This window comes from Rhinichthys klamathensis, unplaced genomic scaffold (genome assembly GCF_029890125.1).
Source record: "Rhinichthys klamathensis goyatoka isolate OS25496 unplaced genomic scaffold, OSU_Roscu_1.1 h1tg000099l_1, whole genome shotgun sequence".
In the NCBI taxonomy this organism is placed as follows: domain Eukaryota; kingdom Metazoa; phylum Chordata; class Actinopteri; order Cypriniformes; family Leuciscidae; genus Rhinichthys; species Rhinichthys klamathensis.
Window position 1 is genome coordinate 1,382,595 of NW_026606638.1, and position 144,179 is coordinate 1,526,773.

Sequence of the window (144,179 nt, forward strand, 5' to 3'; positions counted from 1 at the left end):
ACTAGGCTAGACTGCCCCGATGGCGCGCGCTCTAGCCACGGTTCGACTAGTCGTCAGACAGTGCGAGTTATTATTAGCATAGCTATCATGTTCACTATATTGTGCCCTTTGTTATGTCCGCATTCATAGCCGGCAGTATTTTCCTAAGCACCAATCACTTGCTGCAATCTCCCTCCATTCAGTTCAGCGTGCTTAGCTTGATGGGAGGGGCCTTCGTTGGTGCAGATGCCGAGTTGGCTCTGTGCCAATAGATGTTTCAACCAGGTCCGGTGTCTGTTCCTGAGAGCTGGGCGGGGTTTCTCCCACGCGGCGGGGGTTTTATTGTTCCCCATACGTAATGTCGAGAGACCGACTCGATAAGGGAACGTCTCTGGTTACTCACGTAACCGTAGTTCCCTGAGAGGAGGGAACGAGACATTACGTAACCTGCCGTGTGGGAGGGACTCGCAGTCTCCTTACTCTCGTTCAGCTAAGATTCTGAGGTTTTTGGCGCCCGCCGTCACCTATATTGAGCAGTGTCAGCCAATCAGGTGATGGCGGGACCGCCATTGGCTATTTGCAAGCAAAAGAGTTATTCTATCAGACTTCATGATTCGAGGAAAATGGATTTCCCCATACGTAATGTCTCATTCCCTCCTCTCAGGGAACTACGGTTACGTGAGTAACCAGAGACGTTTGTTTCACAGTTCAGAGAATCGGATCTGTTGCTTCTCACGAAATACATGAAAGTAAGTGGCCAGTGAACTGGGAGAAGAATAGGGTAAAATGTAAAGCTACTTACACACTGTGTATCTGATATGAATAAAACGTTTTGTCTTATTATAATGGAAAGGAGCTTTCATAGACATCAGTGTGTATTTTACAAACTCAAAATCATTGTTTTGCTAGTTCTTATGTGTATTTAAATGTCTGAAACATAAAAATAAACATTATGTGGTTTAAAATACTCAATAGTTGTGATATATGACAGCACTGAGTGTGTCCGTCTCTGGCTCAGCGCCAGCCAACGCGCGAAAGCACGTTTGAATTTAGCAGTTGATCACGTGATGCACCGACAGTTCTAATCACACCGGTGTGATCGTACGCTCCAGGGACCAGCCAAGACTGATCACACCGGTGTGATCGTACGCGTGAAAGGGATATACCAGGGCTCCAGACTGCGACCAAAATGCATATGCGACCATTTTTTGAGAATGTGAGAGTTAAAATTGTAGCCTATGTGATCGCATTTGTGCGAGTGCATGGTCATGTACTCAGTTAAATTCACGCATGCGCAACATAACGCCATTGTATCAGCAGCTGCTGCAGTCCGTATGTTCAAAATTAACGAGTACATCATGAATCCATTTTCCAAACCGTGTTTTTGACTTATTCTGAATCACTACGGTACGCCTATAAGTGTTTATATTCTGACTATTTTATCCCGGGGTCGGCTCGGCTGCGGAGTTGCCCAGTGCATGCGTGACTCGCCATAGCGTAGACATTAACAGAGAGAAGTAGCTCCGGCTACAATGTTCTTCCACAAGACACTTGCAGTTTATTTATTAACGAACGTACACGTACACGCATTGCACTGATGGTGAAACGCGCCAATTAGGAATTAAGTCATAATAAGTGTAAGTTAAATGTACAGTGTACGACATGTAAAAAAGACAAGAGGCTAACAATGTCAAGATCAATATTTGTGTAGCCTGACACGGTATTTTCACACTGCATCCGTTCCAGGAGCGGTGCGTAGCAGTGCAGAGATCGTTTACACACCGAGTCTATTTTTGCTGTGCTGCACGCGTATGGAGCTAATAATATGACAAAATGATTTGAATTTGAATTGTGTAAATTTGAATTATTTGCAAGTGTAATCTAACAAAATTGAATTTTAGGTGGTAGTTTAAATAGTTCTGAATTTGATTTTTTTAAACGAATATTGAACATTTGAAATTTAACAAATTGAAAGGTTTTTATGGCTGAATTTTATAGACATGTATATTCGAACAGCTTGTTTTTTTGTTCTGAATTCAAATACTGCAAATATTCAGTTTAAAAAAATACAGATTCAAGTTTTCAAGATGAAGAAATTCGGAACTTCAAATTCAGTTTTCTAAAATTCAATCTCAAAAATTCAAACTCAAAAATTCAGGTCTTACAGAAAGTAGGTCGCAGGTCATCCACAGGGAAGAGTAGATGATCCCAGAAAAGTCGAACAGAGCATTTTGGTCCATTAGGGACCGCAGAAGGTTTCTTAAACATGAATGATTTTGTGTTTGTTAGGTAGCGTTCTCATCACGTGAGACATTTGTCTAAGCAGTCTCTGGTGTTTGTTTTAAAGTAGGCCTATATTTTGTGTAAAATTGATTAGAACGCCCCTGTGTCACCTACACAGACAGGACGCGAGCGGCGCGACGCAACACAGTGCTTGAAGCGACTGTTGCAATGGTCACAAATAGGATGGGGAATCCGTGTGCTGTTGGGGATTTCACGGGTCGCGTCGCTCCGCTCGCGTCCGGTCTAGACTGCGTCGTTCGTACATGTAAGCATAAGGTACGAGAGGGTGTGCTGTATCGTGAATAGCCTACGAGTCGCGAACCGGAGTGCTTGCAACGTTGTTGGTACCCCTTTACGGCCGTTTCACACCGCATGCGTGAGCGGCACTTGAGCAGCGCGTCAGCGTAACTACATCGCCACTGCAGCTGCAGACGCGCGAGAGTATTCACACTGGAAGCTTTTGTACAGTCACAGCAGCTCGGCTCCAAAGCTACATATATAAGCGAGCAATTCTTTACAACGAAGTTTTAGAAGTTGGTAATTTATAAAATTGATAGTCTTGAAAGTTTGTTATGGGGAGGTGTACAACATTCACATATAAATGTTAAACAACAAAACAACCCAGAAAACAGCTCCAATCTATTCGTTTCAGTCATACTTTCGATATGTTTACAAGACTACAAAACACACACACACAAAACCGCATACTTGGGTTTAATTTGGGTTGTAGCTGTCTGTGTTACATAAACTAAAAGAAAGTTTAAATTATATTTAATATTTTCTGGCTAGTTTACACTAGTTTTTTTTTTATATATAATACACCATTAATATATATATATATATATATATATATATATATATATATATTATTATATTTATTTTAAATATAATATATATTTATATAATATATATTCACCCAAACTGAATAATTAAAAACAAGTTTAAACGGGTAGCCCAATCTTCTATAGGCCTAACTATTTTTTAGTCTTCATTTTCTTTCTTTTTTGCCAACTCAAGTTCTTGTTAAAACTCACTAGACATGCTTATTCTGTGCATTTTGGGCACTTTTTGTGTGAAATTTTGTCCATCAAAGGTGTATTCACTTTAATTGAGCGTGGAGAAGTGCAGCAAAAACAGATTCGACGCCGAAACCCCCTGCGAAACCCCCGTTTCACTGCTGCTGACGCGCCGCTCCTGCTCGACGCTCACGCGCTTCTCCTGCTCCCGCGCGCGCTGCTCACGCCTGCGGTGTGATACGGCCGTCAGACGTGACTTATTCACGAGACAGCACTAGCCTTGAGTACCTTATTGCTTTTCTAAAGCGATTACCACTCAATGATCATATTAAAGTTTAAAAAATATATATATTAGTGCAACTTTCATGAATAAAATCACCAAAAGCCTACCTTCCGCTGGAAAAAAATAGTCCCTGGCCGTGAACAGCAGCATAAGTTAAAATATTTCACCTGTAATGTTAGATGGCGGCAAAGACCGTCTTTATTACGGAGTCAGTCATCAATCAGTAGAGAAGACTTTAATATTGAAGGACAATTGCATTAGGTACTTAGGTAGGCTTATTGTAAGACATTTAATGGCTAATTCACACTCGTACCTTATGCTTACTACATGTACGACGCAGTCTAGACCGGACGCGAGCGGAGCGACGCGACCCGTGAAATCCCCAACAGCACACGGATTCCCCATCCTATTTGTGACCATTGCAACAGTCGCTTCAAGCACTGTGTTGCGTCTCGCCGCTCGCATCCTGTCTGTGTAGGTGACACAAATCTTATCAATTTTACACAAAATATAGGCCTACTTTAAAACAAACACCAGAGACTGCTTAGACAAATGTCTCACGTGATGAGAACGCTACCTAACAAACACAAAATCATGTTTAAGAAACCTTCTGCGGTCCCTAATGGACCAAAATGCTCTGTTCGACTTTTCTGAGATCATCTACTCTTCCCTGTGGATGACCTGTGACCTACTTTATGTAAGACCTGAATTTTTGAGTTTGAATTTTTGAGATTGAATTTTAGAAAACTGAATTTGAAGTTCCGAATTTCTTCATCTTGAAAACTTGAATCTGTATTTTTTTTAAACTGAATATTTGCAGTATTTGAATTCAGAACAAAAAAACTAGCTGTTTGAAAAAACATGTCTATAAAATTCAGCCATAAAAACCTTTCAATTTGTTAAATTTCAAATGTTCAATATTCGTTTAAAAAAAATCAAATTCAGAACTATTTAAAGCAACACCATGTGATTTTTCCTCAGCGGTCGCCCTACAGTTTGGAAGCAGAATTGTCCATTACTGCGGTCGTAAATAATTTAGCCTTCCGCAGCCGACTGTCGCACGCGCACGCTCGCTGTTTATCCAGCACCGGCTTTGGAATCAACAATGGCAGACATCCCAACCTGCAAGAAGTCATTTCAGGGAGGTATATCTTGGTGACTGGATTGTTGACAGGGGGGGGGGGGGGGGGGGGGGGGGGGGGGGGGGGGGCTGGTGGCGGGTTGACTAGCTTTCGTGAGGCACACTCGCAAGGTCTCTCGCTCTCTCTCTCTCAGCCGTGCTCGCGCTATGTATGTTATGCGCGCAGTATGTTCTGTCTCGCATGCGCGCTCTAGATTCCGGCAGATCTGAACTAATTTGCGGGCATCAGGGAGACGCAGGAGACTCCCGGGAGACTTGGGATGTCTGCAATGGCCACAGACAATTTGAGGAAGTGGTGGGGGAAGTGACGTATGCCGTAAAGCAGTCGAATTTTGTAGTTCTTTTTGTGCACGGGTTCCTACCCGAAACCCGAAGTTACATAGTGCCAGTAAAAGCGATACAGACCACGTCAGGCTATGGCAGACGTGTCATTTAACTTATTTTAAGTCGATGTACCATCACAAGGGTCTTGGAAATATATTATGAAGGTTGAAAAACTACATAGTGTTACTTTAAACTACCACCTAAAATTCAATTTTGTTAGATTACACTTGCAAATAATTCAAATTTACACAATTCAAATTCAAATCATTTTGTCATATTATTAGCTCCATACACGCGCTGAATTAAAGTGACAGCGCATAGTTCGTGGTCAAAATTAGTACAAATTTACATGACAATGAATTTCATCATAAATGCATTTAATTAAATAAAATGTAGTAATCTCACCATAAATGCATTTAATTAAATATTACTATTTTTCACAGTCATCTTTTTACTTTTAACTTAGTTTTTTTGAGAATATTTTGATTTGATAGTTAAAAGATTAAAACATTTTGCTAACATGAGGTCTTGTGTCACTGTCAGTCTTTTTACATCAGTGCAAAACTATGGTATGCAGATTAAGACCACTATTCATCAGCATGCATTGATTAATCCCATGGCATGTAAAAAATTTTTTTTAAAAAAGGTGCGACCAAATCATACAGAGGTGGGTAGAGTATCCAAAAACTGTACTCAAGTAAAAGTACAAGTACTTATAGAAATATTTACTCAAAGTAAAAGTAAAAGTAATAATCTTAAAAGTTACTTGAGTAAGAGTAAAAAAGTATCCAATGAAAAAATTACTCAAGTAGTTAGTTACTAGTTACTTTGGAACACATAGGCCTATATATATATATATATATATATATATATATATATATATATATATATACTGTATATGTAACATGATATTATTTAGATTTTTTTTTCATTTAAATGACTATTATTATCATAATTAGATAAGCTATCTTTGCAACAAAAACAGAAGAGACAAACATTATTTCTGTATATCTGTATTATATCTGTAGCCTGAAAACCATTGCCTGTCTTTTGGTTTGTATAATAGTATAGTAACTTATACAACTACATTTGGATTATTAGACAATGTCGGAATAAAGTGACTCTATGGAGTTTTGCATTCATATGTAAGGGGTGGGAACCATTGAGACAGATTAGAAAGTGTTAAAACTCTTCACATGTGCTCGCAGTCATGTCATGCCCAACACAAACAACGATCAAATGCACGGATCGTCTTCTGTCTGTTCTCCAAAATGTATTTAAATGTAGTCTATATTTATGAAAGCATCTTTAAACTGGTTAACTGAGTCTAATAAGGCAGGCAAATGCATTCGTTTTCAAGTCGAGTTCGCACGCCACTGCGCAATACACACACATTGTGTGTGTACAAACATTCATAAACATTCATAGCTTATTTAATGTTTAACTATAAAGTAATGTATATGTCCAAAAAAAGGGTAATGTCATACTTTGTAGTAGTGCTATATGGCGTAATAATCTGTTTGGTTGTAAAATGTATTACCTGAATGAAATCGAATGTATCGTTGTGTGGAATAATTCATTCACAGACAGCTTACGAAGTAACATACGAAGATGTTCAACTAATAAAGATCTTCATCGCTGGCAAAAAATATGATGCATTTGCAGATTTACTTTCTAGACTGTACTGTAGACTGTGGACCGCCACTTCATACAACGCTCTTGATGTTCTTAAATCTTCCTGTTACGACTCCGAGACGATTCAGTGCGTGCAGGAAACTGAACAGATTATTCAAACTGATTCGCGAACCGATTTAGACAGATCTGCCCAACTTGTTTGATGAAGTCTTTGAACAGAATCGACTCAAAAGAGTGATTCATTTGTGAATTGAGCATCGCTCATGCCCAGAAAAAAGAGAGAGCGCGCGCTTAGAATAAACTACGCTTTTAACAACATACTGCATTAAAATAAAGCAACGAGAGGAACGTCGCCAAACGTAACGAAGTAAAAGTACAGTTTTTTCATTAGAAATCTACTCGAGTTAAAGTAAAAGTACCCACAATTAAATCTACTCTTAAAAGTACAAATTTTCCAAAAAAATACTCAAGTAAATGTAACGAAGTAAATGTACTTCGTTACTACCCACCTCTGAAATCATATGCTGGTGCGACCAACTGAGAAAGTTGGTAGCACCAGTGCAACCAGTGGAAAAGTTAGTCTGGAGCCCTGTATACACAAACATTCCTCTCCTTCATTGTCTTGTCTCCAATGTGGAAAAAGACTCATAACCCGCGCTACTTACCTTACCTCCTATCGCTAAAATCTCCAGTGGATTCCTGTTCTCCTCCTGTGTTCCCTCGTGTCCTCCAGCGTCTCCTTGATCCATCCTCTACCTCTCCATTATCCTGGTATTGAGATAAGACTGTTGTTAATCTGCCCTCTTCACAGTACTGTGTCATATCTCTGCTACCTGCCTGTCTTACGTCACTATAGAACCTGTTCAATAAAGACCTGTCTGGACCAGACCGAAACATCATTATCCCAACAGGTCAAGACCCGTTCCAGGAGCTGGTGGATTCTTTACGGAAAGTACTCACCGCTTCAGCAGCCATTCCAGTCACTTCAGCCACCGCTCCATCCCCCGTCACCATGCCGTTCCCTTCCTCTGCACCGATCTACACTGCCAGTCCCATGGTCAATCAATCGCCCTACTCTGGTGTATTATTTGGCAGCAGAACGGACCGATGACTCAATCTCTTGACAACTTCATTGCCCATTTTCGAGAGGTTTTTGGCAGACCAGAGGGAGATTTGTCAATCAGTGAGCAACTGTATCATATACACCAAGGCAAAAGCTATATTCAAGATTATGCTTTGAAATTTCGTACTCTCACTGCTGCCAGTGGTTGGAACGAGCGTTATCACCACCCTTATCACCACCTGTCATCAGGGTCTTGATCCTGCACAGCGGCTGCATCTCTCCGCTTCTGACGACACCACCGGGCTTGAGCGCTTGATTCAACTAATTACCTTTATTTAACCAGGAGAGAAGACTAACCATCCGTGTTGCAAATTGTGTGAGGGGTTGTATGGAAGACCGAACATGCCAGCAGTCCTCCTATTACCATCTCCAGCCAGTGTATCCCAGCACTCCAGAACCAGCCCCGGAGACCATGCAAGTTGATAATCCCCGTTTAACGACGGCCAAACACGCAACGTCCGCTGACCCAGAGACTATGCCTGTAATGTGGTTCTGGTGGACAGACTATGCTTGTATTGTGGTTCTGGTGGACATGTTATTCAGGCATGTGCCATCAGTCCACCTCGTCCTCTGGTTAGTTATCTCTCTTCATCTAAAGTTAGTCCCACGCCACTTACTACCATTGTGAAACTAACTGCTGCCAGAACCGCTATTCCAGTTACTGCCCTCCTTAACTCTGGGTCAGCTGGCAACTTAATTTCAGGAGACTTCTGCCATCAACTACAGCTAAAGAAAAGGCCCAGTATCATCCCTTACCAAGTCAAATCGGTAACTGGCAAACCACTCGGCCGAGGCGGCGTCCTTAGCTCGTTTCGCACAACCACATCCTCTCCTGGTCAAACGGTTAGGTCCTGAAGTGGGGTAGTGAATGCTTCCCAAAATGTTTCAAAACCTCCATCAAGAACTATACTATAGTTATACAACTTTTCCGCTCGCCAGTCTCCTCAAAGGCAGGCCCACGTCTCTGTCCTGGACTTCATTAGCCACCAAAGCCATGAATACCCTCCAGAAAGCATTTACTTCTGCGCCGCTCCTAGTCCATCCTGATCCCAATCGCCCTTTCATCATTGAAGTCGACGTCTCCACCACATGAGAACGATCTATCCCAGCAGCAGCGGCAGCCTCTTCAACTCCATCTATGTGCCTTCTTCTCTAGGAAACTCACCCCGGTGAGTTTATGATATTGGGAATCACAAAGCTATGATATTGGGAATCGAGAACTGCTGGCCATCAAGCTCACTCTTGAGGAATGGAGGTGTTGGTTAGAAGGGGCCCACCATCATTTTACCGTCCTTACCAATCACCGCAATCTGGAATTTCTTCGAGAAGCTAAAAGGTTCAATCCCAGACATGCCAGGTGGGCCCTTTTCTTCACCCGATTCCAGTTCTCCATCACCTACCGGCTAGGGACTGAGAACATAAAAGCAGAATCAAGGAAGACAGAACCAAAACACAATGAAACATAGCCAAAACAGAACATGACTGACTATAATTGTAACAGTAGCTCCCCTCTCGGAAGGCCAACTCCATCTCCAGCCAGTGATATTAAAGAGTCACTGATTTGGCTCCTTAAAGAGTCCATCTGAGGAGGGAGGGGGTTCTAGAGGAGGGTGTGGTACAAAACAAAAACAGTTCAGGGCAATCAATATTGTCCATGGGCGAGTGGAGGGTGTGAGGAGCCAGGAGGAAGCCAATAGCAGGAGGAGTCCGGTGGAAATCCAGAGTCCAGACAGGTTGATGAGCCCATGGGGACGACGGGTGGAGAAGGAGCCGGTGGAGAAGGAGCCCAGAGCCTAGACGGAGATCCAATGGACTGGCACGAGATAGAAGGCTTCGGAGGCCGAGAAATAGCCGTGGCGACGATCCCCAGAGGTGGAACCAAGGTATTGGAGGGCTGGGGTGGAGCCGGAGTGACTGAGGGCCAAGGTGGAGCCGAAGGTAGAGAGACGGCGCACAGGGGATGGTTTGCAAGTCCGTGGCGTACGCGAGGAAACTTCCAAACGAGGTGGATCCGGAGAGTCGAGGGAGCCCATTGGAGCCGTAAGGCCGATGGTCCCAGGTGGAGCCGAGGGAGAGAGGAGCCAAGGCGGAAGAGTCTGGAGGACGGGCCAAGGTGTAGTGATAGGATCAGTGGCTGGGGCAGAGCCAGGGGATTCATACAGCCAGATGGTGTTGGTAAACGGCTGGCCCGAGGTGGATACACACCACAGAGGGCGACTGGGCAAAGGAACTGACTGGAATTTGAAGAGGAGGTGGGAGAGGGAGGCTGGGAGGAATCAGCGGGGGCAGGAGATCATCCTCTTCAAAAACATCATTATCAAAACAACCAAATCTAAAGTTCAGCGGCAGCTCACCCTCTGTGGCGGGAGCATAGGTGGGGCTCCACTCCATAACCGCAAACACTACGAGGATTTCCACGATGGTGCACGGTGTTGCCAGTTAACACACCTGTTCAGACGATTGTCGAGGCTCAGGGTCTGGGGCGGTGTTAAGCACGCCCCTTTTGGTCGGTTTCGGCTCTTTCCTCACGTCAGGCTCACTTCCTCCATCTGCCGTGGACTCTGGCAAATTGTTCATAAGGACCCACACTGGGCAGGCATGCCTTCGTTTCCGCGTTGAGGCTTGTATGGTAAATGATGCTCAACAATTTGTCTGGGAAGCTGGTGAGGCACGCCAAGTCTAGAAATCCACTGGTGTGGGTCTCGAGGGATTGCTGCTCCTGCTCCAGGCATAACAGCAAGATTGCCGGTAAGTCCATTCTTGTTGAAGTCCGTTGTTCTGTCACGGTACGGTTGTGTAAGAAGTTCATGAATACAAGGAAACGACAGAAATATTCTTTAATTCATAACTTACGGAATACTCAGGAAAACTGAATCACAACCATCTTAACATGGACGTAAAACTGACAAGAACGGACAGAGAATGAAGGAGAACTCAAAAGCATGGAACAAACAAAGGGAACTAATGAGATAATTAATGACCAAACACAATGAAACAGCCAAAACAGAACATAACTGACTATAACTGTAACAATATTATTGCATAACATATATAATGCTACTGCACTGTATTTGTTTACGTTTACCTATATTCTATGCTAATTTTTAAGATAAAATTATTGTTAGAAATATGACATGATTCCCCATCCAATTGCTATGAAATACACATTTTAGGACTTAAATAAACATGTTCATTAATGATGCTTTTATCCTCACTTTCAATAAAAGTGTCTGCTAAATGAATTAATAAACATTTTCAGGAATTGCAATTCAGATGTGAAACTCTCCTGATTGGTGTGATCAGCACCAGGATATCTGTTTTGTTTTGTTTCTTAGCTTGTTGTCAGAATAACCTAAACTTATTTTATGTTTAAAATGAATTTATCAGTGAAGACATGCATAAGACATGCTTTAATGTAACTAATGAAGTCTATAAAGAATGTAGAATTGCATTCACCAGGGGCCTTTGGATTACATTTATTAAAGCTGGCATGAAACAGAAATTGCAGAATAGCAGCGCATCATCATCAAAAAAGCCTGCGCTTCCCTCCAGACCGTCCAGAATTACGTTCTATGGGTGCTATGGTCGCTACGGAGAGACATCTATGGCTAAACCTCACTGGCATCAAGGAGAGAGATAAAGTTTTTCTCTTTGATGCTCCCGTGGGAGATTCAGGGAGGCTTAAAGGCAAGAGGAAGAGTTAAAAAAAAAAATCCTCCCTCGCCCTGCCCAGACTAAACAAAAAAGAAACTTATACAGCCATGTTAATTTTTTAAGCACAGATTGTATTTTGTTTAATCAGTCTCTCTTTTTATTATATAATTAGCATCAAACAAAAAGTATAGTTCTTATTCACAATGATTAAAGATTATTAAACGAAAAAATGTAAAAATGATTGCACAACCACCGCATAGTGGCGATATGCACTATGTAAATCAGCATTTAACAAAAGAAGAAGAAAGAAGTAGTATGGGACATAGATATCCATAATAAAGGCTAGATGTCTCGTCTGCGCTGCTGGCCAATGGAGGTCGACGTCCGCACCTGGCGGCCATCTTGTCACAGGCAGCTCGCTCACTCGTAACATTGTGTTTTAATGGTGCATGTACTTTTTAAACAACCATAACTTGCTAAATTTTCTACCGATTTTCAAACGGTTTGGTTTGTTATAAACGTCAGAGATGCAGTTATGACACTGCATACTTATGAATAATATGTGTATAAATAATCATCCAGAATTATAGCCACGTTAATAACGTTTGTAAGAAACCAAACCGTTTGTAAATCCGTCAAGATTTCAACGAGATAAGAGTATGTGTGTTCGTGGTGATCACTCATCTTACATCAGCTTGCCTGTGACAAGATGGCCGATGGTGATGACGATAGAGACTCCGCCGTAAGACATCTAGCCTTTATTATGGATATCTATGGTATGGGGCGCTTTTTCTTAGCGTCCTTTTTCATGGTGACTCGTCGATTCGTCGCTCTGTTGAGAATGTCTGATGTGTTAACCATGAACATACTGAACATAAGAGTTGGATGAACTTACTCCCAGACACGTTTTTGGAACCAGCATACCTCGAGAAAGCAAGGTTTGGTTTAATCAACCAGAGTCCTGCACGGGTCCATTTTTGGAGACCCGCGCACGCCCGTGCCCGCAAAGTTCAGCACCAGATCAGACCCGTCACCCGTGATAATATCAAAATTAAATCCGCACCTGCCCAGACCCGTTAATATTTGGCCTGTTACGTGACCCGTGCCCGCAATATATCACACACGCTAAAATCATTCCAGTTAAAGTGCTTTATTTTTTATCTCACACCTCTCTCAACATCACAATAGCCTCATGAATGAGCTAATGAAACAGGCTAAAGTGCGCTTTTTTTTTGCGCCATTCAAGTAGCCTACATCGTTCGGCACCTAAAGAGGCTATGGAACCTGATAACGCGCAAATAGACCTATTAATGAAAAAAAAAATAACAAGAAAAAATACAACCTATCTGAGCCTGTCGCTCACAAACAATAGCTTATGCCTATGCATTTACTTTCCCTTAAGATTACTGTGCAGGAAAAGGATATCGTCCACAGTCCCAGGTTTAAGTTGCGTTCTCCGTTCTTGAATTACAAATCCAGCTGTGGAAAAGTCTCTCTCACTCGCAGCGATCGATGCTGGGATGGAGAGAACATTCCGTGCAATCATTGCCAGGTTGGGAAATGTTTTCGCATGCTCCTTCCACCACAACAAAACATCGAAAGGATCCCCCTTGGGTGGCTTGAACTCGATGTATGCAGAGACCTTGTCCTCGGGCAGCATAGTGTCATCGCTGGAGTCCTCTACGTCTGACAAACAATCAGCTGTTGAAACCAAACGAACTCTCTTCGCAGCTGGGCCCGCCGAGATGCTGCGGCCAGGTAGCAGATCTTCGTGTTTCTCCTCGAGTTCTATTTAAAAGAATTAGAGAACATGGATGTATATATTTCACTAAATTATTAATTTGCCCATTAACAATAATTGTTCATTATTAAAGACAAGTAGCATATAAGTTTGTGACTGAAGCTTACCTTTCACAAGACGCCGTGCTTCGCTATGAACTCCCATAATTTCACCATGGTGGCCAGCAGCTTCAGGCTTTTCAACTTTGGATGCAAGAACATTGCCAGCTTGTGCAAGAGATGCAGCTCAAATTTCTCATTTAAAATCTTGAGGCATTTTTCTTTAAGCGATGACAATGTCAGACTGTCGGTAGAAGACAGCTGAATGTGACGTCTGAGGCGGTCCAACCACACAGCTGTTAAGTGAATGGTTGGAGTTTTGGATGCTTCCAGGGCTTTTGTGGCTTCTTTGGATCTTGCCAAAAAATTCACAATGTCATGCAAAGTCTCCTTGCTCATGCAGTTTAAACGGTGTTCTTCGTCTCGTTCCTCCAGAAGAGCACGGATGACCTCGTACTGGCTGCTAATTGGAGTCCAGCATCGTGTGAAGCGAGTTCCACCGCGTCTCCACGGATGCTTTCAGTGTTTTTTGCAGACGATTCTGGAGATGTGACTGCTGGAGAAAAAGCAGTCAAGCAGTTTTTTTCAGAAACTGCTTAAAGTAAGTCACAAGCGACTGATCAGACTCAATGACACCAGATACCTCTTCGCCAAACAAATCGTCTCCAGCAGTTTTCCCAAGTGTGGTATACAATACGGTGTTCAGGATATGTGCTGCACAACTCAATCTCATGGCTGTGCGGATGGCCGCAACAATGTTTGCACCTCTGTCAGTTACGTACACTAGTTTGGGAAAGAACTCATCCAGTCCAAATTTGTGGAGTGCTTGGACGATGGCTGGCCTGAGGTTGTCAGCTGTTTTACGTAAATTGCTGTCCCATTCAGCTGTGCAGAGCACTCGCTCCTGCAGTTCCCAATTGCTTTTAATGTAATGTATTGTCACACAGAGATATCCAATTTTTTCGGAAATCATCCGTCCACAAATCCAGAGTCACAGCCCCATTGCTCTCGGTCAATTGTTCCATCAGCTCCGGAATTATGCCTTGTCTTTTATCCTCGGCATATTTAGTGATCCTACGGGAGACAGTAGTTGGATCGGTTAGAAGCTGACGCGCGTCCACAAGGCCAGCTCGTGCCCCAGTGCTTTTACTTTTACATCATCCATAGCTACTCCTGCAACGATCCAACTAGGCTACGAGAAGCATCAACGAAAGTCGCACTGTCGCAGTGGTGACATGATGGGTCCAAAGGTCATATCGTTGTTGCGTATGTGCAATGGTAATTTAGACACAAATATTGCACATATTTTTCATCCGCTACTACCCGCCCGCAAGGAGTTAATTATCTGCACGCATCCCCGCCTGTGAATTTTAGGAATATCACAATCCACCCGTTTTAGACACTTTTATGCGGGTACCCAAACCGTTGCAGGACTCTGGTTCAGGGTATGTTTGACTGTGAGATAACTTTGCTTTCTGGATGTATTTTACAACAGGAAAAACTGAGCGCCTATAACAATCTAGTTGGTAAGCTGTTGATGAAAATGTAATGATGCCGCTGGGCGCCTCCGCCCTTTCCATCGGAAAATCATAAGCACAGGTGCGCCCCCGCGCTGTTTCGTAGTGGAACTACACAAAGCGACGAGTGATCCTCGTCACCTAGGTAACACATATTTCTAAGAAATGTGTTCTTTGATTTATGATTGCTGATACACTTAATTTATTAACATTTAATCATGTTATGGTAATAATATTAAATTATGGTTAATTCAAGGCTGTTAATATGCACGTATTCGCTATCTAATTTTTGAATCTATAGTATTCTATACTCTCCAGGTGTCCTCACATGTAGTAAAACATGGTTTTACTACAGTAATGTTGTAGTAGTAACTAAAAAAAAAAAAACATTACAGAAGATCACTGTGAAATCTTTATATTTTATCATGCAGAATGTAAGGGTGTATTCACACCAGGAAAGTCCGATAGTTCACTTGCTTTGGTCCGGACCAAATAATTTTTTATTTTATTTTTTTGGTACGGTTCGCTTTCACACTGCTCTTTTTGCAAGTGAACCAAAATTAGTAAACAAAACCACACGTGTGCTAAGGTCGTCCATTGATTGGACAAGGATTCTCAAGTAGGGAAATCATGAAGTGCAAAAAAGGCTCAGCATGGAGATATTTCGTACTGCAATATTTGTTATTTTACAAATTTTGTGTTATTCTGTACAAACGCAATATGAAGAAACTGCGCAGAAGACGGATAAGGTATAAAGTTTTCATTCATAGAGAGGGGCTATGTTCACACATTCAAATAATGAGATTCTTATTGTATATACTGCTAACAAGTGCTGTCAATGTTAACGCTTGCGATTAAGTTTGTCCAGTTTAACGCAGCATCATCCTTGTATATCGTTACATTATATGAACTGCAAAAGCTTTTTTTGCATCTATGCGCGATTAGACTAAAGAGAACGCTCTGTATGTGAATGTCCTGATGCACACACTCATGATGCACACACGACGCGCAGAAAGACGCGCAACAGTATCGTGTGGCCAGACAGCGCGCCGCAATGGAATTCTCTTTCGCACTTGTCTTGAACAACAATAACACAAACCATTATGCCAAAATCTCCGACTACGGAAGCCTGTTAACTCAAAAGCGCAGTGCTTTCTTGTAATTGGGTCGGTTCATGTTCACACCGTAAACGAACCGTACCAGAGTTCGTTTGGAACCGTACCGAGACCACCTCTTCAGCTGGGTCTCGGTTCGGTTGTTTGGTCCGCACCCGAGTTCGATTGCTGTATTCACACTTGCCCAAAAGGTCCGCACCAAGGGGGGAAACGAACTAGAGTTCGATTCAATCGAACCAAACAAGGCAGGTGTGAATACACCCTAATTCATGATTTAATTCAATCCAAGGCTTAATTTATTTGATCCAAAATAAGCAAAAACAGTAATATTGTGAAATATTTTTACAATTTAAAATAACTGTTTTCTATTTGAATATATTTTAAAATGTAATTTATTTCTGTGGCCAAAGCTGAATTTTCAGCATCTTTACTCCAGGTCAGTACTCTTCAGTGTCACGTGATCCTTCAGAAATGCTTTTCACTGCAACCGTACTTTTCACACTATTTTATCATTTTTTTTCATTGCTGGCTTATTTTATGGGAAGTGTAGTGAATAAGAGACCTTTAAGAGACCAACATTGGTCCTCCACAGTATCAGGTTTTTGCCATCAACTGCAACTGTGGAGAGATCATTTTCAAAAATTAGGTTAATTAAGAACCAACTCCGAAGCCTTTGCTCAGAGGAGAGACTCTCAGACCTTCATAGCCATAGAGAGGGACATCCCAGTGGATCACAGTGAAGTCATAAACATCTTCAAGCATGGCTCACAGAAGGTTGCTGTTGTAATTAGGTTTAAAGAAGCCCTGAAACCCTGTATATCTATATTATTATTATTATGGTCAGGGCCTGCCCGAGGCATAAGCGAACTAAGCAGCTACTTGGGGCCCCTTGGCCACCAGGGGGCCCCCCAATCGAGTCATAAAAAATCGAAAAATATTTTTTTAGATAACTTAAACAAGTGACATAACTTAAACAAGTGACAAAAAAAAATTTGATTTCATGATCAATATACCTCCCTACAACTGCTGCTGTGTCTGCCAGCGTTTAAGTCATGCGCATAATCTATACACCTCGCGCGTGCATAGACAATTCGTGCGCAACTGCGCATAGTCGCGGACTCGCGGTAATGTTAAGGCATGTCACAAAAAAGGACGTATCCCTCTGGTGCCGAAAATAGAACGAAGAAAATGACACAGGAGGAGAAAAAAAGAGCAGGATAAAAGTATGTTTGCATGATTACTTACAGTATGTTTTGTGCAGCAATTGACCCATTCCTATCTACGGCAAGCCCAGAGGGGAAAAATACATTGCATACACACATATACAACGAGCGCCAGTACATCATTACCGGTATTATAGTAACAGACTTTGTTGGATTCTGTCATGTACAATCTAACAAAGTCTGTTACAATAATAATAAAATAAAATAAAGGATTTTGTGGACAGTTACACTGTGTTGAGACAGTTGAGAAATAATATTTTTTACAGTTTTCAACAATAATTGTCATTGTTGAACCCTTGCTCTTATTATTTTTTTGATTTCTCAGTTTTCTCAAGAGTTAGTAAAAATATATTTTAGTAGGCTATCTATTTTTTATTAAGTATTTATTTTGTATTTATACATAACCTCACTGTATTAATTTATAATGTATCATTATTGCGTGACATTTGTGTCAATAATCGTCAAGCACAGGTGACTCCGTGTAGTGGGAGGGGGCCCCCAAATCAAATTCTGCTTAGGGCCCCCAAAAGGCTCGGGCCGGCTCTGATTATGGTTGTTATTAATAGTGAATAAATCTAAAGCTTTTAAGACTATTTTTTTTTTCATTGAATTTGTCATGAAGATGTTACCATTTCCTACTTTTATGTAGGCTTACTAAATAATCTTGATATAAAAAAGGAAGGGGGGGTGCCCTTTTTCAGTTTCAGCACATGCCCCTCAAAAGGTATGTGCATGGCCCTGCTGTCCCCTGAATGTTTGTCTCCTTGGTTACAGATCTGATTAGAGTCCTTAGTTCGGGTGTGTCTATTTAGTTTCTCCCTTCGTTTTCAGAGTATTTAAACCCTGTTTTTACTCTGTCTAGTTGTCTGACGGCGTCACTATTTACTGGTTGTTCTGTCCTTGTTTTTGGTATTTCTGAGAAGTCTGAGTATTTCTGTTAGTTTGATTTTGTTTTCAATAAAGACTGCTGCACTAAGATCTCATCTCTGCTGCAACCAGCCCGTGACAATAGCCTGTGTACATAGCCTTTTTTTCTTTTCTTTTTCTTTTTTTAAGGAGCTACTCTTTACCTCAAAAGTGTACCACAGTGTCAAGGTTTTGTTTCATTGTCCCAATTACAGAGATGTATATTTTCTTAGAGTGTTGCTGTAATAACAAGGAAATCATAATGCAGTTTTAGTCTATTCATCTGTTTGTTATTCATATGTTGGAAATTACATTTTGGCTTCACTCTCATAAACCTGACTGTCGCCACTGTTTATCTGAAATGAAACTGTCTGTCTGAAATTGTAATTGTTTAATGTTACCAGTTCCCTGGTGAGGCGATGTTTGAGGCAATGAAATATCAATGAATGAATGAGATCACTCACCTGGATTTAATTTTAATTTCATTTCTACAGCACCTTCATTATTATTTTCAGACTGCAGTACAGCACAGTTTTCATAATGTTGTTCAGTTACACTGTTGTTTAAATATCACCTTCAAGTGTATAATTGCCTCAAAGGGATTTCACTGAGGCACTGAAAAGTGAATATCACTTTTAGATTTAGCAGTTAAGCTGTCTCATGGGTTCAAGTAATTGCCATTGCAACATGCAAGTATTACATGGAGTAGCTTATAATTTTAATTACACATTCTTATAATAAAAAAAAAAAAACATTAAACTTTGCATGTTAGAATGTTCTGAAAACAAGATTCAGAATGCTCACACACAAGGAAATTTTGAAAGTCTTTATGACAGAAGCTTCTAAGTGTATATAGTTACAGGGATACTACAAGAAGACATTTGAAAGTATAAATACACAGTCGCACAACTGTACAAACATATAAAACGTATGTACTTATTTGCTTAGCGGGGAATTTAATGTTCAATTTATTTATAAAGCACAATTAAAACAACCTTAGTTGACCAAAGTGCTGTACAAAGTTGCATAGACCCAATCACAACATTAAAATGAATGCATCATTAAAAAAGGACACAGTCACAAACCATTAAAAGCATGGGGAAAAGATGGGTTTTTAACAGACTTTTAAACTCAGACACTGTATAAGTTGTTCTAATAGATAATGGCAAATTGTTCCATGGCTTTGCAACAACTGCATTTTAGTCTGGATCTGGGAACCCGTAGTAGATGCCTAGTCTGTGAGTGATCTGGCTAGATTGTGTACAATAATCAACTCTGGGAGGTATGGAGGAGCAAGAATGTTTAAAGCTATGTACACAAACAGCAGAATTTTTAATTCAATGAGATAATGGATCTGTAACCAGTGCAACGAGCATAAGATGGGTGTAATGTGATCGAATTTTGAACCAGTTGAAGTCGATGAATGTACGAGACTGGCAGTCCATGAGCCTGAATTACAGTCTCAAAACTCTTCCTGCTTAGAAAGAGTTTAACTTCCGCTAGTCTTCTAAGATGGTAAAAGCTGGAATTCACAGTGGAATTAATTGGTATATTCAGCTTTAGGTCTCTATCCAGCATAAAACCCAGATTCTTGGCCTCAGAAGAGCAATATGGGGTGAGAGAGCCCAGATCAACAGTGCTCAGATCGGTTTTCTCGTTTGGCCTGAACAGAACAATTTGTGTTTTATCATCATTCAAATACAGAAGGTTATTGGTAAGCCATGTTTTAAATTATTGGAGACAGGCTGTTGGTTTATAGCACACTTGTTATTGCACTTAAATAATATGTAGAGCTGGGTATCATTGGCATAGCAATGAAATGACACACCAAATCTCCTAAAGATTTAACCGATAGGAACATGTACCAGAAGAACAATAACGATGCCAAAGTTGATCCCTGAGGAACACCACATGTAGAATGAGCCACAGAAGAGGAATGCTTACCAATACTAACTTAAAATACACTCCAAATGAGCTGGATACCATGAACAACAAAATCAAATGCTGAACTGAGATCTAAAAGCACTAAAGCCATAATATTACCAGAATCAGTAGTTATTCAAATATCATTGAAAACCTTCAGAATGGCAGACTCTGTGTTGTGTAAGCTTTTAAAACCAGACTGAAAGACATCGGAGATACAGTTATACTCAAATAGTTTTGCAATTGCATAAGTTCTTTTTTCCCCTAGGATTGTGGATAAACACGGCAGATTAGAAATCTGTCTAAAATGTTAGTAAACTGCAGGATCGGGAAAGGGCTTCTTACAAATGGGTTACACAGAACCTAATTTGTGGTACAGTCCCTGTAAGAGCCTGGTATGGTTCTATTATTCTAAACATATTTTTTTCGGTCACTTACGGTAATTAAGGCACCTGGAGGAAGTAAGAGCATATCATCTTCTCACCTGTGTGGTTCATCAGAGGGAGAGAGGGGGTGACGGGGGAAGTCTTATTTTGTTGACTGCCGTAGAATGCATTTCTAACGCAAATAAATCTACAAAACGCAGTCTTTGGATTCCTGATCATTAAGCAAGCGCGTCTGGCAAATTAGTTTCCCCTACTCAGCTTCTCGGCCGACAAATTATTATGGCTTTTGAGATTGTCGCCCACAGTCCCTGTCATAAGACAGTAATTTATGATAATCACTAGGTCTGAACCAATAGTATCAAAGATTTGTTTAACAAATCATAACGTAAATGGGGGGAAAAGGTTATTTCTCAGTCTGTAAAGAAACTAATTCAAATTCACTCCTTTGAGTAGTGGATAAAATTGGATCTAAAAACGGATTTACCACAGTAGATAACTAAGCCTTGGCATTATTAACTTTGTCTACGAAGTACTTAAGAAATGTTCACATAATAAAGGTGAAATCTTTGGAAATGTCTGCACTGCGGGGTTTAAGACAGATTAAATTATTGAAAATAGTGTTCTAGAACAGTGAGAGTTTTTGGGGATAATTTCTGATTCGAAATTTGTGCATAGAGTCTTTCAGCATTTTTAAAGTTGTTTGTGGTTAATGCTCATATACTGGAGTCCCTAATCATGCAGATTTTGGCTACATTCTCTGAGTAGTACTGTACAGTAAGAATGTTATTTCCCATAAATCTAAATAATTAATTCTAGCATTAGATGGACGAACAGGTTAGTTGATTGTGGTATAATTAATTATAACAAGTTATGAATCATTTTTCATATTTTCCTTGAGCTAATTTGCTACACTATTATCTAATTAATAACTACAATTTTTTTCACACCTCCAAGAGAACTAAGAACTACTACAAACAGGTTCATAATTAAAGATAGGGTATGGGATTTGCAAAATGGCCGGCAGATTTTGAAAATACACAACTCAAAAGGTCCTACCTTCTTTCCTCCAACGCTGGCCATGACTCCACCCTTTCGAAGAACATGGAGACACGCAATCATGCATCTGCAAAACTCAGATGCGCGAGATTGCACTTACTCTCTCTCTCTCTCTCTCTCTGTACCGGGGCGACTTGCACTTACTGTGACTGGGTCACGAGCTTTGAGTATGCACACGAAGGGGACACGCGCACAAGGGGGATGGGGGAGGGGGATGGGGGGAGGGGGTATGGTACGACCGTTTGATCGACGCACTGACTGTCCAATGGTTCTAGGTGGTCTTGGAAATTATTGGCTGGAATTTTTCGAGTCCTGCCCGTTCCACAGATGATTAAATTGCTTAATTTTCATTTCAGTGCTTCTAACTCAGTGGCTGTAAGTGGGTTAGGAATAGGATTAAGTGATTTTGAAAAAATGGTCAAAAAAGAAAATCACATAGCCCACCTTTAATGTCATGCATATGTAATTTTAAAGTGAAGAGCATGGTAACCAACTAGTAATGACTCAAGTATTACCAAATCCTTCTGAAGGAATTACAGATTTTTTGGAATAGTGTTCGAAAGTGAAAAGCATGATAAGTCCCTAGTTATGATGGATGTCGTTGTAAGCTTTTAAAGTTTTGTAAGGTTTTGGATAGGAATTCCTTTTTTGGTATTTTGGATTCAGTAACACATGAGTCATTACTAGTGGGTTACCATGATCGTCACTTTAGAATAATGTTCCAAATAAATAGTCATTCATTTAGAAGGATGTAGTAACACTTTAGTCATGACTGTCCAAAACCTTATAGACCTAAAAAGCTTACAATCACTTCAGTCATTACTAGGGACTTATCATGCTTTGCACTTTAGAATACAGTTCCAAATAATTCGAAATTCCTTCTGAAGGATTTGGTAATAGTTGAGTCATTAGATTAATTAATAAAAAAAATGGTTAATTCCAGTCCTTGATTCTGATTGGTCAACAGCTGTGTTTTATTCACACAGAATTATTTTATTCTGTGTATCACTACACAACCACTCTAAAGCCCCTTTCACACAGCGCGTTGATCCCGGGAAATTGCCGTAAAATTGCTAGAGTGCCTTCTGTGTGAACGCAAACATATCCCGGGATTGATGCTGAACTTCGAACTTGACGGACAACGTAATGGCGGCTTATCGAATGAACATGTTGAAGAGAGAGAGAGAGAGAGAGAGAGAGAGAGACTTTTTTTTACTTTTAGTCTCTTTAATTTAACATTTTCTTACCACTTAATTAAAATATATTAATATACAAAACACATAAATATACATGTAAAATACACTCAAAAAAAAAAAAAAAAAAAAAAACATCTTAAAAAATACATTACACACACAAAAAATACCTCATACATTCATTTGTAAAATTCCATCTTCGGAATTACATAGAACATCATTCAGAGCCCAAGTAAGACTGAAGGTATCAAGATCTCCAACCATTTTATAATATGTAAACTCAACAGTAAGCCGGGCATCAGACCTCTTAAAGTCATATTAACATCAGTAGAAACACCCCAGTTCAGCTTCACTTTTCTTGTTAGCCACACAGCTAACTTTGCTCGACCATATAAAAAATAAATGAACACATCTCTTTTTCTATTTTGATACTTATATTTAGGCCCATAAATAAAACCATTTAATGTAAATTCATAATTCAAATTTTTACTCAATTCTTCCAACAATAGAAACATTGGCTTTAATCTTTCACACTGCAAGAATAAATGATGCACGTCTTCAGACTCAAAACAAAATGGACATTCATCCTTTACTGTACGATCGATATGTGCCCTGTCTATTGGTAGTTATTACTCCATGTATTATCCGCCATTGGAGGTCACCAGTTCTCTTATCAATAGGACGTTTATATAACGACCTCCAGCTACCTTTAGGGGATAAATCAAATCCCTCTATTTCTTGCCATTTAGAGTCTGTAACGACCCTGAGTTTTCTCCTTACCTGATGGTGGCAGGGAGTTTTGAGTCACGCCCCCAATTAATTGCTTGTTAATTGCTAATTAGGAAATGGAGCATATAAGCGCTCTGAGTTTTTCATTTGGTTAGCACTCTCTGTGGGATAGTTTGAAACAGATTTTAAAGAATCAAAATGCATCACTTTTACACAAGTATGATGCAGTGCTCGCTTTCCAGTATCACAGAACAAGTTAAGTTCTGGAGTTTTAAAACTCAATAACTTTCCTTCATCCTCCGGCCATGTCTCCACAGCTGCCCTTACTCCTAAACTTGGAAATTCAACCATCCTATTAATAGATTGTTGTTGTTTTTCCTCCTCCAACAACCTACTTCAATCAGTCTTTATTTTTTCTGCTGTACGGACTGATTTAATGCCAAGCTTTGCTGCAATATCTCGTGAAGACAACCAATCACTCTTACTCCAAAGATGAGAGACTTTTATTAACTGGGCTTTCACCATAGCAGCCTGCATTGAATGTGATTTTCAAGATATTCACAGGTATTGCAGGATTGTAAAGGAGAGGTTCCTCTCTAATCCATGATCCACTTACAATTCCCTGTTCTCGAACAATTCTTAAGACATTCCATGATTTTAGAACCGTCTTATTTAAAGGAGCTAATTCAACTAGTGCCACATCCTTCAAATTCATTAAAAACAATTGGCGGTCTAGTCCCAGTCGTCCTCCTCTCCTTAAGAGACCACAAGCCACATCTGCCCAACTGACATCTTCCCCATATAAGAGTCTCTGGGCAGCTTGTAGCCTAAAAGCAGCAATCCTGCATGCTATGTCAATTAGACCTTGCCCTCTTTCATGAAGAGGCAGATAAAGAACAGCAGGTCTCAACCAATGCTGACCTGTCCAAAAGAAGTCAACAAGACATCTCTGAATGTCCTTAATGACAGTCGCAGGGTGGTCCAATACAGTCATTGTATGCCACAACGATGAAGCAACAAGATTATTAAAGCAGCACTAAGTAGGAATTCTGTTTTTGTCAAACAGCTACGCCTAGAGTCGCTGTGGTGTACTTGTACTGTCGTGAATAGCACTCACGCAGAGATGGCTCGCACTCACACCCGGATCCCCTCCCCCTGTACACCGGTACCTGTTCAGTAGGATGGACGCTGTAACGAGTGGAAATAAGGTGGCCCCTTTAAGAGCTGCGCGCACCCAACACCACATGTATACGCGCCGGGTTATTTCTGTTTGATGCTCATTTTATCAGAATTTTATCAGATCTGTTTTTTGCCGTAAAGCAATTCGTTACCTCGCGAGACCTGATATCACACGATACTTCCTAACACTGAGGCCGGCGGCACACCGGCCCAAAGTTGCAAGGGTGGTTTTGCTGCTCACAGGCACCAGGGGGGTGCGAGACGACCACCATTCAACACGAAATCAGTAATATAAACATTACAATGACTCCAAAGCTGTTCGGTTAAGGTAAAAAAAGTTACTTAGTTCACCTTTAACTATTAAGACTCTTCCCCTATAGGACAGCTGGGGAATTAGCCACTTCCAGTTAGATAACCGGAGACATACTTTTTCCAATAGTCCTTCCCAGTTTGTTGCCTTGTATGTCTCAGAACCTAAAAACACTCCTAAAAACTTGAATCCATTTCTTTTACAGATTACATTATTAGGCAGCTGTGGTACATTTGACCTCTCTGAACCACACCATAATGCCTCTCTTTTTGTCCAGTTTATTTTTGCTGATGATGCTCTTCCATAACATTTAAAATTTTCTAAAACCACTTTAATATCATTACTGTTCCTAATTATTACAGTTACATCATCTGCATAAGCGGATAATTTCACATCATTTGAAAAACATGATCCCTTAATATGCAAACCAGTTAACTGCTCTCTTAATTTGCACAATAGGGGTTCGATTGCAAGGCTATAAGGTTGTCCTGAAAGAGGGCATCCTTGCCTTATTCCCCTTTGTACTTTAATAGGAACACTTAAACCTCCAGCTATTTTGACCATACATTCAGCTTCATTATAGAATAAACTAACCCATGAAATAAAACCCTCTCCAAAACCAAAAGCCTTCAGTAAATCAAACAAATAAGCGTGGTCCACTCTATCGAACGCTTTTTCTTGATCAAGAGATATTAACCCTAAATCATTATCATTATACATAGCATAATCTATTATATCTCTTATTAAAAATCAATTATCTCTAATACATCGCCCCTTCACACAATATGATTGTTCTTTCATAATTAATACACTCATATAATTATTTAGTCTACTGGCAATACATTTTGAAAAGATTTTATAATCCACACACACTAAAGCAACAGGTCGCCAATTCTTCAAAGAATACAAATCACCTTTCTTCGGTAACAAAGACAACACTGCTCTATTACAACTCTTAGGTAAAGACCCAGTCTGTATTGAATTCAAAAGCATTTCAAAATAATCCTTTCCAATCACACGCCAGAAACATTTATAAAATTCAGATGGAAGACCATCTAGACCAGGAGCCTTCTCTGATGCAAGATCTTTTACAGCTTTTGTCACTTCTTGAAAAGTAATTGGTAAATCAATAACCTCCTGCTGCTCAGGCATCAACTTCTTCAAACATAATTCTTCTTTACATTCAGGATCTGTGACATTGGCTGTATATAAGTCAGAATAAAAATCAACAGCAATTCTTCTCATTTGATGAGAGTCATAGGTAACAACGCCTTCATCATTTTTTAAACCCACCATCAAATTTCTTCGATTAGTCTTTCGTTCTAAATTGAAAAAGAATTTTGCGTTATTTAACGGGTGGGGACACACACGAGCTTTGTGTCGTTTGTTTGGGAGTGGAGCCTGCGGTCTCAGCCTTCGAGGGGGCTGAGTGCCAGCATTGCGAGATGCTTCCGCTTCGCATGCTCCGCTCTCGCCTGTCACTCTTTGACGAGAGCAGTGGTGTAGTCTACGTGATACGCAGGTATACGGCGTATACCCACTAGAAAATGTCAAGGATTTCCGTATGCCCACTAGGAAATGTCAAAGATCTCCGTATACCCACTTTAAAAAGCGTGAGGATTCGTAACAACATCGTTTTGTGAAAGAACTTTCATTCATAAATTCACCCCGCCGTGACGTCTGTTTGCGCAGCGACACGGATCGAATCGCGGAATCCACTCACAAATGTAACTTAGCCTACTGTAAAGCAGAACGTCACGCAATTTGGCCATTTTTGAATGAATAAATCAAAAGTAGGGATGTACAATGAATCAAATCTCGATATCTAGAATAAACTGCATGTTCTGCGTGTTTCTGTGAATGAGCGCTCAATGTGTGCTCTACTACACACTGAAGCGCGCGGGACACGCGTGGTGTTTTCAGCGTCTATGAGGAGGACATGCACACATTTGAACTTCATTGCAGAGCTTTTATGAGAGTCACTTCACAAGAATTTTACCATTTCATTTGATAAAACGATCGTCATTCATTCATATCATATACACACACTCGTTGTCACACAAGTATTCATGACAACCTGTCAAAATCAAAGTTTTGTATAACTTGAAGAAAATATAACAGAAATATAGCCTATTACTATTGCACAGTAGAGTATACTTCAAGTAGGCCTAATAATAATAATAGGCTAATAATAGTTTATTAAAACACACAGAAGCTCAAATGTCTTTAATTTACAACCCACCAAAATAAAAGTTTGTAGAGAGAAATAAAGTAACCCGAGGAAATTATGAAAGAAATTGCATAGTAAGATGTACTTTTTAAAATAATAATAATCAAATCTATTAAAACATAATTTTAAAGGAATATCACACAAGTTTTTAAAAAGTAAATTTTAATTTGTGCTTTAATTGCGTCTTTTAATTGTCAGCTGATAAAACCTGTGCTTCAGGAACCATATTCATATAACATCTAAGGCTAAATGTAGCTCTTTATTGCTGAGTTAGATGGCGATTTACACTAAACAGAAGAAAATGGGTGGCTGGTGGCTGGCGGCGGGCGGGGGGGGATGGGGGGGGGGTGGCTTGTATATCACAGTATACTCACTACAAAAAACTAGACTACACCACTGGACGACAGTGGTCAGGTGCGCGATCCTCAGGGTGCAGGACCCGCTGTTGCCGAGGCAGCACGGAGAATGCATTCCTGGGGATCGCAAAAGGATCTTTCGGAGGGGTTGGAGACGGGTCCGAGGGCCTTTTCTCCTTCCTTACCCGGAGGATCCAGTGCTCTCCCCCCGGTGTCGGAAGCCCGCTTTGCGGCTTCTTCCGCCCGGGGAGAGAGCCCTCCATTATTTCATTGCTCTTCCTCTGAGGAGGTTGATGTGATGTGTATGGAGAGTATAAGCACACACACTGGGGAAAGAGATTCGCCACCTGTTTCCCCAGCATATGAGGAGCTGGTGGATGTGATGTCTAGGGCTGTAGAAAAATTAAATATTGAATGGCCAGCTGAGAAAAGGGGCGCTCGTCCCAAAAGTAAATTAGACGAGCGTTTCCTTTCTTCAGCTACATCATCTCCACCACGGTGCCTTCCCTTTTTTCCCGATCTCCATAACGAGTTATCTAGATCATGGGATAAACCGTACTCGTCACGACTTTTCAGCCCTCAAGTTCATTTATATTCAGGTATAAGAGGGCTGAAAGAGTACGGATATGAGGCGATGCCCCAGGCTGTACAGACGCTCGCGAGCTATCTGTCACCTGGTCCAGCATCGTCTCTGAAGGCCTCAGCTTTGCCCACTAGACCGCTTAAAGCAACTTCGGTTTTAGTGGGCAAAGCTTATACGGCAGCAGGTCAAGCTGGAGCATGTCTGCACACTATGGCAGTGCTCCAGGCTTACCAAGCTGACCTGCTGGGGGATCTGGATAGGAGTGAGGGAGTTGGTCCTGACGAGGTTCGAGAACTTCGTCGGGCCACTGATCTGTCTCTCAGGGCTACAAAGGAGACCGCCAGAGCAATTGGGCGGTCTATGGCAGCCCTTGTAGCTACTGAGAGACATCTTTGGTTAAATTTGGTGTCCAGCCCCCTGGGGCTGCTGGGCGTGAGCAGCCCCAGCCGTCGAGCTCCTCATATCGTGCGCAACAAAAAGAGAGTGTTTCGTCTCGTGCACCTCCACATAAACACTGGAAACAGGCGCAACACTCTCAGTCGAAATCTTCTAAGTTGAAGCCGGATCTGAGGACCGTTCTTCAGGCGAAGAAGACTTCGGCTCATAAAAAGAGGTCCTGACGTCACTGGCGTCAGACCTGTGAGGACGGCCCCGACCGAAGTAGAGCGGTGTACACCTCAGAATACGGTGCCCGTTCCACTTCGGGGTCCTCACGGGACCGTTCTGCCAACCCCGTCACCCTTGGTGCTTCGGGGCGCAGCGGTCTCCAGCGAGTCGCTGATGCTATGCTGCGGCACAGCATCGGTTTCGCGCCCTTTGAGGGGGGTTTTAGAGCAGCCAGTTCAGGTAGTTCCTGCCATTATGTTTCAGGCTCCAGAACTGGCTGTCTCGTTAACAGCCTCGAGAGGCTGGTTCCCTTAGTAGATTTTCTGGCAGCGTGGAAGCTACTGCCAAATATTTCTCGTTGGGTCCTGCAGATTGTAGAGAAAGGATACAGAATCCAGTTCGGTTCTCGTCCTCCTCGCTACAACGGGGTGTTGCTCACAGTAGTGCATCCCGAGCAGGCTCTGGTAATGGAGCAAGAGGTAAAGGCCCTGTTAGCAAAGGAAGCTATAGAACAGGTGTACTCACCCGACAGAGAGTCGGGTTTTTACAGCCGTTATTTCATTGTTCCGAAAAAGGATGGAGGGTCGCGTCCCATTTTAGATCTTCGTCTGTTAAATCGTTCAGTACAGAAACTCAAGTTCAAGATGCTGACACTCAAGCAGATCGTGACTCAAATCAGATCTGAGGACTGGTTTGTCATGATAGATCTGAAGGCTGACGCTTACTTCCATGTCTCCATCCTCCCTCAGCACAGGAAGTTCCTAAGGTTTTCTTTCGGGGGCAAAGAATACCAGTATCGGGTACTTCCTTTTGGTCTAGCTCTATCACCCCGCACGTTCACGAAATGCGTAGATGCAGCTCTAGCCCCGCTCAGGCTGCAGGGCATACGTATTCTGAACTACATCGACGACTGGCTGATTCTACCGGAATCAGAGCAGTTGGCGGTTCGGCACCGAGGTGTCGTTCTCGCTCATATGCAGATGTTGGGGTTGAGGCTCAATGCCAAGAAGAGTGTTCTTTCTCCAGTACAGAGAACCACTTTCCTTGGTGTGGTTTGGGATTCAGTAACGATGCGGGCCACTCTATCGCCCGTTCGTGTAGCTGCTATCCTGACAGCCACAGGAGAGCTGAGGCTAGGCCAGGCCAGGCTTGGCCTCTGAGGGGGCCCAACTCATAGAGAGTGGTCTCTCAACTGAGGTTATTGAGACCATTCTAAGCTCCAGAGCTCCAGCTACTAGGAAACTATATGTGCTGAAATGGAAAGTTTTTTCTGTATGGTGTCACCGACATCAGTGGGATCCGGTTAACTGTTCTGTGAACACAGTACTCGAGTTCTTGCAGGAGCGCTTTACGTCAGGTCTATGTCCTTCCACACTTGAGGTTTACGTGGCGGCCATTGCGGCTTACCACGCCCTGGTGGGGGGTACATCGTTGGGTCGAGACCCCCTGATTACACGTTTCCTTCTTGGCACATTGAGGCTGAGGCCTGCAACTCGCACTAGGGTGCCAGCTTGGGATTTGGCAATAGTACTAGAAGGCCTGTCTAGGGCTCCATTCGAGCCCTTAGATTCGGTTTCAGAGAAATTTCTTAGCCTTAAGACTATCTTTCTGCTAGCTATTTCGTCCCTTAAGAGAGTTGGAGACCTTCAGGCCCTTTCGGTTTCCCCCACTTGCCTTGAGTTTGCACCGGGGATGGTCAAGGCATTCTTATATCCGAAACAGGGATACGTCCCTAAGGTGCCGACCTTGATTCCGAGGCTTATTGTGCTGCAGGCTTTCTGTCCTCCTCCTTTTACATCTGCGGACCAGGAAAGGCTGAACCTCTTGTGTCCAGTGCGAGCACTGGATACTTATGTTCATCGGACATCTTCGTGGAGGAAGTCCGACCAGTTATTTATTTGCTTTGGATCACCTAAGAAAGGTCTTCCTGCTTCTAAACAGACGGTTAGTAAGTGGATAGTTGAGGCTATTACACTTGCATATGAGCACTCTGACCAGCTGTGTCCTTTGGCGGTCAGAGCTCATTCTACGAGGAGTATGGCGGCCTCTAAAGCCTTGTTATTTGGGGTTTCTCTCCAAGACGTTTGTGATGCGGCGGGCTGGTCCTCTCTGCTCACATTCGTCAGGTTTTACAGCTTGGACCTGGATGCTGCCCCAGGTTCTCAGGTGCTTAGTGCTTAGTTTCAACAGACTGACACTCAGGTACTTGGAATTCTGGCGTTTTGGGTATTCTCGTTCCCATAGCGTCGATGACGCATCACGAGTTCCCTCGAAAGGGAACGTCTCAGGTTACGACTGTAACCATAGTTCCCTGAGAAAGGGAACGAGACGATGCGTCACCCTGCCATACTTCCTGCATCCCTGTGATCGGCTTGCTTCGACATTTTTGAAGCTAATGCCGGTTTGCACCGGATGTGCTTTTATCCCTTCCTGGTCATGACGTCAACCGCCCGTGAGGCTCATTCTTTCCATTGGACTAGTTGACATTGATGCTCAGACGCATTCACGCTGGAGGCGTTCCCAAAGCGTCGATGACGCATCGTCTCGTTCCCTTTCTCAGGGAACTATGGTTACAGTCGTAACCTGAGACGTTTGGCGACACCGATGGTGAGCTGGAGCTAAATGTCTTTTTGGTCACTTTTAGACCGAAAATCTAAAGAAAATTATACATACAGTATACAGAAAGATAATACAAATGGATGTTTGCTTCATGTGATAGGCTTGGTGAGTGAAATTATATTTGTATTATCTTTCTGTATACTGTATGTATAATTTTCTTTAGATTTTCGGTCTAAAAGTGACCAAAAAGACATTTAGCTCCAGCTCACCATCGTTGTCGCCAAACGACTCAGGTTACGACTGTAACCATAGTTCCCTGAGAAAGGGAACGAGACGATGCGTCACCCTGCCATACTTCCTTCATCCCTGTGATCGGCTTGCTTCGACATTTTTGAAGCTAATGCCGGTTTGCACCGGATGTGCTTTTATCCCTTCCTGGTCATGACGTCACCCGCCCGTGACGCTCATTCTTTCCATTAGACTAGTTGACATTGATGCTCAGACGCATTCACGCTGGAGGCGTTCCCAAAGCGTCGATGACGCATCGTCTCGTTCCCTTTCTCAGGGAACTATGGTTACAGTCGTAACCTGAGACGTTTGGCGACACCGATGGTGAGCTGGAGCTAAATGTCTTTTTGGTCACTTTTAGACCGAAAATCTAAAGAAAATTATACATACAGTATACAGAAAGATAATACAAATATAATTTCACTCACCAAGCCTATCACATGAAGCAAACATCCATCCCTTTTTAAATGTCCATCCCTTTGTTAAATATCCATCCCTTTGTTCTTTAGTGAAACTGACGCAGCCTATCTAAAACCGTAAATCTTCATTATAATCATTTATACAGTGTTCTGTGAAATATGTTCACAATAACAGTTTAAATAAATAAAACTATGTTTTACTTCTGATATAAACATTTAGATTAAATATGCTATTCTGATTAATGGAGTTAGACACTTAGGGTGTACTCACACTAGCCAGTTTGAACCGTGCCCGAGTGCGTTTGACCACCAAAGCGCGGTTCGTTTGACTAGTGTGAGTGCTCCGAACCGTGCCCGAGCGCGGCTCGATTAGCCGGCCCTGGCCCGCTTGGAAGAGGTGGGCCAGAGCACGGTTCAGTTGGACTCGGGCGCGGTTCACATGCAGTGTGAGCGCTAACCGTGCTGGAGCACGGAACAGGCACGGCTTGCTCGGTCTCTGCGCATGAAACTTTAATACGCGCATTGAAAAGAACAGTGGGGGCGTGAACGCGCTATTTATATCGCGGTAACGTTATTCCAGTGCGCGCGCGTGCACTGTGTTGGGCCATATCCCAAAGTACGAGGCTTACTTTCACTTAAAGTCGGCACAGCCGCTCTTCTTGTTTATCCCGAAACCGTCGCACCATAATGACGTAATCGTGCTCCGGCACGAATGCTGAAACCCTATGTGAGTGCAGGCCAGAGGGGGAGTGGGGAGGGGGGACAATCGTACTCGGGCCCGGTTCATGGCAACCGTGCCTAGTGTGAGTACACCCTTAAATTACATGAAATCATTACAGAGAAGTTACAACATTTTTTTATATTCAATAAATAGAAATATTTGTTGTGGATGCAATGCTTTCAAACACTTTTCCTCTGGCATGCTGTGTTTTAATGTTTTAAAGTCCCCGTGAACCGGAAGTTGCAAACGACTTTTCTCCAGTGTTGTGACGTATTTCCGAGAGAAATGGAATACTAAATGAGGCAAAATAGTGGGCGTGGCTTTTTTTCCAACTAGCACCTGATTGGATGTAGAAAAGTAGGTGTTGTCATTCAGCCTGTCTACTGTCAGTTGGAGGGGCGTGATTACGGATGTTTAAGCAGACACCCAAACCGTCAAACCTACGTCATCAGGGAAGGTCCTCCAATGCAGAGGGGAGGGGAAATTTCAGATTTTGATAAAAGATTACGAAGCCAAAAAAAAATTGTGTGGATTGACTTGCATGGATGAATTGTTTACCACAAAACGATCAATTTGGGCAAACAAAGTAAGTATGGTCAATTTTGAATTCATGTGGACTTTAACTACAAAGATAATTGCCTATCATGATAATACCAGATTGTCTGAGAAAATAGTTTCGTGCAAATAATGCACTACAAGGTCTATCTGTTTCCATTAAAAATATAAATCAATTAAAAGAACTCTTTGGCCAGTGGAAAAGATTGAGAAAAACTTTCTCTGAAATGTATTTTACACTATTTGATTTATTTATTCAAAAACAAGGCAAGGATATAGGCTACTAAATTATTTTTTATTAATGTAACTAATGTGACAGCACATCCGTATTTCATATTTTCCAAATGTCTTGTACCGTTAAACATGTTATCACGTGGATGAATAATCATATGCAAATGATATGCAGATGAGGATATGCATAGTAAAACTAGGTGTTGTAAGGTCCACATATGGTTGTTTCGGGGTGGAGACGCATGTGCGCACAATCTTCCGCTGACTGGGATTTATAAAGTGAATTCTGCGCAGGTTCTGGCGTACGCACGGTTTTATAAGTCCGAATATTTGTTTGCGTACGACATTTTTGGCTTTCGGACGCACGTACACTTTTAGTAAGGATTCTACGCACAGTTTTATAAATGAGACCCCTGGTCTGTAATGTCCTTTTTGAATATGAAGAATATTGTTGACAGAAAACTCTAATTTGCACTTTTCCAATGTCCCACCATTGATTTATATCATCATAATTTCCTTTCTTGCAATTTGCCATGTTTCCCAAACCAATTAAAAATTCGCACAAAAAACATTGTCTTGCAAAAGCTTATAATTATTACCAATACAGACACATTTTACTTTCATTTAAAGTGACAAAATCCATTGTTATCATTTTGTGATCTGAAATAATATTTGGAATTATATTGACATTACCCACTCTGTTTCTTCAATCACATAATCTATCCAGTCTAGCAGCCTGAACTCTGCCATCTGTAACTTTTACCCAAGTGTATTGTTTAAGCATTGGATTTTTTATTCTCCAAATATCTTCCAGATTTAAACTTTTAACCACATCGGATAAAACAAGTGCTGATTCATGGTGAGGTTTTTCAGCATTTCTATCAATATTGAAATTCAAAGTGCAATTATATCTCCTGAATTAAGAGCTTTTAAAACACAACCCAATTTCTCAAATAAAAGAACTCTCTCTGTTCCACCATTAGGGGCATAAATATTAACAAAAAGAAAATGAAAATGATTTATTTCAGCTCTTACTAAAAGATATCTTCCAGGTTCTATGTCATAACTAAATAGGATTTTTGCTTTTAAAGTAGAGTTAAACATGATTGCAACTCCTGCGCTAACATTACAGACTTAAAACATTCACCCTTCCACCACAGTCCCCATTCAGACTCACTGCTTATATTACTATGGGTTTCTTGAAGAAAACCTACTGCAATATTCTTAATATTAACAAATTCTGAAACTAAAGCCTGCTTTTTCTTATCTAAGATTCTAAGATACTCCATGAGATAGAAAGGGTAGAAAGAACAGCAGAAGAAAAGAAAACATACACATAGGCTACATACAAGCCATAGTGTTCATTTAGCTTTTCCTGGAGTCCTTCTCATTCCTTTTACCCTGTCTTACATACAAGCCATAGTGTTCATTTAGCTTTTCCTGGAGTCCTTCTCATTCCTTTTACCCTGTCTTATCGTCGTTATATACTTCTTAAGTCTGTACCGTTTCTGTTGCGATAACACAGGTTGTACGTTTTACGTACCCACATTACAGAAGCTACGAATTTTTCCATATCAGGGAAACAATCTCCTATATCTACCTTTCTCTCTTTAGTCTCGTCCAAAAAACATTGATCTGTTCTACAGAATACAACTCATTTACCGTTTTGGTAACACTTTATTTTACGGTGTCCTTGATACAGAGTAATTACTTAGTTAATTACTTAGTAATAAACGTTGTAATTACATGTACCAAAATGTAATTAACATGTAACTAAGTTATGGTACAGCCTGTACTTACAGATTGTAATTACACACGTAATAGGCAGCTACTGTTACACATATGTAACAAGCCGAGTCTGTTACATATGTGTTACAAACTTGGTACACTGTAATTATGTAAGAAAGTACTTAGTACCACACAATGTAACAAGAAGTACTTAAATATATTAGGCTACTAAGGTCTGCAGTTACACATGGTAAATGTGTACATTTTGTAGCATTACATGTATGTAACATAAAATAAAGTGTATCAAGATTGTACTTGAGTGCAATTCATGTGTATCTACATACCTTATCCATCTTAAATAACCCACTAGTTCACCGCTAAAATACATGCATTAGCTTCCTAATTACATTGCAACTACAGAATATTACACAGGTATAAGCTACGTAAAATAAAGTGTATCAAGACTGTACTTAAGTGGACTTCATGTGTATCTACATACCTTATCCATATGTACCTTAGTTTATATTAACTCTCTAGTTCACAGCTTAAATACATGCATTAGCTTCCTAATTACATTGCAACTACAGAATATTACACAGGTATAAGCTACGTAAAATAAAGTGTATCAAGACTGTACTTAAGTGGACTTCATGTGTATCTACATACCTTATCCATATGTACCTTAGTTTGAATTAACTCTCTAGTTCACAGCTTAAATACATGTAATAGCTTCCTAATTACATTGCAACTACAGAATATTACACAGGTATAAGCTACGTAAAATAAAGTGTATCAAGACTGTACTTAAGTGGACTTCATGTGTATCTACATACCTTATCCATATGTACCTTAGTTTGAATTAACTCTCTAGTTCACAGCTTAAATACATGTAATAGCTTCCTAATTACATTGCAACTACAGAATATTACACAGGTATAAGCTACGTAAAATAAAGTGTATCAAGACTGTACTTAAGTGGACTTCATGTGTATCTACATACCTTATCCATATGTACCTTAGTTTGAATTAACTCTCTAGTTCACAGCTTAAATACATGTAATAGCTTCCTAATTACATTGCAACTACAGAATATTACACAGGTATAAGCTACGTAAAATAAAGTGTATCAAGACTGTACTTAAGTGGACTTCATGTGTATCTACATACCTTATCCATATGTACCTTAGTTTGAATTAACTCTCTAGTTCACAGCTTAAATACATGCAATAGCTTCCTAATTACATTGCAACTACAGAATATTACACAGGTATAAGCTACGTAAAATAAAGTGTTTCAAGACTGTACTTAAGTGTACTTCATTTCTATCTAACCTTATCCATCTGTGCCTTAGATTGAATTAACTCACTAGTTCACAGCATAAATACATGATTTTTGTCATCAGCACAGTCCGCTGATATCTGCATACACTATTTGACTGTAGCCTGTTCATGGACGAGTGATTTTTGAGTGCTAAATAAACAAAGCATAAGGCTACAAATTAAATATACCCAAACTTTAAGTGTACCTACCCTTTTTAGCCACCTGCCTGCCAATACAAATAATGGAAATTAATGAGATGTGAGCAGATTTTTACAATTCAAAACTTTATTCTGAAGTTTTAAAAGATTGCAACACAAAAATAAAATGGCTTTTTAAACATTGTTAAGCAAAACATGTTACTGGGACTGATTCAGAAACAAATAATACAATAGCCCCAATATAAAACAACTGAAAAATAAGGATCTTATCTATATTTATACTTGATTGGCAGAAGCTTGCCTTTCGCTTTTAGCTCTTCAATTTTAGCACGGACCTCTGGAGTCATTGATTCCGCACAACGCTTTGAATAATCTAAAAGCTTCTCTTTTTTGAGATTAAATGGTGGGAGGCTCTTTAAAAATTTTGGAGCTGCGATTGTAATTTCAGCCAGGGGAGCAGACAGAGCCAGTGTGTTACGATCCACACCAACAATTCTGAAGGCCTTATTCATGCTCCCCTGACTCTTGTAGGCCTTCACAACTTTGTGGTACCGACGTACCACATCGTCAATTGTGCGAGCTGCAAAGAAAACAAGAAAAACAGAATTATAAGCCATTTACTTTAAACTGACTAGAATAGGACTGAAATTATATATTAAATAGCATTGCTTACTCCCACCCAATTGTCTTAGGCAGCATTGTAAATGATCAAAGTACAGACAAGAATCAATATAAGTGTGTGTCATATAAACTGCCAGCCAAACAACTTGCTTATATACATGCATTGAATATATATATTTATTCAATGTTGTTTAATATATGAAAACATATTTATTAAATGTTATCCACATGAGAGTTTCTCCTCATGAAAGAGTGTGGATCTGTGGAATGTGGAACTGTGACAAGATGATTGACAGGGCAGTTTAAACGGTGACAGGATGCACATAACTAAGCAACAGAGCTGTCTGTTAAAGATGATGAAGTATTATGTCCCAAAGCTGGTTACTACTACATGCCTCTCATACATACTCAAATGTATGTACTTTTTCCTCACAAAAGGAGTCTACTTTTAGGGTGTAGTATATGAAGGCGAATTGAGATGTTGTATTGAATTGGGTGTGTTCAATGAGGACATATGAAATGTACAGTGTTGGGGGCTACAAAAACAGGGTTTGGGAACCACTGCAGGCAGGGGCGTGGCCATCATTTCAAAAGTGAGGGGGACAGAATGTCAAGTGTAATACCAGTTTTATTTTTCTTCAGACTTTTGTTGACAGATTTTTGCTTAATTGGCTTAATATGCTATTTATTTTAAAGCAATAAAGCAGAAAAAAATAAAGAAAGTTGTCCAGTACTTTATATTGCACATGCAGGATTTTTCCTGGCTTAAAACTAGGCGAAGGTGGTAAAATCCTGATCATGTATTTTAATAAGATAATAAAATGTGTATTTTTCATAGACCATCATATAGTCTACTGTTTTACCACAGTATTTTCGTAGGTGGATCTCTGTACCTTTAGGGGGGTCCGGGGACATGCCCCCCTGAAAGAAGATTTTGTACATTTTAAAGATAAATTCACTAATCAGGTGCACTTTGAGTGCCCCGAATCCGCTGTTAAAAATAAATAATCCAACTGCCCAAACATATGATATTCTCTGATTTAGATATCTGATCATCGCATTACAATTATTCAAATTATCAGTGTTAAGCATGATAATATGGTTAAATATCACACTGAAGCTGATATAAAAATAAAATTTACTTAAAATAAAAGTTCTTCTTTTGGCAAAATTACATTTTCGTATAGCCTAAACAAAGTCTGTCTTACTAAACTAAAACTTTCCAATTGAAAACCTTCAAACTTCAAGCTTTTAAAACTACTACAAACTTACAAACTTAAATTGAAGGGCTTTGATAACATATCTGTGAAAATAAAATGCATTACGAGTAAAAAAAGATTGAAAATATGGCATGTTTGTTCGGGTAGTGAATTTACAACAAAACCTGTTAATTATTCAACAAGAGAAATAGGCGGAGTTATTCATCATTGTGCAACACAATTCGGATACTACATGACAACTTACTTACAGTGCTTGACTTTTTCGTGAAAAAGGAGTGAAGAGTTTTTTGCCATTTTGAACTCTATGAAACTGATGGATTCGACGCGGATGCGGGCGTGTCGTAAGCTAATGCACGAGTGACTGATTACCATGGAAACGTGAAGTCACGTATAGACTATCCTTGACTCTTTTGATTTTAAATATCGATGTATACACACCCGTGAAAACCTCAGCTTGTCGTTGAAACACTTGCCCTATGAAAAAGTGCGGGGGACGAATTTACATTGTATAAAAAGTGGGGGGGACACGTCCCTCCCGTCCCCCGCGTAATCTACGCCCATGACTGCAGGTAAGAACAGGAGGATTCTATCAATAGTAAAAAAAAAAAAAAAATGATTAGGGATGGAGCTAAACTATACAGGCCCACCAAAGTCAGATTTGAAGAACACTGTTATCCAGTATGTGCACTCTACTGTGAACTTTCCTGTCTGCTGGCTAATCTACTCCAGGCTATCCCATTATTTCTGAAGATAAACAAGAAACATGTGAGGTAAGCCCAACAACATTCTAGCAAATTGCATATTTACAAAACATTCTTAGAATCACAATCATGACTCTTTTACACATTTGTATTTAATCATTGTATCTTGTTATTGTGATGTAAATTTGATGTTAATTGAAATAGTCTTATGTATTCATATACTAAATATAATAAGACGTTGGCAAGCCTAGGAAGGTGTGCCAAGGGATAACCATTTCAAATGATAAGTGCAAGGAGTGTTGAATAACTGTATCTGCATGCTGAATTATCCCTAATAGTAGTTATTCCTGTTAGAAAAAAAAAGGTAACACTATGGCCCTTAATTGCAAAATGGTTGCCAAACACAACAGTACCTCTCGCCATTGCTAGAGGATGACAGTGCTCCTTTTTACTCTTCTTGCGGGATTTCTTCATTTTGGAGAACGAAGAGGATGAAAGTGAGGAGCTTGAGGTGGACTTGAAGGTGGAGCTGGAGGTGGAGCTTGAGCTGGAGCTGGAGGTGGAGCTGGAATCATCTGAATCACGGGATTTGTACTTTTTTGACTTCCCTGCCAACCCAAAAAAAAAAACATCACATTATAAAAATTAACTTTTTTTGTGAACTGGTTTTCATTTGTATTCAAGTGCCTTCAGTTCACACCATAAATAAGCCTAAACTGCCAGTCATTTTTTTGTTTTGTTTTTTACTGTGGATGTATTTGAGCTTTGGCGCTAGAACTAAAGCTTGCATGCAACATTTGTTTAGTTTGAAATGAAATGGGTAATCAAATTGTCCTTGATATTTTGACACTTGACAGACTTTGCAAAAATGACTTATTTTAAAATCAGCCCCATCCTGTTGTCGCAAAGCAGTTCTACATTTCATTCCGCTTACATCTTAACAGACCTCACCCAGCCATAGTCACCAACCTGTTCTTGCCCTCAATTTTTTCTTCAAAATGTCAATTTCCTCATGCATTTTCTTAATTTTTTTCCGCAGTCTTTTATTTTTCTTCAGCAACTTCAGGGAGCTGGTTTTATCTGCAATCAACAAAATATTCAATGTAGAGTTAAGGCATATTTATGAAGCACTTAGATTTCCACTTTAACCAAAGCGCTAAATAAAGATTTCAATAAGAGATAAAAAAAGATAAACAAAGGTTATTTGACAATGCCATTTTAACATAAGATAAAAAACATGATGTTAAAAATAATCTACTAAATTAAAATCAGTGACATTGTCTGATAATAAAAATGAACTTGAGAAATCAATGTTAATAAAATAAGCAATGTATGGGTAAAACCTAAAGTGTGGTCCCGTTTCTGTGTACCAGTTAAAAATCTAAGGCACATATCTATATTTCAAAATTTCAATTGAGGAATGCATACATTCTCAGAATCAAGACCGAATACAATGATTAAACTCTTACCACTGGACAGAACCATCTCATCACACTGTACACTCTCCTCGCTGGACACATTATCTTCATCTAGCATGATCTGGTCTTCTCCATGCTTCTCTACTTGTTCAGCAACTTGTAGATCTTCTGTCACATTTTTGGGGCTCTCTACAATCTTTACATCCATACTTTTTTTCATTTTCTTTTTCCCTCTTTTGCTGGCCATGGTGGACCTGGGTCAGAATAAATAGTGATCCACACAGCAGATATGATATAAACCACATCATTAAAAATGTTTGGCTATGGTATTTAATATTAAAATCAGTGAATGTACTTTATTTTTATTAAAAGTAAGTATATGTATATATCTATCAAGATAGAGAGAAAGAGATAGATACATAGATAGAGATACACACACACATATATATATATATATATATATATATATATATATAGAGAGAGAGAGAGAGAGAGAGAGAGAGAGAGAGAGAGAGAGAGAGAGAGAGAGAGAGAGAGAGAGAGAGAGAGAGGAGAGAGAGAGAGAGAGAGAGAGAGAGAGAGAGAGAGAGAGTCTGACCATTGACTGTAGTGGTTATCTGACATTGCCTATTGTAAAGTTTATAGTAAAGCAGTCAAATGAGACAATCCTAAACATAATTTAATACATCTCACATCAATATATTATCTAAATATGTACTGTATAGCAACAAAAACACTTATACCATACCTACAGTATCTTCTCGACTAGTACTCGTTTTGCAAGCGTCTCCAGACTCCAGACGATTCCTTTTTTTAAACGTTATTGTGTCACGTGGCAATGCGGTTGACCTACAGAAACCGCGCACGCGCAGGTTGGCGGCTAGGCGCGGCAGCGCGGGATTTCAAATATGGTGTCTGTACCATTGCCACAGCACAAACAAAATGACAAGATAAAGCTTATTAAATGGATGCAGCGAAATAAATTATTGGCCCCAAAAATGCGATGTGGACACTGCAGAAGAAAAATGAAGTTCGTGAAAGACAACAGAAAAGATGGATATACCTGGTAAGTGGTTTGGAAAAAAAAGAGTCATTTATTTATTTTTAATTTACGGATCACTTTAGTACCATTAATCTTTTTCTATCTTTTTTTAAAAAAAACAGGGTGTGCAATCGCAAACAGAACCACACCCAAAGGAAGAAAAAATCAATCCGGACCGGATCAATTTTTTCAGGATCCCATAAAGAACTTCATCAATGGTTGATGTTTATTTACAGGTAATTCACACAATTATATATATATATATATATATATATATATATATATATATATATATATATATATATATATATATATATATATATATATATATATATATCATTAAACTCCACAACATGCTTTAGAAGTCATCAGACATGTTTAGGATTTCCGTGGTTCTGTTTGATCAGATTTAAGGCCATATAAAGAGGATAAAATAGCTTAATTATTATAGCAAAATTCTTAATTATAATATTAAGTGTTATTAATTTTTCCTGCCGATGGAAAAACAGAGAAATGTCGATACATGTGATTTCCAAGTCAAAATGCTGCGATGTTGCACATTGTACTGGCTCGTGGAATTGTGTTCCCGTTTTTTTATTATTATTGTAATATGTTATATGGTTGTAAAAGGGCATATTTTATGTCCCTCGATCATCTGTGGTAAAAAAAAAAAAAAAAAAAAAAACACGAAGAAAAAAAAGAAGACCATGTCAAAATAAGAGTCCCAGTGAATTTCTGGCTTGTTTACAATTATGCTTGCAGGTTTTTTTTTTTTTTTTTTTTTTTACTGGATATTCTTTTGTTTATAAAATAAGCTATTTCTGTGGCTTCTCCCTGAGCCACCCCATTACAGGAAGGAAATACAAATAACATTATCTAACAAATTCAATTATATACAGTAGGTATAGTAGTATCAACAAAATAATCTATTTGTTGTGTTTCTTTAAACACAATTTTATACTAGGAAACTAAAATATCATCAACCTCTAATTAGTATGTATTGATGTGTTAGTACATAAACCAAGTTTATTATGTAAAAATAGAATACAAATGTCTTGAGTTACTTGCATTTACCTTGTTCTGCAGTTGAATGTATGCCCCAACCATAGACCCCAATCTGAAAGAATCTGATATATATGATTTATTTCCTTATTGTATGGGTTTGCTCTGTATGAACATGTGGTATTTATTTGTGCAGGCTTAAAAACACTGATGTTCTTGCTCAAATTAATTTTGGAACATTTAAAAAAAAAAAATCTAATAGTTTTTTTTTTTTTTTGCAAGCATGACAAAAATCTATAAATATATAACATGCCTCATAATTTAGGTTATTTAAAGGTACCATTGGCCTTTTTCAGTCATTTTATTATTGTTAATTTAAATATAAAATTAGGAATAAAGAAATTTCATTATGTTACTTGTGTGATTTTAACTGCTGTGTAAATGCATTTATGCAACATCTGGGCAGCATTAAACAATTTGCCCCTACTGATGCAATTTTAAGTATTTTGTTTTATATAAAAGATGGGACAGATACATTATATAATGTTAGTAAAAACAAATCCCCTGGAAATAATTTTCATTGGGAAAATGTCACAAACTTTAATTTATGACATTGGTAAGGTTTTCAATTTTGTAAATACTAACTTTGTTGTTTTATAGGTTTGCTCAAGGATTGAGACTACGCCAGATTGACATGATGGAAGATGGAGTGGCATCCAGTTCAACAACACTCAAAAATGAACAAAAAGCTCAGAAAGGTAAGCTTAAGTGTTAGTTTTGATTTGATTAGTTTTGGATTCTGTTCTGTTATCATGTAAATTCCCATTTCGTTGAATACAACTCTGGTGTGCATCCTGGGATTGTTGAAAAATTTGTAAACAAATCAAGTTTAGAGTACATATGCTTGAAACTAAATATGATGTTAATAGTTTGCTTTTTATGCTTTCTAACAATGGTTTTTAATTAAAAGGTGTGCACAAATGCATTGAGAAGGATGAAAAGAAAGCACCAATTCAAAATTGGAGGGCGATCGAGACATCGTTTCGTTGTAATTGATGAGTCAAAATTCACTCATAAAAGAAAGGTAAAAAATAAAAAGTCAGCTCAAATCTAGTTAGTAATTAGTAATTACTAGTAATTTAGCATAGCAGAACTGCATTTGGTTAAGATTTTATGTGTAAACTATTAAGATGTATTGTGTATTTGTGTATACATAACTGAAATTATGTATTTCTTATAGTATAACCGTGGACGTTATGGTGGTACTTGGGCAAGACATGGATGGGTGTTTGGCCTGTTAGAAGTACACCACAGTAGCCGAAGGCCTGTTCTTAAGCTGGTCCCTTCACGAGCACGCACAACTCTGATCCCAATCATTAAACGGCATGTTAGAAGCGGTTCAACAATCTACAGTGATTCCTGGCGGGCATATGTACAGTCCCTCACTACAGAAGGATATCATCACTATCCGGTAAACCACAAGAATAACTTTGTGGATCCACAGACTGGCAGCCACACTCAACACATTGAGAGATACTGGCAAACAATTAAAGGACAAGTGTGGAGATTAAGGGGGAACCGTACTGAGAAAATGCTGAAGAGCCACTTGAAGTTTATTGAATGGACATATTGGCTAGGAAAGAAAAGCAAGAAAGGCATCTTTGGAAGGCTCATTCACGACATAAGTCAAAAATACAGAGTATGAGTCCATTAGTTTTGACTTCTGTCCACTGACCTCAGTGGACTTTCAAGAATACACTTTAGAGTGTAGATTTCATTTATAAAATATGTATTCTCATTAATGTTTGTGAAACATTGTACATTTTAGCAGTTAATTATATGTTGTATTTGAAGGGGGAAAATAAATTTAGAATTTGACTTGTAATTTTGATAATGTCACCTTTTGTGTGCAGGCAGGTGGGTGGAAAGGGTAACACCACATCAATTCAACTCTACACTATTGAGTTAAAATACAGTATTCTGTAATTGTAATGTAGTTGGGAAGCTACTGCTTGTATTTATGCTGTAAACTAGTGAGTTTACCCAAACGAAGGTACATATGAATAAGGTTAGATAGAAATGAAGTCCACTTAAGTACAGTCTTGATAAACTTTATTTTACGTAGCTTATACCTGTGTAATATTCTGTAGTTGCAATGTAATTAGGAAGCTATTGCATGTATTTAAGCTGTGAACTAGAGAGTTAATTCGAAATAAGGTACATATGGATAAGGTATGTAGATACACATGAAGTCCACTTAAGTACAGTCTTGATACACTTTATTTTACGTAGCTTATACCTGTGTAATATTCTGTAGTTGCAATGTAATTAGGAAGCTATTACATGTATTTAAGCTGTGAACTAGAGAGTTAATTCAAACTAAGGTACACATGGATAAGTTATGTAGATACACATGAAGTCCACTTAAGTACAGTCATGATACACTTTATTTTACGTAGCTAATACCTGTGTAATATTCTGTAGTTGCAATGTAATTAGGAAGCTAATGCATGTATTTAAGCTGTAAACTAGAGAGTTAATTCAAACTAAGGTACATATGGATAAGGTATGTAGATACACATGAAGTACACTTAAGTACAGTCATGATACACTTTATTTTACGTAGCTTATACCTGTGTAATATTCTGTAGTTGCAATGTAATTAGGAAGCTAATGCATGTATTTAAGCTGTTAACTAGAGAGTTAATTCAAACTAAGGTACATATGGATAAGGTATGTAGATACACATGAAGTACACTTAAGTACAGTCTTGATACACTTTATTTTACGTAGCTTATACCTGTGTAATATTCTGTAGTTGCAATGTAATTAGGAAGCTAATGCCTGCATTTAAGCTGTGAACTAGAGAGTTAATTCAAACTAAGGTACATATGGATAAGGTATGTAGATACACATGAAGTACACTTAAGTACAGTCATGATACACTTTATTTTACGTAGCTTATACCTGTGTAATATTCTGTAGTTGCAATGTAATTAGGAAGCTAATGCCTGCATTTAAGCTGTGAACTAGAGAGTTAATTCACACTAAGGTACATGGATAAGTTATGTAGATACACATGAAGTCCACTTAAGTACAGTCATGATACACTTTATTTTACGTAGCTTATACCTGTGTAATATTCTGTAGTTGCAATGTAATTAGGAAGCTAATGCATGTATTTAAGCTGTGAACTAGAGAGTTAATTCGAAATAAGGTACATATGGATAAGGTATGTAGATACACATGAAGTCCACTTAAGTACAGTCTTGATACACTTTATTTTACGTAGCTTATACCTGTGTAATATTCTGTAGTTGCAATGTAATTAGGAAGCTAATGCATGTATTTAAGCTGTAAACTAGAGAGTTAATTCAAACTAAGGTACATATGGATAAGGTATGTAGATACACATGAAGTACACTTAAGTACAGTCATGATACACTTTATTTTACGTAGCTTATACCTGTGTAATATTCTGTAGTTGCAATGTAATTAAGAAGCTAATGCATGTATTTAAGCTGTGAACTAGAGAGTTAATTCAAACTAAGGTACATATGGATAAGGTATGTAGATACACATGAAGTACACTTAAGTACAGTCTTGATACACTTTATTTTACGTAGCTTATACCTGTGTAATATTCTGTAGTTGCAATGTAATTAGGAAGCTAATGCATGTATTTTAGCGGTGAACTAGTGGGTTATTTAAGATGGATAAGGTATGTAGATACACATGAATTGCACTCAAGTACAATCTTGATACACTTTATTTTATGTTACATACATGTAATGCTACAAAATGTACACATTTACCATGTGTAACTGCAGAGCTTAGTAGCCTAATATATTTAAGTACTTCTTGTTACATTGTGTGGTACTAAGTACTTTCTTACATAATTACAGTGTACCAAGTTTGTAACACATATGTAACAGACTCGGCTTGTTACATATGTGTAACAGTAGCTGCCTATTACATGTGTGTAATTACAATCTGTAAGTACAGGCTGTACCATAACTTAGTTACATGTTAATTACATTTTGGTACATGTAATTACAACGTTTATTACTAAGTAATTAACTAAGTAATTACTCTGTATCAAGGACACCGTAAAATAAAGTGTTACCCCAGTTTTATAGAGATCAGTAAAATCCGACAGAACTCTCTTCATCTTGACTCTGCGTCATGATATCAGAGGCAACATCATCCTCCACTCGATGCTCCCACACTAGGCCTACTGATGTGTAGGCCTACATGATCAACCACAAGTTGTTCTTCTACAACTGCTGCAGCAGTACCAGTTACACAACTACAACTCGGCTTTTCATTATCAACATGGTTTAAGTTACTCACAACGCTCTAACTCACCTCCAATCCATTGTCCTTACTCGCCTCAGCCACCGGAGCTCCGTCCAAGCCTGACTTTTCCTCTCCCGGTTTCTGTTTCAACTCCACCTCTTTGCGCACCGTTGATTCATCCGTCTCACCACTAATAATTGCTTCTGCCGAAGTTTTATTTTGAGGGCACGAGAGTCTTTTATGGCCGAACTCCCCACATTCAAAACATCGCAAACTCTCCGTACTTGCAAATCAGATACGAACTATCGCCATCTTTCACTCTAAACGATACATTCAGTGTTTTATCTGGAGAACTCAAAAACATGAACACTTAAAGACATCACATGTTTAAGCGCAGGATTTTTACATCCTAAGGAAACCGTTTTAACCTCGCTTACCACTTTTCCGAATCTTAAACGTTCTCTCACAATGACCTCATTTTCAATGAACGGTACGTTTGAAATGATCACTTTAGTAGCCGGAGCAAACAGCGGAGTGGTATTAACGAAAATTTCTTTCACCCACAAACCGTTCTCAATAACCTTGTTGACCAATGCTTCCGTTTTAAAGGAGAACTCCGGTCAATTTTAACATTGAGCTCATTTTTTTGTACATTTGGAGTGCTGTCAGTACAGACAAAAACGACAAAAATCGGTGTTGCCTACACCGTGTTATCCTCTTTTTAAAATTCGCACCCTGTTGACTTCAATGGGGCAAGTTCTAAACCTGCTTTTAGCCTCTTAACAACTTTAATATGTCATTACAAGTGCACAGCCATGTGAGTGGTGTTATTAAGTGACCACGGTCAATCTGACTGCAGTAGATGTGCAAGATATTAATAAAAATGATGTTAATTCAGCCAGCTCACGTACCTGTATTTACTTCCTGTTTTCGTTCGAAGTCCACAGTAGTCATTGTCGAGTTCGCGCGCGCGATCATTGGTAACTAATATCATAGACATAATAAATACATAGACGCCCTATTGGCCGCTTTGGAACGTTGCTGCGATACGTCAACGGGTCCGCCATTTTGCGGAGGGCAAGACTGCACTGTAATCAAATGTAAGTAAACGGGTGAGCTGCGTTTTTTCTGGATAAAAACAAACTGTTTTTACATTTATAAACCGATTTCAGTGGTGTATAAAAAGTTCAATCTCTAGTTATTTAAAATCTTGATAGTTAGACTTGTAAAATATTTTTTTAAAATAAAGAATGGTCAAAGCTCAGGCATGTATTTGGCTTTTTATTCTTGGATAAGAATGGTGAAGACCCCCACATACTGAGATATACGTTTTCTTATTGTGGAAAAAGTGTGATTTTCTGTGATTGACCAGATTTTAGCAATAACAAAGATAACTGATGGATCCTTTATGACAATACATATGTTATGGTACAACTATAGTGCAATGCAAATAGTAAATATAACATAAAGTGAGAAGTAATAGTAAATAGTCCATAAAATAAACAAATAGTATACAGCAAATAAAATAGTAATGAATAGTATAATTTAGGGCTGGGAAAAAATTAATCGTGATTAATCGCATCCAAAATAAAAGTTTTGTTTACATAATATATGTGTGTGTAGTGTGTGTAATTATTTTGTATATATAAATACACACACATGCATGTATATATTTAAGAAATATTTGCATGTATATACTGTATATATATTTATACATCATTTATATTATATATAAATATACATATTTTTTATATTAATAACACATTTTTCTTAAATATATACATGCATGTGTGTGTATTTATAGATACAAAATAATTATACACACTACACACACATATTTTATGTAAACAAAACTTTTATTTTGGATGCGATTAATCACGATTAATTTTTTCCCAGCCCTAGTATAATTATATAATATCATAAGTACAATAATACAATCATAAAAATATTGATAATAGCATATAGTTTATTAATAACACTATAGCAATAGAATAAGAAATATCAATTACAGAATATACACAATAAAAAAATAAGTTAAATAGTGACTTTAATGTTTAACTCTTTTTTGTTAAATTTCAGTTTTATTGATCAGTAATAGCCATTATAACAGAAGTAGCTTCAGTCAAACATACAGCTGCAGGATACAACGTTAAAATAGCCTAAATATAAAGTTATGAAACTTCACTTTGCCCTCAGCCAAAACGATTTACCAGGGAACCATTTATAGATTAATGAGACCAAAGATCGCCCGTTAGATATACACAAGACGAATTATATCTCATGTTTAACCACTAGACTACAGACATCCGAGTCAGCGGCAAAACTTCAGAAGCACTGGCCGAGTTACGGCTGTTCCAGGCGGGGTAGACGAGCGCTGAGGCCCGGTGATAGCATCTTACAACTCCGAAAGCGTCAGATCAAATTTTTAAATAGGCGCTATCTTTATAAACAAACCACATATTTGAGCTTTAAACAACTACATTGTCGACTGAAAAACTATTAAAACTACATTTCGTGACACAATAACAGAGTATTTTTAAATGTATCCTCTGAACGTTACTATTACTAATTAAATCATGACCAAATACAACCAAAAACAAACGCTCAAGGTGCGTTCCATTCGACAGGGTCCCTACACAAGTGTTCACTGCTCCCTACTCCCTGAGCACGGTATATCAGTTGAAGTGGACTTCACTGACTTCCTGTGAAGTGATGTATCGATGTTCCCTTATTCCCTATGCCGTTTGCAGTGCCCTTCGAACTGAACATGTTCATTCCCTTCGTTTTGGAATCTCACTTAAGATGGCGAAATACCCTGTGAAGTCTACTTCGCAGTCCACTTACGATCGAATGGAACACACCTTCAGTCTTGCTTGTGCAAGGTAATTCCTCGAAAGCTGTTTTCAATTGTGTGGTGATTTGTACAGCCCCAAGCAGCGCACAAAACATGCATTTATCTCAATTCCCGGTATGAGAGGTATGGGAAAGTTGCCATCCCCAATATGGCGGCGCCGTTGACGTACGCTGCAGCGGCCAATAGGGCGTCTATGTATTTATTATGTCTATGACTAATATAACTAATGATCGCGCGCGCGACCTCGACAATTGACTACTGTGGACTTCGAACGAAAACAGGAAGTAAATACAGGTATGTGAGCTGGCTGAATTAACATCATTTTTATTAATATCTTGCACATCTACTGCAGTCAGATTGACCGTGGTCACTTAATAACACCACTCACATGGCTGTGCACTTGTAATGACATATTAAGGTTGTTAAGAGGCTAAAAGCAGGTTTAGAACTTGCCCCATTGAAGTCAACAGGGTGCGAATTTTAAAAAGAGGATAACACGGTGTAGGCAACACCGATTTTTGTCGTTTTTGTCTGTACTGACAGCACTCCAAATGTACAAAAAAATGAGCTCAATGTTAAAATTGACCGGAGTTCTCCTTTAAGGAAAACGACTAAGTTACGGCACGCTAGGCCTACTTACTAGCCCTTAGTCACTGTTTGGGGTCATTATGACCCCACTGGACTTTTCCTTGATTTTTTAAAAATGTTCCCTTCATCTCAGGGCCATGAAACTCTGTGACTTTTCCTACATAATCTATCTAAATATGCACAAAAAAAACTGGGTTCGATTCGGTTGTTCTAAAGGTGTGTAAAAAAAAATTTACCATTTAAGGGGTTTGGGGTCAAAATGACCCCAATTGAAAATGAATGGGAAAATGAAAAAAATGACTTTTTTTATTTTGTTTGTCAAAAAAATTAAAGTAAATCCATTATAAATCTGAAATGTTCTACATATAAACCACGGTCTGGTCCTTGAGCATAAATAGAAAGTAGAACAAACTTTCTATCTCATACACACACACAGACACAGACACACAAACACACACATGTCATGACTGCAACAGAGAGCATTTTTACAGAAATTGGCAAATAAAATAAACAAAACTGGCATAAAAAAAAATTAAAATCACATATAAATCAAGGTCTGGTCCTAGAGCATAAACACAAAGTGGAACGAACTTTCTATCTCATACACACACACACACAAACACACACAAACACACACATGTATGTGACTGCAACCGAGAGCATTGTTACAGATATTGGCAAATAAAATAAACAAAACTGGCATAAATCTAAAAATATATATATTTAAATCAAGGTCTGGTCCTAGAGCATAAACACAAAGTGGAACGAGCTTTCTATCTCACACACACACACAGCCACACACACACAAACACACACATGTATGCATATGTATGCATCCTGTTCATTACAGTTTATTGTTGCTGTTGTTTTGTATTATATTAGTTTATTTACTTGGTTTATTTAATTTATTTTGTTCTAAAATCTCTTGTTCTAAAAAAATAAATAATTGTTGATAAATAATTTTCTGAAATAAATAGTGTGTGATTACAGTCATGTCAGTGCTGACTTGTAATGTTTATGCAAATGTATGTATAATAATTTGCAAAAACAATAATTCAAAATATATCAGACAACAACAACAAACTCTAACTTTGACATATATATTTTGTGAATTGCATAAAATATTTTTATCATATATATCAAGTTGTTAGGAGAATTTGAAGCATCTAGACAAATGAAGGGAAAATGAATGAGTCTCTATGGACCTCTATTGGACAGATGTGGTCATTGCACTTTAATTCCTTAATTATAAGTTTTTCAGTTTTTCGACTAACCACCAGATGGTAGTATTTTATCCCTAACACATAGAGCAATGTCCAAAAACTATTTAGATTTAATTATCATCATCATTTAAGTGATTTTTTCTTTAAAAAATCATTTTTCATGTGCCAATTTATGGCCTAGTTATGTAATTGTGCAGTAAATATGTAGAAAACCTAAAAATTTCCAAAAAAACACAGCATTATTGTATAGTTGAGAAGTGAATTAAAAAAATGATATATAGTTTTCCATATAAAAAAATTATATTTCCTTATGCAATCACTCTTTAAAAGTTTGGGGTCAATACGACCCCAAACCACTTAAGCGTCGTCCTTTTTAAACAGTGATTAAGGGCTAGAACCCTAAATTTTACAAACAATAAAAGAAAAACAGAGAAGAAAAAAACACAAAAAAAAGTAAAAAAAAAAAAAAAAAGAACAGCGCTCGATAGAAACACTCTCACACACGCACCCTTCTCACTCCCGTTACACTTGAGAGAGAGAGAGAGAATGAATTACCTGGATTTAGATTTAGCATTTTCCTTCAGGTATGTTTTAAAAAAAAAATCTGTTTAAACGTCCGCTGCGATATCTTGCCTTTTTAACGGTCATTGGCTTTTCTCGTGTCACTGACAGCGTTAGTCAAAGCATTTGTCAGTTGTGTCTTGCTCCGTGTTCACAGCTCAGTCTTTTCAACTTTTCAATATAAAAGTCTTCGCTACTGACCGACTCACTCATGAAGACAGTCTTTGCCGCCATCTAATGGCGTAATAATGTAACTTCTGTTGCTATTCACGGTCAGGGACAATTTATTTCCAACAGAAGGAAGGCTTTTAGTGATTTTACTTCATGAAAGTTGCACTGATACATACCGTATTTTTAGCTTTAATATTTGTATTGTGTGGTGACCGTATTCTAAAAGCAATGAGGTGCTCGAGGCTTGTGCTGTATCGTGAATAATTCACGGCTGAATGCACACGTCGTGCCTAACAACGCCCTTCAGTCGTGACTTATTCACGATACAGCACAAGATAGATAGATAGATTTCTGTATTGTCTTTGTACAACATATAATGACATTTTTTTACTTTCCAACTTATACAGTTAAGAATAGTTAAGTTCATATTGCATATTACCTATTATTAAAAAAAGTACTCGTAGTGTTATTCACTTAAATTGTCTTTGTATGTCAAGAATGTGTTGTGGTGATGATTTGGGGATGTGTTTTCAGTTCATAGTTCATTATCGTGATAGCTTTGGGATAAAAACTGTTCATGAATCTCGTTGTGCGTGTTTTGATAGACCTGTAGCGTTTTCCGGATGGCAGCAGTTCAAATAAATGATGGGCTGGGTGATTCAGGTCCTTCGGAATGTTGTGTGTTTTCTGCAGGCAGCGAGAGGTAAAAATGTCATCCAGAGCAGAGCTGCCTCCATACCACACCAGCATACCATATGTGAGGACACTTTCACAGCGGTAGAATGACACCAAGAGCTGCTGTGACAGGTTTATTTTCCTGAGCATTCTTAGAAAGTACAGCCACTGTTGTGCCGTCTTAACTAACACTGTGATGTTTGTCGTCCATGAAAAGTCCTCTGAAATGTGTGTGCCCAGAAATGTAAAACTCGATACTCTCTCCACTATCTCCCCGTTGATATGCAGTGGTGTGTGAACAATCTGTTTCTTCCTGAAATCAATAATGAGTTCTTTTGTTTTCTTAATATTTAGAGTAAGATTATTCTCTGTGCACCACATCGTCAGCCTCTGTACCTCCTCATAGGCATACTCCTCTCCTCTGGTGATCAGCCCCAGCACAGTCGTGTCATCAGCAAATTTAATTATGATGTTAGTGTCATAAGATGGTATCCAGTCATGAGTATACAAAGAGTAAATAAACGGGCTCAGCACACAGCCTTGTGGTGCTCCCATACTGATTATTTAAACCTTTAAGAAGTCCTTAATCCACAGGCAGATGTTATGCTGGATGCCTAGGTCAGACATCTTGTACAGTCTGTTTGGTAAGATGGTATTAAATGCAGAACTGTAGTCAATGAACAGCAGCCGTGCATACATCCCTTGATGTTCCAGGTAGCGCAGTACAGTACAGGACAGTAGTGATGGCATATCTGTCGACCTATTGGACCTGTATGCATACTGGTGGGGGTCCATGGTGGATGGCAGAGCAGACTAAACCAGCCTCTCCATGCTTTTCATAATTACCGGTGTTAGTCCAATGGGCCTATTATCATTGAGGGATGTTATAGCAGCCTGCTTTGGCACCGGCACTGTGGCGAGCAGGATGAGGCTGAGGGCCGTGAGAGAGCGGCGCGAGGCCGGTGGCGTGATTACTGATGAGCAACACCTGTGAGACGCACCGGCCTCGCGCCACTCTCTCACGGCTCTCGGCCTCGTCCTGCTCGCCACAGGCACTATTGTGGACGTCTTCAGGCAGGTTGGAACAGAGCACTGCAGCAGAGAAAGGTTAAAGATGTTTGTGAGTACCTCACCCAATTCTGCTGCACAGTCTCTGAGAGCGCACCCTGGAATGCCATCTGGACCAGATGCTTTCCATGTGTTGATTTTACGGTGAGTGCGTATCACCTCAGCAGGCTGAAAGATGAGTGCCTGGCTATTCGTGTCTGGAACTGGATTGATGGTAGTCCCAGTTCTTTCCACCTCAAAGCGGCCGAAGAACTGGTTAAGCTGCTCTGCCATTGAAGCACTGCTATTGGACAGGCTACTGGTGTTATTCTGCCCAGTGATGTGTCAAATCCCCTGCCATGCCCGGCGGGGGTCAGAGTTGCGAAAGTTGTTCTCAATCCTCTGCCTATAGGCTGCCTTAGCATCCCTGATGCCCTTCCTCAAATTCGACCTGGCTGCACTGTAATGCTGCATGTCACTGGACCGGAAAGCAGAATTACGGGCCTTCAGCAGGTGTTTTACGTTCTTGGTCATCCACGGCTTGTTGTTAGGAAACATACAAACCCGTTTCATGGTGGTGACATTTTCGATGCAGCATGTTATATAAAATAGCACATAGGATGTATAGATGTCAATTTTATCGTCCACAAATACGGTCCAGTCAGTGCGACTGAAGCAGTCCTTCAGCTGCTCAGACGCTCCCTCTGGTCATATTTGTATTATTCTAGCAGTTGGTTTGATCCTGTTGATAAGTGGTCTATATGCTGGAGTCAGAAACAATGAAATAAGGTCAGACAGTCCTAAATGGGGAAGAGGTGGTGCCTTATATCCATGCTTGATGTTGCTATAGACATGGTCGAGTGTGTTCTTTCCTCTTTACATGTTGATAAAGTTTTGGGAGAACAGTCTTTAGACTGGCACTGTTGAAATCACCTGCTATGACAAAGGCTCTTTCTGAATAAGCTCGCTGATGTTTGCTAATGGCAGTTAGCAAGTAGGTCAAAGCTGTTTTGGGTTTACCATCTGGAGGTATGTAAACAGCAGTGATTACAACAACTGAAAATTCTCGCAGCAGGTAGAAGGGGCGACATTTTACTGTTAAATACTCCAAGTCCGGGGAGCAGTAAGTGTCAGTTATTACAGCGTTTGTGCACCAGTTGTCATTAGTGTAAACACAGAGCCCCCCTCCTCTGTTCTTACCGGAATCCGCGGTCCTGTCGGCCCAGTGCGCTACACGGCCAGCTAGCTGAATAGCCTCCGCTGGGATCGCTGGGTTGAGCCAAGTCTCCGTAATTACCATGGCACAGCAGTCCTGGATGGTTTTCTGTGTGGATGTCATAAGTTCCAGCTCCTTGATTTTATTGGGAAGTGATCTTGCGTTAATGAGGCTCGGCAGTGGAGGCTTGTGTGGATCTCTGCCTAGCCTAGCTCATATCCCGGCTCTGCAGCCTCGCTTCTGCTTCCTCTCACTGCACCGCCTCTGTCGCTTCTCGGCTGGGAGCGTAATCCACGGAGGTCTGAGATGGTCTGACGAGCTCAGACGGTATGTTGTGTCTGGGATCTTCCTGGTTAAAAGTACAGCGACCGGGCATCAAACTGATGACGAGAAGTTCGTGCCGGCTGTATTTTATATATGCCTGTGCAAGTGTGCACATGTGGTACTTAGAAAAAAATAAACTATCAATAAACTACTCAAAACATGCCGACACGTGGAGAGCTGAGCCGCTGCGTGTGCACGCACCGCCATCTTGTAACAATTTACATCAAAGGTTACACAACCTTTTGTACCTAATTGCTTACTTGTACATTATGAATTATTCACATTAATTATGAACCTGTAAGAAGTAGTTCTTAGTAGTTCTCTTGGAGGTATGAAAAGATAGTAGTTATTGGTTAGATAATAGAGAACTACCTCATTCAAGTGCTATTACTCATTTGTTAGTTACTTGTTAGTTATTAGCCTGTTAATTAAGTTGTTCTTGAGTAGTTATTCAGTAATAACAGAACAGTATTCTAAAGTGTTACCAAAGATTATTCAGTTTGTCATTGAAACGTCACTGAGCAACTTGACGGGAAGTTTAAGAATTTTGTAATTCTTGGCAGAAATCAGCTGTATTACTTTCAGAAAGGGACCATTTTCAGTGAAATCTGATAGAGACTAGTTAACAATCTTGTATTAAATGATAAACATTATATGTATTGTGTCATCAAACATTTGCTCTAGTTGGATGATGGTAAACTTTATAAACAGAGTAGAATGAAACCGCATTTATACCTGGCTTTAACATCCATTTTTGATGAATCAGAAATTGGTAGCGCTAAATAGAGGTGTAAATGGGGGTCTAAAACCTTTTGTGATTAGTTCACTGAAACCACATATGGGGGTAGTCAGAAATGTGACCACAATGCAGTGTAAAGCTGACAAATCTAAAGTCATTCATTTCCAATGGAGAACAGTATGGAAGTTGTATGGATTTCTGATCATAATTTCATAAAAAATTTATCTTTTGAGCCTTAAGTGTGTTCAAATATTTTAACTTGTCTGGGTAGACCCTATGCAACAATAGTATTTGTGCGCTGCATTTCGGCTCTCCAGCTAAACTGATGAACAGTGTGATGATATAAGAAGAGTGTCTTGATGAAATCTGAATGTTAATGGTCACAGAAGATGTATATAATTTTAGGTGAAAATGGTAATGCATCTCGACTGACCACTGATCGGATCACTGAAAATGCATCTTATTGAAGAAAAATACTCAAGAGGGTAACCATAGTTAAAATGGCAAGTTGCTGCATCAAACATCGACTTACACTAATGATGCATCAAGAAAATGTCTGTAAATGTGTTTCTGCATGTTGATGTGATGCACTAGTGAGAATGACAGATTTAGGTGAATGCCAAGTTTGTCCTAAGGTCTCAAATAACAAATTCTTCTGAGTGGATTCTTTTACAATCCCCCAAATAACCTAGATACCTGACATTGAAGAAGCTCTGTCTCGGCTGATGAAATCCTTTGTAATGTTTCAAGTCAACATTGATGGTTATGTTTTTGCAAAGCAGCACAGAAACTGTAAACTCGAATTCCCCTTCAAGGAAAACATATCTGTCTGCCATTCTAGCCTCCTTGTCTTCGAAGCTGTAGATTATTAGCCAAGTTCATTTACATTTAAAGAATGTGTCATGAAAATTTAGTAGTTTGATGTAGTAACTGGAATAAAGCAGTAAACCATTGAAACCATCTTGCAACACCTCAGTCACTTCCAAATCACTTTGGAATGGAACATCAGGGTAGATAAATCTTTGTCGGTTAGTAGTGCACAGGTCACAACCCTGTACGAGCTTTCGCTCTCCGTCTCTAAATCTCTCTACCACCTCCATTGTTAGGATGTTGTGTGTCTCCTCTAGATGTGACAATCAAATGAACTGCACTTGGGACTGCTGATGCCTTCAGCCTGATGAATTCTGACACCACCTGATGCCCTCACAGCCGTACAGAGAGAAAAGGAAAGGGGGAAATGTATGAGAGAGAGGGGGGAGTTGTGGAACTGCTTGTCTCTCTGGATCAAAGCACAATAAAGGCCGATGGGATGGGGATCACACCAAATTAACACCAAGAACAGAAAGAACACTCCCACGGACAGAGATTAGAATCCCACTTTGCTTTTAGGCTTCTGCCTCTCCATCTATGAGCATAATGTGAACAATGTGCATTCATTTTTCTCTTTCAACACCAACGCCCAAATTTATGATTAACATTCAAGGATGAATTCACTAAACAGCTGTGCAACTTTTGCACAAACCCCTGTGTTTTATTCACTAATCATGCTGCAGTTAAACTACATATTTGAATTAGGTAATTGTCATGCTTTGCAGCAAAAAAAAACAACCTATGTACATTAACAACCTTAATCTATGTACATTAGGCAAAATAGGCTCATTCTTTAATTGGAGTGGCAAACGAGAGGCAGAAATTAGCTGGTCATTTATAATTTTAAAATACTTTATGGCTATGCATTTAAAATAATCTATTATACTAGACCCAATAAAATGAAAGTTAAACACATTTAAATTTTTGAAAACAAAATATATAAATACAGGTAACATAACTGCTTACAGTTTCAGGTGTGTTGTGTTTGTGGTGTTAGTATGGAAGACTGTAACACCGCAGACATAAACGATTTTCACAAGTCTTTTCTAAAAGGAAGGCTACCATTGTGATCGTTTCAAGGTCAGGAGACATTTTGTAAATACTAATAGATTTATATTAAAAATCAAATCTACAAGCTATTATATTAACACCACAGAGGCTAATATGGTGACATACAATTGTCAAAAAATCAGCGAAATAAAGGAAATGCAAAAATGATTCTGTTTATCTGTTTTACATGACACAAATTCAAAGAGTGTAATTTCCCAATGTCATGCTAACACAATGTTTTAAAAAAAAACATCTGAAAAAGAGGCAGAGAAATATGGTTTAGATTAAGATAGTGGCAGATAGTCAATATCAGATAGTCAGATAGGTAAAGCTCCAGTCCGTAACTTTTTTAAGTTAAAAATAATCCAAAATAATTATATTAAAAAAAACGTATTCTGCCAGTGGTCAAAACTATCTGCTTGCCATAGCTAGATTCAAAACGGTTAGCTTGTAATAATGATTTTAATTCCAGTGGTACTGGTGGGTTTCCGCGGGAAATTCGAGCATGTCTTTGCGTCATGACGTCACACCCGTACACATAAAGAAGGAGTTTCGGCTAGCCGGCTATACTGCGCGTGACGAGATGTTTAGATGTATAGGCTTTTCTCGCAGCACTTTATATAATTAAACTTATGGCATCCAGAAAGATCCAGACAACAATCATCAGTGTCAACTGGAGATTCAGCAGTTATAAAACCCAAAAGACTTCGGACTTCGGATTTAAGGTGGCTAGAGAAAGAGAAAGAAACCGTCTCATGCGAACACAAGGATTTAAACATCGGCGGGGCTTTTGAAAAGTGCGTGAACTCTGTGTTTTGAAGGGGTTCGAAACGGAATAAGAGATGGCTTTTTTCTGCTGAACAAGTAAGACATTTCAATAGTTCAATCGTGTAACAGTACGTTTTCTTAATTCACACAGTTATGGAGTTTCCTTTGTTGTGCCTTTCTCGTTTTGCTATTATGGAGAATATGAATTCTGAACTACACAGGTAGCTGCTAACCATAAAACACATTACATTTAACATTAGTCACGCAATGCTCATGTTGTTAACATGAACAATTTGAGAACAAAGTAGGCTATAATTTGCACGGTTGCTGTAAACCGCGTTGATTAAATCTAACAAAGCTTATCATGTCGAATGCTTTTTCCCCCTTAGTTGGTCAGAACAAAAATGGATGTTACTTACTTGTTCAGAAGACATTTTCTTATGAAAATTCTTATGTTGGTCAAACTTTCAAAAAGTGAATCTGTGTTTCTGTATGACAGTATCAGTATCCACACAGCGCGGTGACTGACAGCAGCACTCGCCTCAAAGCACTGTGTTCATCCGCGCTGTTTCATGCCGATTTACAACCCACGTAAAGATGATAATTCCGCGAATCACTGCAGTTACAGATTTCGAACAGAGAGATGGCGACAAAGAGGAAAAAATACGGACTGCAGCTTTAAACAGATAGTGTTGTTGGTGGGGTTTTTTTTGTTTTGTTTTTTGTTTGTTTTTTTGTTTAATTACCATGCAAAAAATATTCCGTTCAGCACTAATTCATTGGGCTTGGACTGTTACAAGACTATAATAATTCTATTTGTGAACTGGACGCTAAAACAACACAGACAGTGTGGCAAAATAAACAGTGCTATCATTGGGCTATATTACATTTGAAGTGCCCTTAGCCATTTTTGCTTGATAGCAGTGTTATGTGGCCTGAGGATTTCGAGATATGCACTCTTTCAAGTGTAAAGAATGGCCCTTAAACTTGAGATGACATCAATGCTTTAGCATCTAATAAGAGTACAGCGAGGGGGAGAAACAGGACCTGCCTAATCTGATTTATGCTCACAGTCACAATCTGTCTGATCACATAAAATTGAGGCAGAGTGTTGATCTTGTGTCCTTATTGCCCCTTTGGTCTGATCTGCAGGCCTACAAGCTTCCCTAATATTTTCTTCCTAATTATTACAATAGAAACCATTGTTTTAAGTGTTACATGTTTTTAAAGAAAATTTCCTATTTTAACCAAACAATCACAGTTGATCATTTACTATTTCATAATATATCAGAGAATAAAAGCTGCAAAAAGAGCTAAAAAACAATTGGTTAAACAGTACTGCATGAGTATCTCAAATTATCTGTGATAAAGCTTCCAGTAGTCCTGATAATGCTCAAGAAATTAAGGAGCTAATTTTAATTTATGATGAGCATGTTTGTCACGATCTCCATTCACCAGTCCAGTCACCCTTAGCACACTACATTTCCCAGAATCCCTCCTGGCTTACACCTGCTCACACTCCACAATCACCACCCCTGTCTGCGATTACCCTCATCAGCACCTCTCTAAAAAAGCTAGCACCACACACACAGGCATTGGCTGTGTCCTAATTCAGGGGCTGCATCCTTTGAAGGACGCACCGAGACTCGTTTTTTTTTTTATTAAATGCTCGTAAAAGAAAACAACAACAAAAACAAACAGACAAATAAACATCAACAACAATTATTGTCATTGTCATAATATAATACAACAGAGTCCAGATTAAGTTCCTTCAGTGTTTTTAATCCAGATTATGTGCCAAGTCCTTAAACACCGCCACTGTTCTTATAGCTTTTAAGTTTTTTGAGAACTCAATAGATTCAAAATAGATTTTCATTTCATGTTTAAATCTTTTAAAAAAGAGGATTGCATTTAAGAACATTTACATTTGTGAATAATGTGAAATTTAGCTAACAGAAAAATCAGGTTTACGCACCGAGACTCGTTTAAAGGGGAAAGTATAGCTGATTGCGTCATCTCGGCGCGACAAAGCGTGTCCCATCTCGAAGGTCCTGCGAAGGCTCCTTCAAAATGCGTCCTGCAAATACGCCCTTCTTTTCGCATGAATGCAGGATACATCATAAGGATCCTTCGCAGCCTTGCCTACCCCAGAATTTGTTGCGCGCCGTAGACGAAATTGCCAGATTAGACTTTAAAATGTAAGTATTGGGTTTCAATTTAAAGGTGCTAAATGTAACTTTTCTTCTAAATTGAATCCTTTTTTTATTGCCTGTGTGTGAAGGGGTTGTAATCACACATTACAATGATCCACTTGTCGGGTTTTGCTATTACCTCGGAAGGCCAGTATTCCTATTTCTATGTGAAGTCTCCGGGTCGGATTTTCTGCGAAATCCATCGGATGTGACGTGCATGCGCACTCCCGAGCCTCTCTCCTTTTAATATACAGTCTATGCGACGGCACTGCAGCTGACGACAGAGTCTGATAACACCCAAACACGACCTGCCTCCAGCACAACACACACAACAAAAAATCTGCTGAAGCTCGTCAGGCCAAACGTGAATCGGATCGACTTAGGACGAAAACACGGATCAAAAATCTGCAGAGTGTTTGAAATATGGAGAGACCTCCGCTATTTTTATTGTGATAAATTACAAGTTTTCAGATATGCTGAAATAAATAATGGTAAACTGTAATGAAATAGCTGTTCCAGGATAACAAAAAGTATGTGCTTTAGGATGTAACTTTTATTTTATGTACTAGATCTACTGTCTAACATCACTCATCCCACTACTATCATATTGTTTATAATTTTCAGACATGTTCAGTACAGTTATGTTACTTCCTATGATCTTACTGTTACACTGAAATTGTTCAGTCTAGTTCACTAACCGTTTTCGTTATATTATACATTCACCTATGTTGGCATTGCTGATTGTGAAAGATACACGAATAGTTAGTGAAATGCCTTATGCTAACACCACATGTCGGCTAAATGCAGTCAATGTAACGTTATCATGGTACGAGCATGGAGCATTAGTTCAACGTCAAGCTGATAAAAGTAGCCTATTATTGCAACGTTGCAGTGGGAGTTTACATGAGTTTCCAGCATGTTGTGTGATGCTTTCTCCGGTGTGTTATAAGTCTCAGTGTGGCCGGTACCATGAGTGCTCGCTCTTGTGTTCGAGCACGCGCAACGCGCAAGAGCACGAGCGCTCTTGTAAAAATTGGTTGCAATCTGAAACATCACCGATAGAGGCCGCTAAAAAATACATATAGCACCTTTAATCGAGTAGCCTAATCTAATGTATCTAATGATAAAAATGAAGAAAAAATTATAATAAAAGTAAAACAATAAAGGTTATATGTAAAATACTTATATGTTACCAGTAACGTTATGTGATTTTACATGGGCTAGTTTATACCCTTTAGACTTTATTATGTATATAAATTGACCATGGTGAACATTTTTAGATAGTTTTTCAACCCCATTTTGTATATATATATCTTATATAAAGTTTTAAATAAAGTCCAGTACAAATGTTACTGCCGCTCGTCACAACGGCTGGTGTTGCTAGAAGACAAAACCAGACTGTACCATTGAACAACTCATGGGACACAGCTAGCAACAATTTGTTAATGTGACAATATATTTTGTTAGTTTCATTTTACAAATAACCAGTGGTGGAATGTAACAACATTTACTCTGGATTAAAGTATAATTTTGAAGTATGCCTACTTTAGATTGTTATTAAACTCCACTTCATCTCAGAGGCAAATATTGTACCTTTTATGAAAAACTGACTTTTTACACATGGATATTAGATTATGATATTAGATATTGTTTAAAAAAAATATGAACAGTATATAACAGAAACACAAAAAAATATGTCTTCTAGTTCATGGATAAGCAACGATCGGTCCTGGAGGGCCGCTTTCCTGCAGAATTCAGCCCATAGGTCAGTTTTGCATGTTAAAATATTTTATGGTTTGATTTTTGAGTATGTGAGTAAATTTCTTCATTTCTAACATCTCAGTGACTGGCAGCCCATGCCTGAGTCAGCCCTGCAAATGTGTTGGTAGACAGTGGAAATATGCACTGATCCCAGATTATTCCCTCTGGCGGAGGTTTTACCAGCGTCTCTATTGTGCAGCCCATCACCACCAGGATCTCCTGCTCGGCTCAAAAGTCTACAGAAATTTTTTTTTCCTCCAATCTGTTTTATGTAGGCTATACTGTTAATTTAAACTTTTATTTTGTTTTTCTTATCTTAAATGTAACTTATGTTGTAAATAGTTGTAAAAAGTAGACTACTGTGAGTAAAAACAATTTATTTTGTATCAAATGTACAAATTAAATGACAAAAATAAATGTACAAAATAATTCCTTTATTACATTCTCAAGTTATAACTTGCATTACAAAAATAAACAATGCACAGAAATTATTTTTTAGTTTCATTTACAAATTATAACATACATAAAAATAATGTAGCCTTAACGATTGTTTAATTTTCTCATTTTAATTCACATAACCACAGGTTTATTTCTCTACCAATCTGTCAAGAAGAGAAAACACTCAGTCCATTTTCTTCCCTGCTCTGTCTCTCTGAAACTTCAGGTCCTCCCTAAATTTCTCGATCAGCTCATCCTCTCGGTCTCGTTTTCTCTTGTCTGGTACTGGTTCCTCGATCTATCCTTCGCGGCCGGGGAAAGAAAGACGGTAGGCAGAGTATGTGCAACAAAAGTAGCCCATAAAGCCAATCGGCCCTCTCCATCAACGGGCGGCCGGATTCTCCACTGGGGGATGTTTTGGAGCGTCAAAATCATACTTCCGGGGGTGAAACTCAACTTAAAAGTATCCGAATTCCGCCGGAAAACCTTGGACTTGGCAACACTGACAGTTGGCAGCATTAGAAAGATCCTTTGAATTGGGACAGCCTTCGTCGCGCCGCTGTGACGCAATCGGTCTTCAAATACGGCCTTCGGAGGATGCAGCCCCTGAATTGGGACACACTAGCTGTGTCACAATGTGAAGACTGCATCCTTCGAAGGACCGAGCCTACCCAGCCTTCGAAGGACGCTCCAAATCTAGCCTTCGTAGGATTTGTAATTGCGCCACCAGTTGTTCCCCATTATGCTGTCGCCTAGCAAAGCTGTGACAGGAGAGCTGCCATCCTACACGGTATTACTTGTTAAAATGGAGCAAGAACTCGTAATTTTTATTTTTATCTTTTATGTTTTATTGGTGGGGATGTTTCATCCCCGGCGCCGCCGGGTGATGTATCTCCGGCTTGGTCAATACCATGGCCAGGTAAGGTAATCTGGTTTGCTGCATTCAGAAGTTTAATTGCTGTATTGTATGTACTTGAGTAATGTAATGATACTTATGAAAATACAAAATAAACATAAAGCAGGTTCAAATGTTCATTTATAGCCTTCCTTACGAAGATGTGATTTTTATGGAGTTTATTCTCTTGATCATGGTGATCTTATTTAGGCATGTTTCCAGCATGTTTTGTTTTAACGCAGTTGAAGCATAAAACACAAAACAATAAATAAATAAAGTGAAATATACCTTCTTTTTTTTAAAACAATCCTGCGACGGTACTCCCGCTCGCCTTCGGATGCAGCCTTTGATATGGGACGCATCTGTAGTTAGCAACAATTCCTTAATATTGTGAAAATAAATCATTTTAAAAATAAGCTGTGGTTGACTGTAAGCAAGTACATTCGTTAAGTATTCACGTGCAAATGTGAAGTAATGAGGTTTTTTTTCTCTCACACAGGACAGCAACACTACAAAAACATCGTCTTTTACAATAGTATGAACAGGAAACTGTTCCCGTCCATCATCCTGCAGGCTGTTTGTGACCATCAGGGCCGCTTCATTGACACCTACGTGGGCTGGCCCGGGTCAGTGCATGACGCACGATTGCTCCAGTACAGCCCACTGTACAGGAGGTCAGTGTACCCTCCTCCAGGGCACTTCATCCTCGCAGACGGAGGGTACCCATGTCTCCAACACCCACTCCCCCTCATCACTCCCTACAAGAGGCCAGTACGAGGTGTAGGAGCCCAGCATTTAATCTCCATCATTCCAGGGCACGCTCCATTATAGAGCATGCCTTTGGGATGATGAAGACCAGGTTCAGGGCCATCTTCCTGAAAGCGTTGGAGGTGCACCACACCTTTGTACCTCATGTAAGTGAATTGAAAATACATTTGCAAAAAAACATAAAAATAATTAACTTCTTTTTTCCAGACCATATCATTTATTATTTACTTTTTTATTTTCATTTCAGGTCATCGCAGCCTGTGCTCCACAACATCTGTCTTGGGGTTCATGGCCCCCGAAGGATGAGCACGAGGAGGATGATGCAGAGGATGAGGGGGAGCATGTTTTGGAGACAGTCAGCGGTGCTCCCTGGCGAGACCAGCTGACTGCAGAGGTGTCTGCCCTGGAGGAGGTTCCCATCGACCACGACTACTTGTAACAGGCAAGTCAGAGAACTGTAAAGCTATAATGCCCAAGACCAAAAATGAATGTCCATAGAATGGGTTAATTAACGAGTTAATTTCTTTTATTCTTCTTTTTAAAATGATCTCAGTGAGATGGCAGCCGTCGATTGAGTCAGCCCTGCAAACCTGTTGGTAGACAATGCATTGGACAGTGGAAATATGCAGTCAAACACTCTGGAGACCATCCTAGATGATGTCCCACCGGCAGAGAGGCCTTACCAGGGTCTCTATTGTGGAGCTTACCCAGGTCCAGCAGCACCACCAGGGTCTCCCTGCTCAGCTGAATTCTTGTTTTATGTACTGTTAATTTAAATTATGTTGTCAGATGATATATAAGTTATGTTGTAAATAGTTTTAAAAGGTTATTTATCTATATAATTATTTATTTTCATTTTCAAATGTTATGAGAAATTGTATTGAAGTTTTTTTTTTTTCAAATGGCACCTCTCATTAAAAAAATAAGCAATGTCCAGACCTATTTCTTTTTATTTCATATCCCAACACATCGAGTTAATTATTAAAAATAAGAAATGCACAGAAATGGAGTAAAGATAATGTTTATTATCTCATTCAAATAAACTGTACACAACTTAGTTTTCTCATTTAAAAATAAATAAAATACCTAAATTTAATACCTCCTGCATGGGAGTTGCCATCCACAGCAAACCCATTTTCTCCAGAATTGCTCTAAAAAAGCAGAAAAGGGTACTTATGAAATATATTAACACAGGGGTGCAATCTTAACATTAGTGTATTAACACTGCAAAATATGACACATAAGGAAAATACTTCAGAAATCATATTTCTGAATACTCAAATGTAGTTAAAACCTTTGTAGACATATAGCTAGCATGACAGCACTACAAAAACACATAAATTGAAACCCCATTGTTACGTGACGCAATGCGAGAGACGTGGATTCAAATGCAGAGTGATTTATTAGGACGACAAACAGAAAAGGTACAACCTCCAAGGCTCAGGAACCAAACGGGAAGATACAAGGAACACGCATCATGTACAACGAACCGGCACAAGACTACAAACACAAAACATGACAAACCGGGAATGTCAGAGCTCTGTCACTAAACTAAGAAATAACCAGACTGAAGTGACAGAACCGTGACACCCATTGCCTTATAAATTGCCGGTAAATAAATGGACATTTTCAGACCGCAATTTAATGAATTGCGTCGTCTGCTCCTTGCTCCCTGAAACAATTATTAAACTAATATTAGCACAAGTTTTGCCTCAAACCACCTGACAAATGAAGCCACGCAATGGTGATGAATGAGTTAAAGGGTTAGTTCAGCCAAAAATGAAAATTATGTCATTAATGACTTACCCTCATGTCGTTCCAAGCCCGTAAGACCTCCGTTCATCTTCGGAACACAGTTTAAGATATTTTAGATTTAGTCCGAGAGCTTTCTGTCCCTCCATTGAAAATGTATGTACGGTATACTGTCCTTGTCCAGAAAGGAAATACAGACATCATCAAAGAAGTCCATGTGACATCAGTAGGTTAGTTAGAATGTTTTGAAGCATCGAAAATACATTTTGGTCCAAAAATAACAAAAACTACGACTTTATTCAGCATTGTATTCTCTTCCGGTTCTGTTGTCAAGCCGCGTTCAGTGATGCTGATGACGTAAGACGCTGCTGACGTGTTATCTGGTGCGCCCGAGCTTCGTTTACAGTCTGAGGGAGACGCACGCTGTAAACAAAACAATCTTCGCAAACATGTCTAAGGATTTCAATTTTTTACCCAGCCATATTTATTTGAATCCGAAAACACGGACGCACCAGATACACGTCAGCAGCGTCTTACGTCATCAGCGTCACTGCGGACTCGTGAACGTGGATTGACAACAGAACCGGAAGACAATACAATGCTGAATAAAGTCGTAGTTTTTGTTATTTTTGGACCAAAATGTATTTTCGATGCTTCAAAACATTCTAACTAACCCACTGATGTCACATGGACTACTTTGATTACACTACTACCCGATTACAATTGAGAAACAGTATTCTTTCAAGTGTGTTGGGGTTTAGATGATTCCTCTTCTTGGACAAAACCTCTCCAGCCTTGGAAAAGATCCTTTCACGAGGAACAGAGGATGCAGGGGAACAATGCCAGTGCCAGCTGGTATAAATGAGGATAGGCTACTGATGCTTCTGTTGATCCCAGACAGCGGAGGGTTTCCTCTTTCGTGCTGGCTCCATTACCAGGAAAAAGGAAGAGTCACAAAAAGCAAACAAATCCAAAAGGGCAATCCAAAACAAAAAGCAGTCCAGTCCAGATCCAAAAATCCAAAGCAATCCAAATAACCGTATCTAATTAATATAACAATACTATAATATAACTACTATAATTAATAATAACAATATACTATAAGTATTCTAACCTGATATAATTTAATAATATATAGCCCTAGCACATATATGACACAATAACGACAATGTTCTCTAACTCGCTGACACTACTACAACTGCTTCTACTCCTGACAACACCCACAAGGTGGCACGAGTTTCAAACCCCCTTTATCCGGAAGCGACACTCAGGCCGAACCGATGGTCGTATCCACACAAACTGAGGCCTCGTTTGCCATTAATCACGTGATTTTCACGTCAACAACACAAGCCTCGAATCGCAGCTTCATCTGGCACGCCCATTTTTTCTCGACACAAGCTCCGACAACTCAGTTCAAATGTCACATCACTAAAGCCGCCTTTCCACTGCACATGACATTCGCATACGATTGTCGCATTTCGTCCCCTAGTGTCAGTCGCACGGAACTTTGAAATTGGTCATGAAGCAACCGTTAGGGCCCTTACATAGTCAACGCATCGGTACGCATACGCGTGCGCAAGGCTACACTTCGTCCGCCATTATGCGTCGATGCGTAGCCAAATGTGTCATCCTAGTTTTTGATACGCGACGCGCCGATGCACGCAATACTATGCGTTGTTGGTGGGGGCGACATTGCAAGTAATGTACATAAAAAGGTATATTATTATGTTTACAGAAGAAGAAGATTTGAATACAATGGCGGGCGAAGAGGAAAAGTTATGTGAGCTTGTTTTATTGCCGCCGATGTAAAATCAGCAATATGCACTCCTCTTCAGTTGCCATTTTGATCTGAATATCACGTGACCCGACTCTAGACTCTACTACCCCCTGTTGCGCGATCGGTGTATTGCATTTCACGCATCGCCGGTGATGCTTGCCTCTGCTTGTGTACTATGAAAAGGTGCGTGTAGCTCGCGTCGCTCGCGTTGCTTGCTCGCGTTGCTCGCGTTGACCATGTAATGGCCCTTACCCTCGGCTATTCACAATGGTAAAATGAATGATGAATGTAATGCATGCATGAATATATCATATATTCATGCATGCATTACATTCATCATTCATATATATCCACACAAAACAAATGACCCTCAATACATCTACAATAAAAACAATAGATTTTACAGAGCTAATCAATATAAATATTGATTTAATAATTATAAAAAAAAGAATTTCTGCCATAATTATTAATAACCGACATTTTACAGAAACAAAGTTTACAGAATAACATTAAAGAGTTGAAATATTCGTAATTCTAGCCTCACGCTCATAGTTTTGATTAGAATACATCACATCCGGTCAGCCGGTCGCATACGGTCTAGCCGCAGAAGTTCAGATATTTCAACGGATCCAAAGCTCAAATCGGATACGAATTTTCCGCATACGCATATGATCGGAACTCCCCGCAGCTCCCGTACGACTCTCCATTGGAAATGAATGACTTCCGGTCCAACGGCTGTCGTTTGTAGCGTGCAGTGGAAAGGCGGCTTAACCCTTACCTGTGCGATCCTCTCAGCTAGTCTTCAGTCTTCTCCAGTGATCCAGTCATCTGCCGTGCCATCCCCATCTGAAACTGATAAGAAGTGTCATTCATTCCTATCATTAGACAACTTTTCCTTTCACTCAGTTATTCACCTGCTCATGTTGCTTGTTCTCTGCATACCTGCAATAAACATCTTGTTTGGATATTACCTGTTGTGCTTTTCTGTTCCATGACAATGTTATGGGTGAGGTATAAATTGACATATGACATAGGCCTATTTAAAATCTGGATTACATTTCCATTACAGTTTAAACAAAATCTCATGCTAACATAAACTGTTTGAACAAGTGGCTGCAAAACCTATAAAACATGTTTTAGATTAAGAAAGTGAGGCTGAAGGGAACTAAATTGCACTAGCCAAATTAATGGACAAGAAGCTCTACTGAAACAAGAACAATTTAAAATAAGCTGTACTGATGAAGTTTGACATTTCACCTGAGACACACTTCAAAAAAATCAACAACATTCCTTAGAGAGACCCTGACAAAGAAATTTTACCACTAAAAATTACCTTACCATCATTGGGTTTTGACCTGAACAGCACTTCAAAAAAGAACAGCAATTCAAAAACACTTTAGAATAAGGTTCCTTCGTTAATGAATAACTACACAGGAACAATATTAACAAGTAACTACTGTTAACTAACAATAAACTCTGATTAACGAATTAGTAAGTAATAGCACACAGATGAAAGTGGTACTTCACTATTAACTAATCAATAACTGCTATTTTTTTTAATGCTTCTCAGAGAACTACTGAAAAAGTTTCATAATTAATGCAAAACTAATCAATAACTAATGCAGGACAAATGACTAGCACTACATTAACATTTTAACTGCTACTGTAAACAAATACACAAGGTTGTTTACATTATCAATATGTAATAGCATAGCAGACTTATGATTTGGGAAACCTATCAATAATTAGCCTATTGTCTTCTAGAGAACTATTTATCAACTGAATAATTTTAAAGAAATGGATTTTTAAATGTAGTTGTCGGGACCTTTCTTGTCCTGTGGCCAATTTTCCGAATCACTAGAGTCATGGTGACTACTGGAACATACTGAGTCATCAGCCACTCAAATACCATGTACAGTCATTTTATTATTTAACTTACCTCTCAAAATAATGTTTTTATGTATGTCTCCTAGCTCATATATACGTGTGTGTGCTTTTGTTTTTGTGATATATGAGGACACAAATGTGTATAATGACATGCATATTACACTGGTATTACAACTTACACGTGATATATGAGGACATTGCATGAGTCCTCATATTTCAAATAGCTTAAAAAACATAAAAAACAATGTTTTTTTTTAAATGTAAAAATGCAGCATGTCTCCTGTGATGGGTAGGTTTAGGGATAGGGGCAGTGTAGGGGGATAGAATATACAGTTTGTCCAGTATAAAAGTCATTACGCCTATGGAATGTCCTCATATATCAAAAAAACACAGCTGTGTGTGTGTGTGTGTGTGTGTGTGTGTGTGCGTGTGTTTGTGTGTGTGTGTGTGTGTGTGTGTGTGTGTGTGTGAATATCTGAATGATTAGAAGATTCTACACTTTAGGATTGGCTTTTCATTAGTAACTACTGTAAGAATCATTGTAACTAACTAGTAATGACTCAAGTGTTACAACATACTTGTATGGGAATTACAAATTATTTGGGTCCGTATTCTAAAGTGAAGATCATGGTAAATAACTAGTAATGACTCAAGTGTTACTGCATACTTCTATGGGAATTAATATCTAAAACTTCACAAAAAAACTCAATCTTAAAATGACTTGACACATGATATTTATCAGCCAGGTCTCATTGTTAATACATAGGTATTAATATGTAAATTTCAAAGATAGAAAACATACTTTTTTTTTGTACGTTTGGATAGATGCTGAAACGTATAATATGGACGTATCTGCAACATTTAAACGTAACATTATAACATTGATGTAAGGTCCCGACAACTGCATTTAAAAATCAATTTTTTTACAATTATTCAGTTGATAAATAGGAGACAGGAGACAGACACAGCATAGAATAAATATATGAATAAGGGTCTTATCTATCTAGGCAAACGTTTGTGCTTATAAAACTTAACCCTTGTGCTGCATTAGATTTTTTACACCGTTGAGTGCATTAATGACCAAAAATGGTCACATATTAAACATTGCCTAAAAATTTTTATATTATTATTATTTTCCACTTTTACCAAGTTAAATCTTTTAACCAGCATCAGTCCTCATCATAACTACCAAATATTTATTTAATTTCAGGATTTTAACCCTTTAAATGCCAGTTTTGGTGACGATTCCATCTATTTCAATGAGAGGAAAAAACACAAAAATTTTATTATTTTCCATATACTAAATGCAAAGAGAAAACTTTAGCTTTGGATTATCACAGTCTTGAATATGTCAAAGATTAGCGGCAACATTATTTCTGGTGCATTTAAAGATTTTGTGTTATGACAGATTTAAAAAAAAAAATCACACTCAGCACGTTAATGACCAAAAATGGTCATATATTCAATAACATCCTAAAATATTGTATATTATTATTATTTTCCACTTTTACTAAGTTAAATCTTTTAACCAGTATCAGTCCTCATTATAACTACCAAATATGTATTTAATTTCAGGATTTTAACCCTTTAATTACCAGTTTTGGCGGCGATACCATCAATTTGTATAAGAGGGAAAAACACAAAAATGTAATTATTTTCCATATACTGAATGCAAAGAGGAAACTTTAGCATTGGATTATCATAGTCTTGAATATGCCAAAGATTAGCAGCAACATTATTTCTGGTGCATTTAAAGATTTTGTGTTATGTCAGATTTTTTTTTAAAAAATCACACATAGCGCGTTAAGGACAAATTTGGTCCTATTTGAACCAATTAAAATATCCATTTTTGAACCCACTGTCATAATATCATAAAATCATCATTTCTATTCAAATTCCCTGTCATTACCAAGCCTTGGGGTAAAATATTTACTTTTTACTGTTTTCCACCAGTTGGTACCATTTTTCATATAATTGACACTGCAAACATTTTTGTCACCGGGGTTAAGGCCAAGGGTTTACTCGTCGAATAGGCTCGTGGGACAGACAGTGACTTAAAAGCTCATTTCACCAACAATGCTGCATACTTCCAGACTCAGACCGTAAGTGGAAAGGTAAGGATTCTTCACGGTACAAAGTACTCTTCGTCGGTGCACAATAATGAGACAGTGGTTTAAAAGCTTACTTCACCAGCGTTGCTGCATACTTCCAAACTCAGACAGTGAGTAGAAAGGTAAGTATTCTTCACCGTACAAAGTACTCTTCGGTTCACAGTAGGGAGACAGTGGTTGACAAGCTTACTTCATCAGCAATGCTGCATACTTCCAAACTCAGACAGTGAGTAGAAAGGTAAGTATTCTTCACCGTACAAAGTACTCTTCGGTTCACAGTAGTGAGACAGTGGTTGACAAGCTTACTTCATCAGCAATGCTGCATACTTCCAAACTCAGACAGTGAGTAGAAAGGTAAGGATTCTTCACAGTACAAAGTACTCTTCGGTTCACAGTTAGTGAGACAGTGGTTGACAAGCTTACTTCATCAGCAATGCTGCATACTTCCAGACTCAGACCGTAAGTGGAAAGGTAAGGATTCTTCACGGTACAAAGTACTCTATGTCGGTGCACAATAATGAGACAGTGGTTTAAAAGCTTACTTCATCAGCGATGCTGCATACTTCCAAACTCAGACAGTGAGTAGAAAGGTAAGGATTCTTCACAGTACAAAGTACTCTTCGGTTCACCGTAGTGAGACAGTGGTTAACAAGCTTACTTCATGTCACATGTCTGTCCGGTCTTGTGTTGCACATGGGTGTTTGTTATGTTGAGCCATGTGCTCTCGTCATTGTTTGACCCCTCCCTCTTGTTATCTGATTATTGGTTTATTTGCTCCACCTGTCTGTCTCGTTACCCTCCTTGTTTGCCTCCCTATTTAGTCTTCCTGTGTTTGCTGTCCTGTGCTCGTTCGTTGTATTTGTTACGTTGTGTTTGTGCTTGCGCCGTGCCTGTCTTGCCTTGCCTTGCCTTGCTTTGCTTTGCCTTGCCTTGCCTTGTTCCATGTAGTTTTGGTTTGTTTATTTTATGTTTTTGTCTTCATTAAATACTTCTTTCGCTCTGCACTGGAATCCACGGAATTATGGTGCGTTCACGTGCTATGGTAATTATGGTAAATACCAAAAGCCGACATGGAAAATGCACATGAACACCCCCTCATGTGGTATTTTCCACTGGGCAACTCGTGGAATATTTTGATGCACGAGTTGCCGAGATGAGATTACCTTTGACCTTTTCAAAATGGCGGAGAGCAACGCAAGAGTTGTGAATGGTAAAAATATGTACTATTCATGATCTAGAAAATATACAGCATATATTATTTACGTTTGAGTTTTGATAAATCATTTTCCTGCTGTAGCAGATGACTTAGCAATCTAAAATAGTTTTAGCTAAATAACAGGTCTGGATCTCCATCTTTTTACCACATTAAGACAACAAAAGCACTTGAACGCAACACACTGGTAAATACCAGTTCACAAGTGGAAAATATCATATTTTCCATAGCACGTGAACGCACCATTATTCCCACACGCATCGTGACAGAACGAACGAGCCACATGTGGATTCCGCGGAGCGAACTCTGTCCGGCTGAGAGGGAGAATGGAATTTCTCTCTTTAAATATTTCTCCCTGTGTGCCCAGAGGAATGAGGAGAGGAGGGCAGCTGAGTCTTCCTCACCGGTCTCTCCTGTAATGGGATCTTCGTCATCGGATCCAACCAGCGTTGGGAATCCGTCTATGGTTTAAACCAACTTCGAGTCTGCACAGATCCGTCAAAAGGGAGGGAGAAGAAGAAGGAGACATAATCCGTCTGCCCAGTCAGAGACTGTTCACGTCACGTCTTCCCAGCGAGAGACTGTTCACGTCCCGTCTGCCCAGCGAGAGACGGTTCAAGTCTCGTCTGCCCAGCGAGAGACTGTTCACGTCCCGTCTGCCCAGCGAGAGACTGTTCACGTCCCGTCTGCCCAGCGAGAGACGGTTCACGTCACGTCTGCCCAGCGAGAGACTGTTCACGTCACGTCTGCCCAGCCAGAGACTGTTCACGTCCCGTCTGCCCAGCGAGAGACGGTTCACGTCCCGTCTGCCCAGCGAGAGACGGTTCACGTCACGTCTGCCCAGCGAGAGACGGTTCACGTCACGTCTGCCCAGCGAGAGACTGTTCACGTCACGTCTGCCCAGCGAGAGACAGTACACGCTCTGTCTGCCCAGTCAGAGACTGAGCACGTCCAGTCTGCCCAGTCTGAGATAGATCCGGAAATGCCCATTTGTGTGGCCGCCAAGGCACTTACGGACTATTTGGAACGTCTGGCGCGGATCCTGGATATGTCTGAATCTGCTGTTTCCGAGTCAGAGCCAGAGTCGGTTCCAGAGCCGGGGCCAGTGTCTGCTGTTCCAGAGCCGGAGCCAGTGTCTGCTGTTCCTGAGCCGGAGCCAGTGTCTGCTGTTCCTGAGCCGGAGCCAGTGTCTGCTGTTCCTGAGCCGAAGCCAATGTTTGTTTCTGTGTTTTTGTCTGTCCTAGTGGCCGTTGCTGTTCTGGTGGCTGTTCCTGAGCCAGAGCCTGTTCCTGAGCCGGTGCCAGTGCTAGTGTCTGTTCCAGAGCCGGAGCCGGAGCCAGTGCCAGTGTCTGTTCTAGAGCCGGAGCCAGTGCCAGTGTCTGCTCCAGAGCCGGAGCCAGTGCCAGTGTCTGCTCCAGAGCCGGAGCCAGTGCCAGTGTCTGCTCCAGAGCCGGAGCCAGTGCCAGTGTCTGCTCCAGAGCCGGAGCCAGTGTCAGTTTCTGCTCCAGAGCCGGAGCCAGTGCCGGTGTCTGCCCCTGAGCCGGTGTCTGCCCCTGAGCCGGTGTCTGCCCCTGAGCCGGTGTCTGCCCCTGAGCCGGTGTCTGCCCCTGAGCCGGTTTCTGCCCCTGAGCCGGTGTCTGCTCCTGAGCCGGTTGCTGTTCCTGAGCCGTGGTCGCCCGAGTGGTCGTCTCCGCCCTGGCCGCCCGAGGGGTCGTCTCCGCCCTGGCCGCCCGAGGGGTCGTCTCCGCCCTGGCCGCCCGAGGGGTCGTCTCCGCCCTGGCCGCCCGAGGGGTCGTCGCCGCCCTGGCCGCCCGATGAACTCTGTTTCGCCCTGGCCGCCCGATGAACTCTGTTTTTCCCTGGTCTGTCCCTCCCGTTCCCCCCTTGGTCTGTCCCTCCCGTCCCGCCCTGATGTTTCCTTCCTGTCCCACCTTGGCCTGATGGAGCGTCTGGTAGCCGCTCCGTAGGGAGGGGGTTATGTCACATGTCTGTCCGGTCTTGTGTTGCACATGGGTGTTTGTTATGTTGAGCCATGTGCTCTCGTCATTGTTTGACCCCTCCCTCTTGTTATCTGATTATTGGTTTATTTGCTCCACCTGTCTGTCTTGTTACCCTCCTTGTTTGCCTCCCTATTTAGTCTTCCTGTGTTTGCTGTCCTGTGCTCGTTCGTTGTATTTGTTAAGTTGTGTTTGTGCTTGCGCCGTGCCTGTCTTGCCTTGCCTTGCCTTGCCTGCCTTGTTCCATGTAGTTTTGGTTTGTTTATTTTATGTTTTTGTCTTCATTAAACACTTCTTTCGCTCTGCACTGGAATCCACGGAATTATTCCCACACGCATCGTGACACTTCACCAGCAATGCTGCATGCTTCCAGACTCAGACGGTAAGGAGAACAGGTAAGGATCTTGACAGTACAAAGTACTTTTCAGCTCAGCTGTAGCACTCTAGGCTTCTGATGGAGAACAGATATTAACTTTCCACAAACGTGTACGCATGGGTTGGGGCCACTTCTCAGCAAAAGCACACCACACTCGTGTTCACTTCAATTCCACAGCCATGAATCAATGTGTATCAATAAGGCAAAAGCACTGCAATTCACTCACACGATAAGGCTGTTCAGAGGCGTCAATCCGTTTGTTACACTCACGTGGGGGACATTAAATCTTCCGTTCTTGCTCAACACACTCTGAAACACATAGCTTCTCCAACAGTCAGATCCACACTCACTGCATCCTGTTCAAGCTGTTTGAATGTTCGTAAGATGAAATCAATTCACTTATCTTTCTCCCTCTCTTCACAGTGCAGGTTCAATCGATAACTCAGTCCAGTAGATTTCCCACAGACGATCACTCTGATCCAGCAAACTTCAATGGGGCGGCTTCCACACCCAGACAATTTTCCCGAGGAAGCTTGTGCCCAAAACTGCTCCGAGGCAACCAGCGCACCTGAGACAACCACTTCTCCTCCGGTGCCTGTACTCCAAGCCCCTCTCTTTATACTCCTTTTTCCCGGGCATGTAGTTCAATGAAGCACTACTCATTGGCTTCAGCTGGCGCTCATTATGGTCGGCGGCCATGATGTGCAAACCCAGAGCCGGCCCGGTGTTACACCGGCATTTCTTCCCCCTGGAAACGAGTTAAGAAATTTTTTTTGGTTCCCGGTTTGTTCACCCGGTGACATTTTCCTGATTTCTACTAGGTGATTATAACCTGTGCCTGTCTCACTACACATACAATTTGCTAAAGCAAAACTACAAGATCACCATGAACATGAATTGTTATTTTTTCTATAAAAAAATGTATTCTACAAACATATAAAACATATCAAAACTTCAAAACAAAATGGGGTCATTCTTCAGCTCATTTGCAGGAGCTGCAGAATTGCAATGCATGCTCCTTACAGATGTAAATGCCACATTTTGAGCAGGTGGTGGATTTTTCTTTTTTTGTTAGGGCAGAAACTGCACCCCCTCCTCCTCTTGTCATGGGTGTCTGCAGACCCACTAGCTTTTCTTCATCTTGTCGAGTTTAAAATTGCCGCACCAAAGATGTGCACAGCTTTATAACTTTTGCATCAACCACACTTGTATGAAAGGCGGACTTTGTTTTGGATCCCTCGCAGCTACATCTTTGTGTTGCTGCAAGATGAAAGGTGTTATTATTGTCTAAGGACTGACTGCATGGCTGTGTTTGTGCCTCTACATATGTGAGAAGTTATCAATTAACTTTGAAACATAGACTGCAAAAAAAAAAAAACGTAGCTGTGTCAAAGATGTGTAAAATTCAAAAGATTCAAGTTTGTGCGTAAAATACGCATGAATCAAACCGAAAGAAAACAATGCAGTGAGAAGCGCTTTCTCTAGCTAAATGCGCACACACACACCCACACACGCCTACACACACATCCTACACCACTGACACACACACACACACAGAGAGAGAGAGAGAGAGAGAGAGAGAGAGAGAGAGAGAGAGAGAGAGAGAGAGAGAGAGAGAGAGAGAGAGAGAGAGAGAGAGAGAGAGAGAGAGAGAGAGTAGACAGAAAGGGTAAAATATGACCTTTAGGATATTGTGATTTGTCACTCGCATAAACACCATGGATTATATTTAGGCCCTAAACACACACACTTTTGTCAACACAGACACACATTGCTCTCAGACATCCACACATAATCATTGAGCCATTAAAATGCTTCATAACACACTCCATAGTGCCCCTAGTGGAAACCAGGAAAATAACATGCATTTCCACCCATAGGGAATACATATGTAGTGGCATCATCTGGTGGAATACACTATATAATGCAAATATAATGCTTTTGCTTCAAAATGAAAGGATGTTTCAACATAAATCATGATTCATGTATTAATGACGGCCTCGGCTTTAAACAACGTTTTAATGGGTTGCAATGGGCCATTTTTGGTCATTATGGTCCTGAGTGTTACTATTTGATCTACACAGTGTGTGTTATACATATTTTGTAAAATGGGATCACATTTTTTACATTTATCCAAAAAGTCACAATTTTGCCAAATTATATACCATTTGCATTAAAACAGCCAAAATGGCCAAAGAAATTAAACTACAAATGACCAAAAATGTCCCTAATGTAGCACTTTTTTATTTATTTTTTAAATGACCGATCGTTTCGCAAGATAAACCCTTATTCATCGTCTGGTATCGTTTAAAGTCCTTTGAAGCTGCACTGAAACTGTCATTTGGACCTTGAACTGTTTGGGGCCCATTGAAGTCCATTATATGGAGAAAAATCCTGGAATGTTTTCATCAAAAACCTTAATTTATTTTCGACTGAAGAAAAAAAGACATGGACATCTTGGATGACATGGGGGTGAGTAAATTATCAGCAAAAGTTTTTTTTAAAAGTGAACTAATCCTTTAATAGTTGATTGTTAATATTGTGTTACTCATTTGTTCCTGTGTAGTTATTCATTAATGAAGTTACCAAAAAAGAGACTGGGTTGAGTCTGTCCTAGAATGTGAGATCCACAGGACCTGATCTAATTAAAATAACTGCATCACACAAATGACTTAATTATATAAACACAAATGAAAAGTGAGTTTACACCTTACCAAATTATAATTATAATTCGAGATAACTCTAAATTTTAATTAAAGTTAAGCTAATAAAAAAGTAGCTAACCACCCGACACATATTTAAAGGGGGTAAATATCTTCATATTTTACACAATGTAACAGATGAAAGCAAAGTCAAATAAATAAAAAAAGGGGACATTTAACTAAACATATGGTTCCACTTAATTTCGATAGTCCACTTTAGACATTCTACTAACTATAAGTAACTTTGCAACTACAACTAACTCTCATTAGAGTATTAGTAGACTATTGTAGACTGTCGGTAGACTGTTAGGTTATGGTTAGGTGTTAGGGTTCGGTGTAGTAGAATAAGTTGACTTGTAGTTGCCAAGTTACTTATAGTCAGTAGAATGTCTGTTGATGAGCATCAAAATAAAGTGTTAGCAGATATTAAGCAGACAGTCTATGAATACTCTAATGACAGTTAGTTGACATGTAGTTGCAAAGTTATAGTTAGTAGAATGTCTAAAGTGGACTATCGAAATAAAGTGTTACCAAACATTCATCTACAAACAAAAATAAATAAATACTAAAATCATGGAGCGCAGTCTCATCCCAAGACGTCATATAACTGACGTATTGGGACGTCTTTTGACCATACGTCAATATCCGCCTTTTTAGGGTACCCTTAAACGTCGGTTAGATGACGTTATCGGACCCTAACTCTACCCCAGACCTAAACCTACCCCTAAACCTACCCCGTCACCTAACTGACGTTAAAGGTAAAGCGTCAGTTGTATGACGTCCCAGGATCGTCATAAACCGACGTTTAAGGGTACCCTAAAAAGGCGGATATTGACGTATGGTCAAAAGACGTCCCAAGACGTCAGTTATATGACTTCTTGGGATGAGACTGTGTTAATTCATGATAATTTACATGAACCACCAAATACAAGATTCAGTGGAATTAATTAGTCTTTAGGATGAACAGATAAATTAAATTGAATGTTTTTCACCGCTGCTGATGGCGTTCTAAAAACACTCCGTATCAGGATGAAAATGCAGGTAACAATAAAAGGAGTCCAGTCATGCTGCCAAGATGCAATTTTGCTAGATTTATAAACCGTTAAGGTCTATAATCCGTTAGATAAGGATATAAACCCCAGTTGATTGCTAATTAAATATTATACCAGTAGAAAAATGAAGTGCCTCAAAAATAAGTGTATAACTGAAGACTAAAATTGTATTGTTTAATGTTATCTTTTAGTATTATTTTTATTTATTTATTTTCTTAATAATTTCATAATGTATTTTGTGAAGTCAGAGTATGTTTGTACTGTATGGGATGAGCTATATTTTGCTTAGAGGTATGTGTGCAATATAAAATGTTCACTGAGCAGAGATGTTCCCCTGGGGATGATACTGGCATGTTCTTTACAAGGAAAGGAATGTTTCAACTGATGCAAATGTACCACTAATGTATACACAGAGGGATAGTGGATTGTACCATGTGTAGGCATGAGGTATACGTTCCATTTTAAATTTAAGCAACATGTTTTTCTACCTTACAATGAAGTTGAAAGTCGCTCAATAGTGTATTTAAGCTCAATCCTTACTGTACGACCTCAGAGAAACATAAAGGCATAACAGGGTGGGGGAGGAGAAACACCAAGAAACCATTTACAGCTGGCATGATGGGGTGAGAGAATAGAGACATGGGGAATAGAGAAATCTGGAATGAAGACCTGCTCACTTATAACCTTACTATTAAAAGCCTGTTTCTCTCGCCTGTTTCTCTCCTATGTCTGATACATGATACATAATAAATAAGAGATCTCTTGGCAAAATATCTGGTGTAGCTTCCGTGATTCACCAATAATGGGGAAAAGCATGATTTTCAAATCTACAATAACGCTCCTGGCTGTCTGCTGGCTGATGAAACTTTGGCAAGGAATTTGGTGAAATGAAATTTGCTTGTATTGAATGACTCCAGTGTTTTGTTCCAACCCTGTTTTAACACAGGGGTGTCAATCCCTGTTCCTGGAACTAGTAGTTTTAGTTCCAATACATTTGTATGTGATGGCTGGTTCAGGTGTGTTTTATTAGGGTTGGAACTAAACTCTGCAGGATGATGGCCCTTCAGAAATAGGGTTTAACGCCACTGCTTTAACATAATTGTCTGTAAACTTTGTTTGAAAATTCCAAACCCCTGATTTTGGTTCAGATGTGTTTGATTAGGATTGAATCTTAACTCTGCTGCTAGAACTCCAGGAGCAGGATTTAGCACCCCTTTCAGAGATTAGGCAGTCTTTGAAACCCCCTTTTAAAGCATGTGTATTAGTGTAATGAGAAGTATTTTCTTGACAATGGGATCTTATTGTCAAATCAGAGCGGTGTGTCCATCAGGGCCACTTTGAGAGTTTAGCTCCAAACTGCTCTGAAGCATTTCGTAACACTGAAGATGTTGATTGACTGGATCAGGCGTATTTAATTCGAGTTGGAGATACACTCTGTAGGAAGGCATCCAGGAGCAGGATTGGATACCCCAGGTATAGAAATGTCCTATGGTACCTAAAAGGGTTTGGTCAATAATACTAATAAAATGCACACACTATGTCACCTGCCACCAGAAGACATATATTCGTATCAGCTAATGTTTCTACTGGTCAGCTATGTACATTAATGTGCATGCCTATTGCTCTACAGTTTGACAGAAAACCAGTGTTATTAGTTGACCAGGTAAAGCTCCTCTATGTGATTTACACAGTCAATGGCTACGTTTACATGCAACCAAATAATCCATTAGAACGACGAAAATTGAATTAGAAAATCGATGGCTCAATCGGACTGAAAACCCTTCATTTAAACACCTTATTCGATCCGATTGAGCTTGAGCTCGATCCGAATGAAATTTTTATCCAATTGAAAGAGGTGGTTTATTCCTCGAGAGAACATGTAAACACTTGATCGGATTGAAAACCGAAAGGACTGTGCATGAACAAATGAAAATGGGACATTTTACAAATCTCGCTAAATGAGGAGGTTGAAGTACTAATAATGTGGATAGATGCCGTAATGGAAATGGTACAGAGAAATGTATGAGTCCGAGAATGTTGCCAGCTGTGGTGGGAAAAATTTGCGTTCTTTACAGAAAATGAATGGTTCTGCAACTTTCGGGTGCGAACTGTGAATGCAAACATTTCAGTATATTTGCGATGTAGTAGGGATGTCCCGATCAGGCTTTTTTGCCCTCGAGTCCTAGTCCGAGTCATTTGATTTTGAGTATCTACCGATACCGAGTCCCGATCCGATACTTATATAATACATAAAAAAAGAATAAAGATGAGCGAAAAAAACAGATCCAGGATGTTCCTTGTTTTTTATTTAATTCACCTTATTTTAACATTCAACAACTGTTAACAAACAGAGCACTTCTGTGAGGTAGCTTGAACAATCAAGTAATAAATAACATAAATTCTTCACTTTTGGACTTTAGTGCAACAGTAAATATAGAAAAAGTCTAATATAAAAACAAATAGCACCTCAACTTAAAATACCCGGCAGGGATGTAAACAAAAAATAAAAAGTCTTTTAAAAAAAATAACGAGAATATATATATATATACATTAGGGGTGTAACAGTTCACAAAATTCACCAGAGAAATGTCCTATTTATTAAAAGAAAAAATATTTTTAAATAAGTTTGAGTCTTCCTACATCTTGAAACTTTCAGGTTTATAAATGGGGGTAATCTTTGAAGGATGAACAAATAATGTTTTGGTAATCACATTAAAAATAACACTTAAATATATATTTATATAATATTTGAATTTTGAAGTGCAACATTAAAACCATGTTCATTCACGGCACAATGTTTCTCCTGGTGTCCACGTCAGCGCTGTTTGATCTAATAGAGATCTACGGTTAATAATGGAGAAATGTGAATGCTTCTCATTAGATCTCGCAGCAATGTTATTACTTCAGTGGCGAATTCAAATGTTTTCTTCACTGGATCTCTTAGCACAGTGTCGCTTGATCTCGCGCTGCACAGATGTTGCTGGTCCGAACTAATAAATGGTCCGTTAAGCACAATATAATGAGTAGCGCAGTTTCGTTCCGCTTTCATTACGTTTGCCATTTGATGTTGCGCAACGTTGTGGTGGTCGCGCCAGCGCGGATTTTGTCGGCAGAAAAATGGTCCTAGGAATCGTTCGGTTTGTATGCGTACCGAACCGGAAGCTTACTTCCTGGTTCTGGTAAGAACTCTAGCTGCTGCGTTTTGGACAAGCTGTAGTTTGTTTATTAAGCATGCAGGGCAACCACCCATACATTTACATTTAGTAATTTAGCAGACGCTTTTGTCCAAAGCGACTTACAAATGAGGACTAAAGCAAGCGAGTCATTGGAAGAGGCAAAAACAATGCAAGAAGTGCTCAAAATACAAAGTTCAGGCATTGCTTAGAGTAGCATAAGCCAGACAAGGGATGATTAAAGGATAAGGAAAGTTTTTTTATGTTAAGTGCTCACAGAAGAGATGAGTTTTCAGTTGTCTTTTGAATGTTGTTAGGGATTCTGCATTCCAGATTAGGATGGGGAGATCATTCAACCAGCATGGAACTGTGAATTAGAATGTTCTGGAGAGTGATTTTGTGGTCATCTCTCTGTGATGGTACCACGAGCCGTCGCTCATTGAACGATCGTAGACTTCTGATAGGGATGTAGTCTCGTAGGAGCGAGTGAAAGTAGGAGGGAGCTGAGCCTGTGGTTGATCTGTAAGCAAGCGTCAAGGCCTTGAACTTGATGCAAGCCACGAGTGGTGGCCAGTGCAGAGACATTGCAGTCCATAATAGCATTACAATAATCTAGCCTTGATGCCATGAAAGCATAGCCTAGAAATCTAGACGCACCTTAGCGGCAGCGAAAATTATTTCGCAGCCAGTGTGGTCTAGCAACTCTCCATAGGCTTTTGAGCTGGAAAAAACAAAAACTGGTCAGGCCAATCACATCGTGTATAGAGTCGGCGGGCGGGCTTTACACAATGACGGCACAGTTCATGCCGTTCCGCGTGATTTCCATAGGTGATTTCCCTGCTACTTGAAAACAATGAAGATGCAGCGGTCTTTCGAATCGGCTTTGGCCGCGACTCCGGAGGACTTGGGAGTTAAGAGAACGCCACTTAAGTCATTCTTAAAAAAGGAAGATGTGTTCGGAGTTTTGCCGACCTGATACGGCAAAAGTTTAATATATCAATTGGCTCCGCTGGTGGAAAAATGCATGGGACTCACTCATCCACAACCGTTCGTTGCTCTGGTTGGTTGTAGCGTCATCCTATTGCGTGCAGAGGGATTTTGAAAGGTAACCGTTTATCCCGCCCCTCGGATTGAGGCATGTCAATGGAGAGTTCCCAGACCTAACATCTTGATGTAGGTCTGGCATGCCAGGCTAATGAAAGCATGAACTAACTATTCCGCATTTGTCATTGAGAGCAGATGATGTAATTTAGATATATTTTTAAGATGGAAAAATGCGGTTTAACAGATACTAGAAACGTGACTTTCAAATGAAAGATTGGTATCAAAGAGCACACCCAGGTTCCTAACCGACGACAAAGTCTTGACAGAGCAGCCATCAAGTCTTTGACAATATTCTAGGTTTTTTGTCCAATAATTAGAATCTCTGTTTTTTTTTCAGAATTAAGTAGTAGGAAATTACTAGTCATCCAGTTTTTTTTATATCAGCTATGCATTAATTTAGTGAATTGGTAAGTTTTGTCAGGGCGTGAAGAAATATAGACCTGAGCATCATCCGCATAACTGTAAAAACTAATACCATGCTTCCTAATGATATCTCCCAAGGGTAGCATGTACAGAGTGAACAGCAACGGTCCTAGTACTGAGCCTTGTGGTACTCCATACTGAACTTGTGATTGATAAGATATCTCTTCATTTACAACTACAAACTGATAATGGTCAGATAAGTATGATTTAAACCATGCTAATGCAATCTAATGCCAATCTAATAGCTTAGTCAGTATTGGGTCTAACATACATGTTGTTGATTTAGATGATTTAACTAGTTTAGAAAATTATTCCTCTGAATGAATGAATCGAATTTTTCCTAAACGAGACTACAATGCACTGCCTGATGCGATACTGTAGTAGACGGTTGCATAGTTATAATTTTCTCCCTGATATTATCAATCTTGTAAGTAAAGAAGTTCATAAAACCATTGCTGCTGTGCTGCTTGGAAACGTCTGGTGTTTAAGCTTTATTTTTCGTCAATTTAGCCACTGTTTCAAATAAATACCTAGGGTTTTCTTTATTTTCTTCTAATAGGGTGGAAAAATAAGCAGATTTAGCAGCTTTTAAGGCCTCTCTGTACACAATTGTGCTATTTTTCCATGAAATGCGAAATGTTTTCTTCCAGTTGCGCTCCCTTTTTCTGGCTGCTCTCTTAAGGGCCTGAGTGTGCTCATTGTATCATGCCGTTGGACTATTTTCTTTAATCTTCTTTAAGCGCAAAGGAGCAACTGAGTCTAAAGTGCTGGAAAAGAAAGAGTCAAAAGTTTCTGTCGCCAAATCGAGTTCTTCTAAGCTATCTGAGATGCTGAGGAGATGAAACTGATCAGGAATATTATTAATAAAGCTATCTTTAGTAGCAGAAGAGATAGGTCTAACATATTGGTAACACAGAGTCGGCTTTAAAGATGAACTGAACTGAAATTTGAAAAACGGTGACATAACATTTTATTTTATTTATTACCATTGGTACAATTATTAAAATGGCAGAATTTGTCAAAAGGGATAAAACTGTACGTTGAAAATGTTTTTTTTTGTTACACGGGCGCCGCCATGTTGGATTTCAACATTCGGCTACGTCACTGGCATGGTAGGCTACTCCGTTGCCAACCAACACCAGCAGAGCAGCCATAGCATGTAAATAGTCTGAGGCTAGCTGACATGGCTGGGGAAACAGAAACCAACAGGTCTAGGGGGGGTTCATATTGTATTGCCCCTGGCTGTAGTAATGAATTGTATAGGGCTAAGGCAGCTGGGGTTACGATACATTTTCACAGGCTACCTTTGACAAGGAAACCAGCCCTCAAGTCAAGCCTAACGTTAGCTTCCTTAAAACTGTCTAGCCCTCCGACAGCCCCTGGATTTCGAGTCTGTAGTGAGCATTTTTTAGTGACAGACTATTTAGTAGGCCTGTCGCGATAGTCAATAAATAAATTAATCGCACGACAAAAAAAATTAGCTCGATAATTTTTCCGGCCGAGAAATTTCTATTTGCATGCTTGTTTGTTTTCCTCGTCTCTCTCTCTCTCTCTCTCTCTCTCTCTAGCAAAGAGACTGGATGACAACTCTCGGTTCCTTAGCGTAGGAAGAGTGAACTAGAGCTTATTCTGCCCGAGCGATATTTCCCGACACTATCCTTGAGACGTGCACTCCCAACGCAATAGAGTGCGGCCGCGCGGGACTAGATCTGATGGCCGAGACTCCGAGTGAGAGCGTGGGCGGTAATGCACTCACTCTGTGTGTGCGGGTTATAAATAAAACGATTCGCGGGACTCTCGTGAACTGGAAATATCTATGAATAAAACATAAACGATTTACAGGCCAGAGTTTCTATTCATAACATTCTATTCATAACAACGCTATAACATCGCGTTGAGTGATGTAGCCAATCACAGTTATATGTGTTGCTTCTGATTGGCCATTGCGTTCAAGAAATCATTTAAGATAGACTATTTTTTGGTATTTATTCAAGTGTATTTTTTGTAACAGAGACTGTTCTCTGCAAGATTGACTCCGGTGCACTGCAGTGTCCATGCTCACGATCGTGTGCTGTAGGCTATGTGGAGCCTGAAACTGATCCTCCATGTGGTGGTGGTAGTCAGAAACTACTGGACTGTCCCTCACAGGTTCAAATGCGTAACCCATGCCGTTAAAAGTGCTCATTTTCGTCTGTGTATTAGGACCTGCAGCTGTTGCCTATGCACCTCTGCGTGTCCTACCATGCCAGTGACGTCATCGAAACTGCCAGCGTAACAAGCGCTATTTTTGTGTTGCTTAAAAAAAGCTACATTTATATTTTTTATAATTTTTTTTAGTGTAATTTACTTTTAATTGTCATAAACAACACGTTATCAACATCGATTTTTTTCAGTTCAGTTCATCTTTAAAGCCTTGGCTAAATGAAGTATACACGAGACTAGATAATGATCCGAGAAATTCTTTGATAAAGTCTGTATGGTGCCCTGGTGGCCTGTATACAGTAGCCAGCTCAAATCTCAAATGTGATTTATCATTTACACTAGATAGTGTTACATTAAGCACCAAACCCTTCAAAAGAATTATATATGAAACAAGACTTCTCAGTAATTCTGAAGATATTACTATAAATTACAGCACACCTCCCCCTTTGCCTTTCAGACGAGGCTCGTTTTTATAACAGTAATCTCGGGGGGTGGACTCATTTAAAGTAATGTAATCGTCTGGTTTTAGCCAGGTTTCTGTCAAACACAGCACATCTAGGTTATAATCTGTAATCATATCCTTAACAAGTGCTTTTGAAGTAAGGGATCGAAAATTCAGCAACCCGAGCTTTATCATTTGTTCATCTGTATTATATCTGTTTTTTATTTGTTGAACATCAATTAAATTTGTACCCTTAAATGGGTTTGGGAGTTTTTTTGCATTTCCTAATTCGGGAAACAGACACAGTCTCTATATGATGATATTTAGGTGAAAGAGTCTCTATGTGATGGGATTTATCTGACCTGAGTGACGTGAGACAGCCAGCAGACGGTCGGTTTTAGCCAGTCTGTCTGCTTCCTGACCTGAGCCCCAATTCGTCATGTTTGAGCTCTAAGACTATGTGAGAAATTTCTAGAGAGAAGAGCAGCACCATCCCAGGAGGGATGAATACCTTCTCTTTTCAACAGGTCAGGTCTGCCCCAAAAACTTTTTTAAATTGTCTATGAATTCTATATTATTTTGTGGACACCACTTAGACAGCAAGCCATTGAGTGAGGACAGTCTGAGTTCACACACCTCTTTAACATTAATTTTAGTGATCTCTGACTGGCGAAGTCGAACATCATTAGTGCCGACGTGAATAATAATCTTAGAGAATTTACGATTATCATTAGCCAGCACTTTTAAATTTGCTTTGATGGCAGGCGCTCTGGCTCCCGGCAAACATGTGACTATGGTGGCTGGTGTCTCTATTTTCACATTCTGTGTAATAGAATCACCAATAACAAGGGCACATTCAACAGGATTCTCAGTGGGTGCGTCACTGATAGGGTTGTGCGATGTCTACCAATTTGGCATCAGACGATGTGTACAGTGAAACATCGCGATGGACGATGATATCGGGAGGAGGAGCGGGGCTAACAGTCTAATTTTTCACTTAAACAATAAGCCCCGCAAAGCCGTGTTTTACAGTGGATTTAGAACAGCTCAGAGGCGTAGGCACAACGCGAAGATATTTTCCTCTACATCTCATCAGTAATTTTGATTTTGGCATGCTCTGCAGCAGCTGAGCACTAAGAGCGAATGTACAGTGACGTGCCAGAACTGCCAGATTCACACTGTGCTTTCGCGCTGTGGCTGGCGCTGAGCCAGAGACGGACGCGCTCAGCGCTTGTATCAAAGCATATATCACAACTATTCAGTGTTTTTAACCACATAATGTTTATTTTAGGTTTCAGACATTTAAAAACATATAATATATAGCAAAACAATACATTTATAGTTTGTAAAATACACAATGGTGTCTATGGAAGCAGTAATAACAACCCGTTCACATATATTTCCCGACAGGTTTTATTCATATCAGACACACAGTGCAAGTAACTATAAAGTCAACTCTATTCTTCTCCCAGTTCACCGGCCATGTATTTCGGGAGAAACTGATGAATTCACGTGCTGTAATAAACCCAAAATCGCGATGCTGGCTTAACATCGTGATGTCTGTCAGCCATCATGATGGACGATGATATCGTCTATTGGCACAACCCTAGTCACTGAGTGGGGAGAATCTATTTGTTATGGTAATCGGAACGAAATGGCTGTGTATTTCCGCGAATACAGCGTCTCACGGTCACCCAGTTGCCCTGCTGCATGGGCTCTACAGGCGGAACCAGTGTTGTTTTCGTCAACGATGACGATAACGAAATGATTTCGTTGACGCACTTTTTTTTTATGACGATAACGCGAGGATGACTAGCTAAAAATGGCTCTAAGGTGACTAAAACATGACGAGACGTTTTCGAGTTTTCGTTGACAAGACGAGACGGAACGAAAATGATTACAAGTCTGACGTTCACAATCACAAGCATGTCATTTCTGCCTATTTTGCGTGAAATCTGTCTGTTTTGAGCTAAAAAAAAAGTATCAGCAATGCTGCCGCTTCCTTGTTTTGGGTAGGCTACCCATGCCGCCGCGCGCACCAGATTCCACACAACACACCTGCGGCTAGTCACTCACCACACATCTTCGAAGGACCACGGCAGCGATCGAAGCCAATAGACGGGCTTGGTGGTCGGAAATGACGAGATGATTTATGGACATACTTTCAGTTTCAGTATAATCCAGCGGTTCTCAAAGTGTGGGGCGCGCCCCACTGGCGTGACAGGTCTCCTCCAAACGGGAGGAAACTTTCCGTTTTATGCCTTTGTATCTTTATTCGCTCATGGCGTCCGCATCGTCAACTTCATCTTTGCTGCGACACCGAAAACTCCAGTTTATTAATAAACAATTAAATGTCTCCTTGCTATTTTTTTACACATTCATAATCATTACTTTTGCCGGTTCTTTGTGGCAAGCTTTATGCGTGCGGTCGTGCGCTCCAGTGCGGCTATAACGCTCATTATCCTGTATAGCCTATTTAATTAATTAAATTAATATAAAGGGGCGATTTGTCCACTAATGGCTTAAATGAACAACTACTAGTCGACTAGAATAAAAACTTTAGTCGGAGGCAGCCCTTATTCCACATATTCTCCAACCAGCAGGCCATTCTGGGTTGAGCGCGCGAGCCTGAGCTGAATGAGCGAGCGGAGGGATATTCAGAAATGCGCTCTCCGCTCACATGCTCTGATCGGAACAAAGGAATATTACAATAATTAATCATTAGTTTATATCTTATACACTGCCCATACACTACCCATCATTTTAATCCCATATCAAACACAGTATGTTATGTCTATTTTATCTATTTTTAAAAAAAAAATCACGTTTTTATGTATAAGGCTAAAGGCAGAGAGCTGTGTGCATTCTTCTTCCCTTTCCCACATCATATCTCTGTGAGATGGGCTTTTCAGCTTCACTGAAAACAAAGTACAGATCTCAGCTGAACATTGAGCATGACTTTTGAGAAATTGTGCAATGCAAAACAGGCTCATTGCAGCCACTAATGCAGGGATAAATAGACCTGTCTTGCCAAATGGATTTATATTCTTTTCTCTTTTTTTAACAGATTGCAAAGTGGCACTTTTATTTCTTTTCCATTTTTGAACTTGATACAAGTTGACACAGCTGCACTTTTATTTTCTCTATTTTTTAAAGACTTTTTTTTTTTTATTTTATTAAAATTGACTAAAACTTGACTAAAACTAGACTAAAACTTGACTAAACCCTTTTTTTGTTTTCGTCAACTAAAACTTGACTAAAACTATTAAGTTTATAAGTGACTAAAATGTGACTAAAACTAAAAAGCATTTTCGTCCAAAAGACTAAGACTAAGACTAAAACTAAAAGGGCTGCCAAAAACAACACTGGCCGGAACCTGAAGAGTTCACTAAGCTATTTGCATCCAAAGCAGAATCTAAAGCCCTTGCACTCTTACTATCCTCGATTAAAGTTTGGATGCGTGTCTCTAGTTCTGAAATCTTCTCAATCAGCCTGATTATCTCCCTGCATTTATCACATGTTAAGCCCTCATTGCTGACAGAGAATGCTATACTATACATGTGACACGAAGTGCAAATGACAATAACAGGAGAAGACATTACTCACTGTGTTTTTTGACTGATCCTACATACCACAGTTTTTTGATAGACTTGTAAAAGGCGTGAGCGCGCGCGAGAGAAAAAAGATGGCAAGCACGGATGGCAGGTAGGGTTGCCACCTATGTCTGATAAAAAACCGGGACATATTACCCGCCCAACTGGGGGGGGGGGGGGGGGGGGGGGGGGGGGGGTGTTTGAAGACCAAAAATGAACGGTTGAACACCAAAATTTAAATTTTAACTGTAGGCCCGCCTATACACCAAATGCTGCGCAAAAATATATCCTATATTCGCGTATTTTCAGATTTTTGTTCATGATTTTTTTTTTGCCCCTTTAATAAGCATTTAAAATATTCACAAATTATATGGATAAAATGGTTTTCTAAGGCCAAACACTATATTTCTAAGGCTATAGATGATTTATAGGCTATTATAAATGTTTCTGAAAAAGTAACGAGGCATTTTAATTGTTTATTAATAAACTAGTATTTTCTAAATCGGCTGCAACATATCTCCATCTCCGCTGTAAAGCAGATGCGCCTTTAGAGAAGAAATTCATATGGATTACATAATCAGACTGTATTTTCTTTTGATTCGAATTTGTTCGTTTAAAAGTGGACATTTCAAGCTTTAGCCTATGGGCTTGTTTATTTTGAGACGCGATCCAGTTCACGGAGACCATAAAAGAGCGCGACTGATTGTTTTATTTTATTTTACAAAAGCACAACGTTTTCTTGTTATTGTGAGTTTACACAAATAAAAGTAGTTGCGAATGATGTATTGTTGCGAATGATGTTTATTTTCTATGACCAGAAATGATAGAGTAGTAGGCCTATTTTAAGTTGTTTCCACTGTTGATAGAAAAACGGAAGTGCTCGCGCCCGCGCCTCGTGCAGCAAGCGCGCTCCACACTCAGATTACATGCGCTTCTTATGCGCTTCTTGAGGCAGACTCGACTCACACTAGCACACACACGCAAGGTCTCTCGCTCTCTGCCGTTGCGCGCGCTACGGCCTATTTTAAGTTGTTTCCACTGTTGATAGAAAAACGGAAGTGCTCGCGCCCGCGCCTCGTGCAGCAAGCGCGCTCCACACTCAGATTACATGCGCTTCTTATGCGCTTCTTGAGGCAGACTCGACTCACACTAGCACACACACGCAAGGTCTCTCGCTCTCTGCCGTTGCGCGCGCTACACAGTTTGAACATACATATTCACGTAGCCTTTCGAAAACCGGGACATTCAGTGTCCCGGGAGAGTGCGTAAATTTCCCGGGACAGGTTATTAAAAAGAAGGACAATCCCGGTAAAACCGGGACAGGTGGCAACCCTAATGGCAGGAGGCTAGCGAGATACTTGTGTGTTGTGGTAGTGATAACGATTTAGTTAAAAGCTAGCAATGTCAGATTAATGTGATAGGCAATATTAGACAATATCTAATATATGTTGATATAAACAACAAGGAATGATAGTAAATAGTGATTCAAAACAGAAAGCTATACGGAGCTTACAGACGCAAACCAGCAGCAAGGCAGACAGGATCAATCGATCAGCAGACAGTGATCTCAATCCGGTGGAGCAGTGATCTCAATCTCAAAAAGTAGAGCAGGACAACGTCGCACCAGTCCTTGTTTCGGATTCTCATCAGGTTTTTGGGGTGGGGAGGGGCATTTTTACTGCATGATTAATATTACCAGCAGCAGCACACAACGGTTCATATACTCATTGTCTCCTCTCCAAATTATGACCAGAAATGGATAAATAAGCCTGTTGTTTAAAACAAATAAAGAACAAATGTAGAAGAATGGTTATTATGTGCAAACGGGGAAACTCTGTATATTTTTGCAGTGTGCGCATGTCAAAAAAACAATTCCGATTTGAAGCTTGTGACATATAAACACGCACATCAAACCGATCACTTGTTTAGCACTTATGTAAACACTACATTCAGATTCATCAATCGGAATGAATTCAGTCTGATTAAAACAAAAGTTGTTTATGTAAATGTGGCAGGCAGTACAAGAGAGGGAGGATAGAGAGAGAGTAAGAGAAAGAGACAGAAAGAAAAATCGACTACGCCACCCTGGTCGCTAAGCCAGGGAAGTGTCCTATTAAAGACACACAGGTTCGATGTTTCCCTTACATAAATACTCCGAGACGTGGATATGGAAAAATACAAAAATATATTCTTTATTTAGACAAAGATAAAATACTGGCGTGCCAGTCAGTTAGGTTCAATTATAACATCACACAATAAACAGCTCACAGGACTCGTGGTCACCCGAAGCAGGACGAGCTAGTGCCAGACGTCGCTAGTCTCAGCGATGGTAAAAGAGCACCCACACGTGCACTACACGTCACTCAAATCACGTCAACCAAGACCAATCACTATGGATTGCAGACCACACACTGTGTCTCATCAGGACCCGCCACCTTAATTGGACAACTAGCCCTCCTGCTCCGGGCTCACAGTGCCTGAAACACAAGAAATAAAGAATTACAAAAAAATAAATCAAAGCAAATAAATCAAACAATTATCCTCACCTATGGGTACCCATATACAGGACACAACATGCGAGACATACAATAATATAAGTAACTAAAAGGAAAACACTCCGCAATCCACTCAAACCTGCACTCATCAGTGTCAGTGATGGTGAATGGATCGCTACGGGCCAACAGGAACAATCTCCCCAGGCCGGTTACCACTCACAATCCCTCTTTCCCTTGGGACCAGTCGGGAATAATCTCACAGTGAGCAAAGAAAATAAACAGTAATTATAATACAAATAAAGCACAAAACAACACCCAAAACTAAGAAAACAAAACACCAATTACCAAGCAAACTGATAAATCAACAAGCAAACCCAAAAAAACACAAAAGGTAAATTACACAGAAAAACAAAACAGAATTACACACGCAAGCAAAATAACTCAAAAAAAAACATTAATAGGAACAGAACAGCAGCGACGACAAGTCCTAGAGCAGGCAAGTGTAGTCTTCAAGTGCCCTTAAAACGGCAGATTGATCCACCTGCAAAAGCCGGACTATGAGCTAAAATATGCATAGCATTAATTTACTGTTGTACAATTGATCGCACATACCAAACATGCGGAGATCGCGCCACTCGCCCAGTCGACAAGAGATGAAAAAGCCCAATGATACGCTGGAATACACAGACCCCATAATATTAACTATTCGCTCATTAATTAAATACAGCCAAAAGGGCCAAAGAGAGACCTACCAGGAAGTCAAGCAGCAATACACCCCCGATGCTGAATGCAATTCATACCGAAACGGTGGTATCCGGAAAACAGCGCGTGTTGCCAGGCATGCAACCCTCAGCACAACGTGTGCTTTTCTGCGAACAGCCCAGAACCTGACAAAAGTAACACTCAATCTAATGTTCATTAGGCTCAAGCATAAAAACCAGCCGCCACACTCACCTCAGCCAGAGCACCAGACAGTCGCAACAATAATGACGTGCTAGAACGCGGTCGCACATTCACGCAATCTCCGATGACAACACCGCCACCTTAATATACCCCTTGGAAGGAATTACCATAATTATTATCAATGAATTGAATGCTGATCACCTGCGTGCATCTAGGGCGGAGTCTCACTCTACAGAGAGGACGTCAACAAACAGCGGCACTTCACTACATAAACATAGCCACTGTGGGCCCATTAAAAATGAGCAGCTCTGGGTACCAGTTTGTCCTGGTTATCCATCATCACTCTGCCACCAAGATCCCTTAGGCTTTCTCTGCTTTGTTCTGCTTCAACACCCAAGATCATCAGTGCCTAGGTCCAGATGTTCTCTAGAGAAGGGGTTTTCAATCTTGGTCCTTGGGACCTACTGCACTGCATATTTTGCATGCCTCTCTTATCTGACACACTCTGGCCACATCCACACAAAGCCAGAGCTTTCCTTATCTGATATTTTTTTCCCTCATTCTAAAAAAAATCAGTAAAACACAGCGTCATCTCAAAAAATATATGCGTACACAAGAAACCACTGAAACCGACTCAAAACGATGTAGTATACATGCCAGACCAGTATGTGGCACTGTAATTCTGCCACAGAGATACACTAAAAATGGGAAAGAACACTTGGAGCATGTGCATAAACCTTGCGCAGCTGTATACAATAATAGGCTCAATAGATAGATAGATAGATAGATAGATAGATAGATAGATAGATAGATAGATAGATAGATAGATAGATAGCACTTTATTGTCCGTGTGCACGGAAATTTGTCTTGCAGTACAAGCTCCAACAATTATAACACACACAAGCTAAAAACATAGAGTCATCAATAAAAAAAAAAAATAGATACTTAAATAATATTATGGGTACTCCGCCCTGCAAGAGTGTTCTTCAATAGCCATAAATATATATATTAAAGTTCAAGTGGGGGGACACTATCACTTCTTTACTCTCTTGTGTTGATTCAGCAGCGATATTGACAGAGGAACAAATGAGTGTTTATATTTGTTCTTCCTGCACTCTGGGACCCTATAGCGTCTCCCAGAGGGCAGGAGTTGATACTCCTGATTCAACACATGGGAAGCATCTTGGGAGATTTTGTCAGCCAGCCCAACAGTATGCAGTACATGGCTTTCAGTAAACGCCTTCTCAACTGAGTGTCCCACCAATTTGGAACAAATTCCCAGGAGCCGATGAATCCTGGCCTTCAAATGAGCTGAGAGGCCCCCAAACCACACTGCGCCTCCATACTGCAGAATGCTTTGGATTGTTGACACAAAGAAAAGAGACAGGATTTCGCTACTCGCTCCGAATGACCTAAGTCTCCTTAAAAAGTAGATTCTCTGCTGTACCTTGTTGCAGATGTAGTCTACATGATAAGTCCAGGAAAGGTCACTGTCCACATGCACTCCAAGATATTTGAATGATGATTTTTGTTTTATGATTTGATTGTGAATGATTATTGGTGTAATGTTGCACTCATGAGAGGTGCCGAAGATAATCTCCTCAGTTCCCTTTCGAGGGAACTCGAACTGCGTCGTAAGATCGACACTTTGGGGACGCTCCCCAAGCGTGCGCCTCTGAAGTAAGAATGAAACTAATCCAATCCTGATTGGTGTTGCGTCGTGACGTAACATGTGACGGCATTACCGGATGCATAAAAGCAGACTGATCTCATGAAATGGCGTATGTATGACACGCCAATTCGTATTTCCATTTTTGGCGTGCTATTAACACGCATAATCGCTTTTCAGCGTGTTTATCAACGCCTTTGACTTAACGTTATATTACTGTATTATGTATATATAAATATATGACCTACCCCAACCCCGTCCCTAAACCTACCCGTCACTGGGGTTAATACCATTTATGAGTGTTCTCCTACCATCCTAGGAAAAGAAATATCGCTCCACAGATGTAGATATAGATTTTGCTTCGTTTCGCTCGGACATTTAACGGCGTACACATACACGCGGAATCACTCGGACATTTAATGGCGTAGACATACACGCAAAAGATTTCGGCGTGGACATACACGTGGATAGCTCAAAATGCGTATAGATAGCACGCCACTTGAATTGAAAGTGGCGTGTATGTTTACGCAAAGTCATGATGTCATGTTGCATAAAAGTGACGCTGACACATACACATATCAGCTTTCGCTCTTCAGCAAGCGCTCTCTGTGAAACTGTCTGTCTTATTTGGTGTTGTTTGTCTGTGCAAAGCTCTATATATATGGCGAGTGAACAATACACTAAGTGTGTGCACCCCTGCCCAAGATTATATATATATATATATATGTGCCACGGGTGGGGACACGCATCAGCTGTGTGTGTGTGTATTATTTAGGGGCGCAGCACTCACAGTCAGCTCTCGAGAGGGCTGCCTGTGAACAATGTGAAGCACTTCCTATTAGAGTGCTGAGCTCCCGCTTGGTTATATTATTTCCTGATGATGGCCAGGCTCGCGATCCCCGCGATTCGAGTCCTGCGTCCGTTGAGGCGGCGCGACGGCTTAGATCGTGGAGATTGCAGAAGGATCTCGCGCATGAGAACGAGACTGCTGAGGCACCTTTTCGTTCATCATCCGCAGATTCTATGACACTCGTTCACGACGCAGAAGCCCGCGATGCGGCTTCTTCTGCCCGTGACGAGTGCCCGGTGCTCGAGCTATCTGTTTATAAGGAAGTAAATGTGCTCAGCATCGGGAACGAGCAACATGAGTCACACTCGCCGGCTTATGTTTCTGCTTATGTAGAGCTCGTGGAGGTTGTGATGCGTGCTGTGGCCAGACTAAATAAATAAATATATGTATATATAAAATATATCAGCTGGCCACAAAATAAGCAGGATGATCCCTGTCAAAATGAAAACTAGACGAGAGATTCCTGCAGCACCGTTCACAACCTCAGAGGCGGGGCTTACTTTTTTTCCCAGATCTTTATAAAATATTTATTTATGTGTAGATCCTGGGAAAAACCCCACTCTTTACGTATCTACGTAAACTATTATATGTTTATTCGAATGTGGTGGGTGCGAGAGAGTCGGGTTATGGCAAGATGCCGCAGATGGAGGAACCTTTAGCGAGCTATCTTTCTCCTGATCCGGCATCTTCGCTTTAAGCCCCGGCGCTGCCCAACAAACCGTGCAGGGACACCTCTGCACTGGTTGGCTGGGTTTATATGGTGCAGGAAATCGATGTTGCTCTTCCGCCGTTAAAAACGTTTCGAGACACATCGGTTTCCAGCGAACGCAGGCTGCACTGTCCGCCCCACAGGCTTGCGGCCAGGCAGCATTCGCGTTCGCCAATCGAGAATCGTTTTCGGTCCAGCCCTGCTGGAAACCCGCTTCAGGGGGTCGAGAACGAATCCCGATTAATACCCGAAGCCAGGCTCGAGAGCCTGGTTCCTTTGGTAAAATATTTAGAAAAGAAAAGGTCAGGCTGGTGCGTGCCTGCACTCTATGATGGTTTTGCAGGCGTACCAGGCCAATCTTCTTAAAGATCTAAGTGAGGCAAATATTTCCTGTTGGCCGCTCCGCTATCTCCTTCTGGCCTGTTTTCCAACGCTGTCACTACAGTCGTTGACAGGTTTCAGGAAGCAAAAAAAAAAAGAGAGCGTTGCCTCTAGAGCCCCTCCTGCGGGAGTTTGGCAACAGAGGAAGCACTCTCAACCAAAGTCCTCCAGCCAGAAGGGTGACCTGAGGGCCGTCCTTCAGGCGGAGAAGGCTTTGGGAAAGGTTGTTCTAGCAGCAGGTGCCCTCGGGGAAGAAGATGTTGTTCCGCCGTCTTTGACGCTTCGGGCCACATCGATTTCCAGCGAACGCACACCGTGGCGTTCGCCCCAAAAGCTTGCAACAGGGCACCGACTATGATCACAAAATCTGTATCGACTTTTTTCCTGCCGGTCCTCCGCTTCAGGAAGTTGAGAATAGTGCTCGAAAAATACCCGAGGCCAGTCTCGAGGGGCTGGTTCCCTTAGTAGATTTTGTAGAAGAATGGCAATGCCTTCCGAATATATCTATATGGGTCCTGTATATTATAAAATATTATAAAATATGGGTACAGATTGCAGTTCGGTCACCGACCTCCCTAGTTTGCTGGGGTGGTACCGACTGCAGTGGTTCCAGAACAGGCTCGGGTTATGGAACAAGAGGTACAGACTCTACTGGAATTAAGGGGCCATAGAATGTGTTCCCCTACCAGACAGGGAGTCCGGGTTTTACAGCCGGTACTTTATAGTTCCAAAGAAGGATGGCGGACTGAGGCCAGTTTTAGATCTAGGGCTTTTTGAATCGTTCTTTGAGGAGATTCAGGTTCAAAATGCTTACTATTCCCATTATCGTGAACCAAATCAGATCCGAGGACTGGTTTGTCACGATGGATCTAAAAGACGCTTATTTCATGTCTCCATCCTTCCGTGTCACAGGAGGTTCCTGAGGTTGCTTTCGGGGGCGAAGCATACCAAAATCGGGTTCTTCCGTTCGGCCTAGCACTCTCTCCCCGCACGTTCACAAAGTGTATGGATGCGGCTCTGGCTCCACTGAGGCTTCAGGGCATCCGTATACTGAATTACATCGACGACTGGCTCATATTGGCCCAGTCTCGAGAAATGGCAGTTCGGCATCGAGATGTCGTCCTTGGCCACATTCAGAACCGGGGGTTGAGGCTCAACACTAAGAAAAATGTGTTGGACCCAGCTCAGAAGACTACTCTTCTGGGCGTGGTATAGAATTCGGTACAATGCGGGCATGTATGTCTTCCGCTCGTATCGAATCCATCCTGGCCATGGTGTCCGGGATAAAGCTAGGCCAGGCCATCACTGTAAAGCAATTTCAAAGACTGCTGGGCCTCATAACAGCGGCATCTAACATAATTCTTTTGGGCCTGTTTCACATGAGGCCCCTTCAGTGGTGGCTCAAAGCCAAGGGTTTTTTCCCCAAGGGGAATCCGTTCCGTATAATAAAGGTTACGCGCAGATGCCTTCGTTCTCTATTAATATGGAAGAAACCTTGGTTCTTGTCCCAAGGGCCAGTGTTAGGGGCGTCATGTCGCCGGGAAACTGTTTCGACAGACGCTTCCCTCGCTGGCTGGGGCGCGGTCTCGGACGGCCGCTTTGCCAGGGGTCTGTAGCAGGACCATCATCATTCTTGGCATATAAATTGCCTAGAGATGTTGGCTGTGTTCAGGGCTCTGAGGAGCTTCCTCACAGACATCAAAGGTTACCATGTCTCAGTGGTAGCTTATCTAAACCGACAAAGGACACTCAGATCGCGCCCTCTATCCAGATTGGCGCATCAGATCATTTTATGGTCCCAAGGGAAAATATTATCTATAAGAGCAATATATGTCCCGGGGGTTCTGAATCAGGGAGCAGACATCCTGTCGAGGCAGGGGCTGAGGCCCGGGGAATGGAGACTCCATCCAGAGGTGGTGGAGTTCATATGGCAGAGGTTTGGACCAGTGAAAGTGGATCTGTTTGCGTATCGAGGGACGTCCGTCCCACTGTCCACTTTGGTTCTCCCTCACTCATCCAGCCCCGCTGGGGTTGGATGCCATGGTACAGGCCTGGCCAAGGCTTCGCCTGTACGCTTTTTCCCCCGATCGCTCTGCTCCCGGGAGTCCTGGAGAGGGTCCGTCAGGAGGGCATCAGTCTTCTTCTGATAGCCCTGTTTTGGTCAGCCCGATTATGGTTTTCAGACTTAATTTCACTCCTGATAGCTCCGCCATGGCAGATTCCTCTGAGGAGGGGTCTGTTGTCTCAGGCGGAGGGCACTATATTCCATCCTCATCCAGAGCTGTGGACATTGTGGGTCTGGCCTCTGAGGGGGCTCAGTACCTAGATGCTGGTCTATCATCTGGGGTGGTCGAAACCATACTTATCTCTAGGGCTCCGTCTACTAGGAGATTATATGGCCTCAAGTGGAATATTTTTGTACTTGGTGTAGAGAACTTGAGTTAGGCCCAGTTAACTGCCCAATGGCTTCAGTTCTGGAGTTTCTTCAAGATCGTTTCTCTGCGAATCTCTCCCCATCCACACGTAGGGTGTACGTGGCTGCCATTGCGGCGTTCCATGCACCACTAAATGTTGGGCCTTTGGGGAGGCACCAACTGGTCATACTATTTCTCCATGGTATTGGAGGATGAGACCAACAGTCAGGTCCAGGGTTCCTTCCTGGGACCTGGCGGTGGTTCTCGAAGGGCTATCCCTGGCTCCCTTCGAATACCTCCAGTTGGCTTTGCCTAGGACCTCACGTTCAAGATAGCCTTTCTCTTAGCTATTTCTTTAAAGAGACTGGGAGATCTCCAAGCCCTGGCATTATCGCCAGCTTGCTTGGGGTGTGCCCCTGGCGGAGTTAAGCCCATCCTGCATCCGAGACCCAGCTATGTGCCTTAAGTGCAATTTATCATGGCTAGGTCCATGGTCCTGCAAGTATTTCATCCTCCACCTCATGTGTCGGCAGAAAAGGAGAGGTTCCTTGCTCTGCCAGTCAGAGTTCCGAGTATTACCTTGAGAGGTCCTCTTCTTGGAGGAGGTCGGACCTACTGTAGTGTGTTTTGGATCACCTATTAGGGGCTCCCGGCTATACAAACCATAAGTAGGCCTACAAGGTGCACAATTTGCCTTCACCTTTGGCCGTTAGGGCTCATTCTACTAGAGGCATGGCGTCCTCTAGGGCCCTCCTTTCGGGAGTTCCCATCAAGGAGATCTGTGAAGCAGCCGGTTGGGCTACCCCACACACTTTTGTTAGGTTCTATAGTCTGCACGCCTGGCGCACATGTGCTCTCGTCCTAGCTGAGTGCCTGAATCAGTTTCACTCCGGGGCAGGCCTGTCTTCGGTGCGTAGCCTAGTGGGCATTCGTTCCCCAAAGTGTCGATCTTACGACGCAGTTCGAGTTCCCTCGAAAGGGAACGTCTCGGGTTATGACTATAACCCTTGTTCCCTGAGAAGGGAACGAGACACTGCGTCGTCCTGCCACGCCCCTCGAGGCCTGAGAGCGCCTTGCTTCATCGCGGAGCTGATATGTGTATGTGTCAGCGTCACTTTTATGCATCCGGTTATGCCGTCACATGTTACGTCACGACGCAACACCAATCAGGATTGGATTAGTTTCATTCTTACTTCAGAGGCGCACGCTTGGGGAGCGTCCCCAAAGTGTCGATCTTACGACGCAGTGTCTCGTTCCCTTCTCAGGGAACAAGGGTTATAGTCATAACCCGAGACGTTTTCCGTGTATTGAGGATGAGGGCATTTTGATCACACCACATTACAAGATTATTCACTGTTTGCACATACAGTTCAGCCCATTCCCCCTCCTTCATCAAAGCTACCAGTGCAGTATCATCAGAAAATTTGATGATATGATGGTTGGGTGCAAAGGTAACACAGTCGTTGGTATAGAGTGTGAAGAGCAAAGGAGAGCTAACACATCCTTGAGGGGCACCGCAGCTGGTTGTGACCATGGGTGAATAGGTGTTATTGACCCTAACCAGCTGTTGCCTGTTAGTGAGGAAGGAACAGTACCAATGAATGAGATATGGGTTCGTACCCATTAAAGCCATTTTAGATAACAATTTTATTGTATTGAATGCAGAGGAGAAGTCAATGAACAGTACCCTGGCATATGGCTTTATTTTCGGAGTGTCCAGGTGTTTTGAGACCAGATGCGTAAGAGTGCCAACAGCATCCTCCGTGCTGCGCTGTTGCCTGTATGCGAACTGGAACGGATCCAGTATGTCCTGTACAGACTGAGAGAGTTCATATGCTATGATTTTTTCCAATGACTTCATTAATACAGATGTTAATGCCACAGGTCTGAAATCATTACACTCCTTGGGGCATGATTTCTTTGGTAGGTAAATGATATGCGATGTTTTCCAGGCCATGGGGACAGTAGCTTCTTTTACTTCTTTTTTTTTTTTTACCAAGAACTTTTTGAACAATATAAACAACCATAAATGGCCTGGTGCAAAATATGAAATGTCTTAATCAGACAACAGACAAGCATCATAGCATAAGAAAGAAAATATAAATAAATAAAGAAGTATAATAAATACATTCAAGTAAATAATAAATAAAGAAATAAAAGAGGCTGTATAGCTTCTGCAGCACAAACACAAGCATGTAGTCCGTAGTTGCTGTTGCTGTTACGTGACGTAGCGGTGTCTGACTAGGGTTGACACATGGGGTGATGACATCTTCGTTTCACAAGATATATGGATTGGCTGGCTTTGGCTGTACACACAATAAAACGCAAGGGTGTCGTTTTCAGATGTATCCACTCTGGGACCCGGTTAAAAAAAATAGCAGTTTCAGGCTCCCAAAACGCCTCACTGACCAAGGGACTAATTTCACCTCTCCACTAATTAAGTTTCTGCAGCAACTGCAGCTATCTGCCCCAGGCAATGCCATTCCCAGGCTGATGAACTAGTCCAGCAATTCAGTAATCAAACCAATGAGAATATGCTGAAGAAGTTTACCAGCTACACTGCTATGCCTCTTCTTTACATACTGTAAAGTTCCATATGCTAGTCTTTGCACCAGTTGAGCTACTGAATGGACGGCCAGTAAAAGGACCTCTGGACCTCATACGCAAGATCTGAAATGCCCCACCTGTAAAGACTGCTGAAAATTCTGTTATGCAGTATGTCCTGAAGATGATAGAAAATGGTACTGCAGATGTTAAAAGATTGCCAAGGGAAACAATTCATAGATACAAATAATTTCTCACTAAAACAGTTTTAGATCTTGTAATGGATATCTGTCTTATTTTTGAGCGTTTCACTGCTGCGTGCAATCTCATGGTGTTTACTGATTAGGTCACTTTAATCTTAGTTTAATAGGTTGCTTGTAAAAGATTGTCTAACTTCAAACTATCATTAGCCATTCTACCTTTTATGTAGAATAATAATTTATTAAAATTGTATTGCTAACACCTTGTCATAAACGCCTTGTGAAACATCAAACTTTTAATTGGGTTAATATAATCACCCAGTAACTCTTTATTTTGATGGTCCTTTTTGAACATTCTGTTGACTATAAGTAACTTTCCAACTACATGTAAACTAACTCTCATTAGAGTATTAGTAGACTGTCTGCTTAATATCTGCTAACTGTTTATTGTGATGGTCCCCCTACAGACATTCTCCTGACTATAATACTCTACTAACACTCAAATTAGAGTTAGTAGACATGTAGGTGCAAGTTTACTTATAGTCAACAGAATGTGTTAAAGGGACCAAAATAAAGTGAAACCAATCCCCCTGTATAGTTGTGAAAATACCTCAAAATTGATCTTGCTTGAGTCACACACAGCCATCAACATTCAGCAAGCAAACCACAGCAATTTTCATGACCATATAATGGAAGGTATAAACACTGCTGTGTGGCATACTTGAATGATTTAGTAATCTACGGTACCTCATGGGAAGATCACCATAACTATATCAGACAGTTACTGGGCAATCTCTAATGGAGCCCAAACATCCAAAAATATGGATGGAAATGCAATATCTTAACTACTACTAGGGGTGGAGCCGAACCCGAATACGGTATTCGGAAAGGTACAAATAACGTCTTTTTTACGAATAGTTATTTCTAACAAATACTTAAAAAAAAAATTGTATTCGGGAACAAGAAAAACCTTAAATCAAAAAGCTGCGATTCCTCACGAGACCGCAGTGCACGCACGGATGAGTGAGTGAGTGAGTGACGTTCAGGAAGAGGTGACTGACACAGGCTGCTCCACAGACACAGCAACAGAGAGTGCTCGGCTGAGCGAAAAAACACTTAACTGCATCACTATTTTTGTTGAATAGATTTTTGTACCTTAACTGGGTTCCGGAGGCAGTTTATAACTTTCGGGAAGCGGAGTTTGATCGGGAGATTATTCCATTATGCTGCATTATTGACATCTGCAGTCGGGTGCTCTCGTGTTCGCTCTGTTACGTACGTTCGGTTAAAAAGGTTAAAAAATGCTTGTGTAGTTGTGTCGAATTGTATGCACTTGTGGGAGTTATATGGTTCGCAGACATCCCAAGTCTCTATTGATAGCGGCTCCCTGAAATTAGTTCAAATATCCCGGAATCTAACACGCATGCGCGAGACAGAACATACTGTGCTCCAAACCGTGTAGCGCGTGCACGGAAGAGAGGGAGAGAGCGAGAGACCTTGCGTGTGTGCGTTATGAAAGCTAGTCACACACACACACACACACACACACCCCTCAACTCCAAACTAGATTTTTAGGCCTATTTTGAATTTTACTCGAATACAAATACAAATACAAATACTTTTCCCCCCTCAACAAATACAAATACAGATACAAATACTGGCTGCTTTGCACACCCCTAACTACTACCTTGAGTGAGGTGAAGTCAAGCCTTGAGTGGATAAAGTGGAATCAATTGACACCAATCCATACACAAAGAAGCAGGTGAGATCCTACCTTGGCTTGATAGGCTGATATTAACATGCCCTAGTTTGCAGCTCCATTTACCAAACTCATCACCAAGACAGTCATAAATGCAGTGGAATAGACAGAGGGCCTTGAAAGGGCATTCGCTACCTTGAAAATTTGTGGTCATCCCACAACAGTCCTAAAATCCAGATTTCAATGAGAGATTATATGGTTACTGCTGTATTTCCTAAATGAGGAAAGGCTGGTCCTTTACTGAAGCTCTTACTTTGCATTGAGACATTCAGTGATTTAAAAGAATGGCTTATATGCCAAAATCAAATATTAAATAAAAATTATGTTTGTTGTAGGTGAGGTTTGTGATCCTAGGCTCTATCTGGCATGCTTGTTGCAAGGGTGTAAGTACCACTAGACTCCATGCGAAAGCTTTCCATCTGTGGCTAAGCTTAACTTGACTGTGCAAAGAAGAGGGGAGAACCATGAGATGGGAATAGCTAATCTCATTGAACCTTTTTCTACTCTCCAGTGGTGATGCACGCCTTGTTACACTGCTGAACGTCTGTGGCAACAGTTGCCTAGGGTGATGCTGACAGGTGTGAAAGAAGCTTACTGCCTTACAAATTACAGTAAAAACATATCTTCAGCTGTCTAAAATAACAGGGGGAAAGTTGGAGAAAGCTATCATTGTAGAAGTGAACTTATAGATATACTGAGTTTACTAGTTAAATTAAAAATACCCCACTTGAATGTGGGTGTTTCATAAAAAAGCAAAATGGTGTTTACATTCGGATCATATGAAGAGCGATGATCAAAACACTGATGGAGTAGATCACGTCCATAAACACCCACAAAGCTTCACGGTTGGGTATATATCTCATTCGATAATGTTTGATTCTGAAGATTCTGTATTCTTTCAAAAGATGCGTAATATAGCGCCTCCCTGCCGAAGTGAAAACATAGATAGCCGGAAACTTCTGTCAATGGCAGGGAATCCAAAATGGCACACTTCATGTGGACCAGCGGTCTCGTGGCCTTAAATTGCGCGTGCTCGCCAAGTGTACAAGTCCGTAGAGTGTCCCATTCGGCATTTCAGCCCTCAGAAGTGTGCTCGCGAGCGTTGCCTTTGTGCCCTCAACGCGGACTTCGGCGAAGCCCGCACTTTAGCACCCTCCACACGAGTTACCTACCCAGGAATTATTGCGAACGCCCAATCAGATAAATGAGGGGAGGAGTTTCGTGGCTGTTTGACTTTCGGTGGCATGATGTCATCAAGCCTGTCCCAAAATACACTCTTGCGTGCCCTCGTGGACTCTAGGCCAGCGCCCCTTAGGTCTGCACTTCCTGACGTCACCAAGTGTGAACTCAAAGGAGGTCCACAAGGCCGGAGTGTGCCATTTGGGATCCAGCCTATGTACTCTATGTTGTGGAAATTTTGTACCTGAGTCTTAGACAACAATTAAAGAACAAATAAAGATCTCAAAGTCATAAGTATACGTATTTATTTCTTGCAAGAAAGGCAGTTCACACACAGACAGAGTCTGATATGAGAAGGGCAAACGTCTTCTCCCTTCACAGAGTTTACATACCCAAAAGATCACCCTCCAAGATGTACCCCTCCTCTTCTTGTCTTTGGACTAAGGCCCCTGCACGTACACAGTTCTTAGTTCCCCTTATTTTAACACCCCTTATCTATTATCTCCTCAGTCAACACATATGTCACTTCAAGCAATACTTAACCAAACATGTCTCGCTCTTAATGCACTCTAAGTTAACTATTGCTAAGAAAAACAGATCGTTCTGTGCACTGCACCTATTGCCCTCTTAGCAAAGAAGACACTGTTGAACTATTTGCAGAAAAGATAATGCATCTTGCAACTTCCTTAACACATCTAGGTTTAAAGAACACGTCTACATTTTAAAACCCAGATCTATTGTTTAAAGAACACATCTAGAAAAATAAGAACACATCTATGTTTCATAAGGCAAGGCAAGTTTATTTATATAGCACATTTCATACACAATGGTAATTCAAAGTGCTTTACATAGAAGAAATTTAAAAAAAAAATCAAAAGAAATAACAATAATTAAAACAGGTTAGAATAAAGAAATTAAAATAATCAAAACAAATAAGAATAATTAAAACGAACAGTGGCACAGTGCTCATTCAGTAAATGCACAGCAAAACAGATGTGTTTTGAGTCTGGATTTGAATGTAACTACTGTAGGAGCACATCTGATCTCTTCTGGAAGCTGGTTCCAGCTGCGGCTGGCATAATAGCTAAAAGCAGACTCTCCATGCTTAGAGTGAACCCTTGGTATTTCTAGCTGATGTGATCCTAATGATCTGAGTGATCTGTTAGGTTTATATTCAGTGAGCATATCTGCAATATATTGAGGTCCTAGCCCATTAAAATATTTATATACCATAATAATACTTTAAAGTCAATCCTAAATGTAACTGGGAGCCAGTGTAAAGACCTGAGGACTGGTGTGATGTGTTCATATTTTCTGGTCCTGCTCAGAATCCTGGCTGCAGCGTTCTGTATGAGCTGCAACTGTCTTATGGTCTTTTTAGGAAGGCCAGTGAGGAGTCCATTACAATAATCCACCCTGCTGGTGATAAATGCACAAGTTTCTCTAAGTCTTGATTGGAAACAAAGCATCTAATTCTTGCAATATTTTTCAGATGATAGTATGCTGATTTAGTTATTGCTTTGACATGACTACTGAAACTAAGATCTGACTCTAGAGACACACCAAGATTCCTGACTTGATTTTTAGTTGTTAGACCCCTAGCGTCAAGGTATGCATTCACCTTGAGAACTTCATCTTTATTTCCAAACGCAATGACTTCAGTTTTGTCTTTGTTTAACTGAAGAAAGTTTTGGCACATCCAACTGTTTACTTCATCAATGCATTGGCACAGGGAGTCAATGGGGCTGTAGTCGTTAGGCGATAGGGCTAAATAAAGCTGTGTGTCGTCTGCATAGCTGTGGTAAGAGATTCGGTTCTTTCTCATTATTTGGCTCATTGGGAGCATATATAGGTTGAACAGGAGTGGCGCAAGAATTGAGCCTTGAGGGACTCTGCATGTCATGGATGTCCACTCAGACTTATGGTCTCCTATACTCACATAATAACCTTTCCCTTCTAGGTATGACCTGAACCATTTTAGGACTATCCCAGAATGCCCCACCCAGTTTTCCAGCCTGTCAAGAAGTATGTTGTGATCGACAGTGTCAAATGCAGCACTGAGGTCGAGTAGTACCAGCACTGATAATTTGCCTGAATCAGTATTGAAGCGAATATCGTTTATTATCTTTGATTTGAATATCTTTGATATCGTTTATAAAACACACAAGCAGATATATGTTTCAAAAGATACATTCAAATGTAAATTTCCATTACAGCTACCAGTGGACTACACAAAAAAAATTCTCAATTAGGAACATTTCTGTTCAAACAATGTTAGTTCCCATTCGAGGGAACTCCAACTGCGTCGAATGACACTTTGGGGGAAACGCCCCTCAGCGTAGCGCCTCTGAAGCATGAATGAAACTGAGTCGATCTCCGATTGGTGCAACATCATGACGTAATGTGTGACGACACATAGGCGGAACTATAAAGGGACGCCGGCAAAACAAAATGTCAGCTTTCTGTTCTTCAGCAAGCGCTATCTGTGACTGTTTGTCTTATTTATTGTTGTCTGTACTGAGTGACTGAAATGGCGAGTGTGAGCTTCAGGAAGTGTGTGCATCCTTGCCCTCGCTACATCATGGGCGGGGACACACCCTGACTGTGCACGCATTGTTTGGGAATGCAGCACGCGCAGGCAGCTCTCGAGGGGGCTGCTTGCGAGGATTGTGAGAAAATGACAATCCGTGTGCTGCGTTCCCGGCTGGCTATCTTCGACGAAGATGGTCAGCCTCGCGAGCCCCGTGGTGCGGGACCCGCGTCCGCTGAGGCGGCGCGGCGACGCTCTTCATGGGGCTCGCAAATGGATCTGTCCGGGGATCCCGAGGCTGCTGAGGCACCTTCTCGGGATTCATCGGGCAGTTCTGATGTCCTCGAGCCTCGCGCAGAAGCCCGCCCCACGGCTTCTTCTGCGCGAGTCGAGGATCCGATGCTTGAGCTGTCTGCCTCCGAGGAGGTAGACGTGCTCAGCATCGAGGGCGGGGATTTCGGGGACGACTCGCCGCCCCGTGTCCCCGCGTATGAGGAGTTGGTGGAGGTTGTTTCCCGTGCAGTGGCCCATTTAAATATCAGCTGGCCACAAGATAAGCAGGAAGCGCATACTAAAAGTAAGCTGGATGAGCGCTTCCTGCAGCACAGGGAACAACCGCATCACCGGGGCTTGCCGTTTTTTCCCGATTTGCACAACGAGTTGTGTAAATCGTGGAAGAAACCGCATTCCTCTCGTGTTTCCAATCCCCCAGTTTTGAACTACAGTAACCATCATGGGGCCACGAGAGAACGGTTATGGGATGATGCCGTGGGTGGAACAGGCTCTAGCGAATTATTTATCCCCTGAGTCGGCATCATCCCTTAAAGCCCCGGTGCTGCCCACTAAGCCGTGTAGAGACACATCATCGCTAGTGGGCAGGGCTTATATGGCTGCGGGTCGGGCTGGTGCGAGTCTTCACACCATGGCTATGCTCCAAGCGTACCAGGCCGACCTTCTTAAAGACATCGATGAGGGCGAGGGCCCAACTCCGGAAGACATTTCGGAGTTGAGGAAGGTCGCTGATTTGTCTCTCCGAGTCACCAAGGAGACGGCCCGCGTGGTCAGTCGCTCCATGGCGGCAATGGTGGTCTCGGAGAGACATTTATGGTTAAACCTTACGGGCATCAAGGAGAAAGACAGGGCTTTCCTCCTTGATGCCCCGATTTCGCCTTCTGGCCTGTTCGGCGACGCCGTTAATACCGTCGTCGACAGGTTTCAGGAGGCGAAAAGACAATCAGCGGCCTTCAAGCAATATCTCCCTCGCCGCTCGGTGTCTAAGAAGTCTGCTCCCAGTGGGCAGCCGCAGCCACAGCCATCCACCAGCTCCTCCGCCTATAGACAGGCTCAAAAACAGAGCGTTTCGTCTAGAGCCCCCCCTCAAGGAGCGTGGGGGCATAGACAGCGCTCTCAGGCGAAGCCTCAGCAGAAGCAGGGCGACCTGAGGGCCGTCCTGCAGGCTAAAAAGGCTTTGTCAAAGAGGGCCTAGCTGGTCTAGGATCTCTGCGGGCGGCCCCACCCGTGGTGGAACGACCGAGGTCGTCTCCTTCACGGAGCCCGCAGGAAATCGATGTTGCTCTCCCGCCGTTAAACACGCTTCGGGACACATCGGTATCCAGCGAACGCAGGCTGCACTGTCCGCCCCACAGGCTTGCGGTCAGGCACCATTTGCGTCCGCCCATCGAGAATCGTTGTCGGTTCAGCCCTGCCGGGAATCCGCTTCAGGGGGCCGAGAACGAATCCCGATTAATACCCGAAACCAGGCTCGAGAGCCTGGTTCCCTTGGTAAAATATTTCGAGGCATGGAAAAATCTGACGAATATTTCTCCTTGGGCCCTGCGCACCATTCAAAATGGGTACAGGCTGCAGTTCAGTTCCCTCCCACCCAGATTAAATCGTGGAAGAAACCGCATTCCTCTCGTGTTTCCAATCCCCCAGTTTTGAACTACAGTAACCATCATGGGGCCACGAGAGAACGGTTATGGGATGATGCCGTGGGTGGAACAGCCTCTAGCGAATTATTTATCCCCTGAGTCGGCATCATCCCTTAAAGCCCCGGTGCTGCCCACTAAGCCGTGTAGAGACACATCATCGCTAGTGGGCAGGGCTTATATGGCTGCGGGTCGGGCTGGTGCGAGTCTTCACACCATGGCTATGCTCCAAGCGTACCAGGCCGACCTTCTTAAAGACATCGATGAGGGCGAGGGCCCAACTCCGGAAGACATTTCGGAGTTGAGGAAGGTCGCTGATTTGTCTCTCCGAGTCACCAAGGAGACGGCCCGCGTGGTCAGTCGCTCCATGGCGGCAATGGTGGTCTCGGAGAGACATTTATGGTTAAACCTTACGGGCATCAAGGAGAAAGACAGGGCTTTCCTCCTTGATGCCCCGATTTCGCCTTCTGGCCTGTTCGGCGACGCCGTTAATACCGTCGTCGACAGGTTTCAGGAGGCGAAAAGATATCTCCCTCACCGCTCGGTGTCTAAGAAGTCTGCTCCCAGTGGGCAGCCGCAGCCACAGCCATCCACCAGCTCCTCCGCCTATAGACAGGCTCAAAAACAGAGCGTTTCGTCTAGAGCCCCCCCTCAAGGAGCGTGGGGGCATAGACAGCGCTCTCAGGCGAAGCCTCAGCAGAAGCAGGGCGACCTGAGGGCCGTCCTGCAGGCTAAAAAGGCTTTGTCAAAGAGGGCCTAGCTGGTCTAGGATCTCTGCGGGCGGCCCCACCCGTGGTGGAACGACCGAGGTCGTCTCCTTCACGGAGCCCGCAGGAAATCGATGTTGCTCTCCCGCCGTTAAACACGCTTCGGGACACATCGGTATCCAGCGAACGCAGGCTGCACTGTCCGCCCCACAGGCTTGCGGTCAGGCAGCATTTGCGTCCGCCCATCGAGAATCGTTGTCGGTTCAGCCCTGCCGGGAATCCGCTTCAGGGGGCCGAGAACGAATCCCGATTAATACCCGAAACCAGGCTCGAGAGCCTGGTTCCCTTGGTAAAATATTTTGAGGCATGGAAAAATCTGACGAATATTTCTCCTTGGGCCCTGCGCACCATTCAAAATGGGTACAGGCTGCAGTTCAGTTCCCTCCCACCCAGATTCAACGGGGTGGTCTGGACTGTAGTCGACCCAGTGCAGGGTCGGGTATTGGAACAGGATGTAAACTCCCTGCTGGCAAAGGAGGCTATAGATCGTATTCCTCCACAGGACAGGGAGTCCGGGTTTTACAGCCGCTACTTCATAGTTCCCAAGAAGGATGGGGGGTTGCGTCCAATAATAGATCTCAGGCACCTGAACCGTTCTCTGAGGAGATACAGGGTTCAAGATGCTCACTATTCCCATTATCGTGAGTCAAATTCAGTCCGAGGATTGGTTTGTCACGATAGATCTAAAGGACGCATACTTCCACATATCCATCCTTCCATCTCACAGGAAGTTCCTGAGGTTCGCTTTCGGGGGCGAAGCGTACCAATATCGGGTTTTTCCGTTCGGCCTAGCTCTCTCCCCTCGCACATTTACCAAATGTATGGATGCAGCTCTGGCACCGCTGAGGCTTCAGGGCATCAGGGTGCTCAATTATATCGACGACTGGCTGATTTTAGCACAGTCACAGGAGCTGGCGGTTCGGCATCGAGATGTCGTCCTCGCCCACATCCAGAGCCTGGGGTTGAGACTCAACACGAAAAAGAGCGTGTTGACACCAGCCCAGAGAACTACGTTCCTGGGAGTGGTGTGGGACTCGGTCACGATGCGGGCACAATTGTCTCCTGCGCGGATCGAGTCCATCCTGACCACAGTGTCCGGGATAAGGCTAGGCCAAGCCATCACTGTAAAGCACTTCCAGAGAGTGTTGGGGCTCATGGCAGCAGCGTCCAGTATCATTCCATTCGGCCTAATGCACATGAGGGCCCTTCAGGGGCGGACTGGCCATCTGTGTGATCTGGAGTATCACAGAACGGCCGGTACTCCAGGACGGCCGACGGGCCGGCCCACCACCCGCCACACACGCAGTCATCACCTGTTTTTTTCCCCCCACTAATCTGTTTCACACTCCAGTACTGTAGGTGGCAGCAATGCACCTTTAAGTTGGATGCCAGCGCGGAGCATTATCAGCTCGGCCCAAAAAAATTGCGATCGCGGCCGAAGCAGCTGTGCGGACTGATCTCGATCATGCGAACATTATTACACAGAGTTGCGCGATCCACTGAGAAGCATTTCAATTCAGTGCAGAATTCTCTATCTCTATTATAAACCCACAGATGGCTGTGATTTAAGCTAGTTAAAAGCCAGATTAAACAGCGCTGATATTCTCAACATCTTGACACAAAAAAAACAGGTGAAACATTGTTCCAAGAACAAACCAGTTAGAAGACATTTCACTCCACAACTTATGAATTAACTGTAACTTAGTAAAACAAATTTGTTGGCAGAAATGTGCCTGTATTCATATTAAAAATGCTGTTATATTAATAGTCATGTAGGCCTATAAATGTAGGCTATTAAATGTAATGCAGTAATGTTTTTGTTTAGAAGTTATGGCAGTTTATTTATTTATTTTGCATTAAGTATTTATACTAAATGTTTATGCTACAATAGTTTTTTAGAGAATAATATATATATATATTAAAAAAAATTCAGGAATTGTTGAACCAGAATATCAAGATATTTTATTATTTCGCATATGATGGTGAAAAGTAAAAAAGTTAAAGTTAAAAGTAAAGGTAAAGGTAAGGTAAAAAAACACCACCATGTTATATGTATAATAAATATTTTTGAGTATACTGCCCTAAGGCTAAGAGCAGTATCTTCAATTTTTCAAAAAATAATTTTTTGCACAAATAAAAAGTGCAGGATCTGCTCTACAATCTGTTAAAATTTCATATGGCTACCTAATAAATTTCTTTTATAAATTTACATTTTTAGTTGCAGTATTGTATAGAAGAGTAGAGTGAAGCCAAGGCAGAATGCAGTATCTGCCCGTTCTGCAGCAGTCTGCCTTGGTTTCACTATGATACTGCAGTTTGCCTTTGTGTGGCATGAGTCAGGTTTTATAGCATACTGTATATGTATGCTATAAAACCTCTAAGAAACTGTCAAAACGGCTTCACTTTTACGTGGAAAAATGCTGGTGAAACTTGCCTTAAACAACAAGGAACCAAAAACTGGTTAGTTTTAACCCCTTTTTTTGTCAATTTTGTCTAATACCATTTTAATAGTTTGGTTATAATTAACATATACTGTACTTTTGACAACTATAAGCAGCTGCTGCCGCTGTGTGCAAAGGTTTGGGTGATTTATGATAAGCAAGTGATTATGATCACTTACTACTGTCAGGATCTGGGTTACTTATCTGCTCTTTCTCACTCTCATACCACCACACACACTCATTTACACACCCATTTCTCTCACTCTCCAGCGCACACACATACTGTCATGTTTGCGCTCTGCTTTCACCTGTTGATCATCAGTATCAGCGCTCTCGCTGCTGTCCGCTCACACCTGTGTCTTGTCTTGTCTAATTACTCAGTCTACTTCTAGTGTTTGTTCTCTCTGTTCTGTGTCGGATTATTGTGTGAGTACGTTCTCTCATTTTGTCAGTTTAAAGGAGTCTTACCTATGTCTTGTCTTGTGTAGCAGTATTCGCCTTGTTGTCTCCTGTCTCCTGTGACCTGCTTCGGTGAGATTCATCCGTTGTTCTCTCTGCTCTGCTGCCAGCTCAAGGACCATTTACTCTGAGAGTATTTTCTGTTCTTCATAATCTCTCCCGACAAAGTATCCACTGAGAAAGCTGTCTTTCTGGAGAGCACCTTTTTCTGTTCTAGTTCTGAGCTGATATTCTTAAAGCTGTTTTTGTTGGACATTAAAGACTTTGCATTGAACTTCCTTTGCTTTTGGATCCTTTTGTATCAACCCTGACAACTACACTTACTGCAATATGTTATTGTATGCCCATGTAAGTATACGCAGTAAGGCAAAGCGCAGTATAGCCTATAAAACTGTCAAATTTTGCCTGACTGTCAAAAAACGAAATGTTTAATATTCACCTCCCTTTGATCTATCTAATTGTACCCTTTGTTGTTAATTTATTTGGATGCTTATATTTTGGTGTAAGAAAAACACAAAGCTGTTTTTCTCAGTTTGACGTTTTTGCTGATACTGCTCTTAGCCTTTGTAGGGCAGTATAGCCCTTATAGATTATTTTATCCCTTTAGCCCTCACACACAAAAAGGTTGGACACCCCTGGTATATAGTAACTATATGTTTTATAATTACAAGTTTGTGTAATTAGGGTTTCTGTAGCCAGTGACATTTCATTATTTGTATTTTATTTTCAATGCAGATGTAATGGCATTGTACATTTTGTTGTTTTTATTTGAAGACTGAGGCTTCATTAATAAACAAAACCCCAATTGTCATCATTGTTTTTGAGATATTACTTGCTGTGAATACCTTGTCTGATATAGGTTACAGTATTGTAGCATAGTATCAGGACATCCTAGTGGCTAGGGGCGAATGGCTGGATGATGGGCCTATTTGGGAGAAAGTCCAGGGCTGTTTTTTAGCCCCAGTCCGTCCCTGGAGGTAGGAGACATTAATAAAATCTTTTTTTTTTTTTTTGAGGTTTAGGTTAAATAATAAAATCACTGTATTTGGTATTTGGATGGCCGATAACTCAATATGTTCCAGCCGTCACCGTGACTCTGGCCAATTTTCTGGCATTCCTCTGGACTGGCATTGAATCACTACAGGACAAGTAAGGTCCCGACAACTACATTTAAAAAGCCATTTCTTTAAAATTATTCAGTTGATAAATAGTTCTCTAGGAGAGAGCATAGGCTAATTATTTCCCAAATCATAAGTCTGCTATGCTATTACATATTGATAAACCTTGTGTATTTGTTTACAGCAGTTATTAATATTAATGTAGTGCTAGTCATTTGTCCTGCATTAGTTATTGATTAGTTTTGCATAACTATAATCTTCTTCAGTAGTTCTCTGGGAAGCATAAAAAAAAGTAGTTATCAATTAGTTAATAGTGAACTACTACTTTCATCTGTGCGCTGTTACTTCCTAATTCGTTAAACAGAATTTCTTGTTAGTTAATAGTAGTTACTAGATTGTTAATATTGTGTTACTCATTTGTTCCTGTGTAGTTATTCATTAACAAAGGAACCGTATTCTAAAGTGTTACCAAACAATCTTTTAAAATAATATCAGTTTGTTTTTCTTTTCTTTTCTTTTCTTTTCTTTTGATGTTGCAAATCAATGGATTGGATGGATTGCAGTTTGCAACAGTATAAGAAGTGAGACTTCTAACACAATGCAATAGAAGCATTCAGAGAGACAAGGTAATTAGCCCTTTGGCCAATACACAAAGCACATCCTCGATAAAGGATAATGTCACCTGGAGAAGGAAATTAAAGGTGTTCACTAGACAAGGGCAAGGTTTCAGAAGTATTGAACTGTTCCTTCTGCATGTCTAGAATGCTGCTGTACATATGAAACAGCTGGATATGAAAGACATTGCTTTTAGGTGCACATAGCACCTGTTAGAAGTCTGTAAGCTTTATGCTTGAGTTTATTTGGTAGAAAAGACATGCTGTGCCAACGCTACTCAACTTGAACAATCACTGAGAATTTGTGTGCCTTAAGGCAAAACTGGCCTCAAAACAACTTTCATCCTGTTGCACAACTTTAAACCCAGTTATCGGAACATTAGTTATTTACAGACCATGGTTTCTTTCAATAAAGACTTTATGTAGCAAAAAGAATTTGCTACATAAATAATAGATTCACTGTCAGACTGATTCAAAACAATATGGAAAAGAACATCTATAACAGCATGTATCAGTGCCGTTCTTCAAGAACATTCTATTGAACTGCAGAGTTGAATAATACATGTATAATCAGCTCAGGTTTTCTACTCTGATTTTGAACTTTCACCTCCTCAAAGTACAATTTAACAGTTTTATTAAAGGTTGTACAATGTGTATTAAAATGAGTAACCATATTTGACTTCATCAAGGGATAACAAATTATTGCTGTATATGAAGTAAATGGTGATGTGTTATCTGTTGCACCATTTAATTTTTTAATTATTTTGAATTAGGTTAGCATTGGGGAAAATGCAAGAAATCTGTCTTTCCACCAATTTCTTTCTGCAATACAGTAGTTGTTTTACTACTGGCATTATTTCATACTATCCCTCTGTTATAAATGCCTTTTTCCCATGGTTAAACTGACCCTTTTCATTAATTTTCCCCAATTGTAACCGAACGTGAAGGAAGCTAAGACATCAACATGTCAAACTTAACAACATAAACAAAAACAGCTGATTAATGGATGGATGGAATGGATGGAAGAATGCTGCATGTTATTTATAATACAACAGCCCTCTTTGTTTCAGTCTTTCAATGAGGGTGAACTTTTAGGGTATTTAAAAGGTTGTTGTGCCCCCTCCTGGAGTGACTTGTATAGCACAATTTGTTACTACATAAATAATTTGTGCAGTGCCTATCTACATTGCTTTGACAATTGCTCAAACAGTTTACCCTTAATACAAATAGCATTACATTTCCATTTACTCTTTGTGTAAATAGTACCTAAGTGTCAATTTGTCATTATCAAAAAATTACAGGGGTTTATGGTTTTAGACAAAAGGATTAGAAACATTTAATTATATTGATTTATAATAATTATTAGTTAATTTTTTTTTTTTCATATTTATTAAATATTTTCTTGTAGGCCTTGGTTGGACAAAAGGTTAGAAACCCCTGACCTACAGTTTAGTGTGGAAAAGACTAGAAACAGCGATTTCAGGGGCATTTTAACTGTAACATATACAGCTACATTTGGATTATTAGACAAAGTCGAAATAAAGTGAACCTGCCGAGTTTTGCGTTTAAAGGTAAAGGGAACCACTGACACAGAGAGGAGTGAAAACTATTCACATGTGCTCACGACTGCTAACATCTGAACACATTGATAAAATGCTCATTGATGGATCTTCTTCTGTCTGTTCTCCAAAATGTAATCAAATGTGTATTTCTGCAGGTGCATGTAAACTGGTTAACTGTGTCTAAGCATGAAAAGGCATTACTTTTCAAGACGAACAGGTTGCCGCCACTAAGCAGTAGGCCCTACCCACAAATTGCTGGTTGGCAGGTGTTCATTTCATACTCTGTGAACAATGATAGCTTATTTAATGTATAAATTAAGGCATGTGTCAAAAAAAAAGATATTAGGCCTATGTAGTAGTGGTATCGTGTACCTGGCGTAAAAATCTGTTTGGTTGTGAAATGAAATCGAATGTAGCTATACCTGTGGAATCGTTCACAGACAGCACACGCAGATGTTCAACTAATAAAGATCTTCATCGCTGGAAACCAGTAGGATGCATTTGCAGATTTGCTTTCAATTGACTGTAGGTCCACGGCCACTTCATCCAACGCTCTGGAAACTGAACAAATCATTCAAACTGATTCGCGAACCAATTTAGGCAGTTTTGACAACTTGATTGATCAAGTCATTAAACAGAATCGACTCCAAAGATTGATTCATTTGTGAATGGGGCATCGCTCATGCCCCAGAAAAATAAAGACTAAACTATATGGAATAAACTATGCATTTCCTATTGTATTAAAATAATTTAAAGAGTGGAACGTCGCCCAGCGTAACAAAGTAAAAGTACAGTTTTTTTCATCTGAAATGTTCTTGAGTTAAAGCAAAGTACCTACATTTAAATTTTCTCTTAAATGTACAAATAAAAAAACTCAAGTAAATGTAACAGAGTAAATGTACTTAGTTACTACCCACTTCTGCTTATGCCTATTGCTGAGCTGTTGTGTTTATTTTTATTTATTTTTTTATTTATTGCATCATCTTCTCTGTGTTAATAAAAGCTGCAAATAGATCCACCAACTCCTTCTTCCAGCAGCCGTGACAAAATACCCAACCATCCAAGGAAAAGGGATCTAACAGGATCCGTCTCCTACAGGATAATCGCTCCCTTGAGGACCAAACCAGTTGTTGTTTTTGTCCCTTTTTTATGCTGGACATAAAAAATTAAAACACCAGATCACGTTTACCATTTACGCTAGTGCTCAAGAGTGGCTCCACTTTCACCATGGGTGAGGTGGAGGACTTTTCCTGCCACACTTCCACCACAGACACAGATCCTGTGCCCACACCATCCACGGACTCAGACCTGGAGCTCACACCCCCACAGACCCTCTGCTGGTGGAGATGCTCGTCCTTAAGCTAGCCCTCCACTAGTTCTGCTCAGCCTCCTACCCAGCTAGCAAAAATTGTGCGGGCCGAGAGCGGCCCGATTAAGGCTAAAACACTCGGCCGATCCTCGGCATGAATCTAGGTCCGATTGCTCTGCGAGCACTCGGTTTTAACGCGGTCCGATTAAGGCTTAAACACTCGGCCGAGCGCTCGGTTTTAATGCGGCCCGATTGCGGAACCCCGAGTGAGAGGACGTAACGCTCCCCTCCAATCCCGTTCCTTGTTTTGGCTTATTTAAACTATTGATTTTTCATTCATGTCAGGGTAATACTAAAATAGCTGAGCAGCCGTTATTTATGCAAGATAAACTTAAATAAAACAGCACAAGGAAGACAGGTTTCATGTTTAATGCATTTTTTTATTGGACCACACTTCTCTCCCCTCTGATGAATGAAGGACACTACTTAAATTAACAAAGTCAGCTCATCACACACACGTCTGGTTCGCTATCTTTGTGGGGACTCTCCATAGGCATAATGATTTTTATACTGTACAAAATGTATATTCTGTCCCCTTACACTAACCCTACCCCTAAACCAACCCATCACAGGAGACATTCTGCATTTTTACATTTTCAAAAAACATTACTTAGTATGATTTAAAAGCTGTTTTCCTCATCGGGACCACTGGCTGGTCCCCACAATGTAGGTGATCTCAGGTTTTACTATACTTGTGGGGACATTTGGTCCCCATGTAATATAAACAAGGGCACACACACATTAATAACAGATATTGAAATATCACAGCATTAATGTAAAATCAAGGAGTTCAAAATACTAATTTCCAATATCAAATTTGTAACTTTAAAACATTTAATCCCACTGCGTTTTTGAGGTCTATGTTGTCTGCCTGTTCGCCCTCTGGCTTCGGCCACCATCCCTATCAGAGGCTGCAGCCACCTGGTGATGAGGAGCTCTATTTCCTTTTCTGTAGAGTCTTTGGTCAGGGCATTCCGGCGGACTGCATCTGAGAAAAACACAAGATAGAAGAGGGCAGCATGACCATGTAATGTTACTCTGCAACCACCAAAACTTAATTTGGATGCAAGGCTCTCCTCTACACTTACATTTCTTTTTAATTTGAAAAGTTTAGGAGCACAGTCAAACATTTAGGAGCACCTGATGTGACCTGATCTGAAAAATGACAAATTATTCCTCTCCTCTGGATTCTTTAATGTCTCCTCCAAACATTGTAGCTCCTCAATAGTTGAAAGTGGCGGGAGCCCAAAATGTGTTGGGTCTGGCGTGAAGTCTGGAACTGCTTGACTGCTGGAGATTTTTTGGAAATGCACCAGGATGAGCAACTGCTGCTCTGATAGAATCGAGCTGAATGAGGATCTCCTTGGCAATTGCTGTAAGACAAGAAAAAGCAGGCATAGCAGATTAGTAGCAAAACATTATATGTAGATATGTCAGAGTAAACCGAGAAAGATCACTTTGTAGAATTCCTACCTGTAGGCACAGCCTCTCGAGAAGACCTGTTCTGTGTGTCATGTACATTTGTGGGGTGTTCTAAAATAAAAAAGCCACAAATATGTTACAAGACATGTAAATTTACATTACAGTAAGATATTGCACGTTGAGCATTGGAAGCACTTTAGTTTAACAGATGTCTGTTTTGTATAGCTAACTCTGTAAAACAGAAAGCAAACTTTATATATATATATATATATATATATATATATATATATATATATATATATATATTTTTTTTATTCATTTTTACAGAAGTTGTAACGTTAGCATATTCCTTTTGTAAAGCTACAGAACATGTTTGATTCATCAATGTTTTGTAAGTTTGAGCCATGTGTTTATTAAGGTCTGAAATAAAACTGAAAACTGAAATAAATATTCCCAGCACTTTCTGTGATGTAGTATGCTTGCTTAGCATAGGAAGTAATAAGAAATTACTCTTTACATTAAGGGAGATTAAGTGAGAACAGGGTGTTTGGGGAATCACTTTTTTTCATCGCATACAATTGCATAAATATTCCACATATTCCGTCGCATTTTTTAAGAAAACGTGCCGCATAATTAAGGATTTTTGCCCGCAACAAATCACAAAAAAAACTCTGCATTTTTCTGGAAGGACAGGTTAAATGTTACTATAGTGCATAAGTTACTTCAGTTTGCACCATAAAACTACAACTATAGGCCAATTCACACCGCACAGACAAACGCCAGCAAACATGTTATGAAAAATAAGCCAACAGCCACCGACAAATTCGAGCACCCACGGAAAAACACGAGATATTGCCCATTCATTTTAACCAATACAAGTAAAAGATTGCAGCTTTCAGACACGACTTTCTTCTCGATATTGTTAAATGTCGAAAGTGCATCTGTTACAGGCCCCGCGCAAAAGGCCATTAAATGCATTTCACGACCACGTCATGTCACAGCGTTCACAAAATGGCGGACGGTCTGCACGCACATATTCAATATCTTCACAACCCAGAACATTAATACACAAAATATTTGCAGCATGAACATACATCGGAATTACAGGACTCGTCTGCATATTAAGTTTTTATCATACCTGTAAAAACAGGAGCAAACGTGTCAGAGTAATCATACTGCGAGGGCGCCGGCGCAATACTGCTCCTCTATAAGAGTGCTCAGTTCATTTTCATAATAAGAGTCCCGATCTCACTCAGCTTTCAGCATGACTTATACCAAAGTCTCACATCATTCCTCTATTACAATTTACATAAGTAAAATAAACATTTTCTTACAGGATCAAAATGTGTATACTTTTTGACAATGTTTGTTGCCAGTCTGTGCGGTGGGCCTTAATCCAGCTAAAATTTTGTTCCACTTTATTTTCTTCCACAGATCAAAGACTGTGCTCGTAAATATTATTCACGTAAATTGCATTCAATAAAAATGGCGTCTAATGTACTAATTTGAGTATTCCCAAATTTTACCAGTTTGTGAAATTTCCCACCAGAGGAAACAACACTTTGGACCACTGTTATAGTAATATTAAAAATGCCTATACAGCAGAGCCCAAACCTCATTTTGGAAAAGCTGACCATATAGCAATTCTGCTAAAACCAACTTATATTAGTAGACTCAAGGACAATCCAACCACAACTAAAGTTGTTAACATCTGGACTGAGAGTGCACTGATGAACTTGCAGGGCTGCTTAGAGACTACAGACATGAATATCTTCAAGGATGCATCGGACGATATTCATGACTACACAGAGACTGTTAGTAACTATATCAATTGGTGTACATCTATCTGTATCCCTTCTAGAACTATCCGTGTTTTTCCAAACCAAAAGCGGTGGTTTAATGGAGATATACGCTTGAAGATCAAGCAAAGACAGGTAGCTTTCAATACAGGGGACAGGGAAGAATATAAGAAGGCCCGATATGATCTGAGGAAGTCCATCAGAGCTGCAAAGAAGGCATATTCCCAAAAGCTTGAAAGCCACTATATGGAAAACAACACACGCAGTATGTGGCAGGGAATTCAATCGGTCACTAATTATAAGAGAAGTACAAACAGGACGGAGACTAGAGATGCCACCTTACCAGACTGCCTTAATGGTTTTTATGCTAGATTTGATAGATTGAACCGGGACACTCCCTCAAAACTTTGTTTGAACACTGAGGATTGTGTGCTTCAGGTCACACAAGAACAGGTCCGGAAGGTCTTTGATAAGCTAAACCCCCGTAAATCAGTGGGACCTGATGGGGTATCGCCAAAAGTTCTGAAGGTCTGCGCCGAACAACTGGTAGGTGTGTACACAGACATCTTCAATATGTCTCTTACACAGGGAGTGGTACCACGCTTATTTAAGTCGTCGATTATTATCCCAGTCCCCAAGAAAGTAGAGACAGTAACCCTGAATGATTTCAGGCCAGTTGCATTGACATCAGTCCCCATGAAGTGTCTAGAGAAATTGGTACTAAGACACATTAACTCTGTGGTTCCGGACAATGTTGACTCCTCACAGTTTGCCTATCGCCCTAATAGGTCCGTGGACGACGCAGTGGCCATGGCTCTGCATTTCACTCTTCAACATCTGGACCAGAGTGGAACATACGTGAGAATGCTTTTCTTGGATTATAGCTCCGCTTTCAATACGATCCGACCTGGAAAGCTAATTGAGAAGCTGGTTTACCTCGGGGTCCCAACCACCACCTGTAACTGGGTGTTGGATTTTCTCACGAACAGACAACAAAAAGTGAGGATGGGAGGTAATATCTCAACTGAGCTCACTCTAAGTACAGGAACACCACAGGGCTGCTGTCTCAGCTCAAAACTTTTTACTCTCTACACACGACTGTGGTACTAACCGGAACAACACTGCTATCATTAAATATGCTGATGACACAACTGTCTTGGGCCTGATTAAAGGTGGGGATGAGACTGGTTACAGGGAGCTGATTGACAATATTCTGGCTTATGGGGATGACAATGATCTCATTTTAAATATAGATAAAACAAAAGAACTGATCATGGATTTTAGGAAGAAATCCATTCTACAGCCACTGATCATCAAGGGGACCGAGGTGGAAAAAGTTGAGAGTCACAAGTTCCTAGGGCTGCATCTGTCATCAAATTTGAGTTGGACCTTGAACACTGCTGTCACAGTGAAGAAGGCCCAACAGCGGCTTTATTTTATCAGGCTGCTAAGGAAGGCAGGACTCAGCCGCAACCCACTCATCCAGGCCTATAGAGGACTTGTGGAAAGCATTCTGACAAATGGCATCATTGTCTGGTTTGGAGGCACCACCCAGGCAGAAAGGAGAGCTCTCCAGAGGGTAATAAAGACAGCGGAGAAGATCATTGGATCGGACCTTCCATCTATGGACACTCTATTCACACAACGCTGCAGGAAGAGAGCTAAGAACATTCTGAGGGACACACACCACCCTGCACATTCCATGTTCAAACCTAAACACTCAGTATATAATTTGAGATATAGCAGACCGGATAGTATTATTTCACACAGGGTGCGGTTCTATAACAGTTTCTTTCCAGCCACGGTGAGACTGATGGCGAAGGACATGGCAGAAGGAACTGTGTCTGCCTCATTTTTTGTAAAATGAAAGGTGTTATCTCTTTTTATATAGAGGTGTTACAGAAAGTCTATGCAACGTCCATGTGGCGGTCTCTGTCAGATAGAAAATGTTTATTACAGTAAGTTTTTAAATATTTATATTATTTTATTTTATATTATGTAGTATCTTGGGACAGTGCAATATTTTTTTTGTGTAATAACGTGGAGCAATCTTAAACTTAATCATAATCTTGAGTAACAATTGTAAGTGTGGGGGTCTGCTTGACACAGTTTAGCCCTTCGTTGATTGTATTCTTTAAGGTCTTGATTGTATTTCTTAAAGTCTATTTATTGTGTGTAGTGTGTTGTGTGTAGCTGCCAGCTGGCTGTCTATGTTTACGTTTATGCTGACTCAACGAGCTCTGCTACAAAAATTCCTATGTAACTGTATAGCTGTACTGGTACAAATGGCAAATAAAACTTTAAACCTAAACCTAAACCTAAACCTAATTCTGGCTGCAAAGAAGAGCTAACAGCCCAGCTAACGTTAGTCAATGTTAGCTTCGTTCGCGCCATAAAAATCAGAGCCACTTTCATATTAACCTAACTTGCACTACTTAGACATGATAAACAATTATTGTCCTAATTAATCATTCTTAACTGAATTCTGAATTCTTTCTTTTCGTTTCATCTGGAGGGAAGCATGTCAAAGGACCACGAACAAAGTTTAAACGGATCGATAATAATCAACATTTAATCAGCAACAGTTCGAAATGTAGAGTTAATATAAGAAGTTAAGGGAACTCGATTGAACCTATGCTCGGCGTGAAATGTTGATGCTTGAAATTGAACACAAGACTTACCTCAAGTTCACCGTAATGGCGCAGAATCGAGAAGGGATGATTCCACCAAGTCAGGCGTGGAGTTTTATTTCACCCAAAGTTGTGCACACGTCACTCCAGTGATGAGCTGAGCATGCGTGCTGGCGCTTGCTGCAGTAACTAACCGTTGAAATCGGCTTCGCTGGTAAACGGGTCTGAGCCGACCGAGCGCCCAGAGTTTACAGCCGTCGACCGCTGTCAATGGTGGTAAATATTTGAAATAGGCAATAAAATGAAGTGACTTTGCCTAATTGCGGTTGCCACTACTCAGCCAATGCCGCGACTGCGATCACCATGACTGCTGTGCGAGTGATGTCACCTAGCGCGCATGCATGTTTAAAATACATAAAGTAAAGAATGATCTTCATGACAACTAAATATTTTTGCTATGGTTATAAATATTAAAGAATGCTCTGTGTAAAACGACACTATTATTATTATTATTACTGCAAAAAATATTAATATTTTGTTTTGGACAAGCATCAGATACGGTCAGGAATTTACGTCAATTTTAAAATAATTTTTATGTTAATTATTGCTTCATTAAAACCATCATTGATTTAATCTGAGTCATTTCCAGAAGTGGTCCAGATCATACAGGCAGAGCCGGGTTACCAGTTATGGTGAACATGAATCGGCCCAGTGCTTTACAGCCGTAACAAAAATGCATGTGCCAGAGCGAGCTGCGGGCCACACTCGGCCCGGTTAACACACGCCGATGCCGAGTCTGAGCCGCAGGCGCCGCGGGGCAGCCGAGCTCGGGCCGATTATACATGCTATCTGGGTAGCTCCTTTGTCTCGACTGGTCCCGCCCAACCTCCTCGCTCCTTTTTCTCCTCCACCGTTTCTGCCTGGCTCCTGTCTCCTCCTCCTCCACTGGTTCCATCCGGCTCCCTGGTTCTGTCTGGCTTCCTGGCTCTGCCTGGCTTCCTGGCTTTGCCTCATCCCGCTGATTTTTTAGCTCTCCTCTGCCCTCTGCCCTCCAGCTTCTCCTGGCCAGCCCATCCAACCGTGGTTGAATAACTCTAGGCCACAGCTCAGGCCTCAAGACCATCCAACTCCTCTGTGGTATTCCGTGCCCATAGCTCCACCTCAGTCCTTCCTTGGTTCTCCATCCCACCTTGGTCTCCAGCCTTTCTGACTCTGCCTTGGTTTTCTGTTCTCAGCTCTGCCCTGGTCCACTTCTGTTAAGGATCCACTGTGGATCTTTAGCCCTCCGGCTTCATCAGGGCATAATATTCCACCGGTTCTGCAGTGGCCTTCTCCGCCAGACCCTTCATGGGCTTTTCTGCCTGGGGATCCTGACCTGCCTTCCCATCCCCTGATACTCATCATCACCCTCTCCCACCACTTGCAGGGGATGTTGTTTCTGTTCACCAAGAGGCCCCTACCGGGTGAGGGGTAATGTCATGTTTCCTCTCTGTCACCCAGAGACTTTTATTTTGATTTTTTTTCATTTTGTTGAATCTGTCTTCATATATCCTAGGTTTATTTCCTGTTTTCCATGGTTGCGATGGGTTTTGATTTATGTTTTCAATTCTTTTTTGTCAGTTATTGTCTTAGTGTGCCTAGTGCTGTTGCATTTTGCGTTTCCTGTTGGTTTGTTTCCCTATTTGTTGGATTATCTTCAAATAGATCCACGTCTCAACTCCTTCCATCCTGCAACCGTGACACTCAGTCAGATAGAAGCAAGTTATCTGTTGCAGTCACTGAATTGTTAAAAATGGAAATAATAATGAGATTAACAGTTCAGTGGAATCTTTTTTTTTTTTTTTACATAAATGGTTTTTAAAAAATGTATCTTTGAGGGTCAAAATTTGGTTTCTCTATCAGCGATAGAAAGTCAGCCAGTTTGAAAATTAAAAGAATATTTCCTGAACATACATAAGGAAGGGTTCGTGATACTCTGCAATTTACAGGAAGCAGCCCTTTTAGGTGGTAAGATTATTGGAGTATGTTTTACAAGAAAATTATATTTCAGTCTTTCTACTTTCTACTGTCATGTTTAATCCAATGTTTTACTTGCTGTTTCTTTGTAAATTGTGAAATTTACTAGCGATTTCTGAGTGAAGTGTATTTACATTATTTTTGTATTTTCTTTTCCCTCGTGGTTTGAAAAGGTTTGAAACCTTTTGCTCTCAATCTCAATCTATTGTAGTTATGAAACAAAAACAACACACTGAGGCCCCCCTCCACTATGCTATGTAGGTCCCTTTTGCCAGTTTCCTATGTGGCCAGCACAGATCTACCCTGATAGAGGGTTTGCCAGATTGACCGAAATCTAAACATGCTGCATTAATTGAAAAACATATCAAAAGCCTGGTCTATGTTCTTATTTTAATTTATAAGTGTTTGTTATAGTTGTAGTTTAGTGAAAAATTAAGCCCTCTACTTTGGTGCAAGATGCAAAATATTAGCCATTTTACTACATTCTACTGCCTGTTTTGAGGCCAACAACAATCAGTGTTAAAACTTAGACATTTTCTACAGTTCTGTCATTGCAAAACAAATCTACTCTTGTCATTTCATCATTGCTAAAGCATGTAATACATCACTGCCAGTACATCACACAATGGGGAACTGTGCAAAGCTTGCTCCCCCTGCCCTCCCCATAATTCATCTTCCAACAATACTATCTTTCACATGATGAGCGATCTTAATCTTCAAGATAATAAAGACATTGTGAGCCAATACGGTCCCACTTTCTATTAAGTGGGTTTAAGTACTACTTACATCTAAAAATAAGTACAATGTACTTATTGTATTCATGTTGTATTGTAAAACACATTGCTGCTATTGAGAAGTGATACGGGTAAGGTTAGGGACAGGTGTGGTGGTATGGGTCAGTTTAAGGGTGGGTTAAGGTGTAAGGGAAGGGTCAACAGTGTAATTACAAATGTAATTACATAAATTAATTACAGCTGTAGGTTACAGCTGTACATTACATGCAGGTTTTTTTTTAATGTAAAAACATGTATGTACACAATAAGTCCATTGTATCAAATTATTAATTTCAATGTTAGTACATAGTAGTTAAAGGCACTTAAAGTGGGACCGCCAATACAACTCCCTGAACTATGAAAGCATAGAGTGAATAAGAAAGATCATTACAAGAACTAGAATTTGAAACATTGTTTAAATTTAAACACCATTTTCAATGCAAAGACCAAAATTATATATAATTTATATAACCTGTGTGGGTTTCATTCGGGTGCTCTGGTTTCCCCCACAATCCAAAAACATGCAGTATAGGTAAATTGAAGATGCTAAATTGTCCGTAGGTGTGAATGTGCATGTGTGTGAGTCCCAAGCCATGTAATGGGGAGAGTTGGGGAAAGACCTGGTGACCTTCCCCCAAAAAAATAAACACCAAGAAAATTCACGGACAGTCTCTCACGTATAGCTTATACTGTATATATTTGTAATATAAATGTCAATTGTTGAGTAATTATAGGCCTATAAGCCAACCATTAATTAACCGTTAACCTCTTTCATCATCTCATGTTCGAGATCCACCTATGGGAAGGGCATCCATACCTGACCTCTGCAGAAGCATCCAATTGCACCAAGTCTGGCTAGACAGACAGAAGCACGAAGCCAATGCCAGGTAAGGCCAACCCCCTTACCTGAGAGCATATAAGGCCTGCATGCTCTGCTGTTCTCTAGTTGACATTCGCTTCTCGCGACCCCTGGACTTCATTCTCACAGCTCGTGGATTTGTTTATTTACATTTACATTTACATTTACATTTATTCATTTAGCAGACGCTTTTATCCAAAGCGACTTACAAATTAGAACAATAGAAGCAGTTAAACTAACAGTAGGACAACAATACGCAAGTGCTATAACCCCTCTCAGTTTAACTTTAGTGCAGGTTTTTTTTTTTTTTTTTTTTTTTTTTTTTAAGAGAAGAGAATAGAAAGTGTTAGTACTACTGAATCAAGTGCTGCCGGAAAAGGTACGTCTTCAGCAGTTTCTTGAAAATGGCTGCTGACTCAGAAGCTCTGGTTGAGTTAGGCAGATCATTCCACCAGCAGGGAACAGTCATTGTAAAGGTCCGAGAAAGAGATTGTGTGCCTCTTTGAGATGGTACCACTAGACGACATTCGCTAGCAGAGTGCAAGTTTCTGGATGGCACATTCAGACGTTCACATTTGTCTTCAGGAGGACATATCACTCAGATCGGCCTCTGCCGAATGTGAAAGTCTCTCTCTCCATTTCAGCTGTGTCATCCTGCAAGCCGCCCACGCTGCACTTCACATTAGGTTGTCTGCCTTTTTTTCTCGCTCGTTCCGTCTGTCACGGCTATAAACCATTGGGATTTTACTGCCCATTTCGAAGGCGCAGAAGCGGCCAGGTTCCCCCTCCATGGCCATCTAACCCGCCCGCAGCGAGTTGTATTTCCAGGGTCCAGTCAGAGCCAAACCTCGAGGCAAACCGCCAGCGTAGCACGGTAATCCCCCGCCTGCTAAACCATGGGGGAATCCTTCTCACCCGCGGCCAAGAACCCCCCTTGTTCCACTCCCTCTGATCACAAACGCAAGCGGCCGGCCTGATGTAAGGCCACGGGGACTTTAACCATGCAGCCCTGCCGGATGCCTCTTCTGCCCTTCATATTCCCCCGTTAAAGAAATGGAGGTTCTCTGTTGGCGAGGTCAGATCCCGGAACTATCCCGACAACGCTTTATCTGTAGACAGATCAAGTCAAGTCATCTTCATTTATATAGTGCTTTTAACAAAGGATTGTTCCAAAGCGGCTTTACAGTGATAAAAGGAAATTAAAGTAACAGAGATTGTTTTGGTTTTATAGCAGCTCTAGAATAAAGTTATTTTCCAGCTAAAGTTTTGATTGATTCACTTCCGTTGCAATGATCATTAGTTATTAACCTAGGGGCCGCTAACACGACAACGTTTTAACAGAAAACTCTTAAGTTCTCTCTACGCAAACTTCAAAAACGCGAACCCGTGAGAACGCTGATGGCACGCACACGCGTATTAAGAGCCCACTCCACAGGTATGCACGTTTGAATATATGTGCGCAGGCATGTAGTCTTTCCCTAAAAAAAACAACCCTCAAACTACTTGTCTGGCCTTAAAATTTATAATACAGAACTTTTATCGCTTTGGCGTAGCCACGCGAATCGGAACTATCCCGACAATGCTTTATCTGTAGAGAGGTAAGGGATGGGAGGGAGGCCTTCACATGGGAGGGACTAGTTGACACTTCAGGACTGCATTGTCGTCGTGTCCAGAAGCAGGTCCTTCATCAGATCTGGATAAGGCCTGGATCCGGCAGACTGCGGTAAACCTCGGGATAAACAGAGAGCTAATATTAGCTTAGATGCCATTCTTCTCATGATGTAACGAGTACATCAGGATTTATGGGAAGTGGTTCCGGTTCCGGCTGACCTAATCTATGCAGCCTAAATTGAATTATAGAAGTCTATAGTGTGTTATGTGTATGCTAGGTCAAAGAGATGTGTTTTTAGTCTAGATTTGAACTGACAGCTGAACTGAACTGTCTGCTTCCCGGACAATGTTAGACTGTTCCAAAGTTTTGGTGCTAAATAGGAAAAGGATCTACCACCAGCAGTCGATTTTGATATTCTAGGTATTATCATCTGGAAGGAACTTTGAGATCGCAATAGACGTGAAGGACTATAATGCATTAAGAGCTCGCTCAAGTACTGTGGAGCAAAACCATTTAGTGCTTTGTAAGTAATCAGCAATATTTTTAAATTTATACGATGTTTAATAGGGAGCCAATGCAGTGTTGACAGAACCGGGCTAATATGGTCATACTTCCTGGTTCTGGTAAGAACTCGAGCTGCTGCATTTTGGACCAGCTGTAATTTGTTTATTATGCATGCAGGGGCAACCACCCATAATAGCATTACAACAATCTAGCCTTGATGTCATGAACGCAATTGTTCTGCATTTGTTAATGAGTTCTGCATTTGTTAATGAGAGCATATGGCGTAATTTAGATATATTTTTAAGATGAAAAAAATGCAGTTTTACAGATACTATTCACGTGACTTTCAAATGAAAGATTGCTATCAAAGAGCACACCCAGGTTCCTAACCAACGACGAAGACTTGACAGAGAAGCCATCAAGTGTTAACCCGTATTCTAAGTTATTGCATGAGGAAGTGTTTAGTCCAATAATTAGAATCTCTGTTTTTTCATAATTAAGCAGTAGGAAATTACTAGTCATTCAACTTTTTATATCAGCTATGCATTCCGTTAATTTTGCGAATTGGTAAGTTTCGTCAGGGCGTGAAGAAATATAGAGCTGAGTATCATCAGCATAACAGTGAAAACTAATTCCATGCTTCCTAATTATATCTCCCAAGGGTAGCATGTATAGAGGGAACAGCAACTGTCCTAGTAGTGAGCATTGTAGTACGCCATACTGAACTTGTGATCGATAAGACATCTCTTCATATACTGCTACAAACTGATAACGGTCAGATAAGTATGATTTAAACCATGCCAATGCAATTCCACCAATGCCAACATAATTTTCGAGTCTATTTAAAAGAATGTTGTGGTCAATAGTATCAAATGCAGCACTACGAGTAACACCAATAGCGAGATACAACCACGATCAGATGATAAGAGCAAATTATTTGTAACTCTAATGAGAGCTGTCTCGGTACTATGGTACGGTCTAAATCCTGTCTGAAAATCCTTGCAGATATCATTTCTTTCTAAAAAGGAACATGGTTGTGAGCATACTGCCTTTTCAAGTATCTTTGACAGAAAAGGTAGATTCGAGATCGGCCTGTAATTGACTAATTCTGTACGATCAAGTTGCGTTTTTTCAACAAGTGATTTAATCATAGCCACCTTAAAAGTTTTTGGTACGTATCCTGGTGACAAAGATGAATTAATGATATTGAGAAGAGGATCTATGACCTCTTGAAGCATCTCTTTCAATAGCTTAGTCGGTATAGGGTCTAACATACATGTTGTCGATTTAGATGATTTTACGAGTTTAGACAATTCTTCCTCTCCTATAGCAATGAATGAATCGATTTTTTCCTTAGGGAGACTACAATGCACTCCCTGATGCGATACTGTAGTAGACGGTTGCATAGTTATAATTTTCTCCCTGTTATTATCAATCAATCAATCAATCAAAACTTTTATTACAGACTCAAGGTCCAAATCTTACCGGCAACAATACATGAATACACCATAAACGCACATGCATACATACATACACATAAAAACAAACAAAATAATAAAAATTAAAATCATTGTTCTACCAGAAGACAATTATACCAGTGTTTCCACATACGGGATTGGTAGCGTGTAGTACTTAGCCGTATGTTAGTTAAGCCCATTATTATTTCAGTTTGTGACCCATTAAGCCGGCACATGAATTTAAACATTAGGTTTCTTAAAACAGTATGAAAGGTCCTCACTCTTGCAACCACAAACATCTCACTTGCACTACACCATCTTGGTCTTGTGGGTAACATTCTCATTGCGTCGTTATATGCTTTAAATTTTAAAAGACTTGCCTTTCTATAATTTGACCTCAAGTGCATATAGAACGGTGTGCAATATGCTTTAAACAGAGATATCTTTACACCAACCGTACATGCCCTAAATTTACGTAAGAGAATATTGGCTTGTGCATACATCATGCGACATTGCCTGTAATATATCTTCATCATCTGTCATTCTATCAGTGATAAAATTACCAAGGTATTTCACCTTATTACAGACACTAAGCTTATTGTTAGCCAATTTAAAATCAGGGTAGTTCAAACATTTATCATCTTTAGTTCTACAGATCATGACGACACTCTTATTGGCGTTATATTTGATATCATGTTCCACACCATATACCGAACAGATTGTAAGAAGCTGCTGTAATCCAGCACTACTTGGGCTAAAAATCACAAGGTCATCTGCATACATCACATGGTTCACTATTGAATTACCAATCATGCACCCAGCATTACAGGCTCTCAACTGCCAGGACAGATCATCCATATAGAGATTAAAAAGAGCAGCTGACAAAATACCCCCTTGTCTGACTCCATTGCCAACCCCAAATAAAGCTGAGACACTATTGCCCCATTTCACTTGCATAGTCTGGTGGGCATACCAGTAAGCCAAAATTCTCACAATATACTTGGGCACCCCTCTTTGCCTTAAGTTGTTAAACACTTTACCATGATTTATATGGTCAAATGCTTTAGAAACATCAATAAAACACATAAGAACTGATGAGTTTATCTATATATTTGTTCACAATTTCCTTCAGAGCATATGTACAAGTCAGTGCCATGTTTAGCTTTAAACCCAAACTGGTTATCTGTAGGGTCAATAAATTAATTTAATCTGTCCAACAGAATTCTTTCTAGCACCTTCTATCAATCTTGTAAGAAAAGAAGTTCATAAAGTCATTACTGCTGTGCTGCTTGGTGTAAGGATCCACTGGAGGCTAGTTGTAGTGAGAACCCAAGTGCAGTATTTATTCAAAAACAACACATAACAAGATCAAAACATAAAACAAAAGCATGACGTGGCATGAAACAAAACCGTGGACATAGACTTACACAACAGAGGATCACAGGAAACAATACTTGACAAAGACGTATGGCAAACATGAGGGCTTAAATACACAGACTAATGACAGGACACCTGTGAACAATGAACAGACGATTAACCTGAGGCTGCGTCCAAAATCGCATACTCAATGAGTAGGTACTTAATTTCAATGAGTACTTACTTAACGAGCGCTAAAACAGTAGGTACTTTATAGCCAAATCTCGTTGAGTATGAATCGATCCGGACATCATCCGCCATGTTGACGTTATCATGTGACCTACGACGCGTTATCACAAGCGCAACAACTTAAAAGATGAACGACACGTTTAATTCATCTATCTGTAAATATCTTGATATTGATGAAACTTGCTAATTTTGTGGTATTGTTGAAGAAACAGCTGCCAATTTATTTTGTGAATACATTTAGGGTTGATTTAAGTTGTTATACTTTAAACCCTACTAATGTGACCCACAGTTTTATCATTATGTAGGAAGTGAAATTTAAGGGTTATGTTCTATGACTTTAAATAGGATTTGGGATAATATCGCGAGAACGGCGCCCCGGGAGTTAGAGCGCGGGAGAAAACAGTTGTAGTTGTGTTCAGAGAGAGGGAGACACGAGATGCACTATGTAATCGGCTGCGGACATTTTCACGATGTTGAGATGTTCAATAAACAAGTGTTGTAGTCACCGGAGCTCTTTGTCAGTGCCCTCCCTATTGTGGTGATAACAGAACGAGGCCAAGAACCCACGGAACAGCGCTTGGTAAGAACTAAAAGCAGAGGATAACTCACGCGCGTTACACTGGTGGCAGCGTTGGTTGGCTTGTTTTCTGTTGGGATGCTTGTTTTTCCCGTATTGAACGACATGAATATCGCCGCTTTAACTTGCAGAGCCGTTTAAAGACTGTTTAATTTTTTTCATGTGCTTTTTTTTTTTTGCAAGCTCGGATTACGTGCATTTTTTTTCTTCTTTCTTCCTCTCGCTTAAAATGGCAGACGACGAGAATGACGCAGTTATGCAGAGAGACAGACACGCAGCAGAGGACGTAAGTTCACAACTGCCATTTAAAATTGACCTCCCTGCTCATTTTTCTGGAGATTGTAAAGAGCCTTTTAGTGCATGGATTCAGAGATTTGAGGTAGCACTAAATGTCTCAGCTGTACTACAGGATAAGGCCAAGCTTCTCCCAGTAAAGCTTACTGGTTCAGCATTTGCATACTGTCAGTCTCTCTCCCCTGCAGTGAAAGCTGACTATGAGTTGACTAAAGCTAGTTTGAGCACTGTTTTTGGACGTACAACTTTTTTGGCCACATTTCAGACATTTTTGAATGCTCGTCCCCGTAAACCACAAGAACCTCTTGAAGTCTATGCTGCTGAGCTCACAAATCTAGTGACTGAAGCATTTCCTCATTACGATACAGCAGCACGAAATTGTGAAATTCTTCGCAGATTTGTGACCGGCTTAGATCCATCACTTCAACTGAAAATCCATGAGCACGGTGCTGCGACTTTAGACAATGCCTTGAAAGTGGCCACGCAGTGTGAACGTGCTCAGTTGGCCATTAGTGTTGCCAACCCTGCAGCTGTTATGCCTGTTACAGTAAATTCACCACCATCGGCCAACTCAGTGACTGTGACTCACATCACTGAATTAGCAGCAGCCATTGCTAAACTCCGAACCGACCTGCATGACTTACGTCAATCTCACCTGCGACAGCTGATGAACGCATGGACCAGCTCTCGAGGCGGATTTCCAGCCTTCAGGATGAGGTGACGTCATCCACACACTCTCCACATCAGACCTGCGCAGCCGTGGACTACGACATCACAGCACGCCATCGCCAGCCTGATCAGAATGATCATCACTACCGCCAGGATTGCTGCTGTTCTTCACAACGCACACAGCGAGGTGGACAACGACACTTTGAGGATGACTGTTGTCCTCCACGACGCTACCAGGGCCATGCAGAAACTGATCGAGCACTTCCAAAGGATGACTTCTCTGGCCAAAGACATTCAAGCTACTCCCCTTCCTCCCGAGGTCGTGAGTCACAACTTCCTCACACTACACAATATGACCAATACCCCCCCCCCCCCCCCCCCCCATAGACATCATTATGGTAGCTCTAGCTCTAGCCGATCGCCTACACGAGACCGCCGGTCTGACTTTGAATATGACTACAGAGCCCGTTATGCTCGTTCCCCCTCACCAAACCCACAGTACAGAACTTCCACTTACCACAGACACAGCTCTCCATCGCTAACCCCCTATTCCCAAAGTTCACAAAGATCACCCACACGACATGTACATTTCTCCCCATCTCACAAGGCCCCTTCCTCACCACAGCGGGGAAACGAGTAGAAGCTGTCATTGGGGACCAAATGCCAGCTTCATCCCCTATAGTGGTCCATTCTAGTACAGTCAGTCTTAAATCTTCCCCACCTACACCGTTCATTCAAATTGCACTGGCGGGTACAGACCTTCATGCTTTGGTCGATACTGGGTCAGGTCTGTCCCTCATTACAGATGACTCTCGTAGGTCGATTCCAGCTTTGTCTACCCAGTCTATCAGTAAGTCATTTGTGTTAGCATCATCTGTAACGGGACAGTTATTGGACATAATTGCCTCTGTGATAGCGCCCATACATATTGGAGATGTAACATTTTCTCATGTTTTCCACGTGGTGCGCACAGCTACTCATCCTGTCCTAATAGGATGGGATTTCTTGATTAAACACACCGTCACTGTTGACATACCACATGCACGTTTACACCTGTACAACACGTCAGTGCCTCTTTCACCACCCCAGTCACTGATTCCGGTTCAAAGTTCTGCTATCAGTGTCGCTCAGGTAACTGTTCCGCCTATGTCAGAGATGGCAATCCCAATTTCTGAACACACCGTCACTGTTGACATACCACATGCACCTTTACACCTGTACAACACGTCAGTGCCTCTTTCACCACCCCAGTCACTGATTCCGGTTCAATGTTCTGCTATCAGTGTCGCTCAGGTAACTGTTCCGCCTATGTCAGAGATGGCAATCCCAATTTCTGTCAAAGATAATGGTGTAACGAATCCTTTCACAGACACGTATGTGGGTATACTGGAACCTCAGCCCCCTCCAGTCGTGAGCTTAGGCATCGCTCGAACACTGACATCAGTTCAAAAGGGGAGGGGCATTATTAGAGTTGTTAACCCGACTAACGAAACAGTCTCTCTTGAGGCTGGATGCCCATTAGGTCAGATTTTCTCTATCACTGGCAATACACTTGATGAGTATGCATTAGTCTCAGCTGTGACTACGTCCACAGAAGCTGTCCATCCAGTGCCTGATGTGCATTTGGAGGATACACAATACACACTTAAACGCTGAAGAACAGGCACAGCTCAAAAGCCTGCTGACTGAGTTCTCTAACATTTTTAGCTCCCATTCTCATGATTATGGGAAAACCAACCTAATTACACACAGTATCAACACGGTTGACGCTGCTCCAATAAAACTGTGCCCTTATAGAACGTCACCAGCTACTCAGGCTGTATTAAAAAAAGAGGTGTCGAGGCTTTTGGACCAGAACATCATCGAGGACTCTCACAGTCCGTGGTCAGCTCCGGTTGTGCTTGTCCGGAAAAAGGATGGTACACACCGGTTCTGTGTAGATTACAGACGTCTCAATGACGTCACAATCAAAGATTCACACCCTCTTCCTCGGGTGGATGATACCCTCGATAGACTTTCTGGGGCCAGAGTGTTCAGCACAATTGACTTAACAGCTGGTTACTGGCAAATACCACTCAATCCAGAGGACAAAGAGAAAACGGCTTTCTCCACTGGTACCGGCCTATATCAATTCTGTATGATGCCAGTGGGGATCTCGAATGCTCCTCCCAGTTTCCAGCGCTTAATGGAGCTTGTGCTTCGGGGTCTGCACTGGAGTATTTGTTTTGTAAGGGGTATACAGTTAAAGACCCAGAACCAGATATGAAGAATGAAGACCCGGAGTCAGAATTATAAAAAATTAAAGAAAAGTTTTACTGAAGATAGTATGCAGTTTCATCAGCAGAAGTCAGCTTCAAGACTCACACAGGAGTTCGTAGGCCGCCCCCCTTACAGTTACAAAGATCACAGCAGTTATACCATTTCCAAGGTCTAAGCTACGTCATTGCTTACAGGTTGAATGATTCTCATTGGCTAAGAAACATGAAAGCCTAAACAATTTAACACATGTGAGGAGATAGGGGTGCCTATCGCCATTAGTCAAGATAGTTGTCGTCCACTCATTAGATTTAGGTCTGTGGTGGCCTCGCAGGTTTGAGAAGGGTGCCGGGTTGTCTGGTCCGAACGTCCAGAACCTACATAGAATGTCATACGCACACACACAAATAACAGACACTAGCAAATAACAGCTCCCATCAAGGCTGAAGAGAGTCTGAGCTCCTTATTATCAGTCAAGTATACCAAAACATAATGCTAAAACATTCACTCGTTTAGGAGAAAAACAGATAACTGGCATTTACTCCCAAGGAAGGAAATATACTGGAAAGAATACATTTTAATACAACAATTAAAGTTCGATATAGCAACGCTCAATATAGCTTGACCATATGTCCAACGAAGGATCATATGTGTCCACGCTGCCTTTAGCACCCTCTATAAACCTTTCTACTGATCCCAGAGAAAGAGAAAGAGACAAACGGCCTTGTGGGTTACGTGGCCTTCGTGTTCTGCGTGCAATCTCAAAGTAAGATTGGAATGCACCTAAAAGAAACTGGTTACTTACATCACATGCATTTAAGAAAATATAATTTCACAAGCACAAAGAATATAAAAATGATTATGTGATAATGAATATATTTGATAATTGATTTTTATAAAGGAAGTATATAAGCATTCAAAAGGATATATGATTATAGATGTATTTGAAGAGGCAAGGGATTTTGACCAACCCTTCAGTCCCCCGTTTTAGACCAATGTGGGGTCCAATACCGCCACGTCTGGTCTAACCAGTGAGGTCACTACGGAAGGGAGGAGTGGTGACGCATGCTCCCCTGACGGGTCACACTTGTCTCTTCACCTCGTCACGGACATGCTGGATACTAAAAATTCCAGTCCCCATTAAGAGGCTCTCCCACCTTCCACTCACAACAGGACATCAATGTCATTCTTCCTCAGTTTATCAGTCAGGTTAAAATTTTTATAAAACACATAACTGATTACGAAACAAGTACATATTTATTCTCTGGAAGCCAGGCTAAATAAGCAAGCACTATTGCTGTATTCCTAGCATGGGCTAGATCCACAGTCACTACTCAGATCCTAAATAAAGACATTGTCTATAATCATGAATACCAGAATATATGCACTAGTTTTTTTTATTTATAAAATTATGATTTCCAAATCCTTTTGTTATAAACAAAGTTGGATGGTTAATCCATTATTTTCACTACCCCTTTTATAGACCCTTTAGGTTTAAAACACAATGGTTGTCTAACTAAAAATAAACAACAAAAAATAAAATATTAATAATTAAGACCCATAATAATCGATGTAAGCATTTTAAGTCTTTACTGAAATCATCCTTCAGTTTACGGTCATTATTTTACCACTAAAATATAGAATCGTTCCCCATTCTGCTTAATAAAGCTTTTGTTCATTCCTTATCTTTATATCACTTGAATCCCTGTCAATCATACAATGTCTAACCCTAACCTTTTTCATACCATTTAAACTTAATTTGACTTCCATAAATCCTTTCAGAAATTGTATTTTCATAACATACATTTTCTTCTACTATATTTCTTCCATCTTGCCCTACATACCAGTTCCTTCTACATCCGAGTCTCTCACCACTGTCAGCCTAGTGACACTTAAAGTTCCCTCGTTAGGGAAATCATGGTATTTTATTAATTCTTCAATACTCTTGTTTTCTTATCATTAACTTCAACTTTATTTTTCATTATAACTACTTCTCAAAGTATTTGTCTCAGTTCCACTTATCTTTACAGTTTTACAGAAACCAAAATATTATGTTACTCAGATCCCAGCCCACAGCCATATAGCTGCTTTCTCTTTTTACCTTTATTAAATTGTAGTTTTCTTAGACATCTAATGTCATACATACATTTAAGGGATTGAGAAATAAAACCTTTTCTTTTTAGAAGTTATATTCACTCCTTCTTTGTTCGCCCTCCGGCCTTTCAATAAAAATGAGGGAGCTCACTCTGGATAATTTGGATAGTGACTTAGCCAATGTGTCACTTTGTCTCTCTGCCGTCAAGTCTATATATATATCTTTTTTTTTCCCTACGTTTATCCTTATGATCCCACCTAGTTGTCTATTTAAATTTAGACCCTCAGTTGAATTTAGACAAGAGTTTTACCCCAGAATGGACGGCAATCTTCTTTACAATTCCAATTTATATAAAATACTAATCCAGAGAGTAATTCAGTTCAATATCATAAATGACAAAAGCATTCATAATTACCAATAGCAGACAGAGCTGGAGAACCACTCCAATTAAAGCTCGTCCCATGTTCTGCATTGTCTTTTCATCAGATTGACTTAGAATTATCAACTTTTTTAAAGTTGGTCATTTCACTTAACCCATCTGTAATGATAAAACACTAATTCCAGAGGTTAATGACACAATATCCTCAAAATCAGGAAATAATAGTACCCCAAACTAATACATACAAGACATAAAGTGCTGTCACCATCATACGCACTCATACTAGACACACATATGTTAACTGTTCATTTTCAATGTTCATTTTTCTTTATATTATTGCTAAAAGATTTAAATTTTAAATAAGATTTTAAACTTCCCATTTTCCTGTAGCTTCTACCTAATTTTACATGGTCTCCCAACCAGTTTCAAAGCATGTCTTGTTCATTATTCATTAGAATTTAACAAGGTCAGCTGGGTTGTTTTGTTTCATTATCATTATTTTGCTTCAGCTTGCTCTAGCAGGCCGATGACAGAAAGACAGACACAGTTACCATCCCTTCCTCCGCTCAAGCAGTCTCTCTCACTATAAATAAATTTCTAAGACTGTAACTTATATAAAATGTAATATTAAATTCGTTACAATAATCTTTGACCATTTACGGAGCCCGGGAAGTCACCTGTGGGGAAAAAAATAACAATCCGAGGCGACGGTTTTGCAATCCGTCCCCTCAGTTTATAAACTGTACTCACGAATTCTTAAACTGTTCCCTCGTTTTAACAATTCGTGCCCACGGATTAATAAACCGTAACCACGAGTTCCTAATCCGTGCTCTCAGATTTGTAAACCGTGCCCTCAGTTTTTGCAATCTGTATCCACAAATTCATAAACCGTGCCCACGCTTTCGCAATCCGTACTCACGGGTTTGTAATCCGTACTCACGGGTTTGTGGCTCGTCCCCCAGAGTGTGCCGCGTGATTCAACCAGGCCTCCTGTTTAGATGCGGGATGCATTGTTTTTAAAAGGACTTCACATACAATATATATATATATATATATATATATATATATATATATATATATATATATATATAAAACACAAAGTTATAGGCCTATAAAAATAAAACATTCATAAATTGTTTTATGATTAACATTCCTGTCTTAAGTGAACTCATTTAAAGTTATAAACGCAAATAATAGGCCTAATAATAATAATTAGGCTATTATTATTACATTTAGGCTACATATTTAGATATAAGACGCTTTTATCAAAAAAAGAAACAAAGCAATTCGTCAAATGTCAGTCATAATACAGGTTAGACAATAATACAGGGCTGCGATTATCATAAATAAACACAAGATTTTGACGCATATCCAAGTGTTTGTGCACAAAAAATAAATACCATTGACTTTTTGCCTTTATTAAACATTTAAAATTTTCGCAAATTAATATGGAAAAAATTTCGATTTTACTTTCTAAAAACTATATTTTGCCCGCAGTGCTAAATGAGAAGAACATCTCTGGAACCATAAAGAGAGATGATTTATAGGTGATTTATAGGCTAATCATAATAAATGTTTCTGAAAAATAACGATGGATTCTTATTGTTTAAATGAACAGTTTTCTAGTGACGGGCTAAACATAGGCCTATCTCCATCTCCGCTGTAAAGGATGCACCTTTAGAGAAATGCAGCTTTCGGATTGTAGGCTATAATCAGACGGTATTTGCTTTCGATTCGAATTTGTTCGTTTAAAAGTGGACATTTCAAGCTTTATATAGGCTTTTGTTTCAGTTCATATGAGACGCGCTCCGGAGATCATGAAAGCGCGCCTGATTGTTTTATTTTATTTTACAAATACACAACGTTTTCATGTTATTGTGAGTTTACACAAATAAAAGTAGTTGCAAATAATGTATTATGTATAATGTATTTTTTCTGTATGATCAGAAATGCTAGATTATTTTAAGTTGTTCCACTGTTGATAGGAACATGCAAGCGTTTGCGGCCGCGGCTCAGTGACATGCAGTGCGCGCTCCACACAAACACTTGGATATGCGTTAAAAACCTGTGTTTGTTTGTTATAATCTTAGCCCATTATTATTGTCTAAGACTGACATTTGACGAATTTTTTTTTTTTTTTTTTTTTTTTTTTTTTTTGTGGATAAAAGCGTCTTCTAAATAGGCCTATGTAGCCTAAATGGATTTGATAGCTAATTATTATTTGCGTTTATTACTATGAATGAGTTCACCGAAGACAGTAATATGTTTAGCCTTACATAAAATAATTTATAACTTATAACCAAATCTTTTACATTTTTTGAACAGTGTGTTATTATTATTTTATTTATTTTTTTCGCTTATTATACTGAGCTTTTTCCTCTAAAAAATGGACTTTAAAGATAAAAGTAGCCTATAGGCTAAACTCATTTATAAATGCAGTTTTCTTTAGAAAATGCAAGAAATTATCCATTTAAAAAAAAGGGTTTTAAAAACAATGCAATGCATCCCGCATCTAAACAGGAGGCCTGGTTGAATCACGCGGCACACTCTGGGGGACTGAGAGCACGGATTAGGAACTCGTGGGTACGGTTTATTAATCCGTGGGCACGAATTGTTAAACCGAGGGAACAGTTTAAGAATTCGTGAGTACAGTTTATAAACTGAGGGGACGGATTGCAAAACCGTCGCCTCGGATTGTTTTTTTTTTTCCCCACAGGTGACTTCCCGGGCTCCGTAATTCACCTTTGTTATCCAGACTTTTCTTAAATCAAAAGCTGTCTTCATCTTTAGCCACCACCATGTCTAACGACCTTCAAGAGTTAAAACTATGTTATAGACATATTAGTTCAAAATCAACACTATGATTTTCCTTGCCCATAAGGCAACCGACATCAAAAAGTTTTATTACTGTCTCCACAACAACTAATGGGAATCACTTCATGGCCCCGACTGAACCCCGAAAGCCCATTCCAGTTAGCTCTTTATCTATAACCTCCATCAGGGTGTTGTCCCCCCTGGCATATTTTCAGACGCTTGTCACAATGAAGAACAAGCCATACAACTAATGCGGTTTCTGGTGAGTGGTATATGGAGGAGCTTTGTTTCTGGGGCAGACTGCAGTAACTCGTCACCGCTTCATCTCCCCTTAACGGTATAAGGACGCTGCTGGCCTCACAGCTCCTGCTCAACTCTCATACCTGTCTCACATAACACACCTTCATTCAGGAGATGCCCAGTGACTTTACATGACCCCCCCTGCCTTAGGTTGCCCCCTGTCTGGCCAAAGAAGGTCTTACCCGTCATAGAGATGGTCACTCGTGCCCACTGGTAACCGCTTTTTCCCATCACAGAATCTTTGACCGTTTTCTTCAACAAAATCTGTTGTTCTCTGGAGCTTAGGAAAGACACAATCAAGAGTCAACAGGGCCATTCGGACTGCCTAATAGTTGTAACACAGGGAGACAGGTTAATAACAACAGTATTTAATCACTTAAATCCATTAACCATCTTAAAAGCAGCAACCTAGCTACTCAGTGGATTTAGATCACAACCGTACATTCAGTGTACATTTCCGTCGGCCCCTCCCCCGTTTCATGGTGGGGACTAAGATCAGACAAAGAAGTTACTGGTCCTAAAATAACCTAATCAAAGATGTCACTACAAATAGCTTATCACTTATGACACCGACTCAGGTAACAGCTTTTAGCTGACATTGACTGAGAGAGAGACATTGAATGAGAGAGGGACTGGTACACTGCACTCTCATGAACGTCTAACTTTATCTACCATCTTTTAACTCTATCCCAGCTTAAGGCATCTTTGCCAGATATTACATACGGTTTCAAATAAACATATTATTTATATTTGTCTTTTGCCCACACATCAGGAAATTTAGGCATTACAAATTTCCACTCAGATTGAGTCTGTTGCACTGGCAGTTTCAGCCACAGCACACATCAGATTCAGATAAGCAAACTGTTTCATTACAGCCAATAACAAACTTATCTTTTGAAAGCAAAATATCAGCTTCTAGTTCTTTCATGTTCAACTTTTCAAGCTGTTTGTTTAATCAGCATTTAGCAACTGTTAATCCAGTACTGCTTCTGCTTATTTGTTCTTACATAAAAATAATTATTCTAGTTCTCAATAACGTTTCACATTTCTCAATCTCAATTTTAATTGTCAAGTTCTCAACCATAGTTTAATATTTGACTTTTTTTTTTTTTTAACAGTTTATTTAGATAGGGACAGACACAAATAACATAGATCAACTTTAACAGTCATCTGATGTATGTATCATAGTGTTTTTAGCTAAAGCTAATTCACGACACTTGTCCCTAGTAGGGCTTTTTGATAAAAAAATACAGTTTAACATTATTAAAAAGATGAGAAGAAAATTACAATAATAAAAAAAAGAAAAGGGAAATTAAATAAAAAAGGACAGGAAATATACAGAGATAGCAAAGTATAAATACTAAGTATGAGAGCAATATTGTTCCTGAATTAACCACGATTTTGTATTTTTT